We start from the raw sequence: 141,605 nt of genomic DNA, 5'->3' as shown, positions 1-141,605 counted from the left end.
GACTGTACTCTGCAGCGCCACATTCCTAACAATTCCTGGGGAGAACCCTGAGATCTATGTGTGTGTTGAGCCTTGACCCACTCCCAGGCATCGTTGAGTCCAACCCGGGGAAGTTCCGTCTGGTGGAGAATGAACTGCAGGAGAGGAGAGACTTTGTGGAGCGGACACGGCAGGCCGTACAGGTAAAACGGTGTTACATCACTACCTGTCTATCACCTCTAGAATTGAAAAGAGAAGGGGATTTCTGCAGCTACATTTGATTGGATTAAATCTACGGTGTGTAATCTGTTTTTGTAACTACTATAGGTAACACTGTGTGTTCTGTGTAGGAGATGAAGGAGCAACTCTCCAGTCCCTCTGTTGTGGCCCAGGCAGAGAAGAAGAACAGACAGGTTGGTCTGCCTGTCTACACCTCTCTCTCTCTCTCGCTTTCTCTCTCTTCTCTCTCTGACCTTTATTTTGATACACACTCACTCTGTCACACACACATTCTAACAGCAGTTTCTCTCTTTCTCTCTCAGGCTCTGTTGGGTGCGTCGGAGCAGGACAGGTCTGATGGTCTGGAGCCTCACCTGGTGTCGGCTAACTCCAGATACATCCAGGATCAACAGGAACAACAACAGGTAGGATGGAGGGAGAGAGAGATGAGGGAGGGAAGAGGGTTAGCGTGAAGGTTTCTGTCTGTGTGTCTAGTTGATATTGAAGGACCAAGATGATGATTCATGTGATGATGGGTTAGGGTTGAGCTGGGGTGTGGACATGAAGTTACGGTTGGGGTTAGGGTTGAGGCTAGGGTTAGGCTGATGATGATGATGAGGGTGTTCTCTCTCCACAGTTGATAATGGAGGACCAGGATGAGCAGTTGGAGCTGGTGACAGGAAGCATCAGAGTACTGAAAGACATGTCAGGACGTATCGGAGATGAACTAGACCAGCAGGCTGTGTGAGTACACACACACACCCACACACACACACTGAAAATGGCGCCGACAGAGAGGGCTGCCTCGCTTCTAGTCCTTAGGAAACTTTGCAGTATTTTGTTTTTTTTATGTATTATTTCTTACATTGTTAGCTCAGAACTTCTCAAAAGAAATCTCAAAAAAGTGTTATTACATACAGGCGCTGCTGCCTACATACAGACTTGAAAATCACTGGCCACTTTAATAAATGGAACACTAGTCACTTTAATAATGCCACTATAATAATGTTTACATATCTTGCATTACCCATCTCATATGTACAGTTGAAGTTTACATACACCTTAGCCAAATACAGTGCTATGAAAAAGTATTTTCCCCCTTTCTAATTTTCTCTACTTTTGCATATTTGTGATACTGAATGTTATCAGATCTTCAACCAAAACCTAATATTAGATAAAGGGAACATAAGTGAACAAATAACACAACAATTACGTATTTATTTCATTTATTTCATAAACAAAGTTATGCAACACCCAATTCCCCTGTGTGAAAAAGTAATTTCCCCCTTACACTCAATAACTGGTTGTGCCACCTTTAGCTGCAATGACTCCAACCAAATGCTTCCTGTAGTTGTTGATCAGTCTCTCACGTCACTGTGGAGGAATTTTGTCCCACTCTTCCATGCAGAACTGCTTTAACTCAGTGACGTGTGGGTTTTCAAGCATGAACTGCTCATTTCAAGTCCTGCCACAACATCTCAATTGGGATTAGGTCTGGACTTTGACTAGGCCATTCCAAATCTTCCAATTTGTTGCTTTTTAGCAATTTTCATGTAGACTTGATTGTGTGTTTTGGATCATTGTCTTGCTGCATGACCCAGCTGCGCTTCAGCTTCAGCTCACAGACGGATGCTCTGACATTCTCCTGTAGAATTCTCTGATACAGAGCAGAATTCATGGTTCCTTCTATTAAGGCAAGTCGTCCAGTTCCTGAGGCAGCAAAGCATCCCCAAACCATCACACCACCACCACCATGCTTGACCTTTGGTATGATGTTCTTACTGTTGAATGCAGTGTTTGGTTTTCGCCAGGCATTACTGGCCATGTCGTCCAAAAAAAGTTATACTTTTGAATCATCTGTCCATAGAACGTTCTTCCAAGAGTCTTTTTTAATTTATTTTTATTTTTATCTTTATTTTAACAGGGAAAAAACAGACTGAGACCTGGATCTCTTTTAAGGCTGTGCCCTGTGTAAACATGTTGACATGTACAGTTTTAGACATACAGACAATAACATTTAAAACATACAAAACAAAAACACATTAAGTTGGATCTGCAGTTTGTTCCATAAATAAGGTGCAAGGGAACTGAAGGCAGTCCTACCCAACTCTGTGGAGACCACAGACGTCTCTAATGTAATCCACATCTGTGATCTGGTTTTAAAATTAGTATATCTAGTGGAAATTAATGATGATATATATGGAGGTAGTTTTAAAAGAAGTGCTTTATAAATAAACAAGAGAGCATGTTGCTCTCGCCTCACAGATAGAGAGGCCCAACCCACATGTTGATATAGGAAACAGTGATGAGTTTAGTAACTATCACCCGTGATAAACCTGAGTGCAATAGCATCCAGTGGTTTTAATGTGTTTGCCGATGCATGCATATAGATAATATCACCATAATCTAAAACGGACATAAAAGTAGCCTGCACAATTTTTCTATTTATGGAGGACAGACAAGCCCTGTTTCTGTAAAGGAACCCTATCTTAAATTTGAGCTTTTTTCCCAATTCAGTAACATGTTTTTTAAAAGAAAGCCTATCATCTAACCATACCCCTAAGTGTTTATATGCAGAGACCAGTTTGATTTGAGTACCATCCAAGCTAGTGATTACAAAAGTGTTTCTAATTGAGAGTTTAGACCTAGAAAAAAACATGACATTTGTTTTCTTAGCGTTTAAAACAAGTTTAAGCTGTAAAAGAGACCCCTCTAGTATCCTAAAATCAGACTCCAACTGCATTAAAGCTTGGTCCGCTGTTGGAGCAATAGAGTACATCACTGTGTCATCTGCATATAAATGGAATTTACAATATCTGACATCATCACCAATGTTGTTTATATAAAGTGAGAACAATAGTGGGCCAATTATTGAACCCTGAGGGACCCCTTTAAGTAACTGTAAGGGGTCAGACTTGACCCCGTCGACCATGACGGCCTGAGTTCTATCTTTAAAATAATCATAAAACCATCGACAGGCATCAGTGCCCAGTCCTATAGATGACAGCTTACTCAAAAGGATAGCATGGTCTACAGTGTCAAAAGCTTTTGACAAATCTACAAACAACGCAGCACAGTGCTTTCTATCATCTAAGGCATTTGCAATATCATTTACAACAAGCATAGTGGCCGATGTGGATCATCCAGGTGCTTTTTGACAAACTTTTTGGACGAGATGGGTCCCATTATGCCTGGCGAAAACCAAACACTGCATTCCACAGTAAGAACATCATACCAAAGGTCAAGCATGGTGGTGCTCTGTATCAGAGAATTCTACAGGAGAATGTCAGAGCATCCGTCTGTGAGCTGAAGCTGAACCGCAGCTGGGTCATGCAGCAAGACAATGATCCAAAACACACAATCAAGTCTACATGAAAATTGCTAAAAAGCAACAAATTGGAAGTTTTGGAATGGCCTAGTCAAAGTCCAGACCTAATCCCAATTGAGATGTTGTGGCAGGACTTGAAACGAGCAGTTCATGCTTGAAAACCCACACGTCACTGAGTTAAAGCAGTTCTGCATGGAAGAGTGGGCCAAAATTCCTCCACAGCGACGTGAGAGACTGATCAACAACTACAGGAAGCATTTGGTTGGAGTCATTGCAGCTAAAGGTGGCACAACCAGTTATTGAGTGTAAGGGGGAAATTACTTTTTCACACAGGGGAATTGAGTGTTGCATAACTTTGTTTATGAAATAAATATGTAATTGTTGTGTTATTTGTTCACTTATGTTCCCTTTATCTAATATTAGGTTTTGGTTGAAGATCTGATAACATTCAGTATCACAAATATGCAAAAGTAGAGAAAATTAGAAAGGGGGCAAATACTTTTTCATAGCACCTGACATTTAATCCTAGTAAACATTCCCTGTCTTAGGTCAGTTAGGATCACCACTTTAATTTAAGAATGTGAAATGTCAGAATAATAGTAGAGAGAATGATTTGTTTCAGCTTTTATTTCTTTCATCACATTCCCAGTGGGTCAGAAGTTTACATACACTCAATTAGTATTTGGTAGCATTGCCTTTAAATTGTTTAACTTGGGTCAAACGTTTCGGGTAGCCTTCCACAAGCTTCCCACAGTAAGTTGGGTGAATTTTGGCCCATTCCTCCTGACAGAGCTGGTGTAACTGAGTCAGGTTTGTAGGCCTCCTTGCTCGCACACGCTTTTTCAGTTCTGCCCACATATTTTCTATAGGATTGAGGTCAGGGCTTTGTGATGGCCACTCCAATACCTTGACATTGTTGTCCTTAAGCCATTTTGGCACAACTTTGGAAGTATGCATGGGGTCATTGTCCATTTGGAAGACCCATTTGCGACCAAGCTTTAACTTCCTGACTGATGTCTTGAGATGTTGCTTCAATATATCCACATAATTTTCCTTCCTCATGATGCCATCTATTTTGTGAAGTGCACCAGTCCCTCCTGCAGCAAAGCACCCCCACAGCATGATGCTGCCACCCCTGTGCTTCACGGATGGGATGGTGTTATTTGGCTTGCAAGCCACCCCTTTTCCCTCCAAACATAACGATGGTCAGTATGGCCAAACAGTTCTATTTTTGTTTCATCAGACCAGAGTACATTTCTCCAAAAAGTACGATCTTTGTCCCCGTGTGCAGTTGCAAACCATACTCTGGCTTTTTTATGGCGGTTTTGGAGCAGTAGCTTCTTCCTTGCTGAGCAGCCTTTCAGGTTATGTCGATATAGGACTCGTTTTACTGTGGATATAGATACTTTTGTACCTGTTTCCTCCAGCATCTTCACAAGGTCCTTTGCTGTTGTTCTGGGATTGATTTGCACTTTTCGCACCAAGGTACGTTCATCTCTAGGAGACAGAACGCGTCACCTTCCTGAGCGGTATGACGGCTGCGTGGTCCCTTGGTGTTTATACTTGTGTACTATTGTTTGTACAGATGAACGTGGTACCTTCAGGAATTTGGAAATTGCTCACAAGGATGAACCAGACTTGTGGAGGTCTACACTTTATTTTCTGAGGTCTTGGCTGATTTCTTTAGATTTTCCCATGATGTCAAGCAAAGAGGCACTGAGTTTGAAGGTAGTCCTTGAAATACATCCACAGGTACACCTCCAATTGACTCAAATTATGTCAATTAGCCTATCAGAAGCTTCTAAAGCCATGACATAATTTTCTGGAATCTTCCAAGCTGTTTAACGGCACAGTCAACTTAGTGTATGTAAACTTCTGACCCACTGGAATTGTGATACAGTGAATTATAAGTGAAATAATCTGTCTGTAAACAATTGTCGGAAAAATTACTTGTGTCATGCTCAAAGTAGATGTCCTATCGACTTGCCAAATCTACAGTTTGTTAACAAGAAATTTGTGGAGTGGTTGAAAAAATGAGTTTTAATGACTCCAACCTAAGTGTATGTAAACTTCCGACTTCAACTGTATATGCTGTATTCTATACTATCTATTGCATCTTAGCCTATGCCGCTCTGACAATGACATTGCTCATCCATATATTTATATATTCCTATTCCATTCCTTTACTTAGAGTTGTGTGTATTAGGTTTTGTTGTGGAACTGTTAGATAGTACTTGCTAGATATTACTGCACTGTCGGAACTAGAAGCACAAGCATTTCGCTACACTCGCAATAACATCTGCCAACCATGTGTATGTGACCAATACATTTGATTTGATTTTGACACAGACACACACACACACAGACACACACACACACACACACACACACACACACACAGACACCCACACATTTGGTGGTGAGGGTCCAGGGGAGTGATGGGAAGGGAATAGAGGTTGTAACCTATCCATCTGCTGCTACAGTGACAGAGATGACATGTCCTTAAGAGACCACGCCTCCCTCCCTCCTCTTCCACTGGTTATGGCCTCCTCATATGCTCCTGTGTGTGTCTTCCGCATTTAGCCCAACCCCTCTGAATCAGAGAGGTGCGAGGGGCTGCCTTTAATCGACATCCACGTCATCGACGCCCGGGGAGCAGTTGTTGTTGGGGGTTAACTGCCTTGCTCTAGCGTGTGTGTGTGCGTTTTAAAGGCTTCAAGGAGCCTCTGTGTGTGCTGAACGTGTGCATGTGAATTCCAATGTTGTCATGTAATCTCACAGTATACGTCCTATGCTGAGATGTGTGTGTGTTTGAAGGGTTCAGTGAGTGTGTACTTTACGTGTGTGCATTGTTTGAGTGATTATCCTGTATGTTCCAGTATGCTACGGGTGTTTTAGCCAGTTTAGTGTGTGTGTGTGTGTGTGGGCAGCAGGTAACCTAGTGGTTAAGAGCGTTGGGTCAGTAACCAAAAGGTTGCTGGTTCAAATCCCTGAGCCGACTAGGTGAAAAATGTATCGATGTGCCCTTGAGCAAGGCACTTAACCCTAATTGCTCCTGTAAGTCACTCTGGATAAGAGCGTCTGCTAAATGACTAAAATGTGTGTGTGTGTGTGTGTGTGTGTGTGTGTGTGTGTGTGTGCCTAACACCTATATTGTCCTGTATGTTCCAGTATGCTAGGAGAGTTTGGAGAGGAGATGGACCAGACAGGTTCTCGGATGGACTCTGTCCTCAAGAAGATGGAGAAAGTCTCCCACATGACCAGCAGTGAGTTAACACACCATACTCATGCAGGCGCACACCATACACACACATGGACACTCTGTCAGTTTTCTCTCTCTCACACACAGACGACAGATACAACACCTAGTCACCCTCCCTCTTTACCTCAATCTTTACCTTTCTCTCTTCCTTTCTCTCTTCCTCTCTCCCTCTCTTTCTGTCTCTCTCTCTCTCTGTCTCTGTCTCTCTCTCTGTTTCTGTCTCTCTCTCTCTCTCACTCTCTTTCTCTTAGTCAAAATTCAAATTCAAGCTGCTTTATTGGCATGAAAGACATTGTGTCAATATTGCCAAAGCAACAATGTAAAAAAAATATTATAATTAATTATAATAATTATAATAATAATAAAATGGTAGTAAATAATACAAATAAAGAAAATAACAACAATAAAATGGTAACAGTAGAAATCTAATAAATATAAAAGGCTAAACATGGAAAATGAAACTATAACTAACTAACTGTCATCCTCACCATTACATCAGTACTACAACTACCGTCATCATTACTACTACTACTACTACCACCACCACCACCACCATTAAACTGCTATCATTACATCACCCCTACTACCCGTACCACTACAATTTAGAATAATAATAATAATAAGTAAATTACTGCTTACTATGCAGATGTTATTATTCAGTTGCCCTCAGGCTATGGCAGACAAGTACATATTAGCATCTCTAGCCTATAAACTCTCTTGTGATATTGACGTGTGTGTGTGTGTGTGTGTTCTCTCCGTCAGGTAGGAGACAGTGGTGTGCCATAGGAGTGCTGGTGGTCATCATGATAGTGGTTCTCATCCTCTTCTTCACCCTCTGAGTACGGACCTCTCTTCTATACACAGCTCTTCCACACTCACCCACTCCTTCCTGGGGATGATGAAATGGATGGATGGAGGAATCCATAAAGGAAAAGGGGAATCCAATCCAACCCTCGTCGTTCCTTTGTCATAGAGGGGATTCAGTCTCTGAAAAATCTATGTTTTCTTTCTGTTACTCATCACTTTATCTTCTTTCTCTCTATCGCTCTCTCTCCCCCCGTTTTCCTCCTCCTCTTTCCCACCTCTCTCTCTCACCACCCATATCAGAGGAGTGAACAGCAGTGAGATGACGGTGACATTATATATTCAGGCAAAGCGAAGGTGTCTATTTTATGTGTGTGAATGATGGTACAGACTTGGAATGTTTGGGATGGGAATGAGAGGTGGTTGAGAGGGAAGGGAGGGTGATGTCAATGTTGCCTTATCTATTTTTATACATCTATGAGATGATCTATGGTCTTCATCCCAAATAGAGCCCTATTCCCTACATAGTGCACTACTTAGGATTGGTGAAATCCCCTAGATCCTAGATCAGTTGTTAGGTAAACTTCTACCTTGAGCCAAATCGTCTGGCCCATTGGAATAGCTTTATCATAGGAGGTAGAAGTTACCCCTCGACACGTTTTATGTAGTTTCCCCTTATGGATAAAGTAAGGGTTTGAGGCTAGAGATCTGATCACAGATCTGTGGATATGGGAAAGTTCAAGCCTATTGTGATAACTTTACCATAGTAACAGTTGGAGTTCTGGGTTGCTGGGCAGGACATTAGCAGCACAGCGAGCTAATTTGAAGCTCTTTCGCCACCTAGTGGACATTTATGGTTATGTCCACATTTCATAATGTTAGATACCAGACTTGTGTGATGTGATGGCCCGTTTTTACCGTTTTGGAGGAGTGCTGATATAGGATCAGTTTTGCCTCCTACTCTGAGACGCTTTATGAATATGACCCTGAAGTGCATTTTATAATATTGTGTAAATAAATATAAATTGAATGCTTTACATGCTTGAAATTGTGGAATGTAGTCTTATTTTGCCTATATTTTTGCATTGTATTTGTTCCTCAAGACAAGACACATCTCTCTATGTGAGAGTTGGTGTCCCTGCCTGGTGTCTTTTGGTTGGCACTGCCACCTTTGTCCCAATGGTACCCGTTTGTGTGGGATGGTTGGTTTAATCTGTTCATTTGCGATTGGTTGTGTACTTACCGTGTACCGATTGAATCACTCAAGTATTTTTCCATGCTCTGTTATCAGTTTGAAAGGTTGTAGCTCTGTTCTACTGAAAACTATCTGTACTGGTTTCCTTCTATATCACATTCTCCAATGATCTTCCATTTAGATGTATTATGAACTGTCTCAGGGTGCATTGAATGGTACAATAGGCCCTGTTCTAATTCCTTCTTAATGCATCTTTCCTTGTTTCCTTCCTCCTTGAGGAAATCACCCACTGAGCTAACACGATCTGGTTGGTCAAAGGACGCAGTGGAAAGTAGCCTAAATTTCACCTATCCAACTTCGTCAGCTCAGTGATTGTGCACAAACAAGGTTGCATTAGAAGTGTTTGAACAGGGCCAGGGAAAGGTTAGCTAGAATGTATCCACTTCAATGAAGCACTATTTATTTAACCAGTGCCAATGATCAGTGTTTCTCATGCTATGGAAATGACTTATCACTCATAACTTATGTTATTGCTTGATGCCTCGTGGGAAATGGCTGCCTTCCTCATTTGTTTGTTTGCAGTGCACACCTGGTAACATGTCCATGTTGTAGAATGGAGTTTTGATCTGTACTCTTTATGTACTGTTATGTTTTTGTCCCCTTTTGTTGCCCAGTGAGCGCAGTAGAAATGAGTGAAAGGTTGGTTTCATTGAATTCGTGACCTCACTCATCTCTTGATATATCAACACCCCCTATCCTCCCATAAAAAAAAAGTGGTTGTCCCACTGGCTATCATAAGTTCAATGCACCAATTTGTAAGTCGCTCTGGATAAGAGCGTCTGCTAAATGATGTAAATGTAATGTTTTCCAAAGTCTATCAATTCTATTTGCCGCTTAACCAAAAAAAACATGTGCTGGTGTTGTCGGTTACCCTGTCTATGAATGAACATAAGAGTCATTTCAAACGCTTTGACGCATAATCATCCCGCACTGCCTGAAACGTCAAGTAGACACTCCGTTCTTTTTGTACATGAATGTAGCCTATCCTAAAGACTATAATACGTTTTGCCTTCATTGTAGTTTCTTGGTGAAAATCAACACTTGTTCTTAATAAATCATTATATATGCTTTTAAAAAGTATCTTCTCTTCCACTTACAAGTAGTTCAGTGAGCCACACGAGTAACCTTGGCCGGGATTCAATCCGATCGACCCTTTTCGGCTATGCGCATTTTGAAGACAAAGTTCACAGAGACCACGTTCACGGTGAACGCTGCAAATTTCAGCTCAATTGGAAATTACCTTTAAATATCAAGCGCGCTATTACGTGGATCTACCGCTGATCTGATTGAATCCCAGCCCTTGCCTGAGACTTGCGCTATATTTTCTTAAAATGGCATTGTTGGTTAAGGGCTTGTAAGTAAGCATTTCACGGTAAGGTCTACACCTGCTGTATTCGACCCATATGACAAATACAATTTGATTATAACTACACCAAGCTAATGCCTAAGCTTTAGGACAATGGGCTAACAGTCTTGGATACTCAGGTTTGAATCCAGTCTTTAAGGGCATAGTCTTTGGGTGGTGTATTTCAGTTGAAGACCTTACACGGGAATGAAAGAATGAGCTATGATCATCATGACCTACCCTCAGCACCAATGTGCAATATTCCAGAATACTTTCCATGCCATAAAGAGAGCTGTCCGGAGAACTGGAGCGCTGGAAAAAGCGTGTGAGAAATGTTTGCGTCAAGCATACCAGAAACAATTAGCTATAAACTTAGCATACATGCCTAAGTGACACCGTTTTACTTGATATGTCCAGACCATAAACCCAGTACAGCAGTTGAACACACAGACAGTTGGTTAGCATCTTTGTAGGTCTATACATATCAAAGTAGTGATACACAATCTAACGTGATGTTTCCAAACTTATAAAGACAAGAGTACAACCCGAGATATGTGTGGCTTTGGTACAAGTACATAACATAAGATTGAATACACTGGCTAAAAAGACAAGCCAGAAATGTTTGTTTTAAACGTGGTATACATGCTTAATTGTGACTCATAATTATTCTACTTGATATTTCTAAACCATGTAGAGGACAGCACAGCTACATAACATTAGATTAAAACACACAGTAAAAACCACACACTCAAGCCAACCGTATTTGTTACAAACCTTTTATTAAGATATTCAGATTGTTTTTCATAATTTCTGTCTTTTTTTTTTTTTTTTTACAGTAGTTAATGTGCAATGATCTTTATTACTGGGTCACAGTTAGGATTTCACAAAGTTATTGGCACTTGGAACACGGAAAAAACACTGGCATGTACATGGGTAGGGGTCAAAGGTCGGGGTTAGGGATCAGGAAGAAGGGGTAACACGGCATGGGATAGGGTCGTCGGGAGGAGTATCATCTTGGACATTATCAGTAGTATCTTTGACAACACTACTGCAATAGGTTGTATGTATTTTATATCCAAAAAAGCTTTTGTATTTCTTTTGTATATTGTATTTCTTCGTCTGGGTTATTATTTATCATAATAATTCAGTATAATAATACCTCATGCTGCAAGTGCACAACTAACAATCAGACTTCAATAGTGCTTCTATGTATTGTAAGAATGTACAGTTTAATATACTGTATTTATAGTGTGAAAAAAAACAAGATCTGCAACTGGGAAAGACCTCGACGGCACCAGAGACAGGAAACCAAATCAAAAGAGAGCTAGAAAAGTCATTATCGGTTGCTGTAGTGATCTTAAGTTCCCAATATCTCTCTCTATGTAACTGAGGTAAGAACTTTCACAAAGACTCCCACTTCTCCACAGCCAATACCTTGACTGTATTCTATTCATTCCATGTCAATATGAGACTCTTGAGCTATTATCATTGTTCCGGTCTGTCTGTACCTGAACTAACTGTACTGTAGCCTTAAAATCTCCTGGGTCGTATTCATTAGGGCACAACGTAGCAAAACGTTTTCCCTCCCCGTTTTCAGTCCGTTCTGTGTGTAATGAACACGACCCTGGTACTTATGAGGTTAGGAACGGTCTGAGGCTATGGCTGATAGCATACGAGGTAAACTGTATCTGTGGTTGTAAACACACATTAACGGGACACTTCCAGCGAGCACCCATGCCGTGTGTGGTTTGTGTATCTCTGGTGCGTCGGGGTCGTTATAAAGAGCGGTAATAGTAGTAAATGTATCTCTGGAATAGACGTCTATAAGATTGCTGTCAGTCAGCGGTTGCAGAGAAAAGCACAGATTGGAGCCAGACCTGGGATAAAACACTATTCTAAATAATTTCAAATACTTTATTTGGGCTTGATTGAGCTCGCCAGGCTTAATGGACCCAATAGAATTGTCCCAAAACGGCATACCCTGCCCATCTGGTTCCCAGGCGGGAAAGATTTCAAATAATATTTGAACCCAGGTCTGATTTGAACTGCAATGAAACATACAAGGATTGACAGGCCGCAATGCAAGCAGAAGTTGCCTTGTCCCTTACCACTGATCTAAGGTCAGATCTTGTTTTATACCCCTCATGTTTAAAAGTTAGGATTGGTGATAGGGTAATCTGGTCCTAGAACTGTGGTAAAAGGGGTAACTTCTACCTGTAGCCTGCCATGCAGAGAGGGCCGGTTGGGGGGGGGTGCCTACCATAGGAATAGAATGGCTTCCCACCTCCTCTCCTCCCCCTCCCTCTACTGAAAAGAGATGTACAGTCTGGTCACTAGGACCCGGGGTGTCACAAACCACGTGACCTGACCAGGGGGAAAACAATCCCTACACGTTGGTTGGTCACCACCCCCCAGAACCTGCCCGGGGGAGGGGTGGTGGATATATAAACAACAACAACAAATGAACACCAAATTAAAATACAAAATTAAAAAGGAATGATAAAAGAAATAAAGGAAACTACAAAAAAATAAAAATCCTCAAAGAGTTGATTTCCCCCCATTCATTCCCACACCGATTCATTAGTACACAGCGTAGCAAATCATTTCGCAAGGGACAACATTTCGCAACTAAAACTAGAGTTTCCTATTGGACATGTTCGGGTAGTCCCTCCCCGTTTCAGTCAGTTTTCTACCGTTTGGTGCCTAATGAACAACCCCGGAACCATATAAATAGGTACCTATGGAAAGGGCTTGGAACCTCTAACCCATTATGCCATCATTGACTTGAATGGGGAGGTCCGTTCTATAGATTATATTTCTCTGCTTGGATCACACTTCTGGCACCAAATACCACTCCACAGACCGTTATAGAGGGACTAAATAGAGAACGTGTTGACAAGGTGCTGAGGCTTTGGCTAGCGGTCTCTACTATACCGGACCGTTAGCGCTCACCCAAAGGTGCTTTATTAAAGATTATTTCACCCTCTCTATTTCCCTTTTATTCGTCTGTTGTGCCGAGTGTAAACAGGTAGCGACAAGAAGCAACCCAGTGAGCACAAGACATTGAAAATACGTATTTTCAACGTCTTTTGCTCATAGGGAAGACAGACGGGTAGATACATGGAGCATTTCGAAGAAAATAAGCACGGTATTCCTCTGTCAGGATACAGGCTATGAATAAGTATTTACTTATCATTGTTTTAGTCACTGTGTATTGACTCCAGCAGAGGTTGCGTTAGCTATAGGGATCAACTGACAAAATAGTTGGTCTTAAAACACAACCGTGACTTCATCCTCAAAGCAAATACTGAGAGGTCTTTTTGAATGTAGAATGAAAGAATACAAGACAAGTCGAGACAGAAAGCAAAGCTCAACCAGTCTCACTGATGTAACATTACCTCTGTTACGCTGCCCTCTATCGGTAGGATGATGGTAATACAAGGCAGTGCAATAAGTCCCTACCCCTCTGAGTTGTAGTACCAACAACAGACACCAGGTGGCCGAGCACTTTATGAGCATCACAATCCAGCTAATCTCTTGTGGACAGACCATTTTCGCAATAATGTTACTTCTGGGTAACCGAGATTACAATCCAACCAACATTTCTCTGGCTGGCACAATTATCATTATATGCCATTTAGCAGATGCTTATATCCAACGCGATTTACAGTCATGCGTGCATACATTTTATGTATGGTGGTCCCGGGAATTGAATCCACTATCCTGGCGTTGCAAGCGCCATGCTCTACCAACTGAGCTACAGAGGACCACATGAGACGAGAGCCAAGTACAGCCAAATCAAGGCAGAAGCTAATTTAACTCCCAGGGATTTCTGGATTTCAAGGAAATGTACAAGAACATAAAAAAAATGTCTGATGGATATTATAAATGGTTATTCCTAGTAAGAAATGTAACAGATATAGTCCCTTACGAGAAACTAACATACCAGCTAGTGGTGCTTCCACAGTCCATCATCCGTCTGTCTGCAATAGAAAACCAATCAACCCTGACTCCCCTCCCTCCCTCCCAAAAGTACACAACGCCGTTTCAGTACAGTATTCACCCCTTCTCGTGTCCAGCATCAAAACTGCCCCCTCCCCTTCGATTACAGCACAATGGAAAAATATGTGGATCTCTTTCTCTAGCTATTTTACACTTTCAGAGTTCGACTTCCTCTTAATAACAGAACACTTGGCAAGTATCTAAAATGTGTTAACGTTTGAATTAGTAATCAGGACCTAAAAACACTACAGTACATAGCTTATTTTAGCAACACTAGTATTTACACACTAGCGTTGCTAGGAATTAGCTTGCAAAAAAACGGAATAGTCAGCCGGAAGATATATAAAATTCAATTTCAATTTACTCTGCCGACAGTCTGTAGGGTTGGTTGGTCCTTACGCAAGGGGGAATTTGAGGAAAAAAAACATCTAACAGAACATAAACTAAACAGACTTTCCAAATGTGGGTCTGTTGTAGACCGACTTCCTCTCTGCTTACCTCATGTCAAAATAAAAGTCCTGCACGTGGGCCATACCTGCCCCAAAAAAGCAAGACTTGTGAGGGACTTTTATTTTGACATGAGGTAAGCAGAGAGGCACTGCATGGTCTACAAACAGACCCATGTTTGGAAAGTCTTTAATTATACGTTCCATTAGATGTATTTTCCCCCATTTTTTCCCCCTGCATAAAGACCAACCCTACGGACAATTGGCAGAGTAAATTGAATTTGACTTAACTTCTGGCTTCCGGTGGACTATTCTGCTTGATGCAAGCTAATTCCTAGCAAAGCTATTGTTGCTAAAAACAGCTATACAGTACACTATTTAAATCTGTAGAAATAAAAATATCAGTAAGTATAAACAGAAAAACAGCAACGTAATCATAACATTTTCTACAAAGCTCTTTTCTAAAACCTGGACTCTAGTATCTTTAAAATGTCATTTCTGGCCCTGCGAAACAACTTCCAGCGGCATTCATAAATTGTGTGCTTGGCCAGTGTTTCTACATGATTCCTCACTCTTCCTCCTTTTCACTGTTCTACCTCTCCTCTCTTTCAGTAGCACTGGACTTGATAAAAGTAAAAAAATAGACATGGTCGCATCCCAAATGGCACCCTATTCCCTATTTAGTGCACTACTTTTGACCAGGGCCCATAGGGCATCCCATAGGGCTCTGGTCAAAAGTATTGCACTATATGGGGAATAGGGTGCCATTTTGGGATGTAACCACAGACATACAAATACAGGAGGAAATATCCCTTCACTAATATAGCATCTGAACTATGCCCACAGCTCTTCTCTTCTAGATACACCACCCCCCGCCTCCGCTCTGTACTCATCATATACACTAAAATATCTTCTCTTCTAGAAACACCTCCCTCCGTATTCAACACATTCTAAAGCTCTGCTTCTCTATTCAGACATATACACCCCTGACCCCCTAGCCTGGAAATCAAGTTTGTGTCCCAAATGGCACCCTATTCCCTAAAAATATTGCACTACATTTGACCAGAGCCCTTTGGACCCTGGTCAGAAGTAGTGCAGTAAATAGGGTATAGGGTGCCATTTGGGATTGATTTCAGCTCTGCTATAGTGAAACAGTGATTCAGTCTGGATTTCCAGGCTACATTTGCCTGACGACTCAAACTGAATTCTTCCACTGCTCTATGTTCACTCCATACTTCAGTCAGACTGCCATCGTTGAAGTCGGTTGTGGTGACATCAAAATGAGGGGTGTTGTACAAAACGAAGTCATCAGCGATTGGATAATCTCAAACCAATCAATCAGAGTATCAAAGCCAATGACACATTTTCTAAACGCAGCTTTACCCATGTGTGTTCTGGCTCTGTCCCAACCCATCGGTTTCTGGGACCAATCAGAACGGTTTGAATGTGTTTGCGTTCTAGAAATCGTCAGATGCAGATTAATTGCAGAGAAGAAACTAATGTCCGTGGCATAGCGTTTGGCCAGAGCAAAGAGTCTGGGTAGCCAGGCAAAGGCTACGTAACTTCGCTTCTTACATAAACAAACAACAAAATATGTATCTTTCTTCCGTTGTCTTGATTGCAGTTAAGTACCAGAGGCCTGCCACAATGCCTCAGAGACTATCCAAGCAGGAAAAAAGAATAGCACCACACCCCTCTCTCTATCCCTCCCTCCCTCCATCCGCAAGAGGTAAGGTAACAACCATGTGTCTAGGAACGTATAGAATAGCATCACTCCCCCTCTCAATCTCTCTCCTTCCCTCCCAACCTCTCTCTCCTTCCCTCCCAACTCACCCTCCCTCCCTTCCCGCTCAAGTCTAGGGATTTCACACCAAAAAAAAAGAGTCAGTTTACTTGGAATAACAACAACAATCTTATTAATATGTACATCTAGAATCTACTGGCTGTCTCTCTGTATTAATATTTAGAGAGATCATCGACAGGGAAATGTAGACCATTCTCATTATCATCATCCTAGTCTTAGTCATCACTGCACTTTTATAAACAGACACATTGTCAGCCTGCACTCTCCTTCAGGGAATGGACGCCCGGTTGGTTGGTTGGTTGGTTGGACGCACGCATGCACAGCCTGATGCAGAGGCACACACACACACACACACACACACACACACACACACAGTCACTTGCACCAGCTAACATGCTTGGTCATCTACACACGACTGTCACGCCAGCACACAGGCAAGAAAGGACACACCTGGACTGACACACACACCAAGTCATCCTATCAGGCAGTCCCATCTGTTGTTTAGACAGTTACCACACCAAACACACCCCTCCTCCTCCTCCTCCTCCTCCTCCTCCTCCCAAACAAACATTCACTCTCACAAACACCCACACCCAGGCTCCAGTCATTCACATACACAACGCGGCAGCCATTTGCAGAGATTTAGCTTGCCTCCCAAATTGCACCCTATTTCCTACATGGTGCACTACTGTATTTGAGACACAGCCATAGACTTGGGTCATAAAGTGGAGACTGAATTGAATCCGAATAAAGTGAATCTAAATGAGATCAGGACTGTGGATGGGATTTGATGGTTTGTTTAGTGAACAGTTTGATGCCTCTGTCCCCTCCCTCCCTCTGCGCCAGCCAGTGTTTCCCCTATATTCATTTAGCAGCGGTGGCCCACCACTCCTAAATTATTGGCACTGATGCAAAATATGTAATTTTATTAAAAATAAATTATATATATATTCCTACCAAGACACGCTTGTTGGCTCAATAACTGGAAGTCTATGGGAACAGCTAGCATGTCATTGCACTAACGCTAGTAGCAATGCTATGTGTGTATGTCTATAGGCTTCCATCCTCTCCTCTACAGACTGTAGTACTGTATGTCTCTCCTACTGAGTCAGACAAAAACATCCTCCACCGCCACACATACCACCCACACCAACAGGACATGCGCATTCGCCTCTCCAAAAGGCAGACACACACGTATGCAGCACATAGAACCAGACGCAGACTCACTCACCCTGGCGCAGACATGCGCCTTCCACACACACGCTCTCTCCGTCTTCCAGTCAAAGCCGTTCGGGTGAAGAGCTAGAACTTAACACGCATGACTCCATATATGGCAGTAGAGGGAAATGGGGGGAGACTGCACACACACACAGGAGCACACCAGCATGCATGCATGCTTTCACACAGAGCCAACCAAGCGTCCCGTCCGCCCTCCCTCCCTCCCTCTCTCTCTCCTCCTCCCTCGGGAGACAGACTGTGTCCTCCTCTCTGTCTCTCTGTTCTGTCAGGCACTCACTCTTTTCCTTTAAGGCAGCGCTTGACAAATGCATAAAAAAAATAAAAGGTGCAAATTTCTCATCCTACTCACTTCTCTCTTTCTCCTCTCTTCTTTCTCTCTGTCGGTGATAGAACTTGGTGAAGTCCCCAAGGATCATACCATGTGGTTAACAAAAGGAGGGGTGGGTTCCAAACCCCCCCGCCACCCACCCGCCCAGGCCAAATGGAATAGGTCCACTGGAAGCTCTAGTAGTGCCTGCTCATTACACGTTTAAAACCTGGGCTCTTCTTTGACAGTTAGCCTTTTTATAGAAAAACTCCCAAAACCTCAATATATCAACAACAACAAAAATGACAAACGTAAACAACATATGGCCTCTTTCAAAAGCCAGGCCTAAAAGTAGATACTTAGATAGCACTGATCTAAAAAAACAAATGGTAGTTTCCAGATATAAAAACAACTCGATGGCTTTCTTTTGGTAGGTTGGTTGGTTGAAAGGGGGCGTTACAATGACGATGTTTACCCAGGTTTATTTTATAGTTGTTTGCTCTATACTCTGTCTGTGTTTAGGTTCACAGTCAGAGTGTGGGGGAAGTGTTCCGATTGATTGACCTTCTCCTCCGAAGCAGTGTGTGTGTTTTAGTGTGTGTGTGTCTACCCCAAACACACAGCAGACCACCTCAGTAACAGTACAGTGACACAACAGACCAAGCCTGATAATCCTAACAGAACTCGCCGCTGGCGCTGACCCCAACTGCATTACAAGGTGCTTCCCTAACCTAGCCTGGGTGCCAGTCTGTTTCTACTCGTCAACTCCTTATGGAATTGTCATGTAAGGAGTGACAAGGAGTTGGCAAGATGGTACAAACAGATCTAGGACCAGGCTATCACTAACAACTGTGTCTATAGCACTAGCATGTCTATGCTCACTTCTGCTCCGAGTACAAATCCCTTGAGCACTGATCTAGGATCAGCTTGCCCGACCTAAACCCTAACCTTGACAACTAATGGGAAATATGACCATAGATCAGTATTTAGGGGCAACGGGTACTTCCTCCTTGCCACTCACCATGATTCTACTGTATGATGGAATACTGGTGGTGGTGTCATCTACTGTATGATGGAATACTGGTGGTGGTGCCATTGGCTCTCTACAGCTACTGTACTAGATGGGAACTGCCACAGTCATCTTTCATCCAATCACTGATGAGCTGTAGCTAGAATGACAGTTGGTTGTTATTCAAGGCTTGTCTTGGTCCATCTCCTCTCTGTTGTTTCTCACAAGGTGTGTTCAACAGAGCTTTACAGGGATGTTTATAGGCTGTCTGTGTGCTGCGGCTGGATCGGTCTGGGTGCACTGGAGTGTGTGTGTGTCTGAGACGCAGCATCACACACACACACACACACCTGAGTGATGGATGAATGAGTCGGCCAAGCGTGTTTGAGCACACGCCGTCTGGGTTCTCACTCTCTGCCGCATTTGACAACACACACTTCTGTCACCATCCACACACAGACACACAGAGTGTGTGTGTCGTATTACTGTAATTGGCACCATTGTATATGCCCAGGATGTATAGGGAGTAGTCCTCCAGGGTGCTTTCATCTGTGTGTGTGTGGCAAGAATGCCTCTTAGAAGGATACACCAACCCTCCCTCTCAGTCCATAATGAAACCAAATACAGAATGGGTCCACACTGGGTATACTACACACACACTACACCAATCTAACTTCCTACACACTACCTCTACACCCTAGCCCCTACAACCTAGCCCACAGCTTCATGCTTGGTCAAATGGAGACCATTCTAGTATTTGGATAAGACTTGTATTATAGTATTATAGTGCAAGACAAGTACGTTATTCAGTTATTACTTGCTTAATAGTGCGAGACAACCAATATATTTTTCACTTTCCTTCCAAATGTGAATATGGGCGTGAACTGCCATGATTTTAAACGGTCCCTTACTCCTCTCTCTTCACACAGTGTTCAGTAGATATATAGGAAATCATACTGCATCATCAACATACATACCAGATCAGAGCATCTTCTTCCTCATTCAGTCACTAACTATTCAACTAGTCTTTCAGTAACACATCTCCTCTGCTTTTCAGGGAGTCTTGGCAACAAGTCAAAGGTCATACACACACAGAGAGAAAAAAACTATGAGAAGTCACAAATTAAAATGAAAACAGCCCCCCTAAATGTTCAACTTCAGGGTTGGGGGGGGTCCAAAAGTCCTGCCAATATACAGAATACCTATTTCAACCATTAAGCCTTTACGTACCCCCCCACAAATATCAAGCCCCTCCCCATATAATAGCCTTCAGTGGGACTGCCAGAGTCTTTATATAAACTGATGAATACAATAATCAATCAATCGATCGATTACAATCTACTGTCCACAGACAATACATACAGGTGACTTGACAACGCTTCACGACCGATACATTCATTATCAAAACAGTGTTATTAGACCGTCAAGAGGAGAGAGACCCCCCCCATAACCCCTCTTACCCCAAAACCAGCCATTACTACCCCACTAAACCTCAACCCCCATCCTATCCCCCCCCATAACCCCTCTTACCCCAAAACCAGCCATTACTACCCCACTAAACCTCGACCCCCATCCTATCCCCCCCCCATAACCCCTCTTACCCCAAAACCAGCCATTACTACCCCACTAAACCTCAACCCCATCCTATCCCCCATAACCCCTCTTACCCCAAAACCAGCCATTACTACCCCACTAAACCTCGACCCCCATCCTATCCCCCCAAAAGGCCCCTCCTCCTAGGGAATGTGTTTCAGCAATATGGAAAGGAGGAAGGACCTTTGCCAACCAAAAACAAACGTTAAAACAAGAAAATATTCTACATTGGGGTTCAGGGAATATTTCTAGGTGAAGTCCCCCCCCCGTCTTTCTTTCTGCACCTCTATCCCTCCTTCATCTCTTCATCTCTCTCCCGTCCAGAAGGGGGCAGAAACTATGTACATGGGTCCGGGACAGACAGAGAGAGAATGAGGGATGTAACAGATGGATATAATAAAATTAAATTCCAAGTATTAAGGGAAGAGGTTAAGATATGGAAAAGTGACATTAAAAACAAAACTAAAACTGAGGGAGGAAGTGTCGCCGAGAGCAATGATCAAAGACCAATAAGATCACAATAAGCCCACTCACTTTAAAACAAAGTGCTGCCGTCTCCACCCACAACGCCTTGTAACCCCTCCCCCGAAGAAGGTCCCGCATCGTTATTGGCCGCTGCCACCTCTTCTGCCAGGGAGGTGGGGTCGAACCCATGCTCCGCCCCCAGGGCGTCGGCCTCCATCTTGACAGCGTCTGATTGGAGGAAAGCGGAGTAGGCGTCACCCTCGGCCATGAGGAGCTTGAGCTTGGGGATCCAGGACTTCCTGACGACTCGGCGGGCGTTAGTGCACATGTCAGCTGCGATGGCGTTCATCTCGCTCTCCTTGAAGCTCGGGGCAAAGTTCTGGCAGTAAACTGTTGAGGGAGGAGAGGGAAAGTTAGGTGTGGCAGACAATATAGATGCACTGTAATGAGAAGAAATACAGGTATATGATTACAACACGGTGTAGCACTGAGTGTGTGAGGCTTGTTCGGTGTGTGAGAAAGCAAAGCTGTGCACTGGAGTGTGTGACGCTCACACTTGACGGCGTGCAATACTCTGCTGTCCAGGGGCTTGCGGCTGGGGTCGTTGGTAGAAGAGCGGATCCCCGTCCCACAGCTGTTAGCTAGAGTACTCCTGAGAGAGGATAGAATAGTTATATACAGTATCATTTACTGTATGTCTTCACAAATCAATATCATACTGACTAAAGCGCATGCACCGTTGCACAAAAGCAAGCGCACAAAATGTACACGCTTCCAACGCTCAAACACACACACCCTCCCCTCACCTGTCGAAAAAAGAAGCCAGCAGCCTCCTCAGTAGGACCTTGTGGCGCGTGCCGGCGCTGACGTGACAGTTCATGAGCTGCGCGCGGGAGATGAACACGGAGGTACCCGTCACCAGCTCCAGTCTCTCTGCAGGATCACCCTCCTCGTACAGCCGTGGGTGGCACCGGTTACCTACACCAACCAATCAATCCATTCAAAATGCATTCAAATGTATTAAGCCTTTTTCGCATCAGCTGCAGGTGGCAGCGGTTGCTAAATCAATCAATACAATTTATAAACAGCAGTTGTTTTTACAGTAACAGTATCTTGGTCTACACGCAGGTGGCAGCCAGCAATTGCCTATGAATCAATTAAATGACTGAATTCAGAAATGAGTTGCCTCAGACATGTGAGTACAACAGTGCACACATTACAACTATAGTATTACTTGAAAAAAGAAAATGTCCACTATAGTATTAAAAACTAAATGAAGTCTGTGTGTGTACCTATCTGGGTGATGAGTTCAGCGGGTAGCGAAGCCAGGTCCTGGCGTACCCTCACCCCCCTGCCACCCCGGGTCTCTGCCGTGAGGTGCTCTGGTAGGGACTCCACACGCTCGCTCGCTACTGGGGTGGCACAGAGAGGAGGGCACACATTACACATGAATACACACGGCTACATTAACACACGGCTACATTAACACACGGCTACATTAACACATACAACAGGCTATAATGCTTGTCTGCTACTGGGGTGGCACAGACAGAAGACACATGTTAAACATGAATACACACAGCCACATTAACATACACACAGCTACATTAACATACACACAGCTACATTAACATACACACAGCTACACTGAACAAAAATATAAACGCAACATGTAAAATGTTGGTCCCACGTTTCATGAGCTGAAATAAAAGATCCCAGACATTTTCCATACGCACAAAAAGCTTATTTCTCTCCAATTTAGTGCAAACTTATTTACATCCCTGTTAGTGAGCATTTCTCCTTTACCAAGATAATCTATCCACCTGACAGGTGTGGCATATCAAGAAGCTGATTAAACAGCATGATCATTACACAGGTGCACCTTGTGCTGGTGACAATAAAAGGTCACTAAAATGTGCAGTTCTGTCACACAACACAATGCCACAGATGTCTCAAGTTTTTAGGGAGCGTGCAATTGGGATGCTGGATACAGGAATGTCCACCAGAGCTGTTGAATGTTCAGCTGCCTCCAATGTCGTTTTAGAGAATTTGCCAGTACGTCCAACCGGCCTCACAACCGCAGACCATGTGTACAGCGTCGTGTGGGCGAGCGGTTTGCTGATTTCAACTTTGTGAACAGAGTGCCCCATGGTGGCGGTGGGGTTATAGTATGGGCAGGCATAAGCTACGGACAACGAACACAATAGCATTTTATTGATTGGAAATCTGAAAGCACAAAAATACTGTGACGAAATCCTGAGGCCCATTTTTTTTTAAAGGTATCTGTGACCAACAGATGCATATCTGTATTCCCAGTCATGTGAAATCCGTAGATTAGGGCCTAATTAATTTATTTCAATTGACTGATTTCCTCCTATTACATTTTAGTTATTCAGCAGACGCTCTTATCCAGAGCGACTTACAGTTAGTGAGTGCATACATTTTTCATACTGGCCCCCCGTGGGAATCAAACCCACAACCCTGGCATTGCAAGCGCCATGCTCGACCAACTGAGATACACGGGAGGCTTATGAACTGTAACTGAGTAAAATCTTTGAAATTATTGAATGTTGCATTTATATTTTTGTTCAGTATACATAGTGTACAAAACATTAGGAACACCTGCTCTTTCCATGACAGAAAGCTATGATCCCTTATGGATGTCACTTGTTAAATCCACTTCAGTTTAGATGAAGGGGAGGAGGAGACAGGATAAAGCCATGGATTGTGTGTGTGCCATTCAGAGGGTGAATGGGCAAGACAAAATATTTAAGTGCCTTTGAATGGGGTATGGTGGTAGGTGCCAGGCGCACCGGTTTGAGTGTGTCAAGAACTGCAACGCTTTGTGTATCAAGAATGATCCACATCCAGCCAACTTGACCCAACTGTGGGAAGTATTGGAGTCAACATGGGCCAGCATCCCTGTGGAACGCTTTCGACACCTTGTAGAGTCCATGCCCCGACGAATTGAGGCTGTTATGGGTGGGTGCAACTCATTATTAGGAAGGTGTTCTTAATGTTTTGTACACTCAGTGTACAACTGGCTATAATGACATGCAGGCCTAGCTAACACACTCTCCTGCAACGGATGTGGGAGAGAGGAGAGGGTACATGTAAAGACAGATATTCACACTTAAATATGCCTCTATTAATATTGACATACCTACAACTAGCATTAATGTCCAGACATAAGCAAGCACACACACACACAGAACATAAAACAGATAGCATCATAGAGTCATACTAATTCCCCATCCTCTTCCAAATCACGATTCAATCAGCTTCCTAGTTCTTCCCTCCGTAATCTCCAACTCATCTCTTCCCACATCTATCAATCTATTGTTCTTACCTGAAGCACCAATATGCACTCTTCCTCCCTCCTCATCCCCCTCTCCTCTAGGGCTGGGAATTGCCAGGGACCTCACGATATGATATTATCACGATACTTAGGTACCGATATGATATGCATTGCGATTCTCACAATTCTATATGTATTGCGATTTTATACTGCGATTTTATTGTGAATTGATGTTCCAAATATATTGCTCACCATATGTCTGCTGCAGAGAGACAAGAGAGAGCCATGAGAAAACGAGTCTTGATCAGTCATGGAAATAAAAGTGCTGTAAACACATTGGCTCACTATTTAAAAAGGAGATGGAGGCCTAGCTATGGGATGAAAAACACCAGAGTTTTGGTGCAGGTACAGCTGACTAGCACTAGCTAACGCTACCTAGCAAATTATTAGTATATATATATATATATATATTTTTTTTTAGCGATACTTGGGAGTCAAATATTGATTTAATATCGTCCCAAAATAATATTGCGATATGTAACTATCGATTTTTCCCCCCATAACTACGCTCCTCCAGATTCCTTCCACACACCAACTCTCTCTCTCACCTGCGGCGGCGCCCACGTTGAGCATACTGTACATGGTGTACATGTTACAGATCTGCCTGTACTGCTCTTCGGTGCTGTCGTCGGTCACTTCCTCTTCCTCCTCGTCATCATGGTAACTGAGGGGCGAGTCGCTGGTGTACATGCTCAGCGTCCCCGGACTCGTCCCGTCCGGCGTCCCCACGCTGCTGCTGTTATGGTTACTGTTGTTGTTGTTGTTGTTATGGTTACTGTGGTTAACAACGTTTCTGCCCGTTGCATCTTGGGAGTTGCAGTTGTTTGATGAGGCGGAGGAAGAAGAGTAGCGGGCGGCTTTCCTGGACCCCCCTCCTCCTCCCGACCCCCCTCCCCCGTCGCCGCGGTTCCCCCCTCCCACAGGCGCTTGGCGACGGGGCTGCACACCACCGAGTAGGACGTGGCCTCCTGCTGAGAACGAAAGAGAAGAGAAGACAGTAGCTACATAACATCTATTTAGTTTGTCATCCGTTCATCATGTGAGAGGGCGGCCAAACTCGTGTGTATTTCTGCTTGAGTATTTCCTTGCATGGCACAGGGGACAACGAAGTTCACAGCTTCCACCTTTGACCAGAGGGGTATACTACAAAGCAGCATCAATGATTTAGCCAGCTAACTTTGATTAAAAAAACTGAAATAACTATAGAATTTCTGGTTCATTAAGAAAGCTAAACTTGTTCAGTCAATTAAACCATGCCCATTTCAAGCTTATCTTTCCAAAAAATATGTTATTTGAGAATATTTAGGCAAGTTAGGCCTCCTGTAGCTCAGTTGGTAGAGCATGGCGCTTGCAACGCCAGGGTTGTGGGTTCGATTTCCACGGGGGGCCAGTATGAAAAATGTATGCACTCACTAAAACTGTAAATCGCTCTGGATAAGAGCGTCTGCTAAATGACTAAAATGTAAAATGTTAGCTGGCTAACTCATTGATCCTGCTTTGTAGTATTCCCCTCTGCTCTTTGAAAGACCTGATGTTCCACTGAAGAAGATTGCATCCCCTCCCAGATAACAGATATCATCTACAACTTTTTTGTTGTTGTTGCCTTTATTTAACCAGTAAAGTCATTGAGAACACATTGTGTTTTATAATAACGACCATTTCATTTCTATTTCATTCCTTCACTATGACAAATAACATGTATCTTCTTTGCCAACTCACCTGCTGTGGCTGTGGCGTGGGTTGTGGCGTAGTCACGCTCTGCTCAGTCTTCACCCTCGACACCAGCAGGAGGGGTGTCAGGCAGGAGGCGGGCCTACACGCTGCCGTCGAAACCACCCCAGCCCCTCCCCTGTGGTTTGAGTGACAGGGCTCTGGGGCTCTGAGGGCGGAGTCTCTTCTGCGTGAAGACCCTGGGAGTCACAGCTAGGGGAGGAGACCTGGAGGGAGAATATGCAAATGAAGAGGTAAATAAATCTGTGAAAAATATGTAAATATTTAAGACTATGTAAAGTGGAAACTGGAAAGCTTTGACAAGGAGAACCTTTGTTAGCCTAATGCAGGGGTAGGCAACTAGATTCAGCCGCGGGACGATTTTTATCGGAGCGAACGGTTGGGGGGCCGGAAAATTATAATAATAATTTGTACAGTGCAAATTAACCCCAACTAAGCCCAAAAAGAGATTGTATTTAAAAATAACAATAATTTCATACCTTGATTACATTGAGACATGATCACGTCTCTTTTTTTTGTGTAGGAATACTTGGGAACAGATTTCCTAAATTAAACAAATGTTTGGCTGAATTCCGAGTGATTTTAGTCTCTTTTTTTTATACCAAAAACAAAAATCCTAAAATAAATAAATAAATATATATATATATATATTTACTAAAAACTTGGGGGGCCAAAAGAAACCACCTGTTGCCGACCCCTGGCCTAACGAAACAATCGACTTGTGCTGTCAGTTGCTGTCCATATTGCAGTCCAATTATCTACCAACATCTACCTATGGTGATCACAGGAGTTGGCAAGACAGCCACAAACAGGTTTCTACGGTTACACTAGATACCTTAAGGAAGAACTCTGTGCCCTTCTCCATGATCTGCTGGATCTGCAGGAAGCCTGCAGTGTACATGAGGAGGAACTGGTCCCCCACGTTCATGCTGAGGCGGCCCGTGTAACAGAAGGCTAGGATCTGTTGGAAGCTCTGGGGCTGGACGGCTGGGGGTAGCTCCACCACACTGCTCTTCCCTCCAGCGTTGAACAGGTCCCGGAAGTAGGAGCTACTGGCTGCCAGGACCGCCCGGTGCGCCTGGGGAGGGATGGAGAGAGGAAGGGATGAATACATATACCGTACACAGGCTTGTTTTTAAACAACCTTGAGGTACAACCAGAGAATATTTAACCAGGTACCCTAATCAAAAATATATAACTGTTGATTCAGTCCTGATTCAGGCATTATCAGATCATTCTAGCCTAACAGTTAACTGTGTTTTAGTTCAGCCGTCGCCCTAGCTTGAAGTCATGTCAATGTGGTAAATAAATAAATAAATAGGTTCAGTTTACTACAAAAAACATTGATATTTATCAACTCCTACCTTGAAGGCGTGTCCCTTGACAACCACAGAGACGTCGCAGTAGAGCCCCTGAAGCCTCTGCTCGTTGAGACACTCCAAGACGTTGTTGCCAAAGTTAGGGATCGCCATCTGTAGCGTCTGAGCCATAACGCTCTAGCCCAGCACCACCCGGGTCTATAACAGGGAGAGAAACTGTATATTAGGTCTATGTCATGGGTATGTCATGTCATGACTATGTTATGTGTGGTATATTAGGCAATGTCATGTAGGCTACAAAGTTAGGGATCGTGATCTGTAGCGTCTGAGCCATAACGCTCTAGCCCAGCAACACTGGGTCCTATAGCAGGGAGAGAAATTGTTATATAGGCCTATGTCATGTAAGGTATATGTCATGAATCACTTCCTGTTTGTTGTTGTTTACTGGAGAGGCGGGGAGGGGGGAGAGAGGGAAAAAGGGAGACTGGGATTTAAATAAGGAGAGTGATGGGAGGGGACAGAGTGATGACTAATACACTTAATAAAGAGTGATAGAAAGAGAGCTCCTTTTTAAAATAGTCAATTAAGTTCCTTGTCTTATTAATTTCAAATCAACATTTTCCAATTCTGCGGTGGGTAGCTGGCTTTCGTCCTACCTCATTGTTTTGTTTTTGAATGAGACAAGAGAAAAGATAAGGTAGCAGAACTCCATTACATAATTATTTGGTTTTGTTTGGTTTGTTGCCATCCAGCCTTGATGTGTCTGATCACAAGTAGAAAGAATGGCTGCAAACTTGCCTCTCCACAAAGAACCCTTAAAAGTTTTCCATTATTTTTGAAGACTTTGCATTGAAGAAGACTGACAGAACTTTAATTGACTGGCACATAAGATACCATGATGCCTTTTAATTTTGATTATTTTTAGAGCACTAACTGTGTAATTAACCACATGTGACTGGGAATTAATGGAAAGGCCATGACCATGAGCCACTTGGCTAATAAGAAACACTATGATGGGGATTAGGCCTATTTAATAACAAGGTGTATGTCAAGCAAAGCTAATTTCATTAACACTCATAAGATTAAACAATGAATGGACCTATATGTTGTCCTTAAAGACCGCTGCTCAAGTGCCAACTGAATGAAAATAGCCTATGTAATAGCCTAAAACAAACAAATGTTTTTGATTTCCTAGGACCTTGGCTAATTAAGATATATGGTATTGCTCTTCCCATACACATTTGTATCTATGTAAGTTAATATACATGTATTTCTCCATTAAAACTATATAGAGAGAAAGAATGCATCACAATTTGCCTACTGCCACTGCACAAGATAAGAGAGTAGAGTTTTAACTTTTCAATAATTATTCTCACAACTAAGAATTAAAACAGGTTGAACTTAATATTTAGCCTAGTACATTTCCTTATCATCAACCTGAGAACATATTGCTTCATTTTGATTGGAGGAATGCAGAGTAGAACCAATCAGAACGACCACCTAAATCCATCATCACATTAGGTTCCATTTCCTCTGGGGACACAACATCCAAAAACACATAAAGGCAGTTCATTTAACTGATTTGACCTCTAACCCCCTACCTACACGTAACATATGGCCACACGTCACCACCACACAATGTTTATGTCAGGATTATGTCAGGGCCAATAATATTACATAATCTGAATGAAATTCCATATTTTTTGCTGATGCCAGCTGAATTGAAGTTTTACTTTATTCAAGCATATATTTATACTTTATTAAACCTCTAACCCCCCCTAGCCGTAACATTATATGACAACACACCACCACAAAACGATTAGTCGAGAGGATTATATTACAGGTTAAGAAACGAAATGTTATTTTTTTTCTGATGCCACCTTATTTTATACAAGACTATGAGATCAATGAATAAGCGCACATTCAGCAATATAATCGCATACAAATGTAAAAATATGTTTTATATAAATGTTTTATATAAAAAAAATGATAGCCAACAAAATCAAATACTATGATATTCAATTTCCTGGTTTGGGAGGTGAAAAGGTAGCCACAGTTAGCAAGTAGCAAAGCTAAAAGCTAATGCTAATTTGATGTTAACCAAATTAAATGTCAAATTCTTGAACGCCCAAGGCATCAATTGAACACTGTCAAGTAAAAGCATTTGCTTATTTACTTGAAAACATTTGCTTTAAAGAGTAAATAATGAAGTAATCTACTTTGCATCAGCGGCATGTGGCTACATTATGTAGCAAGCCTCCCAAGAGCACGAATAATATTAACTTTAAAACGGAATATACTGTACATCAATTAATCATTAATAGCTCAATCTCACATGGAAGGTTAGCGGGAGAGTCTCGCCGGTGCCCGCCAAGGGAAGACTAGAGGCCTGAACAGCGGTAGAACAGCCAGCCGGAGTGGCCAGAGAGAGCTATCCGTGCCCCGTTGTGTGCCAGTATCTTTGCCCTGTGAGATTCGGAGCGCTCGGGCTGGCACGGGCCGGGGGGCAACGGAAAGAGCGGACGGTTGGATAACAAAAAAGAATATCACCGGTTCTCTCTCTCTCTGTTTATGTCGATGCAGCGCTTCATCTGCTCTATCAAACTAGCTAAAAGACAACCGCACGAATTCCGTCACAAAAATAGTAGAACAAATAAAATATTCAGGAGTTCGCATCACCCGCAGCTCTCGCCCCCCACTCTGTGCTAGTACTGTCGGTTAGAGTTACCTCCTTGGGCCTAGGCTAACTACTCGGGATACACTGTACTTTTTTTTATTTTGGGTTAGCCCATCGCATGATGTAGCCCGCCGCTAGCTGAGTTATCACCCAAATTAATTATTTGTCGCCCGAAACAATGGATCAGCCAATGAAAGTTTCGTTTAGTAAAAACCCGATTTAATATTTTCTGTAGTTATTTTGGGGAGGTAGCCAGGGGGGTAAAGGGGGGGGTCCCGGTCGACACTCAACAGGTCAATCCGGGACAAACCTAGGCGAGTAACTGGGGGCGAGTCAGACTGAACCATGCATGCATGCAGCCAGCAGGGATATAGCCTACGAGTTCCTGCTAGACAAGACACCAATTTAACCAGTTAACGACAACACGAGATGTGCATCAACCCCCAATCGAATTAACCATTTATGTTAGGAGTAGACTCATTCTACTGGGAAAATGTCGTTTTCGTCAACGAAACATCCAGGTAAAACCCGGCCGCGTTTCAAAAGTTGAGGAATAAAGAGCGAGAGAGAGCGGATTGCGGTGAACTCACCGAGGAAAGGCAGGCTAGGCAACCCGCGGTGATGGCAGGCAGTGTGAGTGTGAAACATAGACCGTAGTTATATAGCCACTAAAGCAGTTAAAGTTTTGTTGGCGCTGCTGTTCGGTGTTCCTACTCAGCCCATCCCCCCTCCACACCTTCCCAAAAACAATAGCTAACAAACCCGCCCACTCCCCCCAAAAACTCACACCGAACCGCTCTCAATTCCTCCTCGAAGAAGAACCACTTCACCACGGCTAGCCGCCGCAACCACCTCACCGACTTCGCGTTCCTCTCTGACCCTGGTAAACCGGGGTGAATCCTGGTAAAACTCACCCCCTCGCTATAATCCTTTGGAAACTGTTTCAATGGAGGAATAGCGCAGAAGCGTTCGGTTCTCTCCCTCTCGCTCGCTACAGGCAGCCATTCATTGTGAGTGAGCACAGCACAGGTGGAAAAGCAGAGCGCAGAGCTATCGAGGAAGCCCAAAACGGTACGACGTACACCCAGGGGTGGAAGAAAAGATCGCGCCAGGGGTGGAAGAAAAGATCGCAGAGCTAACCGATCTCTCAGACATACAGCGTCCCCAACCAACCTGGCTGCCCCTGTCTGTCTCCGCCAATTGCCCAATTCAAATCACACACACGCACCAGGTATTTTCCGTCTCTCCCATACCTGTGGGACTCCCTCTTGTCCAGACAGCCCAGTTGACCGGTGATTCAGAGTGGAGATCGACAGGAAGCTGCCGGTAACTGTTAAATCTCCTCCCCGGTTTGAGTGAGAGCTCGCTGCGGTGCTAAAAGTGCTATTTTCGTATGTCTAGACCTTCTCAGGTGAGCCCCTAGGCGTCTATAGTACGCGCATAGAATACAAACTACGAACTGCATTGAAGCAATGGGAAAAGCTATAGAGCTGCCTAGATACAGTTCTTTCTTACTGTCAAAATGCATCTTTCTTCATCATGGCCATAACTGTTGTTAGACGAGCGCCACCTCCCGCTTTAGATATTAAATAATGATTATTAATAATTTCATAACAATTCATAATTCTCTTTAGTCATACGTATCGTAAATGCTTTAGCCCTGACGCGTTCAGGGTATCACTTGAAATCATGATGGCAATGATAATTATCACGTACATGCTGCTGCATACAGTGCCAGAAATGAAAACGTGTGAAGAAAGAAGAGGGATCTGTCAAACGAATAGGGAACTCCCATCTCCAACATTGCATTGCTTCTTGGCTCCTAGTCCTATCATATGCCCCTCATTTGACTGCAATGGAAACATAGTTTAAAAAACATTAAAACACTTCAAATTGTATCTACAGCATCACATTTAGGCCTATCAAATTAAGGCTTTTTGTGTAACTTTTCATTCCCTTTCGCACATTCAAGGCATGGAAAGTAGGCCAATCGCCGGATGAATGACCGCTCTGTCCTATGTGTCTTTATATTACACAAGGCATGTTCATTACAATGCACCTTAGTAAAACGTTTTGCAACGGAACACGAAAAGCTCAGATAGTTCCTCCCTGTTTCAGTCCATTTAGTGCCAAATGAATATGACCCAGTTACGGGAATTCTCTCAAATAATTAGTAATTAGGATCTCTTTAGAGCAGCACAGTGGGGATGTCATAATACCCATAAAACCTAGCGGTCAAACAGGGAAAAGGTTCCAATCGTTTTTCCCCATTCATTTTTCCCATAGGGGATTTTAGAAACACTAAAAATAAGGGCTGTGTTTTGTGTAGGCTTACCCTGTCGTGACGTTTTGATAACCATGTAAATCTGTCTCGGACAAGGTGACTTATCTATATATTTGTCTCCATTTACTCTCAGATTCAAAAATGCTAATTAGCATCAAAGTAGACATCATGAAAGACTACAAATCCCTGCAAGCTCCTGCATGTCATCTCTAGCTGACACATTTACAATTTAGTCATTTAGCAGACGCTCTTATCCAGAGCGACTTACAGTTAATGAGTGCATACATTATTTTTAAATTTTTCATACTGGCCCCCGTGGGAATCGAACCCACAACCCTGCCGTTGCAAACACCATGCTCTACCAACTGAGCTACATCCCTGCCGGCCATTCCATCCCCTACCCTGGACGATGCTGGGCCAATTGTGCGCCGCCCCATGGGTCTCCCGGTTGCGGCCGGCTACGACAGAGCCTGGATTCGAACCAGGATCTCTAGTGGCACTCGGGGACACCTTTGCTAACAGGTATTGTGTCAATTTAAAACTTGCACAAGACAGTTCACAGAATTGTCAATTTAAAGAAATGTTGCCAATTTATTCATTACTACATTTAGCTAACATTAGATAGTTAATCCAGAGATTGTTGCCTTTGCCTCGATTCGGCAGTCTAGTCCAGATCAACATGGCATTTGTAGTTCTTTATTAGCAGCCAATTAGCATTTCATTTTTGGGGGGATTAAATACAGGCAAATATATTGATAAGTGACCTTGTCCTAGAGAGATTTCCACAGTTATCAAAACATCATGCCTACACGAAACACACCCCTTATTTTAAGTGTTTCTTTAAAAAAAAAACTGGGAAAATGACTGATGGAAAATTGGAACCATTTCCCTGTTTGACCGCTAGGTTTTATGGGTATTATGACTCATACCGTGGTACTCTATATGCATTCTCTTCTCTCATTCGAAACGCGTTTTTACCTTTTTCAGTTTGGTTCCGCGGGCTTCTGTAGTTGTGGTCCATGCATGTCTGCGTCCATGTGCTAGCGAGCCAACTCATCCAACTTGAGTTTTGTAACAAATAGCTAGTGCGTTATTACCGTTGTCATACAGTAAATATCCCAAATCATCAAATACAGCTATATTTTAAGTTGTGTCAATTTGGGAAAGGGCGCCGCAGATAAGGTAATCGTTTTTATCTTACTTGATTGCTAACCTACCGTAGTTAGCTAGTTAGCGCTTCGGATCATTTCAATGCAGTCAGTTAGCTAGCATTTTGAACTTAGCCGATGTCAGCATGTCAAAGTCACAAGTGTTTTATCATAACTTTTATGGTGTGAATGTTAATGATAGTTAGCTGGTGTGTTTTTTTCTAACCCAAAACAACCACTGACTACTTTGACGGGGGTGCGCCCTGGTTTATGTAGCTAGGTAGCTTGCTAGCTTAGCAAGCTTCTCTGACTTCAGCTCAGGCATTATCAGTGACGTTATAGATCATCTTTGCTTCAAGCCATGGCTTAGCTAACAGTCTTTGTCCAAAAGCTAATCTTATCTGTGTTTGTTGTTAGTTCATGCTCTAGTCTAAACTGTGGAGGAAGAGCCCTAAGTCTAACCAATATATGTTTTACCAACAGCACTGTGTAACCTAGCCCAATATGTACTCTAACTTTGCTCCTTAATGTCAAAGGACCTATGTTATTTTCAGAGGTATACTGGCTCTGGCAGCCAAATACTCCATCGATTCTCAATTGCAATACGGTTCTAGAAACAAAAACCCATTACTTTCATATCACATCAAAATAATTAAACACATGCAAAATGTACACTTACTGTACCGCTTTATCACAGTTGCAGCTGACAGTATTTTTCAGTGACAACACGTTTCTGGCGGCCTTTAGTTAAACAGGTGTTCGGAGCATGCTATATAGCTAATTAGCACAGGTGGTCCCTCAGTCTTTCGTCTGTCTTCAGTAAAGACGCGATGTAACATGGAGATATGGCCGTGTGGGAACCCTAACCCTATAAAGGTGTGTATTAATTGAACCTTTTGTTTAAAAAAAATTAATGCATTCTTGCTGTAATGAAAGATAAGGTCCTTATGCTTCCAAAACCGTACCGCAAGCGATGCATGTTAATTTTCAGACCCAGCACCTGGTCTCTTAACAAAACTCCCCGTACAGTAGACATCTTCACCCAATGACTCTTATGTGTAATGGATCTGAGAGTCATGATCAAGGGCTATGTGTGACCACTGTGACCATTATAACACAATGTTGTTGTTTCTTCCAGGACTGAGAAGTGCCCTATGCTGATCAGCACTGCTCGGCTACTCCTCCTCTTACCTGTACCCTTCACCCACCAGAGGATTATAAGGACAGTTGGCAGTGTTGCTTACAGGGGACTGAGAACCATGGAGCCCCTCAGGGCCCCTCAGGATCCCAAAGTTAACACCACCCTGTCTGGGGTAGACACAAAGCCTCAGCCCCCTACCTCTGGAGCTCCTATGGAGGGCTTGAACCCAACTCCAGCTGCCTCAATACCTGACCAGGAGACGGCCCCGACAACGGGGCTGTTGCCAGGGGAGACAGTCGTCAGGGAGGGCAAGGCGGCCATCTTGTTTCCCAGTGCCAACGAGGTGTTCTACAACCCCGTGCAGGAGTTCAACAGAGATCTGACGTGAGTTTGACTGATGGGGTGTATTCACTAGAAAGCAAACGGAACGAAACGGAGAGGAACCTACCTGAATTTGTCCAATAGAAACTCTCATACAGTTTGCTTTGGTGTGCACTTACGAATACACCCCTAATGGTCCTTTATCCCTTAGCTGGCCCAAAGTTCAGCTCAATGCTGGATTTCCGACATACACCTTATGACTGGACATATTGTGGGAAATTTGCATACATTGCAATTTGGATATTATCCTATGGGTCTGTTAACCTTCAGTTGAAGAAACTGCATTCAACAAGGCTTATGTAGAGCTCAATCTGTGAAAAAAGTAGAGCTATGGGCTTGAGCCATATATTTACACTGAACAAAGATATAAATGCAACATGCAACAACTTCAAATATTTTACTGGGTACCAGTTCATATAAGGAAATCAGTCAATTTAAATTAATTCATTAGGCCCTAATCTATGGATTTCACATGACTGGGAATACATGTATACATCTGTTGGTCACAGATACCTTAAAAAAATTGTAGGGGCATGGATCAGAAAACCAGTAATTATCTGGTATGACCATCATTTGCCTCATGCAGCGCGACACATCTCCTTCACATAGAGTTGATCAGGCGGTTGATTGTGGCCTGTGGAATATTCCTACTCCTCTTCAATGGCTGTGCGAAGTTGCTGAATATTGGCGGGAACTGGAACACGCTGTCGTACACGTCAATCCAGAGCATCCCAAACATGCTCAATGGGTGACATGTCTGGTGACTTTGCAGACCATGGAAGAACTGGGACATTTTCAGCTTCCAGGAATTGTGTACAGATCCTTGCAACATGGGGGCCGTGCATTAACATGCTGAAACATGAGGTGATGGCGGCGGATTAATGGCACGGCAATGGGCCTCAGGATCTCGTCACGGTATCTCTGTGCATTCAAATCGATAAAATGCAATTGTGTTCGTTGTCCGTAGCTTATGCCTGCCCATACCATAACCCCACCGCCACCATGGGGCACTCTGTTCACAACGATGACATCAGCAAACCTCCCGCCCACACGACGCCATACGTCTGCCATCTGCCTGGTACAGTTGAAACCGGGATTCATCCGTGAAGAGCACACTTCTCCAGCGTGCCAGTGACCATCGAAGGTGAGCATTTGCCCACTGGAGTCGGTTACGAACTGCAGTCAGGTCAAGGCCCTGGTGAGGACGACGAGCACGCAGATGAGCTTCCCTGAGACGGTTTCTGACAGTTTGTGCAGAAATTCTTCGGTTGTACAAACCCACAGCTTCATCAGCTGTCTGGCTGGCTGGTCTGATGATCCCGCAGGTGAAGAAGCCGGATGTGGAGGTCCTGGGCTGGCGTGGTTACACTTGGTCTGCGGTTGTGAGGCCTGTTGGACGTACCGCCAAATTCTCTAAAACAACGTTGGAGGTGGCTTATGGTAGAGAAATTAACATAGAATTATCTGGCAACAGCTCTGGTGGACATTCCTGCAGTCAGCATGCCAATTGCACACTCCCTCAACTTGAGACATCTGTGGCATTGTGTTGTGACAAAACTTCACATTTTAGTGGCCTTTTATTGTCCCCACCACACGGTGCACCTGTGTAATGATCGTGCTGTTTAATCAGCTTCTTGATATGCTACACCTGTCAGGTGGATGGATTATCTTGTCAAATGATGTAAGAGGGATGTAAACAAATTTGTGTGCAAAATTTGAGTAATAAGCTTTTTGTGCGTATGGAACATTTCTGGGATCTTTTATTTCAGCTCATGAAACATGGGACCAACACTTTACATGTTGTGTTTATATTTTAGTTCAGTATAGATAAAATAAATTCATATATGGCTCAGGCAATGGTAGCTAGCTGTTTGTTCATCACAGGTATACCCGTTTCATCTGTCTCACATCTCCATCTTGCCCCCCTTCTCTCCAGGTGTGCGGTGGTTACAGAGTTTGCCCGGGAGCAGATGGCCCAGAGGGGGGTGAAAGTGGTAGTGCCAGGGGAGAAGGAGAGGGTGGTGGTCAACCTAGCTGACGAGAAGAAAGAGGAGACAGAAATGCAGACAGGGGAGAAAGGAGGAGAGGAGCCGGTCGTAACTGCTTCAGTGGGGGAGCGCTGTGAGGTATGGAAAAGTATGTGTGTATGCATGCATTCATGTTCTAACCCTACCATTCTCCTCTCCCCTGTCCACAGTGGTCTGCCTGTGTGTTGGTGTTCTAACCCTACCATTCTCCTCTCCTCCATCCAGAATGGTTTACGTGTGTTGGAGGGTCTGGCAGCGTCTGGCCTACGCTCTGTGAGGTTTGCTCTGGAGGTGCCTGGTCTACGTAGCGTCACGGCTAACGACTTCTCAGCCAAGGCTGCTGCCCTCATCGCCCGCAATGCCCAGCACAATGGGGTCACACACCTACTGCAGGCCAGCCAGAGAGACGCCAGGTTGGTCTCTCTCTCAATCTTTTCTTCTCTTTTTCTGAGTTTAGCTAGTCACTCTTTCTCTTCTCCTTCGCTCTTTCTTATTTTCTTTCTTTCTGCATTTATCTGTGCTTAGCTCGCTCAGACAATCTTCTACCATTCTCCATTTATCTTTTCTTCTTTCTCCCTGTTATTCAATCTCTCTCCATCTTTACCTCTTTCGATCCACCTCTTTCTCCTACCCTCTTTCTCTTCACCCGTCATGTTAATTCCTCTCTCTCTCTTTCCTCCAGCATGCTGATGTATGAGATGCGGGGGAAGAAGGAACGCTATGATGTCATAGACCTGGACCCCTACGGAAGCCCCGCCCCTTTCCTGGATGCAGCCGTGCAGGCCGTCGGTGAAGGAGGTCAGTAGATATGTCAGCTATCCTTTTCTCTCTGCTTAACTGAACATATTTAAGTTTCAGCAACAGCTACATTGAGTGCATTTTCAGGTGTGGTTTTACTAAAAATGTTTTATTTTCTCTCTCTCTCCCTCCCCCAGGTCTGTTGTGTGTGACGTGTACTGACATGGCTGTGATGGCTGGTAACAGTGGGGAGACCTGCTACAGCAAATACGGCTCTGTCTCCATCAAAGCCAAGTACTGCCATGAGATGGTTAGGAACACTGAGCTAAACTGTATTCAAGCAACGTGTATTTTCAACTAAAACGGAATGCAAGAAAAACCTTGTTGGAAAATTACATGCGTGTTGTAGAAGGGAAATTAGGGAAATTGTGTGAATACATTTAGAATATACGTTTTTGTGAGTTTAGTCCCTGCTGTGTAGCTTGTCTCATAACTCTCTATCCTTCTCTCTCTCCATCACCCCCCCCTACCTTCTCTCTCTCCTTCACCACCCCCCTCTTCTCTCTCTCCTTCACCACCCCCCTCTTCTCTCTCTCCTCCCCCAGGCTCTGCGGATCATCCTGCATAGTCTGGACCAGAGAGCTGGTGTGTACCAGCGTTACATCCACCCCCTGCTCTGTGTCAGTGTGGACTTCTACATACGAGTGTTTGTCAGGGTACACACTGGACAGGCCATGGTCAAAAACTCAGCAAGGTATGGACACACACACACACACACCGTAACAGAATACTTTATCTAGACATAAAGTCTTCATAACAGACTTGAAAGTTGTTATTCTGAAGATATGACATTATACCTGTAATGACGAGTGTTGATTGTTGTTGTGTTGTATTCCTGTTTCAGTAAACAAGTGTTGGTGTATAACTGTGTTGGTTGATATTGTGTTGTATTTCTTTTTTCAGTAAACAAGCGTTGGTGTATAACTGTGTTGGTTGATATTGTGTTATATTTCTTTTTTCAGTAAACAAGCGTTGGTGTATAACTGTGTAGGCTGTGGATCCTTCCACTTACAACGACTGGGCAAGAGGACGACTCAGGGAAAACAGTAAGACATCATTTCTCTATATGGATTATTCATGTGGAGTTGGGGAAATTGTGTGTTAATGTGTGTGTGTGTGTGTGTGTGTGTGTTTCAGTATAAAGTACTCTGCAGCCACTGGACCGCCGGTCGGAGCAGAATGTGAACACTGTGGACACAGACACCAGGTGAGCGCGCGCACACACACAGACTCTCTCAAATGCACACATTGTCTCTTACTTTCTCACACATTCTCTCTCAGACACCGTCTCTCCCTCCCTCCCTCCCTCCCTCCTCTCCTCTAGCTGGGTGGTCCTATCTGGGGTGAGGCCCTCCATGATGTGAGCTTTGTTCAGAAGGTTCTATCTGCTGTGTCTGGGAACCCGTCCCGCTTTGGAACCGCCCGACGCATAGAGGGCATGCTCAGCATGGTCACAGAGGTGAGAGGTTAGGGGTCAAAGGTCAACAAGACGCAGTCTGAAATACACTTTATACTATTACATGGAATAAGACATGGGGGCCTTTTCTGCATACTCCCTAGCCGCCTCCTCAAAACCCATTGGATGAGAAAGCTAGAAGTCCCTCACCTCTGACCTTCTCCTCCAATGGGTTTTGAGAAAGAGGAGAGTACGCAGTTGAGATTCTCCCATTGACACATGATCTAAGGTTAGTTTGGGGTTCTCACTCTTAATGGTAGGATTGGGAGAAAGGGTAAGCTGATCCTAGATCTGTGCCTAAGATGAGCCAGGTGTAATGTCCAGACTAACTTTTGTCTGTGTGTGTGTCCAGGAGCTGGAGGATGTGCCTCTATACTATACAGTGGACAACCTGAGCAGCACTGTACACTGCAGCACTCCCCCTCTACTCCAATTCCGGTAAGACCTACTCTCCTTCTCAAATAAGACTGACTTGTCTGATTACAGAAAATACAACTCACTCTCTCTCCCCCCTCTTCTCTCTTTCTCCCTCTTCTCTCTCTCCTTTAACTCACCCTCTCTCTCGCTCCCTCTCCCCCCTCTCTCTCCTTTAACCCACCATCTCTATCTCTCTCTCTCTCCTTTTACTCTCCCTCCAGGTCTGCTCTGCTTCATGCAGGCCACAGGGTGTCTTTGTCTCATGCCTGTAAGAATGCTCTAAAGACGGACGCTCCTCCCAGGGTCCTCTGGGACGTCATGCGATGCTGGGTAAGACACAGTGCACCAAGGGAACCATTTCAATACGGGATGAAACTCAAAGTCAAAGTCCCAATACAGCTGAACATTTTTGGATTACTCAAAATGTCAGTTTAACATTAAAATGGCTATTTTGACCGTAGGTGGTTGTTATCTTGTATCCTGCAGGAGAAGTCCAATCCAGTGAAGAGAGACAGACTGTCAGAGAGCAGCCCTGCTCACCAAATCCTCAATACTGAACCCATGTAAGTCTGGGACTGAACCATACCCACTGAACATGGAACACAGATGACTACACCAAAACAATCTAACATAGAAGAGATGGTATAAATGTAGTGATGATCTCATGTATTGATGAATTAGATGATGATGATGGATATTAGGAAAATGTATGTGTATTGAAAACAAGCACTGAAAAGCCATCATGCCCTCCCTCTCTCTCTCCCCCTCCCCTTCTCTCTGTCTCTCTCTAGTCTACAGGCGTGTTTTGATGTGAGGGAGGATGCCAATCCCCAGTCCCGTCGTCGCCACCTCACCCGCTTCCAGGAGAACCCTGAGCCATTCTGGGGGCCCAAGGCCCGCGCCAAGGCTGGGTAGGACACACTTATTAATACTAACCCCAAACCTCAGGCCAGCTGGGTGCCCAAGGTCTGCGCCAAGGCTGGGTATGGACCCTCAGACACTTATTAATGATGGTCTCAACATGAAGTTTGCCAAAGGAATATTTATACAGTATTGGTTTAAACCCCCCGCCATTGTTTCTTCTTGCTGTCTGTATCTCTCCACCTGCCTCTCACTTTCTCTTCCCTATATTCTCTCTCTCACTTTCCTCTCTGTCCCTCCTCTCTCCTAGTGGTGGAGGTATCTCATCAGACCTGGAGGACAGGAGGAAACAGGGTCAGAACAAGAGAAAGAACCAGATTACAGACGCCACCCAGCTCAAGAGCTTCCCCTGCAAGAGGTTCAGAAAGGTACAGGGAGACACTTATTCTCTCAACACCCCATAATAGCCATATAGGCAGAGTAGAATTATAAGGCAGCCCAATTGCTGATCTTTTTACACTAATTGGTCTTTTGACCAATCAGATCAGCTCTTTTGTCAGTCATTTGCAGCCTAAGAGCTTTCCCTGCAAGATGATCAGACAGGTGTGGTTACACCACTTTCCTCAACACCAAAGGCATAGGCTGTGTTTACACAGGCAGACCAATTCTGATCTTTTTCACTAATTGGTATTTTGACCAATCAGACCAGCTCTAAAAAAGACCTGATGTGAAAAGATCTGATGTGATTTGTCCAAAATATCAGAATTGGGCTGCCTGTGTAGAGGCAGCCACAGTCATTTTTCACAGGAGCTTTCTCTTTGGTAAAATGTTCTGAAGGGTGTGAGCACACTCTGTTCTTCTCTCCACATTTCATAATAACGCTGTCGGCATAGTAACCGTACACTACCAGAGAACAAGGTGTTCTACTATCACCCCAGCAACAGACAGTGCCTCATTAATTATGAATCATAATAACACTTCAGCTATTATTACAGAAACATTTTCCACACAATAATAAACCTTATAAACTGGCATTGTTAAATACTCGTTATTGGCTTGAAGGGCATTCTAGAGCGTGCATTATTTCCCTATAACGCATTATATAACACGATATATCCGCACGGTAGAATTCAATGGCTATACTTCATTCTTACATATTTTGTTTGAGATGCTTTTTAAAGCAAAAGTCGAATTGAAAACATTATTGGTATTGTTTAATTCGTACTGATGGTTTGGTTAGCTAAACTAGCAAGTCTGTTTGTTTGGTTACCACGGCAACTACTGTAGCTACCTAGTTAACTTGCTAGTTACTTCAGTGGATGTTGAACACATTTCTACCGGCAAATATGTTGAATTATAGCCATGGTATAAAAGGGATAATCAACTCGGTGCTCTCTGGAAAGTAATGCAACGCTGTGGAAGGTCAGTTCCACTCCACTAGCACGTCGTGGAACACACCTTCCACCTAATTCATTATTTTCCATAGAAAGCATAACAATGATTTGCATAACAATGCATTTAACTTTTTCTCTCTTCCTCTCTCGTTGTCTGCCCCCATCGCTCTCCACCTCTTTCTCTCTCCAGGGTAAATGCACACATGGTGAAAAATGCTGTTACTCCCATGACCTGGAACAGACTGACAAGATGGAGTGATTATGGAGCGATTCCTTCCTACTCTCCTTTCTTCCCTCTGTCTTTCTCTCACTTGGAACATTGAGTTGGTATCCTCATGTCCAGCCCAGCAGACTCTGTCCACTGTAAGGTATACTGGACACAATCAGGGTATGGAGTTTTCCCACTGACTAAGCAACCAGGTAAAACTCCAGGCCCCAGACATAATTAACTTGGAACTCTACCGGTTATGGCTCCGGGGTGAAGTTTCCCCCTTGATACAAATCTAGGATCAGCTTCCCGTCCCCCCAATCCTCTACGTAACCAGAGGGAGAACGCAAAACTGACCCAAGATCAGCGTCTAGGGGTAACTTCACTACAAAACATTATGGAATGTGATAAGTTAGTTAGCCCTGTATTGGAAATACATGTACACATGTGATGTGGACAAACTGGCTTCATACTGAAGTGAAGCATCAATTGGTTTATTTTTGACTGTTGTGACAGTCCAATAAAAATCCTTATGCCAAGTGTGGAGATGTCATTTGCTCTGGTGAAAAATAGCTTTTACAGATAATTTTTTATACCACCAGTCATAATTTTCTATTTGTTTTTTGACTTTGTCCTTAGCTTTGACTTCCGTTGTAGCAAATATTAAGTTGTATATTATATATGAATATAATATTGTGGAAGAATGGGTAATGAATACACACTGAGAAAGAACCTGGGTTTTTAATATCAGCTGCACATTGATCACTCAGATTCAACACAAAAGCTGTGTTTACACAGGCAGTTCAATTCGGCTCTTGCCACTAATTGGTCTTATGACCAATCAGATTGGATATTTTGCCCATAATTGGGCTGCCTGTGTAAATGCAGCCTAAACCACTAATTTAAAAAAATGCATTCAATTACGAAAGGCACATTCGAGAGAAATACAAATCCCACAGAATAATAATCACTTCGTCCTGTAGAAAATGTGCACCAGTATGTGTATCAGGAAATATCAACAAAAATATGGGTAACAGGTGTATACTGTGTGAATAGTTTGTCACTAACATGTTGATAAGTAGTTATGAAATGGCTTTGGAAGACCAGAAAGGTTGTGGTATTGGCACTGTAAAATGGAGTTTAAATACAATATAAAGGAATTGTTCAGGCAGCTTCAGCAAATAAGCTCTCCTATAAGACCTAGTTTACAGGAGCTTATTTCAAACCCACTCATGTCAACTGAATTATGACAAATCCTGTTCATTTAATTAATCTTCGTGTGGACAGAGGTACTCAGACCCCAAATTATTTACATCCAATCAAGGCAGTGAGGTCACAATTGCTAAGCCACAGGGATTGGTTGATTGATACTGCAGTGCTGATTGGTAATTGGCTCGTTCTGGAACGGAGGTTGGTGATTGACTATCTCTGCCTGACGCGGAGCAGGAAGGTGCGTATCTCCATGGGCTTGAGGTTCACCTCCCACATAGAGGGGTCTCCCTCTCTCTTCGGCAGGGGCTTCTCACCTGAGGCAAATGGAGACAACAGGCATCAAGTTCTGTGCAATGAACACAGCAAAAAGCCAACTTCCACAATGGACTAACAAAGGAATTGTTACTGCTACAATAAAGCATGTCAAAGGTCTTCACTCGTCCTGGAGGGCTGACTAAGCAGAGAGCTGAAGGAATTTGTTAGACCTGTGTGATGCAGCCCTGGAGTACTAATAAACGCAAGTGTACCTGACTCCGCCTTCCAGTCCAGACGAGTCATCTCATCCTTCCACTGATTGGCTGACAGGTTCATCTCAGACACACCCAGCACGTCCAGAGTGGAGAACAGCTTCTACAGAGAGAGAAGTGTGTGAGTGACTGTGTGTGGTACTGACATCAGAGAGTAGAGAATGGACCATTGCATTTTATTTCATGTTTTCAAAGTGGTTTGAAATTAATTTACTTGTGAATAACAGTTGTTACATGTTGAGACTGAGGAATGTGTGGTATTATTAAAAGGGTTCACTTTGTTTATGGGTCGTATGCATACGTGTGGGTGTTAAGAACCTGTAGGTTGACAGTGAGTTAATCTTGCGCTCCATAGCCCGATACTGATGCTCCAGTCTGAGCAGCAATGTGTGTATACAGTATTACATATCACTAACCTGCAGATTAACAGAAACAGGCTGGGAATGTTCCTTGCTCTCTGAGGCTTGGTACTGATGCTCCAGTCTGAGCAGCACTGAGTCCTGGTCCCACTGAGACACTGTCAACAGGTGAACAGCAGGGGGCAGCACTGCCTGTAGCCCAGAGAACTGAGGTGGGGGGGGGAGAGAGCGAGTTAAAAAAGATAGTCCAAAGTGACACTCTTATTTCATCTGCAGAGCTGATAACTGTGCCTCAATCAGCCTCATCCTTCACTCTCTCCCTCCTCCTTTCCTAGATTCCTTGCATCCACTCCTCACCCTCTCAAAATCCATTGGAGAAGAAGGCCTGAGGGGAGGGACCTTGGACCTTCTCCTCCAATACGGTTGAGAAAGAGGCAAGGAGATGCAGATAGGAGATAGAGCCCATTTCTCACCTCCAGTCTGGTATTAGGGTGCAGCTCTCCGTCGGTGAACGTGATGAGAGGCTGCAGTACCACTTCCTGTGCTAGGGGCGGTGTGTGTCAGCGGCCGTGGCAGGGGGCTGAGGGAGAGGAGGAGGCGACCACGGACCACCAGGCCTTCTGGGTAAATGTCAGACGTCTCGTTGAGGGCTCACCTACACCCCGGACGTCATCGTACAGCAACCTACGGTGGAGCTGGGGGTGAGAGGAGACTGTAAGATATGACAGTGATAGACAGGGTGTGGAGCTGGGGGTGAGAGGAGACTAAGATATGACAGTGATAGACAGGGTGTGGAGCTGGGGGTTTTGAGAGGAGACTGTAAGATATGACAGTGATAGACAGGGTGTGGAGCCGGGGAAAGAGATGAGACGTAAACATAAACACAGATGATGTCTGATGCCAAAATGCTACCACATGAAAAATGAGAGTAGTGAGAGTATATGTTACCATGATCTCCAGTGATCCATCCTGGATGCTGCCTCCTCCCTGAGAGCGGTCGGTCACTACAGTCAGCTGGTCCTTGTCATCCTGTACACACACACACACACACAACACAGTGTAAGTCATGATTGACTATTGTTTGTCAGATAATATCACGTAAACTTCACGACTTTGTAAAACAGAGTGAAGAAGAGAACAGCAGGGGGAGCCGGAGAGTTTAGAACCAGAAGGCTAACACAGAAAAAGGAATTGTAACTGAAAGAGAGTAAGTGAAAAGAGGAAAAGAAAGTGCATGATCATAAGAGAGAGGGAAGAAAGAGTGGCAGACAGAGGTGTATGACCAAGGTGACACACCTTAATGTAAGCTCTAGAGTTGATTGGATAGTAGTTTCCAGCGATTGGCTCAGACTGTCTCAGGTTCCATGTGGGACGGTAGTCTTTCCTGTCAGATACAGATATACAGTACAATGCATTAGGGTGTATACTGTATGTGTCTGAACCCACACAACTGGAATACGGTACTCCATAATGAACAGATTATACAGATGCGTAGATTTGTGAAACGCACACACTGTTTCTCGCTCCGTCTCTCACATGCGCACACACACAGGTTCCTCACCGTCTCTGCAGCATCTCTCTGCCATTAGAGTCAGTGTAGAAGACACCAGAGGAGTTGATGCTGCTGTCTAGACGACTTATCACCTCTTTACCCAGGTCATCACTGACAGGGAGGGGGGTGCAGAGAGAGAGAGAACACTATAATCTATGGTACAGGAATGGTTTCTAGTCAGTTTACAGTCCTTTTAAAGACTCGCTCCTACTGCCAGACATTCACAGGCTACCTCAATGACACGCCATTCTCCTTCCAGTGCATTATTTGTGACCAGGCCCTGTGTGGCTCTGAGCCCTTCACTCACCCTATAGGCACAGGGCCCACAGTCCACTCCAGTTCCACAGCCCTGCTGTCTGTGTACAGACGGACCACCTGAGAGACCCAGGGACTAAACCACTGTCTCACCTCCTGCACCACGGAGTTCTGATGGAGAGGGGGGAGGGAGACATGGAGAGGGGGTAGGGAGACATGGAGAGGGGGTAGGGAGACATGGAGAGGGGGGAGAATGGAAGGAGACATGGAGAGGGGGAGGGAGACATGGAGAGGGGGTAGGGAGACATGGAGAGGGGGGTAGGAGACATGGAGAGGGGGGAGGGATGGAGATGGAAGAAGAATAAGAGAAGAGAAGGGGGTTAAGGCAGAGAAAATAAATAGTGAGATGACTAGAATGAATCTCTTGAATGTTTAATAGTGGGTCTTCTGCATATAGAATTATATTGAAACATATGGAAGTAAATACACTACATGAAAAATGTGCCTGTTGACTGTAGCAGTATAATGCAGTAGGTACCTGTAGTGTTTCTATCTTAGCCGTCTTGCTGATGATGAAGGGGGTAGAGGTGTTAGGTCTGAAGATGTAGGCCCCTGACATCTGAATACTCTCTGAGTTTTTACCATCACTGGCATTGTACCTACAGAATACATACACAGAGCAAAGATGACAGAAAAGCCCTCAATGTAACAATGCTAGCATACAAAGATGACAGAAAATAATAGGATGGGGAGAGAATAGGAAGGAATGGTAGAGAGAAATGGAGAGGTAGAGAGAATAGGAAGGAATGGTAGAGAGAAATGGAGAGGTAGAGAGAATAGGAAGGAATGGTAGAGAGAAATGGAGAGGTAGAGAGAATAGGAAGGAATGGTAGAGAGAATAGGAAGGAATGGTAGAGAGAAATGGAGAGGTAGAGAGAATAGGAAGGAATGGTAGAGAGAAATGGAGAGGTAGAGAGAATAGGAAGGAATGGTAGAGAGAAATGGAGAGGTAGAGAGAAACGGAAGGGATGGTAGAGAGAAACGGAGAGGTAGAGAGAAACGGAAGGGTAGAGTGGTAGAGAAATGGAAGGGTAGAGTGGTAGTGAGAAACGGAAGGGTAGAGTGCTAGAGAGAAACGGAAGGGTAGAGTGGTAGAGAGAAACGGAAGGGTAGAGAGAAACGGAAGGGTAGAGAGAAACGGAAGGGTAGAGTGGTAGAGAGAAACGGAAGGGTAGAGAGGTAGAGAGAAACAGAAGGGTAGAGTGGTAGAGAGAAACGGAAGGGTAGAGTGGTAGAGAGAAACGGAAGGGTAGAGTGGTAGAGAGAAACGGAAGGGTAGAGTGGTAGAGAGAAACGGAAGGGTAGAGTGGTAGAGAGAAACGGAAGGGTAGAGTGGTAGAGAGAAACGGAAGGGTAGAGAGCGGAGATGGAAGGGTAGAGAGAGATCCTCTGTAGCTCAGCTGGTAGAGCACGGCACTTGTAACGCCAAGATAGTGGGTTTGATCCCCGGGACCACCCATACACAAAAAAAAAAAATATGGACGCATGACTAAGTCGCTTTGGATAAAAGCGTCTGCTAAATGGCATATTATATTATTAGATAGATAGATAGATAGATAGATAGATAGATAGATAGATAGATAGATAGATAGATAGATAGATAGATAGATAGATAGAAGGTTAGAGAGAAATGGAGAGGTAGAGAGAGAGTAAGTAGTACTGACCAGTAGAAGTTCTGTGACAGTTTGACAGTCTGTTGTGTCTCCAGGTTACTGAGGCTGCTGAGGAGACCTGTCTCTGGGTCAAAGGTCACCCTGAGGAACTAGAGGAGGCACATCAAAGTGACAGAACAGGTGACATCCAAATCTAAAAACAACCTAGATACAATACTTTTCCAAAAAGTTTCCAACTGACTTTATACATTGATATTATGTCATCATCATGGAGACATATTATACATTTTGAAATATGCGTCTCCATTGATGACATAATATCGATATATAATATATATTCGCTATGACCACCATTTGCCTCATGCAGCGCGACACATCTCCTTCACATAGAGTTGATCAGGCTGTTGATTGTGGCCTGTGGAATGTTGTCCTACTCCTCTTCAATGGCTGTGCGAAGTTGCTGAATATTGGTGGGAACTGGAACACGCTGTCGTACACGTCAATCCAGAGCATCCCAAACATGCTCAATGGGTGACATGTCTGGTGACTATGCAGACCATGGAAGAACTGGGACATTTTCAGCTTCCAGGAATTGTGTACAGATCCTTGCGACATGGGGGCAGTGCATTAACATGCTGAAACATGAGGTGATGGTGGCGAATTAATGGCACGACAATGGGCCTCAGGATCTCGTCACGGTATCTCTGTGCATTCAAATTGATAAAATGCAATTGTGTTCGTTGTCCGTAGCCTATGCCTGCCCATACCATAACCCCACCGCCACCATGGGGCACTCTGTTCACAACGTTGACATCAGCAAACTTCCCGCCTACACGACGCCATACGTCTGCCATCTGCCCGGTACAGTTGAAACCAGGATTCATCCGTGAAGAGCACACTTCTCCAGCGTGCCAGTGACCATCGAAGGTGAGCATTTGCCCACTGGAGTCGGTTACGAACTGCAGTCAGGTCAAGGCCCTGGTGAGGACGACGAGCACGCAGATGAGCTTCCCTGAGACGGTTTCTGACAGTTTGTGCAGAAATTATTCGGTTGTACAAACCCACAGCTTCATCAGCTGTCTGGCTGGCTGGTCTGACGATCCCGCAGGTGAAGAAGCCGGATGTGGAGGTCCTGGGCTGGCGTGGTTACACTTGGTCTGCGGTTGTGAGGCCTGTTGGACGTACCGCCAAATTCTCTAAAACAACGTTGGAGGTGGCTTATGATAGAGAAATTAACATAGAATTATCTGGCAACAGTTCTGGTGGACATTCCTGCAGTCAGCATGCCAATCGCACCCAATTGCACACTCCCTCAAACTGTGTCATTGTGTTGTGACAAAACTTCACATTTTAGTGGCCTTTTATTGTCCCCAGCACACGGTGCACCTGTGCCGTTTAATCAGCTTCTTGATATGCTACACCTGTCAGGTGGATGGATTATCTTGTCAAATGATGTAAGAGGGATGTACAACAAATTTGACGCCCTTTTCCGAGGCGTGGTGCATAATTTGAGTAATAAGCTTTTTGTGCGTATGGAACATTTCTGGGATCTTTTATTTCAGCTCATGAAACATGGGACCAACACTTTACATGTTGTGTTTATTTTTTAGTTCAGTATAGATAAATTAATATATGGCTCAGGCGATGGTAGCTAGCTGGTTGTTCATCACAGGTATACCCGTTTCATCTGTCTCACGTCTCCATCTTGCCCCCCTTCTCTCCAGGTGTGCGGTGGTTACAGAGTTTGCCCGGGAGCAGATGGCCCGGAGGGGGGTGAAAGTGGTAGTGCCAGGGGAGAAGGAGAGGGTGGTGGTCAACCTAGCTGACGAGAAGAAAGAGGAGACAGAAATGCAGACAGGGGAGAAAGGAGGAGAGGAGCCGGTCGTAACTGCTTCAGTGGGGGGAGCGCTGTGAGGTATGGAAAAGTATGTGTGTATGCATGCATTCATGTTCTAACCCTACCATTCTCCTCTCCCCTGTCCACAGTGGTCTGCCTGTGTGTTGGTGTTCTAACCCTACCATTCTCCTCTCCTCCATCCAGAATGGTTTACGTGTGTTGGAGGGTCTGGCAGCGTCTGGCCTACGCTCTGTGAGGTTTGCTCTGGAGGTGCCTGGTCTACGTAGCGTCACGGCTAACGACTTCTCAGCCAAGGCTGCTGCCCTCATCGCCCGCAATGCCCAGCACAATGGGGTCACACACCTACTGCAGGCCAGCCAGAGAGACGCCAGGTTGGTCTCTCTCTCTCTCTTTTCTTCTCTTTTTCTGAGTTTAGCTAGTCACTCTTTCTCCACTTCTCCTTCGCTCTTTCTTATTTTCTTTCTTTCTGGGTTTATCTGTGCTTAGCTCGCTCAGACAATCTTCTACCATTCTCCATTTATCTTTTCTTCTTTCTCCCTGTTATTCAATCTCTCTCCATCTTTACCTCTTTCGATCCACCTCTTTCTCCTACCCTCTTTCTCTTCACCCGTCATGTTAATTCCTCTCTCTCTCTTTCTCCAGCATGCTGATGTATGAGATGCGGGGGAAGAAGGAACGCTATGATGTCATAGACCTGGACCCCTACGGAAGCCCCGCCCCTTTCCTGGATGCAGCCGTGCAGGCCGTCGGTGAAGGAGGTCAGTAGATATGTCAGCTATCCTTTTCTCTCTGCTTAACTGAACATATTTAAGTTTCAGCAACAGCTTTATTGAGTGCATTTTCAGGTGTGGTTTTACTAAAAATGTTTTATTTTCTCTCTCTCTCCCTCCCCCAGGTCTGTTGTGTGTGACGTGTACTGACATGGCTGTGATGGCTGGTAACAGTGGGGAGACCTGCTACAGCAAATACGGCTCTGTCTCCATCAAAGCCAAGTACTGCCATGAGATGGTTAGGAACACTGGGCTAAACTGTATTCAAGCAACGTGTATTTTCAACTAAAACGGAATGCAAGAAAAACCTTGTTGGAAAATTACATGCGTGTTGTAGAAGGGAAATTAGGGAAATTGTGTGAATACATTTAGAATATAAGTTTTTGTGAGTTTAGTCCCTGCTGTGTAGCTTGTCTCATAACTCTCTATCCTTCTCTCTCTCCATCACCCCCCCCTACCTTCTCTCTCTCCTACACCCCCTCTTCTCTTCCTTCACCACCCCCCTCTTCTCTCTCTCCTCCCCCAGGCTCTGCGGATCATCCTGCATAGTCTGGACCAGAGAGCTGGTGTGTACCAGCGTTACATCCACCCCCTGCTCTGTGTCAGTGTGGACTTCTACATACGAGTGTTTGTCAGGGTACACACTGGACAGGCCATGGTCAAAAACTCAGCAAGGTATGGACACACACCGTAACACAATACTTTATCTAGACATTAAGTCTTCATAACAGACTTGAAAGTTGTTATTCTGAAGATATGACATTATACCTGTAATGACGAGTGTTGATTGTTGTTGTTGTGTTGTATTTCTGTTTTCAGTAAACAAGTGTTGGTGTATAACTGTGTTGGTTGATATTGTGTTGTATTTCTTTTTTCAGTAAACAAGCGTTGGTGTATAACTGTGTTGGTTGATATTGTGTTGTATTTCTTTTTTCAGTAAACAAGCGTTGGTGTATAACTGTGTAGGCTGTGGATCCTTCCACTTACAACGACTGGGCAAGAGGACGACTCAGGGAAAACAGTAAGACATCATTTCTCTATATGGATTATTCATGTGGAGTTGGGGAAATTGTGTGTTAATGTGTGTGTGTGTTGTGTGTGTGTGTGTGTGTGTGTGTTTCAGTATAAAGTACTCTGCAGCCACTGGACCGCCGGTCGGAGCAGAATGTGAACACTGTGGACACAGACACCAGGTGAGCGCGCGCGCACACACACAGACTCTCTCAAATGCACACATTGTCTCTTACTTTCTCACACATTCTCTCTCAGACACCGTCTCTCCCTCCCTCCCTCCCTCCCTCCTCTCCTCTAGCTGGGTGGTCCTATCTGGGGTGAGGCCCTCCATGATGTGAGCTTTGTTCAGAAGGTTCTATCTGCTGTGTCTGGGAACCCGTCCCGCTTTGGAACCGCCCGACGCATAGAGGGCATGCTCAGCATGGTCACAGAGGTGAGAGGTTAGGGGTCAAAGGTCAACAAGACGCAGTCTGAAATACACTTTATACTATTACATGGAATAAGACATGGGGGGCCTTTTCTGCATACTCCTAGCCGCCTCCTCAAAACCCATTGGATGAGAAAGCTAGAAGTCCCTCACCTCTGACCTTCTCCTCCAATGGGTTTTGAGAAAGAGGAGAGTACGCAGTTGAGATTCTCCCATTGACACATGATCTAAGGTTAGTTTGGGGTTCTCACTCTTAATGGTAGGATTGGGAGAAAGGGTAAGCTGATCCTAGATCTGTGCCTAAGATGAGCCAGGTGTAATGTCCAGACTAACTTTTGTCTGTGTGTGTGTCCAGGAGCTGGAGGATGTGCCTCTATACTATACAGTGGACAACCTGAGCAGCACTGTACACTGCAGCACTCCCCCTCTACTCCAATTCCGGTAAGACCTACTCTCCTTCTCAAATAAGACTGACTTGTCTGATTACAGAAAATACAACTCACTCTCTCTCCCCCTCTTCTCTCTTTCTCCCTCTTCTCTCTCTCCTTTAACTCACCCTCTCTCTCGCTCCCTCTCCCCCCTCTCTCTCCTTTAACCCACCATCTCTATCTCTCTCTCTCTCCTTTTACTCTCCCTCCAGGTCTGCTCTGCTTCATGCGGGCCACAGGGTGTCTTTGTCTCATGCCTGTAAGAATGCTCTAAAGACGGACGCTCCTCCCAGGGTCCTCTGGGACGTCATGCGATGCTGGGTAAGACACAGTGCACCAAGGGAACCATTTCAATACGGGATGAAACTCAAAGTCAAAGTCCCAATACAGCTGAACATTTTTGGATTACTCAAAATGTCAGTTTAACATTAAAATGGCTATTTTGACCGTAGGTGGTTGTTATCTTGTATCCTGCAGGAGAAGTCCAATCCAGTGAAGAGAGACAGACTGTCAGAGAGCAGCCCTGCTCACCAAATCCTCAATACTGAACCCATGTAAGTCTGGGACTGAACCATACCCACTGAACATGGAACACAGATGACTACACCAAAACAATCTAACATAGAAGAGATGGTATAAATGTAGTGATGATCTCATGTATTGATGAATTAGATGATGATGATGGATATTAGGAAAATGTATGTGTATTGAAAACAAGCACTGAAAAGCCATCATGCCCTCCCTCTCTCTCTCCCCCTCCCCTTCTCTCTGTCTCTCTCTAGTCTACAGGCGTGTTTTGATGTGAGGGAGGATGCCAATCCCCAGTCCCGTCGTCGCCACCTCACCCGCTTCCAGGAGAACCCTGAGCCATTCTGGGGGCCCAAGGCCCGCGCCAAGGCTGGGTAGGACACACTTATTAATACTAACCCCAAACCTCAGGCCAGCTGGGTGCCCAAGGTCTGCGCCAAGGCTGGGTATGGACCCTCAGACACTTATTAATGATGGTCTCAACATGAAGTTTGCCAAAGGAATATTTATACAGTATTGGTTTAAACCCCCCCCCGCCATTGTTTCTTCTTGCTGTCTGTATCTCTCCACCTGCCTCTCACTTTCTCTTCCCTATATTCTCTCTCTCACTTTCCTCTCTGTCCCTCCTCTCTCCTAGTGGTGGAGGTATCTCATCAGACCTGGAGGACAGGAGGAAACAGGGTCAGAACAAGAGAAAGAACCAGATTACAGACGCCACCCAGCTCAAGAGCTTCCCCTGCAAGAGGTTCAGAAAGGTACAGGGAGACACTTATTCTCTCAACACCCCATAATAGCCATATAGGCAGAGTAGAATTATAAGGCAGCCCAATTGCTGATCTTTTTACACTAATTGGTCTTTTGACCAATCAGATCAGCTCTTTTGTCAGTCATTTGCAGCCTAAGAGCTTTCCCTGCAAGATGATCAGACAGGTGTGGTTACACCACTTTCCTCAACACCAAAGGCATAGGCTGTGTTTACACAGGCAGACCAATTCTGATCTTTTTCACTAATTGGTATTTTGACCAATCAGACCAGCTCTAAAAAAGACCTGATGTGAAAAGATCTGATGTGATTTGTCCAAAATATCAGAATTGGGCTGCCTGTGTAGAGGCAGCCACAGTCATTTTTCACAGGAGCTTTCTCTTTGGTAAAATGTTCTGAAGGGTGTGAGCACACTCTGTTCTTCTCTCCACATTTCATAATAACGCTGTCGGCATAGTAACCGTACACTACCAGAGAACAAGGTGTTCTACTATCACCCCAGCAACAGACAGTGCCTCATTAATTATGAATCATAATAACACTTCAGCTATTATTACAGAAACATTTTCCACACAATAATAAACCTTATAAACTGGCATTGTTAAATACTCGTTATTGGCTTGAAGGGCATTCTAGAGCGTGCATTATTTCCCTATAACGCATTATATAACACGATATATCCGCACGGTAGAATTCAATGGCTATACTTCATTCTTACATATTTTGTTTGAGATGCTTTTTAAAGCAAAAGTCGAATTGAAAACATTATTGGTATTGTTTAATTCGTACTGATGGTTTGGTTAGCTAAACTAGCAAGTCTGTTTGTTTGGTTACCACGGCAACTACTGTAGCTACCTAGTTAACTTGCTAGTTACTTCAGTGGATGTTGAACACATTTCTACTGGCAAATATGTTGAATTATAGCCATGGTATAAAAGGGATAATCAACTCGGTGCTCTCTGGAAAGTAATGCAACGCTGTGGAAGGTCCGTTCCACTCCACTGGCACGTCGTGGAACACACCTTCCACCTAATTCATTATTTTCCATAGAAAGCATAACAATGATTTGCATAACAATGCATTTAACTTTTTCTCTCTTCCTCTCTCGTTGTCTGCCCCCATCTCTCTCCACCTCTTTCTCTCTCCAGGGTAAATGCACACATGGTGAAAAATGCTGTTACTCCCATGACCTGGAACAGACTGACAAGATGGAGTGATTATGGAGCGATTCCTTCCTACTCTCCTTTCTTCCCTCTGTCTTTCTCTCACTTGGAACATTGAGTTGGTATCCTCATGTCCAGCCCAGCAGACTCTGTCCACTGTAAGGTATACTGGACACAATCAGGGTATGGAGTTTTCCCACTGACTAAGCAACCAGGTAAAACTCCAGGCCCCAGACATAATTAACTTGGAACTCTACCGGTTATGGCTCCGGGGTGAAGTTTCCCCCTTGATACAAATCTAGGATCAGCTTCCCGTCCCCCAATCCTCTACGTAACCAGAGGGAGAACGCAAAACTGACCCAAGATCAGCGTCTAGGGGTAACTTCACTACAAAACATTATGGAATGTGATAAGTTAGTTAGCCCTGTATTGGAAATACATGTACACATGTGATGTGGACAAACTGGCTTCATACTGAAGTGAAGCATCAATTGGTTTATTTTTGACTGTTGTGACAGTCTAATAAAAATCCTTATGCCAAGTGTGGAGATGTCATTTGCTCTGGTGAAAAATAGCTTTTACAGATACATTTTTTTATACCACCAGTCATAATTTTCTATTTGTTTTGACTTTGTCCTTAGCTTTGACTTCCGTTGTAGCAAATATTAAGTTGTATATTATATATATGAATATAATATTGTGGAAGAATGGGTAATGAATACACACTGAGAAAGAACCTGGGTTTTTAATATCAGCTGCACATTGATCACTCAGATTCAACACAAAAGCTGTGTTTACACAGGCAGTTCAATTCGGCTCTTGCCACTAATTGGTCTTATGACCAATCAGATTGGATATTTTGCCCATAATTGGGCTGCCTGTGTAAATGCAGCCTAAACCACTAATTTAAAAAAATGCATTCAATTACGAAAGGCACATTCGAGAGAAATACAAATCCCACAGAATAATAATCACTTCGTCCTGTAGAAAATGTGCACCAGTATGTGTATCAGGAAATATCAACAAAAATATGGGTAACAGGTGTATACTGTGTGAATAGTTTGTCACTAACATGTTGATAAGTAGTTATGAAATGGCTTTGGAAGACCAGAAAGGTTGTGGTATTGGCACTGTAAAATGGAGTTTAAATACAATATAAAGGAATTGTTCAGGCAGCTTCAGCAAATAAGCTCTCCTATAAGACCTAGCTTACAGGAGCTTATTTCAAACCCACTCATGTCAACTGAATTATGACAAATCCTGTTCATTTAATTAATCTTCGTGTGGACAGAGGTACTCAGACCCCAAATTATTTACATCCAATCAAGGCAGTGAGGTCACAATTGCTAAGCCACAGGGATTGGTTGATTGATACTGCAGTGCTGATTGGTAATTGGCTCGTTCTGGAACGGAGGTTGGTGATTGACTCTCTGCCTGACGCGGAGCAGGAAGGTGCGTATCTCCATGGGCTTGAGGTTCACCTCCCACATAGAGGGGTCTCCCTCTCTCTTCGGCAGGGGTTTCTCACCTGAGGCAAATGGAGACAACAGGCATCAAGTTCTGTGCAATGAACACAGCAAAAAGCCAACTTCCACAATGGACTAACAAAGGAATTGTTACTGCTACAATAAAGCATGTCAAAGGTCTTCACTCGTCCTGGAGGGCTGACTAAGCAGAGAGCTGAAGGAATTTGTTAGACCTGTGTGATGCAGCCCTGGAGTACTAATAAGTGTACCTGACTCCGCCTTCCAGTCCAGACGAGTCATCTCATCCTTCCACTGATTGGCTGACAGGTTCATCTCAGACACACCCAGCACGTCCAGAGTGGAGAACAGCTTCTACAGAGAGAGAAGTGTGTGTGAGTGACTGTGTGTGGTACTGACATCAGAGAGTAGAGAATGGACCATTGCATTTTATTTCATGTTTTCAAAGTGGTTTGAAATTAATTTACTTGTGAATAACAGTTGTTACATGTTGAGACTGAGGAATGTGTGATATTATTAAAAGGGTTCACTTTGTTTATGGGTCGTATGCATACGTGTGGGTGTTAAGAACCTGTAGGTTGACAGTGAGTTAATCTTGCGCTCCATAGCCCGATACTGATGCTCCAGTCTGAGCAGCAATGTGTGTATACAGTATTACATATCACTAACCTGCAGATTAACAGAAACAGGCTGGGAATGTTCCTTGCTCTCTGAGGCTTGGTACTGATGCTCCAGTCTGAGCAGCACTGAGTCCTGGTCCCACTGAGACACTGTCAACAGGTGAACAGCAGGGGGCAGCACTGCCTGTAGCCCAGAGAACTGAGGTGGGGGGGGGAGAGAGCGAGTTAAAAAAGATTGGTTAATTTCAATAGTCCAAAGTGACACTCTTATTTCATCTGCAGAGCTGATAACTGTGCCTCAATCAGCCTCATCCTTCACTCTCTCCCTCCTTCTTTCCTAGATTCCTTGCATCCACTCCTCACCCTCTCAAAATCCATTGGAGAAGAAGGCCTGAGGGGAGGGACCTTGGACCTTCTCCTCCAATACGGTTGAGAAAGAGGCAAGGAGATGCAGATAGGAGATAGAGCCCATTTCTCACCTCCAGTCTGGTATTAGGGTGCAGCTCTCCGTCGGTGAACGTGATGAGAGGCTGCAGTACCACTTCCTGTGCTAGGGGGCGGTGTGTGTCAGCGGCCGTGGCAGGGGGGCTGAGGGAGAGGAGGAGGCGACCACGGACCACCAGGCCTTCTGGGTAAATGTCAGACGTCTCGTTGAGGGGCTCACCTACACCCCGGACGTCATCGTACAGCAACCTACGGTGGAGCTGGGGGTGAGAGGAGAGTGTAAGATATGACAGTGATAGACAGGGTGTGGAGCTGGGGATGAGAGGAGACTAAGATATGACAGTGATAGACAGGGTGTGGAGCTGGGGGTGAGAGGAGACTAAGATATGACAGTGATAGACAGGGTGTGGAGCTGGGGGTGAGAGGAGAGTGTAAGATATGACAGTGATAGACAGGGTGTGGAGCTGGGGGTGAGAGGAGACTGTAAGATATGACAGTGATAGACAGGGTGTGGAGCTGGGGGTGAGAGGAGACTGTAAGATATGACAGTGATAGACAGGGTGTGGAGCTGGGGGTGAGAGGAGACTAAGATATGACAGTGATAGACAGGGTGTGGAGCTGGGGGTGAGAGGAGACTGTAAGATATGACAGTGATAGACAGGGTGTGGAGCCGGGGGAAAGAGATGAGACGTAAACATAAACACAGATGATGTCTGATGCCAAAATGCTACCACATGAAAAATGAGAGTAGTGAGAGTATATGTTACCATGATCTCCAGTGATCCATCCTGGATGCTGCCTCCTCCCTGAGAGCGGTCGGTCACTACAGTCAGCTGGTCCTTGTCATCCTGTATACACACACACAGTGTAAGTCATGATTGACTATTGTTTGTCAGATAATATCACGTAAACTTCACGACTTTGTAAAACAGAGTGAAGAAGAGAACAGCAGGGGGAGCCGGAGAGTTTAGAACCAGAAGGCTAACACAGAAAAAGGAATTGCAACTGAAAGAGAGAGTAAGTGAAAAGAGGAAAAGAAAGTGCATGATCATAAGAGAGAGAAAGAGAGAGGGAAGAAAGAGTGGCAGACAGAGGTGTATGACCAAGGTGACACACCTTAATGTAAGCTCTAGAGTTGATTGGATAGTAGTTTCCAGCGATTGGCTCAGACTGTCTCAGGTTCCATGTGGGACGGTAGTCTTTCCTGTCAGATACAGATATACAGTACAATGCATTAGGGTGTATACTGTATGTGTCTGAACCCACACAACTGGAATACGGTACTCCATAATGAACAGATTATACAGATGCGTAGATTTGTGAAACGCACACACTGTTTCTCGCTCCGTCTCTCACATGCGCACACACACAGGTTCCTCACCGTCTCTGCAGCATCTCTCTGCCATTAGAGTCAGTGTAGAAGACACCAGAGGAGTTGATGCTGCTGTCTAGACGACTTATCACCTCTTTACCCAGGTCATCACTGACAGGGAGGGGGGTGCAGAGAGAGAGAGAACACTATAATCTATGGTACAGGAATGGTTTCTAGTCAGTTTACAGTCCTTTTAAAGACTCACTCCTACTGCCAGACATTCACAGGCTACCTCAATGACACGCCATTCTCCTTCCAGTGCATTATTTGTGACCAGGCACTGTGTGGCTCTGAGCCCTTCACTCACCCTATAGGCACAGGGCCCACAGTCCACTCCAGTTCCAGAGCCCTGCTGTCTGTGTACAGACGGACCACCTGAGAGACCCAGGGACTAAACCACTGTCTCACCTCCTGCACCACGGAGTTCTGATGGAGAGGGGGAGGGAGACATGGAGAGAGGGGGTAGGGAGACATGGAGAGAGGGGGTAGGGAGACATGGAGAGAGGGGGTAGGGAGACATGGAGAGAGGGGGTAGGGAGACATGGAGAGAGGGGGTAGGGAGACATGGAGAGGGGGATGGAGATGCAAGAAGAATAAGAGAAGAGAAGGGGGTTAAGGCAGAGAAAATAAATAGTGAGATGACTGGAATGAATCTCTTGAATGTTTAGTAGTGGGTCTTCTGCATATTGAATTATATTGAAACATATGGAAGTAAATACACTACATGAAAAATGTGCCTGTTGACTGTAGCAATATAATGCAGTAGGTACCTGTAGTGTTTCTATCTTAGCCGTCTTGCTGATGATGAAGGGGGTAGAGGTGTTAGGTCTGAAGATGTAGGCCCCTGACATCTGAATACTCTCTGAGTTTTTACCATCACTGGCATTGTACCTACAGAATATATACACAGAGCAAATGTGACAGAAAAGCCCTCAATGTAACAATGCTAGCATACAAAGATGACAGAAAAGCCCTCAATGTAACAATGCTAGCATACAAAGATGACAGAAAATAATAGGATGGGGAGAGAAAGGAATATGGAATGGTAGAGAGAAATGGAGAGGTAGAGAGAATAGGAAGGGGAGAGAGAGATGAAGGCTAGAGAGAAACGGAAGGGTAGAGAGAGATCCTCTGTAGCTCAGCTGGTAGAGCACGGCGCTTGTAACGCCAAGGTAGTGGGTTCGATCCCCGGGACCACCCATACAAAAAAATAAAAAATATGCACGCATGACTGTAAGTCGCTTTGGATAAAAGCGTCTGCTAAATGGCATATTATACACTACTCAAAAAAATAAAGGGAACACTTAAACAACACAATGTAACTCCAAGTCAATCACACTTCTGTGAAATCAAACTGTCCACTTAGGAAGCAACACTGATTGACAATAAATGTCACATGCTGTTGTGCAAATGGAATAGACAACAGGTGGAAATTATAGGCAATTAGCAAGACACCCCCAATAAAGGACTGGTTTTGCAGGTGGTGACCACAGACCACTTCTCGCTTCCTGGCTGATGTTTTGGTCACTTTTGAATGCTGGCGGTGCTTTCACTCTAGTGGTAGCATGAGACGGAGTCTACAACCCACACAAGTGGCTCAGGTAGTGCAGCTCATTCAGGATGGCACATCAATGCGAGCTGTGGCAAGAAGGTTTGCTGTGTCTGTCAGCGTAGTGTCCAGAGCATGGAGGCTCTACCAGGAGACAGGCCAGTACATCAGGAGACGTGCAGGAGGCCGTAGGAGGGCAACAACCCAGCAGCAGGACCGCTACCTCCGCCTTTGTGCAAGGAGGAGCAGGAGGAGCACTGCCAGAGCCCTGCAAAATGACCTCCAGCAGGCCACAAATGTGCACGTGTCTGCTCAAACAGACTCCATGAGGGTGGTATGAGGGCCCGACGTCCACAGGTGGGGGTTTTGCTTACAACCCAACACCGTGCAGGACGTTTGGCATTTGCCAGAGAACACCAAGATTGGCAAATTCGCCACTGGCGCCCTGTGCTCTTCACAGATGAAAGCAGGTTCACACTGAGCACGTGACAGACGTGACAGAGTCTGGAGACGCTGTGGAGAACGTTCTGCTGCCTGCAACATCCTCCAGCATGACCGGTTTGGCGGTGAGTCAGTCATGGTGTGGGGTGGCATTTCTTTGGGGGGGCCGCACAGCCCTCCATGTGCTCGCCAGAGGCAGCCTGACTGCCATTAGGTACCGAGATGAGATCCTCAGACCCCTTGTGAGACCATATGCTGGTGCGGTTGGCCCTGGGTTCCTCCTAATGCAAGACAATGCTAGACCTCATGTGGCTGGAGTGTGTCAGCAGTTCCTGCAAGAGAAAGGCATTGATGCTATGGACTGGCCAGTCCGTTCCCCAGACCTGAATCCAATTGAGCACATCTGGGACATCATGTCTCGCTCCATCCACCAACGCCACGTTGCACCACAGACTGTCCAAGAGTTGGCCTCATCAGGAGCATGCCCAGGCATTGTAGGGAGGTCATACAGGCACGTGGAGGCCACACACATACTGAGCCTCATTTTCACTTGTTTTAAGGACATTACATCAAAGTTGGATCAGCCTGTAGTGTGGTTTTCCACTTTAATTTTGAGGGTGACTCCAAATCCAGACCTCCATGGGTTGATAAATTTGATTTCCATTGATAATTTTTGTGTGATTTTGTTGTCAGCACATTCAACTATGTAAAGAAAAAAGTATTTAATAAGATTATTTCATTCATTCAGATCTAGGATGTGTTATTTTAGTGTTCCCTTTATTTTTTTGAGCAGTGTATTATTATTATATTATATTATATATATATATATATATATATAGATGGAAGGTTAGAGAGAAATGGAGAGGTAGAGAGAGAGTAAGTAGTACTGACCAGTAGAAGTTCTGTGACAGTTTGACAGTCTGTTGTGTCTCCAGGTTACTGAGGCTGCTGAGGAGACCTGTCTCTGGGTCAAAGGTCACCCTGAGGAACTAGAGGAGGCACATCAAAGTGACAGAACAGGTGACATCCAAATCTAAAAACAACCTAGATACAATACTTTTCCAAAAAGTTTCCAACTGACTTTATACATTGATATTATGTCATCATCATGGAGACATATTATACATTTTGAAATATGCGTCTCCATTGATGACATAATATCGATACATAATATATTCGCTTTCATAGTATAAAGTAAGTCTTTGTACGGCCATAAGACCCAGACCTTGTTCTGTACAGCCTTGGGAGCCCTGGGAAGTGGAGAGGCCTGTGGAGATGGAGCCCCGTTCTGAAGCAGGGAGACAGAGTAGGTGCTGTAGCCCAGCGGAGGGGCCTGAACCTGGAACAACAGCTCGTTGACAGCGTACCCCCTGCCCCTTCGCACTGCCGCTGTGGCCTGGGACACTGGGACCACCTGAGGGGGTGGGGATAGTTATGGAACGCACACACACACACGAGTCGTACACAAACGCACACACACACACAATACATAACTGTCATAACAAGGGTTATTGAACAACTACATATGACAATCGTTTAGGTAAATCATTATCAAAACACACAGACAGACACACACACCTGACTGTCCACAGCCTTGCCGTTAGCGTCTGAGATACTGTAGGCCGTCCCGTTGACTGGCAGTCTCACTGGCCAACTGACTGGACGAGCCAGAGGGTTGTACACATTCACGGAGAACTGACAGAGAAACATGGAAAAAGAGAGGAGGGGAATTTAACTTCACGGAACCAAAGAGGAATTGTGAGTGTGTGTGTGCCTGTGTGTGTGTTACCTTCTTGCTGGTCTCTGTGAGGGGACACACACTGATGTTGAGGTGTTCACAGTAAACACGAGGAGCAGATGATCCACTCAGAGAGGATAGAGTGTTACTGACCAACACCTGGGAGAGAGGGGGAGAGAGTGAGAGGAGAGGGGGAGACAGAGGGGATGAGAGAGAGAGGGGGGGGGACAGAGGGGATGAGAGAGAGAGGGGGGAGAGGGAGAGGGGGGGGAGGGAGAGAGGGGGAGGGAGAAGAGGGGAGAGAGAGAGGGGGAGGGAGAAGAGGGGAGAGAGAGAGGGGGAGGGAGAGAGAAGAGGGAGAGAGAGGGGAGAGAGTCAATCATATACAGTGGGGGAAAAAAGTATTTAGTCAGCCACCAATTGTGCAAGTTCTCCCACTTAGAAAGATGAGAGAGGCCTGTAACTTTCATCATAGGTACACGTCAACTATGACAGACAAATTGAGAAAAAAAATTCCAGAAAATCACATTGTAGGATTTTTATCCTTTATGGCAAATTATGGTGGAAAATAAGTATTTGGTCACCTACAAACAAGCAAGATTTCTGGCTCTCACAGACCTGTAACTTCTTCTTTAAGAGGCTCCTCTGTCCTCCACTCGTTACCTGTATTAATGGCACCTGTTTGAACTTGTTATCAGTATAAAAGACACCTGTCCACAACCTCAAACAGTCACATTCCAAACTCCACTATGGCCAAGACCAAAGAGCTGTCAAAGGACACCAGAAACAAAATTGTAGACCTGCACCAGGCTGGGAAGACTGAATCTGCAATAGGTAAGCAGCTTGGTTTGAAGAAATCAACTGTGGGAGCAATTATTAGGAAATGGAAGACATACAAGACCACTGATAATCTCCCTCGATCTGGGGCTCCACGCAAGATCTCACCCCGTGGGGTCAAAATGATCACAAGAACGGTGAGCAAAAATCCCAGAACCACACGGGGGGACCTAGTGAATAACCTGCAGAGAGCTGGGACCAAAGTAACAAAGCCTACCATCAGTAACACACTACGCCGCCAGGGACTCAAATCCTGCAGTGCCAGACGTGTCCCCCTGCTTAAGCCAGTACATGTCCAGGCCCGTCTGAAGTTTGCTAGAGTGCAGAAGAGGATTGGGAGAATGTCATATGGTCAGATGAAACCAAAATTGAACTTTTTTGGTAAAAACTCAACTCGTCGTGTTTGGAGGACAAAGAATGCTGAGTTGCATACAAAGAACACCATACCTACTGTGAAGCATGGGGGTGGAAACATCATGCTTTGGGGCTGTTTTTCTGCAAAGGGACCAGGACGACTGATCCGTGTAAAAGAAAGAATGAATGGGGCCATGTATCGTGAGATTTTGAGTGAAAACCTCCTTCCATCAGCAAGGGCATTGAAGATGAAACGTGGCTGGGTCTTTCAGCATGACAATGATCCCAAACACACCGCCCGGGCAACGAAGGAGTGGCTTCGTAAGAAGCATTTCAAGGTCCTGGAGTGGCCTAGCCAGTCTCCAGATCTCAACCCCATAGAAAATCTTTGGAGGGAGTTGAAAGTCCGTGTTGCCCAGCGACAGCCCCAAAACATCACTGCTCTAGAGGAGATCTGCATGGAGGAATGGGCCAAAATACCAGCAACAGTGTGTGAAAACCTTGTGAAGACTTACAGAAAACGTTTGACCTGTGTCATTGCCAACAAAGGGTATATAACAAAGTATTGAGAAACTTTTGTTATTGACCAAATACTTATTTTCCACCATAATTTGCAAATAAATTCATTAAAAATCCTACAATGTGATTTTCTGGAGAAAAAAATTCTCATTTTGCCTGTCATAGTTGACGTGTACCTATGATGAAAATTACAGGCCTCTCTCATCTTTTTAAGTGGGAGAACTTGCACAATTGGTGGCTGACTAAATACTTTTTTTCCCCACTGTACAGTTCATCTAACAAGAGAGACTGCATGGATCAATTGAAAGAACACGCACACACACACACGGTAGGTACCTGGCAGTGTGCCCAGCCATTGGCCAGTCTCCTAGCGTAATCGTTGGCAACGTGTTGCTTCTCCGTCCCGGATACGGCATCGTGATGCTGAGCCACTGCCATGGCCTTCTCTACCAATCACAACCCAAAACTCTCCCTGTCAACCCCGCTGTCCTCTAATCAGCTTCAAGCTTATTAATACATTTTATAAACACATCCCCCCTAATATCTACATTAGCATACTACTTAGAATGCATATCTAAATACATTGCTTCATTCTAAGAAGCATGCTAGTATGGACATTGAAACAGAGTGTCCGACTGCCAATAGGCGTAGTCAACTCATGTAGTGATGAAGTAGTGCACTTGAATGTGATGAGTGTGTACACTAGCCACTTACTCATGGTCTCACTGTCTCCAGCTCCAAAGGGACCTTTCCTTGAGATGGGACCACCAAGGACCTCCAGCTGATTACACGTCTATGAAACAAGAGGGAGGAGAGGAAGGATGTATTGACGAAAAGTCTTCAAACATGTGTTTGATTGATAGTGGCTTTGCATGAAAAGTGTACAAGCTGTCAAATCCATGATTCCTCCCATCCTTGATTCCTCACCTCCCTCTGAAAGCTCATTGGAGAAGAGGCTCCAAGTCCCTCCCCTTCGACCTCCTCCTCCAATTTGGTTTTAGCGGGAGGCAAGGAACTGACGAATCAGGAGGACAGGAAGGCAAGTCGAGACTGACTGATCTACAAATCACCGTACATCATAAATAACTACTCAATATTACTTGTAGATCAGTCAGTCAGTCACAATCTATCCATGATACATCACGGTTTTGATGCTCTCAAACACGGCCAAAGATTTGACAGCTTGTATGCTTTTCAGACAAAGCCATTGTCTAAGGTTTGAGTCTTGTACCTGCAGGTAGCTGTTGCTGATCCTCTCATAGCGTTTGAGGGCTGGACGGCTGGTGAAGTATCCTGTCCAGAAGTCATGAGCTGAGTCAGCATAGGGGAAGAAATCATCTCCCTTTAGAGGCCTGACGGGGGGATAAGAGAAAATGGAGGGAGGTGAGAGGAGAAAGAGAGAAAATGTAAATTAACTGTACTTAATTTAATTACATATTTCCAGTATTCTAACTATCTCCAACCATGTGAGGTTAGCCCTGTGTAGTTCCTGTAGGTGACAGGAGAGTGTAGAGTAGAGAACGTTGACTTTAGAGCTGTTACTCTGACTAGCTAGCTACATTTACGTCATTTAGCAGACGCTCTTATCCAGAGCCACTTACAAATTGGTACATGATAGCCAGTGGGACAACCACTTTACAATTATTATTTTTAATATTTTTCTAATTTTTTAATTTTTAGAGTATATTTTTAATTTTCATTTGTTTTATATACATATATCTTTTTTTTGGGGGGGATTCCTTTTATACAATCCCAGGTATTCCTTAAAGAGGTAGGGTTTCAAGTGTCTCCGGAAGGTGGTCAGTGACTCCGCTGTTCTGGCGTCGTGAGGGAGCTAGACATACAGTTTAATTTAGTATTATTACATTTACGTCATTTAGCAGACACTCTTATCCAGAGCGACTTACAGTTAGTGAATGCATACATGTTTATTTTTTATAATTTTTTATAATTATAAAAAAAATTCATACTGGCCCCCCGTGGGAAACGAACCCACATCCCTGCCGGCCAAACCCTCCCCTACCTTGGACGACGCTGGACCAATTGTGCGCCGCCCATGGGTCTCCCGGTCGCGGCTGGTTGCGACAGAGCCTGGACTCGAACCAGGATCTCTAGTGGCACAGCTAGCACTGCGATGCAGTGCCTTATGCTGTGCCACTCGGGAGTCGTATAGTGTAGTTTAGTATAGTATTATAATAGAATCGTATAGTTTAGTATAGTATTATAATAGCATCGTATAGTTTAGTATAGTATTATAATAGAATTGTATAGTTTAGTATAGTATTATAATAGCATCGTATAGTTTAGTATAGTATTATAATAGCATCGTATAGTATTATAATAGCATCGTATAGCATAGTATTATAATAGCATCGTATAGCATAGTATTATAATAGAATCATCTAGTTTAGTATAGTATTATAATAGAATCGTATAGTTTAGTATAGTATTATAATAGCATCGTGTAGTTTAGTATAGTATTATAATAGAATCGTATAGTTTAGTATAGTATTATAATAGCATAGTTTAGTTTATTATAATAGTATTGTATAGTTTAGTATAGTATTATAATAGCATCGTATAGTATTATAATATAATTGTATAGTTTAGTATAGTATTATAATAGAATCATATAGTTTAGTTTAATATTATAATAGCATTGTTTAGTATAGTATTACAATAGCATCGTATAGTAGAGTATTATAATAGCATCGTATAGTTTAGTATTGTATTATAATAGAATCATATAGTTTAGTATATTATTATAATAGCATCGTTTAGTATAGTATTAGAATATAATCGTATAGTTTAGTATAGTATCATAATAGCATTGTATAGTTTAGTATAGTATTAGAATAGAATCGTATAGTTTAGTATAGTATTATAATACCATCGTATAGTTTAGTATAGTGGTATAATATAATTGTATAGTTTAGTATAGTATTATAATAGCATTGTATAGTTTAGTATAGTATTATAATAGAGTCGTATAGTATTATAATACCATCGTATAGTTTAGTATAGTATTATAATAGCGTTGTTTAGTATAATAATATAATCGTTTAGTATAGTATTAGAATGTAATCATATAGTTTAGTATAGTATCATAATAGCATTGTATAGTTTAGTATAGTATTATAATAGCATCGTTTAGTATAGTATTATTATTATTTTATTATAATATAATCGTATAGTATTATAATAGCATCGTATAGTTTAGTATTATAATATCATCGTATAGTTTAGTATAGTATAATAGAATTGTATAGTATTATAATAGAATCGTGTAGTTTAGTATTATAATATCATCGTATAGTTTAGTATAGTGGTATAGTACCATGTGAGGTTAGTCCTGTGTAGCTCCTGTAGGTAACAGGAGGGTGTAGAGTACAGAACGTTGACTTTAGAGCCGTTACTCTGCTGCTGGTTGACGTAGTGGATGAGCTTGTCCAGGTTCTTATACCACAGGTTGGCGTTCTCATACTGGAAGTCTGACCCCATGGTCATTATGATGTGGTTGGTTTTATACACCAATGCCTGGAGCAGGGGAGAGGAGAGAGAGAGTGTATGTGTTATTATGACTAACCTGTGTGTGTGACCAACCTGTGTGTGTCTCATCTCTAACCTGTGTGTGTGTGTGTGTGTGTCATCTCTAACCTGTGTGTGTGTCATCTCTAACCTGTGTGTGTCATCTCTAACCTGTGTGTGTGTGTGTGTCATCTCTAACCTGTGTGTGTGTGTCATCTCTAACCTGTGTGTGTGTGTGTGTCATCTCTAACCTGTGTGTGTGTCATCTCTAACCTGTGTGTGTGTGTGTGTCATCTCTAACCTGTGTGTGTGTGTGTGTGTGTCATCTCTAACCTGTGTGTGTGCAATGCTGAGGAACCTGGTCACCACATCGTCAACATTATAGTCCTCCAGATCAGGGTCGTCTCTGATTGGTGGATCGTCACATGACTGGTCCCAACAGAAGCCCTCCGGAGGGTTGTACCCGTTAGGGAGGATACCTGGAGGAGAGGGGGCTGGGTTAGGCTACAGGGGTGCTAGGGGTCAGGGTTCAAAGGTGGGAGGTCAGGTCAGTATTGATCACATGACTGGTCCCAACAGAAGCCGTCGGGAAGGTCGTACCTGTTAGGGACGATACCCAGGGGAGAGCGGGCTGGGTTAGGCTACAGCAGTGGCTAGAGTTCAGAGATCAGGGGTTGAAGGTGAGGTCAGTATTGATGAGGGGAGAGGGGTTTTGTCTAGGAGGTACAGCTTTTGTCAAAATTGACTTTTCGTAGCAGGTTAGGAGAACTTCCACGGCAGGTTAGGAGAATTAATGTAGCAGGTTAGGAGAATGAGGTTAATGTTAGGAAAAGGGTTTAGGGTTCACTAAAATGCTTAAAAAAATCAACTTTTGACGTCAATTTGACATCAACTGTATCCCATCTAAACATTGACCGGGGAGAGGGGGTTAGACTATAGACTACACTTGAAAGTGGGGAGAGAGGACAGTCCCCTGTAGCTCAGTTGGTAGAGCATGGCGCTTGCAACGCCAGGGTTGTGGGTTCGTTTCCCACGAGGGGCCAGTCTGAAAATGTATGCACTCACTAACTGTAAGTCGCTCTGGATAAGAGCGTCTGCTAAATGACTAAAATGTAAATGTTAGTGCCGAAAGGGAAAGTAATATTGATAGTAATATTGATAACCCGGGTCTATTGCAAAAACTGATTAGGGTGTAAGCATATGACAGAAAATATCTAATGGAACGACTACGTGAAGCTGTTGCCATATTGCTAGAGGTTGAAGGTCAAAGGTCAGTACCAGTGAAGAGGTCAGCCATGGGGGGGGTGAGGCTCTCGCTGGCCCTCCACAACATCTCCTGTTCCCTGGCTGCCATCCTCCTGCTACGATCCTGGTAGTCCAGACGACCAAAGAAGAAGCCGTCATAACCCATCTGGAACAGAGAGAATACACACACTAAAAAATAAGATGTTTTTATTGTCAAATACACCGGATAGGTGCAGTGAAATGTGCTGTTTTACAGGGTCACCCATAGTAGTATGGCGCCACCTGGAGCAAATTAGGGTTAAGTGCCTTCAAGAAATATTACCTAATCGGCTCGGGTATTCGAACTATCAAGCTTTCGGTTACTGGACCAACGCTCAACACTAACTGCTAGGCTACCTGCCGCCCATTCAATACAACAAACACAGTAAGGACTCCAATCGTCCCTCTGACATAACAAATGACCTTTGAACTGAATGGAAAGACAAGGGAAACTCATGCTGTCTCAAGTGTTCTTTTTGACTAGGAAAACATTAGAGTATAAAATGCTATCCCCACTTTATTCCCAACTTGGGATCTCACAAGAACCTTATGACACTGACAACCTTTCAACAGACGATAGTACAACCATCCAAGACTATCTCTCTATCTATTCATACAATGGACTAAGACATGATGGAAAAAGGAGTCGAATAGATTTTCCTGGGCAAGAATAGACAGAGAAAGGCTGACAGACAGGATATTGTGAGGTAGAGAGAGACAGGAGATTGTGGGTTGTACTCACTAGGAACCAAACTGGCCAAAACAGGGAGGGACCTACCTGTATTTGTCCAATAAGAAACATTACTGTGTGCACTAATGAATACGACCCTTACCTGTGCAAACATGGAGGCGTGCTCGCGGGCGTGTCCGAAGGGGTCGATGTGCCAGGCGACGCGGGGGCGACCGCAGTGTCCGAACGTGTCGTTGAGGAACCGCAGGCCCATGGTCATCTGGTCTACGACCGCACTGTAGTGGGTGGTTGCCTCGTCACTCATGCACCAGCCCCCGTTCACAAACTCCAACCGCCCTGAGAGGAGGGAGGGGGAGGGAGAGCCAGACAAAAGTGATGAAAACTAATTATAAATAAACTAATTATTTAAAGTAATATATTACCTAATCACAGGTTAAAGGGGTTACAACTGTTTATAACCTCTGAATTGCAATTTCCATCTGTTCAATAACACCACCAAGAGCCGTCACACTCAGGGGAGAGATGATGCTTTATTACATCTGTATGACTGCTTTATAACACTGTTATTACACCTCTCTAACGCCTACATCCCTTCTCTCATTAACGAGCTGTTTGACAGTACTCTGCATGCTGTCTGACTGGCTCCTCCACCAGTGTTAGAAGGCGGACTCTACTGCTTTATAACTACTTCATAACATGTTTATAAAGGCTTTATAACCCCTCTGGCCTCACCCTCATTGACTAGCTGTTTGACAGTGTTCTGCATGTCATCAGTCTGTCGTTTCCACCAGCGGTAGAAGAAGGCTGTCTCTACGTAGATGAAGCGTCGGTCAGGGTTCTTCAGCAGTTGGTCCACCACAGAGTCCAGAATGTACTGCACACCCGCGTGCTGGATGTCATTACGGTCTGGAAGACAGACAGGTTATATACACAGGTTAGATAGACACACACAGCATGGTTATATACACACACAGGTTAAACAACACATGCAGTCGTGCACAATCTCACACACACACACACACAGAGCAAGGTTAGATAGACACACACACAGAAATGATAGAGACCACACTAACATGTGATAACACATATGGACACGTGATACAACATCTATCATGCGGTTCACATCTACACACACACAGTCATGAGGTTTGAACTGTAAAACCATGTGATTCTAGGTTATTGTAGGTGTTATGTATGCCTATAATAAAATATAATAAAAGCCTAACGACTATGTTTTTAACAATGGGTTAACTCTACCACCTTGACCTATGCCATCCCTGTTTATGAGTGTGTTTGTGTGTGTAGATGTGAGCCACATGATAGATGATTCATTTCACTTATGAGAAGTTTGTTAGAAAACCACAGTTGTGCCAGGGGAAACTGGATCTGATAGGAGGAAACTGGATCTGATAGGGGGGGGGGCTGGATCTGATAGGGGGGGACTGGATCTGATGGGGGGGGACTGGATCTGATGGGGGGACTGGATCTGATGGGGGGACTGGATCTGATGGGGGGACTGGATCTGATGGGGGACTGGATCTGATAGGGGAAACTGGATCTGATAGGGGGGGACTGGATCTGATAGGAGGAAACTGGATCTGATAGGAGGAAACTGGATCTGATAGTGGGGGGACTGGATCTGATAGGGGGCTGGATCTGATAGGGGGGGGCTGGATCTGATAGGGGGACTGGATCTGATAGGGGGGACTGGATCTGATAGGGGAGACTGGATCTGATAGGGGGGGGACTGGATCTGATATGGGGGACTGGATCTGATGGGGGGGGACTGGATCTGATGGGGGGACTGGATCTGATGGGGGAAACTGGATCTGATAGGGGAAACTGGATCTGATAGGGGGGGACTGGATCTGATAGGAGGAAACTGGATCTGATAGTGGGGGGACTGGATCTGATAGGGGGGGACTGGATCTGATAGGGGGGGGGCTGGATCTGATAGGGGGGGGCTGGATCTGATAGGGGAGACTGGATCTGATGGGGGGGACTGGATCTGATGGGGGGGACTGGATCTGATGGGGGGGGACTGGATCTGGAGGAAAAAGGCTATTTCTAGGGGGTTTAGGGTTCGAATTAAGGTTAAAGGTTAGGAGGTAGGTTTTGGGGTTAGGGAAAATAGGATTTTGAATGGGAATCAATTGCGTAACCCCACAAGGTTAGTAAAACAAGACTGTGTGTGAGAGAGAGAGATACAGACCTCCATAAAAGTATTGGTCCACGGTCTTGAGCCAGCCGACGTCGTCGTGGGTGTGGGGGACCAGGTGGACGTTCAACATCCCAGGCTTGGTCGCATGACATGACTTGGATGTGTAGCACACAGACACACAATGATTAGTGATTTTAGCTGGTGGGCTATGTTTATGGGAAGGAGAGAGGCATGTCAGAGGCTACTTAGCTATAAAAATTTTTATTCAACCACCAATGACAATTCTAATTTCTAAAGTGGAAGTTGGGAGAGTTTTATTCGGGTGGTTCAGTGAAACAATTATAGTTTCTGAGGTGGAAGTTGGGAGAGTTATATTTTTTTTTGGTGAGGGAGGCCTGCTCTCTCCTTTCCCAGATGTTTAGTTCATTTCATTCCGATCTCCTCTGCATTATTGTAGCCATCTGCTGCAGCCTGTCAACTATGCCTCTGCCTATCCCTGTTCTCTCCTCTCCGCACAGGCTACACAAACGCCTCACACCGCGTGGCTGCTGCCTCTCTAACCTGGTGGTCCCTGCACGCACCACACACCTGGAGTTCCAGGTCTCAGGCAGCCTCTGGAACTGCCGTTCTGCCGCCAACAAGGCTGACTTCATCCCAGCCTATGCTACCCTCCAGTCCCTCGACTTCCTGGCGCTGACGGAAACATGGATTACCACTGAAAACACTGCTACTCCTACTGCTCTCTCCTCGTCTGACCATGTGTTCTCGCATACCCCGAGAGCATCTGGTCAGAGAGGTGGTGGCACAGGAATCCTCATCTCTCCCAAGTGGTCATTCTCAATTTTTCCCCTCATTTGAATTCCACGCTGTCACAGTCACTAGCCCATTTAAGCTTAATATCCTTGTCATCTATCGCCCTCCAGGTTCCCTTGGAGAGTTCATCAATGAGCTTGACGCCTTGATAAGTTCCTTTCCTGAGGATGGCTCACCCTTCACAGTTTTGGGGGATTTCAACCTCCCTACGTCTACATTTGACTCATTTCTCTCTGCCTCCTTCTTTCCACTCCTCTCCTCTTTTGACCTCACCCTCTCACCGTCCCCCCCTACTCACAAGGCAGGCAATACGCTTGACTTCATCTTTACTAGATGTTGCTCTTCTACTAATCTCACTGCAACTCCCCTCCATGTCTCCGACCACTACTTTGTATCCTTTTCTCTCTCGCTCTCCTCCAACACTACTCACTCTGCCCCTACACAGATGGTAACGTGCCGCCGCAACCTTCGCTCTCTCTCTCTCCCACTACTCTCTCCTCTTCCATCCTATCATCTCTTCCCTCTGCTCAATCCTTCTCCCTCCAATCTCCTGACTCTGCCTCCTCAACCCTCCTCTCCTCCCTTTCTGCATCCTTTGACTCTCTGTGTCCCCTATCCTCCCGGCCGGCTCGGTCCTCCCCTCCAGCTCCGTGGCTTGATGACTCATTGCGAGCTCACAGAACAGAGCTCCGGGCAGCGGAGCGGAAATGGAAGAAAACTAAACTCCCTGCCGACCTGGCATCTTTTCCTCCCTCCTCTCTACATTTTCTTCATCTGTTTCTGCTGCTAAGGCCACTTTCTACCACTCTAAATTCCAAGCATCTGCCTCTAACCCTAGGAAGCTCTTTGCCACATTCTCCTCACTGCTGAATCCCCCCCCTCCCCCTCTCTGTGGATGACTTCGTCAACCACTTTGAAAAGAAGGTTGACGACATCCGATCCTCGTTTGTTAAGTCTAATGACACTGCTGGTCCTGCTCACACTGCCCTACCCTATGCTTTGACTTCTTTCTCCCCTCTCTCTCCAGATAAAATCTTGCGACTAGTGACTGCAGGCCGCCCAACAACCTGCCCGCTTGACCCCATCCCCTCCTCTCTTCTCCAGACCATCTCCGGTGACCTTCTCCCCTACCTCACCTCGCTGATCAACTCATCCTTGACTGCTGGCCATGTCCCTTCCGTCTTCAAGAGAGCGAGAGTTGCACCCCTTCTCAAAAAACCAACACTCGATCCCACTGATGTCAACAACTACAGACCAGTATCCCTTCTTTCTTTTCTTTCCAAAACTATTGAGCGTGCCATCTTTAGCCAACTCTCTTGCTATCTCTCTCAGAATGACCTTCTTGATCCAAACCAGTCAGGTTTCAGGACTGGTCATTCAACTGAGACTGCTCTTCTCTGTGTCACGGAGGCTCTCCGCACTGCTAAAGCTAACTCTCTCTCCTCTGCTCTTGTCCTTCTAGACCTGTCTGCTGCCTTTGATACTGTGAACCATCAGATCCTCCTCTCCACCCTCTCCGAGCTGGGCATCTCCGGCGCGGCTCACTCCTGGATTGCGTCCTACCTGACCGGTCGCTCCTACCAAGTGGCGTGGCGAGAAGCTGTCTCCGCACCACGTGCTCTCACCACTGGTGTCCCCCAGGGCTCAGTTCTAGGCCCTCTCCTTTTCTCCCTATACACCAAGTCACTTGGCTCTGTCATATCCTCACATGGCCTCTCCTATCATTGCTACGCTGACGATACACAACTAATCTTCTCCTTTCCCCCTTCTGATAACCAGGTGGCGAATCGCATCTCTGCATGTCTGGCCGACATATCAGTATGGATGACGGATCACCACCTCAAGCTGAACCCTGGCAAGACGGAGCTGCTCTTCCTCCCGGGGAAGGACTGCCCGTTCCATGATCTCGCCATCACGGTTGACAACTCCGTTGTGTCCTCCTCCCAGAGTGCGAAGAGCCTTGGCGTGACCCTGGACAACACCCTGTCGTTCTCCGCTAACATCAAGGCGGTGACCCGATCCTGCAGGTTCATGCTCTACAACATTCGGAGAGTACGACCCTGCCTTACACAGGAAGCGGCACAGGTCCTAATCCAGGCACTTGTCATCTCCCGTCTGGATTACTGCAACTCGCTGTTGGCTGGGCTCCCTGCCTGTGCCATTAAACCCCTACAACTCATCCAGAATGCCTCAGCCCGTCTGGTGTTCAACCTTCCCAAGTTCTCTCACGTCACCCCCCTCCTCCGCACACTCCACTGGCTTCCAGTTGAAGCTCGCATCTGTTACAAGACCATGGTGCTTGCCTATGGAGCAGTGAGGGGAACGGCACCTCCGTACCTTCAGGCTCTGATCAGTCCCTACACCCAAACGAGGGCATTGCGTTCATCCACCTCTGGCCTGCTGGCTCCCCTTCCTCTGCGGAAGCATAGTTCCCGCTCAGCCCAGTCAAAACTGTTCGCTGCTCTGGCACCCCAATGGTGGAACAAGCTCCCTCACGACGCCAGGACAGCGGAGTCACTCACCACCTTCCGGAGACATTTGAAACCCCACCTCTTTAAGGAATACCTGGGATAGGATGAAGTAATCCTTCTACCCCCCCGTGGTTAACCCACTGGCTATAGGGTGAATGCACCAATTTGTAAGTCGCTCTGGATAAGAGCGTCTGCTAAATGACTTAAATGTAAATGTAAATTAGTGAAAGACTGACTAGCTAGAATGGGATTTGTAGATTGCATTCACGTTTCACGTGGAAGTAAAAATATGTTGTGCCAGGAATACAACGTCTGCTACTGTGTTCTCTACACGAAAATGAAAGTGTTTGAAATGGAAGTATTTGATCGGCTAAACCAGGAAAACATGAAGAAGTTAATCAAAGCTGCTATACCAAAACAAGGTTTCAGTGTTTCTTTTCGCTTTTTCTATCACGGTCAGCTGCGTTATTATTCACCACAATAGGGATTGGAACTATAAACGTACCTTGTATCCACATGTAGGACTTTCTTGGGGTGTTTGACGGACGGGAAAGCCCCAAACGCTGCTTTGAAATAACAGGAGGAACACAAACTGTGTATACACCAGAGTCGCCATCTTGGAAAAATAGCCACGAGTCATGTGACATTTATTTATGTATCGTTTATATCATGTGACTTCCCTCCCAGACCACGCCCTCTAGGGGCAGACCTACCTTTTATGCTTTGAAGGGGGAAATTGGAAAGTTGTTGAGAGTAAAATTGAGATAGAAAATGTATGATTGGTTTATTGAAGACAGTAACACTTACACAGCCCACATAAATACAAAGGCTACGCATACATTGTAATAGTCACAGAGAAATAAATGATTGAAGGAATGGGGAGGTAGAGAGAGAGATGGGGCTATAGAAACCATAGGCTACCCAGCATAGCCTAGCGCACTATTAGTCTGACTATGACTCATGGAATAATGCACTTTATAGCAAATACATATTTCCTTCAATGTCCCTTCATGATGACATAATGACATTCTAAACCTTTCCAACTAACAGTATTTTGCAATAGCTACATTTGACATTCGGCTACATTGCATTTAGTTGTGATGACGTGAGTTTCTTTTTCACTGTATGTTATTGTTAAGAAACAGTCACAGTGATCAATAGAATAGGGGGATTGATCAAGATTGCTTGATGGCTGCTGAAGTGAAGTCCTTATTTACAAATGGGTCACATTGTGAATGATATTTGAATAGAGAGGCCATGCATACAATATAAATGCTCAGTTCAGACTCTCCTTACACAACAACATTGTCTTTTCAGCATCACTAGTTGGGTGACTTGAGATAGGCCTAGGTAAGGCTATCCAAGTAACACAACTCCTCCATGGAGTTAAGCGCAGACTCAAGTTTTTTAAACAAACCTCCGACTCCTTCAAGTCTCTATGCGTCGATACTTCAAAATGATTGATTGATGTCAATGTAAATGATTAAACCCTTACCGTGTACCTACGCTGAGATGCCATCTTGAGTTAACAGCTTAGGGAGGCAGGTAGCCTCGCGGTTAAGAGCATTGGACCAGTAACTGAAAGGTCGCTGGTTCAAATCCCTGAGTGAAAAATCTGTCGATGTGCCATTGAGTAAGGCACTTAACCCTAATTTCTCCTGTCTGCTAAATGACTAAAATGTAGAGCAACAGCTGAGTAATCAATCAGTTGTTGGTTGTAGTTCGTCGGAGGTTCAATTAAAAAACTCTGGTCTGCGCTCAACTCCGTTGAGGTACTTGGCAAAGCTAAAGCAGGGTTTTGGCCATAACAAGAGAGGGCTGCAGAGTTAGGTTAAGGGTCCAGAAAGAGTGGGGGTCTAGGATGGGTTCCCATTGGGTCAAAAGAAGATGTTCAGAAAGAGAGAGGTTAGGGAGCAGTAAAGAGTGAAGTAGGGTTCATGTTGGGTCCTTTCTGGGGCAGAAGAGCACGTTGGTGTTTATTTGTAATCATGGTATGTGTTGGGCAGTATGCAGGAAGGGTTCCCATTGGGTCAAAATAAGAGGTCCAGAAACAGATCAGAAGAGGTTAGTTCCCGTTCTCGTTGTGTCTCTCATGTGGACATATCAACAGTGTGGAGTCCAGGTCTAACCGAAACGCTGGGTACAGTGGCTGAGAGAACAAACACCTGAACGTGTGGAGCAGGGAAACGGCGTCCGATGCCACACTATAGAATGACAACGCTCCCTTCTGGTGTTCCAAAAACACGCCGATCCGCGGGCACAGGGGTGCAGCTAAGGTCGTCTTCCGGTTATTGTGCCACGCTGCGTACCCGGCGTGCGTGCATCTTAGACGCCATGAGTTCTCGTTCCGTCCCAGCAGGCAGGGTTTTCCGCCTCCTTTAGATTAGAAAAATGTTAATAGAAAACTTTACTAGGTGAACTTGATAAGAAAACCTTTGGCTGTATGCAAAGTGACACCCTATCCCTATATAGTGCACACATTTTGGCCGGAGCTAAATAGGATGCCAATTCAGACAAAGCCTTGATTAGAAATACGTTATTACAAACAATTTTGTAACTGACATAAAAAATAATCACTAGAAGCAGCTACCTTTACGTCCGATCCCTTTGTACGTCACCCCGATGTCCACCCACCCTCCTCCCCTCCACTCCACCTCCCAGTAGCTCGCCCCTCCAAACTGGCCCTCCCTACAGAGGATCTGGGCCACGGAGTCGAAGCGCAGGGGGTGGAGGGGGTAGGACTGGGGCTCCTCTCCACAGTGAGCCCCCTGGGGACCCTCCAAGAGGAACAAGGTGGGGTGGGCCGTGTCTGGATAAAGGGACAAACGACAGGAGCCTGGGGGGAGAGAGAGATGAAGGGGTTAAAGGTAAGCGAGCGAGAGATCCATCGGGACCCTCCAGAAGGACCAGGGTGGGGTGGGCCGTGTCTGGGTCCAGGAACAGGAGATTGAGGAGATCAATGAATCAATGAATCAATCAATTAGATGCCTCAGGGCAGTAGTACTTGATTGAACAATCCATGACAATTATTTACCTGTTAGCTTAGAAGTCTCATAAACACTCAATAGCATTATCATGACCACTGGGTCCATTTCTAACAGAGATTATTGAACTAAATACACAACAGTTTTCCACGCAGTAAGAAGAACATTGTCCATATGAATGTCTGTCTGGAAATATGGCAGTCTTAATCTAATAGAACTATTATAATTAAGTACAATAAATTAACAATGCACTATTACGAAATAGCCTGGTTGCCTGGACAGAGGGACAGTGTTCTGATTGACATCTAGCCCAGACAGATATACAGTTACAGTCTGAAGGGCCCTACACACCCTACGCAAACAGTGCGACGGAGTGCCATATACGGTCCGTTCCAAAATTTGAGCCGCACAAAAGCCCGTAGAACTACGTAGAAAACGACGCTGCGTAAAGTGTGTAGCGGCCTTTAATCTAACCCAGACGGTGTGAATTATTAAACCTACCACCCGTCTCCATGATCTCACCCTGTGCATGGGCTTGTCTCATCATGTACCTGTTGTTCAAAGTGAACAATTGACAACTAAATGTCAGAAATATCATATCCACATACTATTCATGAAGGTAAAGAAAGCCCCAGACAGACATGGAGTACTTCCCAAATGGCACCCTATCCCCTATATAGTGCAATACTTTTGACCAGGGCCCTAGTCAAAAGTAGTGCACTATATAGGGAATAAGGTGACATTTGGGACACAAGCGCATTCTCAGGTTTCCCTGTCGCCCTCATTAACTGTGAAGGTGAGGAGGGGGAGAGGAGGAGGAGGAGGAGGGAAGGAGGGCATGGGAGATAGAGAGAGAGAAAGAAAGAAAGAGAGAGAGATCCCCTTTCTGAGTAGCTCTGGGTTTATGCCAACGGCATGTCAACACCTGTGTGTGTGTGTGTGTTTCTGTGTGTGTCAGTGTGTGTGTGTCAGTGTGTGTGTTTCTGTGTGTGTGTGTGTGTTTCTGTGTGTGTGTGTCAGTGTGTGTGTGGTGAAGGGATGGCGTGGTTGTCACAGGACAGGGCAGGGTGTGAAAACAAAGTCGTCTCTGGTTACCACGGCGACCAGGGCAGCATCGCCACGGTGACAAGGTATACCGGTGGCATCGTCAGGGTGACAAGGTGTATCGTGTGTAGTACTTACACCTCAGGATGGCTGCTGTGTGTGTATGTGTGTGTGTGTGTGTGTGTATGTGTGTGTGTCAGTACTTACACCTGAGGAAGGACGCTCTCATCCTCTGGTCCGCAGGCTGGAGAGAGAGGGAGGAGAGAGGGAACGATGCAGGCACTGCTACGGAGAGAGAGAGAGAGAGAGAGAGAGAGAGAGAGAGAGAGAGAGAGAGAGAGAGAGAGAGAGAGAGAGAGAGAGAGAGAGAGAGAGAGAGAGAGAGAGAGAGAGAGAGAGAGAGGAGAAGGGAGAGGGGGTAAGGAGTAAGGAGGTGAGGGACAGAAATAGGAAGGAAAAGAGATGGGAAGAAAAAGAGAGAGGTGAGAGGGGGAGGGAGGTAGAGAATGAGTCAAAGAGGAATCACCTTTACATTCCAAATGAACTTATCATATCAGAAGTTACTGAAAACTATTCAACTAACATCAAATTGACTCACAAGAAAACTATGTTGACCCCATGTAGTGAAGTGGACACATCTCACTGTCCTCTGTCAAGTGAATAATTACCAACTAATTAATGAAGTCATTATCTCACCCCTGGCCAGACATGTTCACCCTACAGCCTGAGTCTTAGATGAGAAACACACACCACAGACGTGACCCTGAGAGAGCTGTATGTGTGTGTGTGTGTGTGTGTGTGTGTGTGCGACTGTGCATGTGTTTGTCCTATTCCTCTGGGCTTACCTTTCAAACTCTCTCCACCAGACATGTGATTGGCACAGGAGCTCTCGTTCACTACAGAGAAGGAAAACAGTGTGCATTATTGGAGTCTCTGAGAGCATAGCTGTGAAAACCTGCATGCAGTTGTTTGTGTTTGAGTATAAACCTGTGTGTGTGTTTGTGTGTGTGTTTGTGTGTGTCTCTGTGTGTGTGTGTCTTGACTCCCCCTACCCACGCAGCTGATCTTGTCCACTTCCTCTCTACAGAGTTCCTCCATGCGGGCCCTGAGGTGGGACAGAGCTCTGCGGGCTGCACTAAAGCCTTCTGTGGGGAGGATGAGAGGGGCTCGGGGGCGCCGTCCAGTGGGCGGGAGGACACACAGCAGGGGAGCAGCCTGGGGATGGAGAGAGGGAGGGAGGGATGGAGGAGAGAGGGAGTGATGAGTGGAACATTTTGATCATGTCACCGTTGGTTTCCTCTCTCTCATGGTTTAGGCTGTTTGTCTCACCGTCCTCCTTTTACTCCATCTCTTCCTCATTTCATACTTCTCTCTCCTTCATTTTTCAGCTTGGCTCTTTCTTTCTCTCAATTATCCCTCCCTTTTCCCATCAGTTGCTCACTGTTTCTTCTCTTCTTCTGCTCTTCCTTCTCTCCCCTCACTCTTCCCATCCCCCTCTCTCCTCCCCCCACCTGTAAGAACTGAGCATTATCCTCCGTCAGTAGCTGTCCCATCCCCCTCTCTCTCCTCCCCCCACCTGTAAGAACTGAGCATTATCCTCCGTCAGTAGCTGTCCCATCCCCCTCTCTCTCCTCCCCCCACCTGTAAGAACTGAGCATTATCCTCCGTCAGTAGCTGTCCCATTTTCTTGTCTCTCCTCCGCAGCTCCTCCAGTTCTTTCTCCAGGGTCTCCAGCTCTCTCTCTGCCCTGCCCAGGACAGTTCTCTCCCGGGCCTCCAGCCTGGCCCTCACCTCCCCCCTGGTCCTCTCCAGACAGAGGGCCAGGTCCACGAACAGGGTATCGCTGTCCTCCAGGACTAATGCAGCTGATGCCTAGGTAAGGAGAGGGGAGAAGGGACTCAAAATGACGGAAAATAAAGGGGCAATGTTTTCAGTAATAAGCACCAAGAAAGTAAACATATACATTTAAATAATGTTGGTTTCATTGGTTATTTGTATTTTATTTCAAACCATATGTCTGAAATGTACTTTTATTTGTTTAACAATGCCAGGGGAATAGAGAGGGCTGAACGGTGTCCTGGCTTGCCATTGACAGAGAGCAACAACATGGCCAGACAATAAAGATGTAGGATCTTAATTTGACCCACTGACAGTTTGCTACAGCAGGAAAATAATCCTGCAGCAACATGACATTTGAATTATGTAGATTATAATTAATGGACATTTTTGTTTGGGTTGATACATTTTTCGTAAGGGAAAATCAAGTCTGAAATACCAGAGTGGAAATTACAAACTTCATAAGCCTTTTTAAACCTCAAATACACTACATGTTTTAAATGTCTTACATTGCAGGAAAGTTCTCCTGCAACAGGGTGATCAAATTAAAATCCTACATCTGTAGAACTTTTCTCCCCTTTTGTGTGCAACCGTGTTGGATCTTGCCTAGCCATCTTGTTTCAAGATGACCACAATGGAAATAAATCCCAGACTTTATTGTGTGTTATCCTCCATGATTTTACTCATGTGCATGTATGGCTTTTTCAAGTTTTATGTGTGCTTGTTTTTTAAATGGTTGAATTAATAAACTAAACTAAACTTCCAGATAGCAGCGGTTTTATGTGGTGGGGCGACTGTCTGTACTGCAGTCCAACTCCGCACTAAAAGCTATTTAATCTGATGACTATTCACTCTGCTTTGTGTGTCTGTGTCTCTCTCTCTCTGTGTGTGTGTGTGCGCACGTGCGTCCGTGTGTGTGTGTGTGTGAACCCCACCTTGACGGCCTCTATGCTCTGTTGAAACTCTTCCAGCTCCCTTTCTCTACTCCTGATCCTTCCATGTACTGACCTCTGAGAATCCTGCAACTGAACCTGAGAGACAGAGAGAGAGAGAGACAGAGACAGAGACATAGACAGAGAGAGAGAGAGAGAGAGAGAGAGAGAGAGAGAGAGAGAGAGAGAGAGAGAGAGAGAGAGAGAGAGAGAGAGAGAGAGAGAGAGAGAGAGAGAGAGAGAGAGAGACAGAGAGAGAGAGACAGAGACAGAGAGAGAGAGAGAGAGAGAGAGAGAGAGAGAGAGAGAGAGAGAGAGAGAGAGAGAGAGAGAGAGAGAGAGAGAGAGAGATGGAAAGAAGGGGGAGGGAAAGAGACACCCCCTTTTGCCCTCAGAACAGCCTTAATTCGTCAGGGCATGGACTACAGCATGTCGAAAGCATTCCACAGGGATGCTGGCCCATGTTGACTCCAATGCTTCCCACAGTTGGCTGGATGTCCTTTGGGTGGTGGACCATTCTTAATACACATGGGAAAGAGTGAAAAACCCAGCAGTGTTGCAGTTCTTGACACACTCAAACTGGTGCGCCTGGCACCTACTACCATACCCCGTTCAAAGGCACTTCAATCTTTTGTCTTGCCCATTCACCCTCTGAATGGCACACATACACAATCCATATCTCAATTGTCTCAAGGCTTAAAAATCATTCTTTAACCTGTCTCCTCCCCTTCATCTACACTGATTTAAGTGGATTTAACAGGTGACATCAATAAGGGACCATAGCTTTCACCTGGATTCACCTCGTCAGTCTATGTCATGGAAAGAGCAGGTGCTCCTAATGGTTTGCCCACTCAGTGTGTTTTGCATATACGTATATAGCGGACAATGAATCTTGGTCAGAATTCCAGTCTCTATAATTAGAGCAGTATTAGTGCCATAACAGCACAATAGCCCCATTAGTGACATACACCTACAGCAAGTGCCTACTTCTCTCCTTCTCTCCTGGGCCCCTCGTATGGGAGCGATACCCCAGATAGTATAGCCTGCCCACAACAGAGGGAGTACTGTGGGGTGTTTTCCAGTGACGTAACCAACCTGCATCAAACTGGTGCAGAGGGATATCATCTGCCACAATTCATAGGCTGCCATATCAGCCATTTTGCATAGGCTACTTATCATCTATTCAGTTGTTAGGGATAGTGGCAGTTTGTTAGCCTGCAGGTCCCAGATATGTTTTGTGCCAACCATAGACATTCAAACTAGGGTGCCAACTCTTTGTCGCTCATTACCATGCCAAAATGGAGTTGGCAAGAGCACCAACATGTCTGGGACCAGGCTAACAGTTTGTACTCCTAGGTGGAAAGATCAACAAGTGTTTTCAGGAAACAACTTTGTTTTTAATCAGTTTTAAATCACCTGAGTGATGAGTAGGCTATGCAAAATTGTGAAGGTCCTTGAAAAGCGCTATATAAGTCCCATGTATTATGATTATGATTATTATTACTACCTGTTTCCGCGCCCTCTGCGCGTCGATGCTGTGCAGTTCCTCTTGGTCAGACTCGCACAGCAGACAGTCGCCGCTCCACGCCACCGCATCGCCCCCGTCGCTGCCGCCGCCCTGCTCCAGGCCCAAACGGTGCTGCGCGCACAGCCTTTCCGCCAAGCTCTCCACCGCGGCAACAAGTTTATGCCGCCGCAACGTCCCCACGTCGCGGTGCGGCAAGACGTGGAGCTCGCAGAAAGACGCCAAGCACACCAGACACGACTTGAGCGCTTTCAGTTTGTTCTCAACCGGGCAAAAGTCGCACGGAACGTCCCCTACGCCGCCTAGATAGAACTCCGGCGCCGTAGCCAGTTCGTTCAGTTTGAGTTTGTCCACTACCTCTTGTAGCACCGTGTTCCGCCGTAGCACCGGTCGAGGGCTGAACTCTTCCCGACATTGCGGACAACTGTAGTGACCAACGTCGGCTTGGTCCCAATAACAGTTGATGCATGCCATGCAGTAGGTGTGTCCGCACTGAATGGACACCGGATCCTTCAAGATATCCAGGCAAATAGGGCACCTGAACTGGCTCTCCGTTACCGAGATATTTGCCTCTGCCATATCGGTGATGAGTTTTCGTATGTTCTCCCTCTTGAGCCTCCGCCAACGTCAAACCAGTCTCCCTTTACCGTATGACTTCAACTACCGGTACATGCACAGAGGCAGCCTAATTCCCCGTAATAAATGCACAATAAATAATAATACTACTACTACTCCGGAGTGGCGCAGTGGTCTAAGGCATCGCAGTGTTAGCTGTGCCACTAGAGATCCTGGTTCGAATCTAGGCTCTGTCGTAGCCGGCCGCGAACGGGAGACCCATAGGGCGGCGCACAATTGGCCCAGGGTAGGGGAGGCAATGGTTGGCAGGGATGTAGCTCAGTTGGTAGAGCATGGCATTTGCAGCGCCAGGGTTGTGAGTTCGATTCCCACGGGGGTTCAGTATGAAAAAAGTAATAATAAATAATGTATGCATGCACTAACTGTAAGTCGCTCTGGATAAGAGCGTCTGCTAAATAAATGTAATAAAGGCACATACAGATTATTGGTAATAATACAGGAATTCCCCATAATAAACGAAGAATAATATATAGTCTATGATAATAACAGACACACACACAAGATACTAGAATATTCAGTTTTAATTTAATGAAGTATACTGTACATGGATATATTTCATTTTTATTCACATTATTAAAAGAGTAGGATATTTGTGGGACGGAACAGTTCATGGAAATAATATTTAAGGTGTGTGTGTGTTGGAGAGAGAGAGAGAGAGAGTGTGTGTGTGTGTGTGTGTGAGAGAGAGAGAGAGTATGTGTGTGTGTGTGTGTGTGTGTGAGAGAGAGAGAGAGCGAGAGCGTGCATATGTGTGTGTCTGTATTAGCCTTGAAGCTCTGTGATGTCCCAGACGAAGTTGAGAGATAGGTCCTTCATCCTCTCCTGATAGATCTGGTCAAAACGTTCACTCTGGGCCACCGTCAACGAGTTCTTCCAGTCTCCTATGGTACCTGAGAGAGAGAGAGAAAGAGAGAGAGAGAAAGCTAATGCTATGCTTGATGTACTTCTAGGTCTAGGGGGGCTCCCTCTCTGACTGGAAGGGGGGGTCTAGGGGGGCTCCCTCTCTGACTGGAAGGGGGGGTCTAGGGGGGCTCCCTCTCTGACTGGAAGGGGGGGTCTAGGGGGGCTCCCTCTCTGACTGGAAGGGGGGGTCTAGGGGGGCTCCCTCTCTGACTGGAAGGGGGGGACCTAGGGGGGCTCCCTCCCAGACTGGAAGGGGGGTCTAGGGGGCTCCCTCTCTGACTGGAAGGGGGGTCTAGGGGGGCTCCCTCTCTGACTGGAAGGGGGGGGTCTAGGGGGGGCTCCCTCTCTGACTGGAAGGGGGGTCTAGGGGGCTCCCTCTCTGACTGGAAGGGGGGGGGTCTAGGGGGGCTCCCTCTCTGACTGGAAGGGGGGGGTGTCTAGGGGGGCTCCCTCTCTGACTGGAAGGGGGGGTCTAGGGGGGCTTTCTCTCTGACTGGAAGTTCTATAAAACGCCTTAAATACACCCCCTCTCTTTTCTGCTCAATTTCAACAATAAAGCCTCTAAACATTTCTAGTAGGAAATCTTATTTTCCTCACCTTTTCGTAGGAACTTCCCCTTGTTCTTGTCTTTGACGTGATCAGGCAGGAACTCATAGTTGGCCTTGTCATCTTTCTTCATGTTATTGAAGGTGACTCTCTCCACTATGCTGTCTATAGCTGCATCAGACAGGCTCTTCCCTACAAACTCAGCCAGACGCACTACCACTGACCTCAGGTCCTGTTGTAGCAGGACACATCAAATAAAACCAAAGTGTCATGTAACTGAACAAAATTATAAACACAACATGTAAAGTGATGGTCCCATGTTTCATGAGCGGAAATAAAAAATCCCAGAAATCTTCCATACACACAAAAAGTTTATTTCTCTAAAATGTTGTGCACACATTTATATACATCCCTGTTAGTGAGCATTTCTCATTTGCCAAGATAATCCATCCACCTGAAAGGTGTGGCATATCAAGAAGCTGATTAAACAGCGTGATCGCTACACAGGTGCACCTTGTGCAGTTTTGTCACACAACGCAATGACATAGATTTCTCAAGCATTGAGGGAGCATGCAATTGGCATGCTGACTGCAGGAATGTCCACCAGAGCTGTTGCCAGAGAATTTAATGTTAAGTTCTCTACCATAAGCTGCCTCCAACGTCGTTTTAGAGAATTTGGCAGTAATTCCAACTGGCCTCAAAACCGCAGACCACAAGTATTTATGTCTGTAATAAAGCCCTTTTGTGGAGAAAACCCCATTCTGATTGGCTGGGCCTGGCTCCCCAGTGGCTGGGCCTGGCTGCCAAGTGGGTAGGCCTATGCCCTCCAAGGTCCACCCATGGCTGCACCCCTGCTAAACACGTGTATGTGACCAATATAATTTGATTTGATTTGATTTGCCCAGTCATGTGAAATCCATAGATTAGGGCCTAATGAATTTATTTCAATTTACTGATTTCCTTATATGAACTTTAACTGGGTAATATCTTTGAAATTGTTGCATGTTGCGTTTATATTTTTGTTCAGTATATTTGTGATATGCAAAAAAAACTCAAATTTGATATTATTAGTACCCAGATTCCGGCAGGTAGTCTGGCGGATAGGAGCGTTGGGCCAATAAACGAAAGGTTGCTGGATCGAATCCCTGAGCCGACAAGGTACAAATCTGTTATTCCCCTGAGCAAGGCACTTAACCCCCAACAACAACTGCTCCCCAGGTGCCGATGACGTAGAAATCGATTAAGGCAGCCACCTGCACCTCTCTGATTGAAAGGGTTTGGACTGAATGCGGAAGACACATTTCAGTTGAATGCATTCAGTTGTACAACTTACTAGGTATCCCCCTTTCCCATATATACTGCAGCTGTTATACCAGTCAAGTTTGACGTTTAGTTCAGCTGGATACATATAAAGCTATACCTGTTGCATAACTTGTTGCAGTAGTAACAGATGCATAATTGATGTAGCCTACTGTATCTTATAACAGGTCAGCGGTGTAGGTATTCATGTGGTACAAATATCTTTTAATCAGTGTAAATGTCTGTTACCTTGATCATCTCTTCATAGCTGAGGAACAAGATGTTGTATTTGTCCTGGTTGTTGTACCATCATCTGACATGGTCGAACCAGCAGCCACCAACCACTGTAGAGATGGGTTCACATAGGACAACAGACAGTAAGTGTTAGTCAGTGTGTGTTAGTTTTTAGTTAGCTTATGGTTTTGTATGATACTGTGTTACACTGATGAAGCCAATTTGGCCAAAGAAGTGCCATTTGATGGAGGGACTGGGATTAGTAGCACTCACTCCATCCACAGAAGAACTTGTCCAGCATCTCGTCATAGTGTTCTGGACTGTCCAGATTCTTCATGAACTTAGAGAAGTGGAAGTAGGACACCAGGACGTCTTTAGGGTTCCTGGTCACATAGATTACCTATGGAGGAGACAGGGGAGATATACGTTAACAGTGTGTAGTGTGTATGGAGGAGATAGGGGAGATATACGTTAACAGTGTGTAGTGTGTATGGAGGAGATAGGGGTGATATAGAGGTAGCCCTTTCCTGCAGTCAAATGACCAAAAGCGCCCTCTAGTGGCCTCATGGGTGGAATGTTATTCATATTTTTCATTAATAAACTTTTTTTTTTTTACACAGAAAATCCGGTGTTTCTATGTCAAACGGTTTTGTTCTATTTCAGTCTTCTGTGATGTAAATAAAGTGTAATATTGGGATGCAAACTTAAAATTGAATACAATTCAACTCTATATCTGACATGGTGTCAGGTGTCAGTGTGCAGCGGTAGGACGGAGTCAGGCTCAGGACACAGAACTGAGTAATAGACTAACTTTACTTGAAAAACAACAAATCTAATTTCCACGCAGGGAAATACATCAGCTCACAGCAGTCATAAACACCAAACAAAGAACAATCACGCACAACACCATGAGGGAACTAGAGGGTTAAATAGGGAAATAATCATACGTGATGGGAACCAGGTGTGTACAATAAAGACAAAACAAGTGGAAAACAGAAACGTAGATCGGTGGCAGCTAGAAAGCCGGTGACGACGACCGCCGATAGCCGCCCGCACAAGGAGAGGCACCAACTTCGGCGGAAGTCGTGACACATGGACTGATTTTTTTAAGCCCATAACCATGTGTGTGAGGTGTATACTTTTGTTTCAAAGTACAGTCGTGGTCAAAAGTTTTGAGAATGACACAAATATTAATTTTCACAGTCTGCTGCCTCAGTTTTTATGATGCCAATTTTCATATACTCCAGAATGTTATGAAGAGTGATCAGATGAATCCCTCTTTTCCATGAATATGAACTTAATCCCCAAAAAACATTTCCACTGCATTTCAGCCCTGCCACAAAAGGACCAGCTGACATCATGTCAGTGATTCTCTCGTTAACACAGGTGAGAGTGTTGACGAGGACAAGGCTGGAGATAACTCTGTCATGCTGATTGAGTTAGAATAACAGACTGGAAGCTTTAAAAGTGTCACACCCTGGCTCTGGGGACTCTATATGTTGAGCCAGGGTGTGTAGTTTCTATGTGTTTTGTTCTATGTTCACTATCTAGTTTTGTATTTCTATGTTGGCCAGAGTGGTTCCCAATCAGAGGCAACGAGTGTCGGCTGTTGCTGGTTGTCTCTGATTGGGAACCATATTTAAACAGTCTGTTTTTCCTTAGTGTTTGTGGGATCTTCTTCCGTTTGGTTTGTTCCGTGTTGGTTGTGTTAACCCTAGGACTGCACGTATCGTTTGTTGTTTGTTGTTTTTGTATTATCACTTAAGATAATAAATATGTTCGTTCATCACGCTGCGCCTTGGTCTACTCCGTCTAACGATCGTGACAAAAAGGAGGGTGGTGCTTGAAATCATTGTTCTTCCTCTGTTAACCATGGTTACCTGCAAAGAAACACGTGCCGTCATCATTGCTTTGCACAAAAAGGGCTTCACAGGCAAGGATATTGCTGCTAGTAAGACTGCACCTAAATCAACCATTTATCGGATCATCAAGAACTTCAAGGAGAGAGGTTCAATTGTTGTGAAGAAGGCTTCAGGGCGCCCAAGAAAGTCCAGCAAGCGCCAGGACCGTCTCCTAAAGTTGATTCAGCTGCAGGATCAGGGCACCACCAGTGCAGAGCCTGCTCAGGAATGGCAGCAGGCAGGCGTGAGTGCATCTGCACGCACAGTGAGGCAAATACTTTTGGAGGATGGCCTGGTGTCAAGAAGGGCAGCGAGGAAGCCACTTCTCTCCAGGAAAAACATCAGGGACAGACTGATATTCTGCAAAAGGTACAGGGATTGGACTGTTGAGGACTGGGGTAAAGTCATTTTCTCTGATGAATCCCCTTTCCGATTGTTTGGGGCATCTGGAAAAAAGCTTGTCCGGAGAAGACAAGGTGAGCGCTACCATCAGTCCTGTGTCATGCCAACAGTAAAGCATCCTAAGACCATTCATGTGTGGGGTTGCTTCTCAGCCAAGGGAGTGGGCTCACTCACAATTTTGCCTAAGAACACAGCCATGAATAAAGAATGGTACCAACACATCCTCCGAGAGCAACTTCTCCCAACCATCCAAGAACAGTTTGGTGACGAACAATGCCTTTTCCAGCATGATGAAGCACCTTGCCATAAGGCAAAAGTGATAACTAAGTGGCTCGGGGAACAAACATCGACATTTTGTGTCCATGGCCAGGAAACTCCCCAGACCTTAATCCCATTGAGAACTTGTGGTCAATCCTCAAGAGGCGGGTGGACAAACAAAAACCCACAAATTCTGACAAACTCCAAGCATTGATTATGCAAGAATGGCCTGCCATCAGTCAGGATGTGGCCCAGAAGTTAATTGACAGCATGCCAGGGCGGATTGCAGAGGTCTTGAAAAAGAAGGGTCAACACTGCAAATATTGACTCATTGCATAAACGTAATATAATTGTCAATAAAAGCCTTTGACACTTATGAAATGCTTGTAATTATACTTCAGTATACCATAGTAACATCTGACAAAAATATCTAAAAACACTGAAGCAGCAAACTTGTGTCATTCTCAAAACTTTTGACCACGACTGTAGATTTGTTGAAGACTACCAAGAAACACTCTGTGTGACCCTGATTTAGCCCACTGCAGTAAAAGGTTAATAGTGTGTATGGAGGAGACAGGAGTGATATTTACATTTTACATTTTAGTCATTTAGCAGACGCTCTTATCCAGAGCGACTTACATGAGCAATTAGGGTTAAGTGCCTTGCTTAAGGGCACATCGACAGATTTTTCACCTAGTCGGCTCGGGGATTAGAACCAGCGACCTTTCGGTTACTGGCACAACGCTCTTACCCACTAAGCTACCTGCCGCCCTAGGGTTAACAGTGTGTAGAGTGTATGGAGGAGACAGGGGTGATATAGGGTTAACAGTGTGTAGAGTGTATGGAGGAGACAGGGGGGATATAGGGTTAACAGTGTGTAGAGTGTATGGAGGAGACAGGGGGGATATAGGGTTAACAGTGTGTAGAGTGTATGGAGGAGACAGGGGTGATATAGGGTTAACAGTGTGTAGAGTGTATGGAGGAGACAGGGGTGATATAGGGTTAACAGTGTGTAGAGTGTATGGAGGAGACAGGGGTGATATAGGGTTAACAGTGTGTAGAGTGTATGGAGGAGACAGGGGTGATATAGGGTTAACAGCGTGTAGAGTGTATGGAGGAGACAGGGGTGATATAGGGTTAACAGTGTGTAGAGTGTATGGAGGAGACAGGGGTGATATAGGGTTAACAGTGTGTAGAGTGTATGGAGGAGACAGGGGTGATATAGGGTTAACAGTGTGTAGAGTGTATGGAGGAAACAGGGTGATATAGGGTTAACAGTGTGTAGTGTGTATGGAGGAGACAGGGTGATATAGGGTTAACAGTGTGTAGAGTGTGTAGAGTGCATGTAGGAGACAGGGGTGATATAGGGTTAACAGTGTGTAGAGTGTATGGAGGAGACAGGGGTGATATAGGGTTAACAGTGTGTAGAGTGTATGGAGGAGACAGGGTGATATAGGGTTAACAGTGTGTAGAGTGTATGGAGGAGACAGGGGTGATATAGGGTTAACAGTGTGTAGAGTGTATGGAGGAGACAGAGGTGATATAGGGTTAACAGTGTTTCGAGTGTATGGAGGAGACAGGGGTGATATAGGGTTAACAGTGTGTAGAGTGTATGGAGGAGACAGGGGTGATATAGGGTTAACAGTGTGTAGAGTGTATGGAGGAGACAGAGGTGATATAGGGTTAACAGTGTGCATGTGTGTGTTAATAGAGTGTGTGCGTACGTCCCTGCAGGTGTGCCTACATTATAAGTATGTTTATCTCTCTAGCTTTCCCACTCACTGCTGTACCTGCCTGACTGAAGGCATAATACTGTATGTGTAACCATCTAACCCCACTCACTACCGTCTAACCCCACTCACTACCGTCTAACCCCACTCACTGCTGTACCTGTCTGACTGAAGGCATAATACTGTATGTGTAACCATCTAACCCCACTCACTTTGGCCTTCTTCTTGTGCAGGACCTTGGGCATAAGGTGCTGTTGTAGATGGGAGCAGAAGAGGCGTGGAGAGGACCTCTCGCTGTAGGTCTTCCCCTTCTCCAGGAACTCCAGCCAGGGCATCCTCACATAGGTGATCTGGTTAGCCTCCTCTGGAAAATCATCGTCAAACATCAGGGTGATGATACGCTGGGTCCATACTGTACCTGGGAGAGGAGGGGAGGGAGAGGAGGGGAGGGCAGGGGAGGGAGGGAGGGAGGGAGGGAGGGAGGGAGAGAGAGAGCAAGAGAGAAGAGAAGGACACAGGTCATAAAGAGCACCTCACAGGTTCTGTCAATAAGGCTGCTGTCCATGCTACCAACCCTTTGTCCAATACTACACTGACATTACATACTGTAACCTGAGCACAGATAACACACCCTACCACATATAACTAGTAGATGGGCTATAGACTGTAGCTCTTGAGAGTAGCCAAGTACAGTATATTATAATTAAGAAAAAGGCCTGAGGGGGTGTGTTATATGGCCCCAATATACCAAGGCTAAGGTCTGTTCTTAACCACGACGCAACGCGGAGTGCCTGGACACAGCCCTTAGCCGTGATACAGTGGGGAAAAAAAGTATTTAGTCAGCCACCAATTGTGCAAGTTCTCCCACTTAAAAAGATGAGAGAGGCCTGTAATTTTCATCATAGGTACACGTCAACTATGACAGACAAAATGAGAAAAAGAAATGCAGAAAATCACATTGTAGGATTTTTCATGAATTTATTTGCAAATTATGGTGGAAAATAAGTATTTGGTCAATAACAAAAGTTTCTCAATACTTTGTTATATATCCTTTGTTGGCAATGACACAGGTCAAACGTTTTCTGTAAGTATTCACCAGGTTTTCACACACTGTTGCTGGTATTTTGGCCCATTCCTCCATGCAGATCTCCTCTAGAGCAGTGATGTTTTGGGGCTGTCGCTTGGCAACACGGACTTTCAACTCCCTCCAAAGATTTTCTATGGGGTTGAGATCTGGAGACTGGCTAGGCCACACCAGGACCTTGAAATGCTTCTTACGAAGCCACTCCTTCGTTTCCCGGGCGGTGTGTTTGGGATCATTGTCATGCTGAAAGACCCAGCCACGTTTCATCTTCAATGCCCTTGCTGATGGAAGGAGGTTTTCACTCAAACTCTCACGATACATGGCCCCATTCATTCTTTCCTTTACACGGATCAGTCGTCCTGGTCCCTTTGCAGAAAAACAGCCCCAAAGCATGATGTTTCCACCCCCATGCTTCACAGTAGGTATGGTGTTCTTTGGATGCAACTCAGCATTCTTTGTCCTCCAAACACGACGAGTTGAGTTTTTACCAAAAAGTTATATTTTGGTTTCATCTGACCATATGACATTCTCCCAATCCTCTTCTGGATCATCCAAATGCACTCTAGCAAACATCAGACGGGCCTGGACATGTACTGGCTTAAGCAGGGGGACACGTCTTGCACTGCAGGATTTGAGTCCCTGGCGGCATAGTGTGTTACTGATGGTAGGCTTTGTTACTTTGGTCCCAGCTCTCTGCAGGTCATTTACTAGGTCCCCCCGTGTGGTTTTGGGATTTTTGCTCACCGTTCTTGTGATCATTTTGACCCCACGGGGTGAGATCTTGCGTGGAGCCCCAGATCGAGGGAGATTATCAGTGGTCTTGTATGTCTTCCATTTCCTAATAATTGCTCCCACAGTTGATTTATTCAAACCAAGCTGCTTACCTATTGCAGATTCAGTCTTCCCAGCCTGGTGCAGGTCTACCATTTTGTTTCTGGTGTCCTTTGACAGCTCTTTGGTCTTGGCCATAGTGGAGTTTGGAGTGTGACTGTTTGAGGTTGTGGACAGGTGTCTTTTATACTGATAACAAGTTCAAACAGGTGCCATTAATACAGGTAACGAGTGGAGGACAGAGGAGCCTCTTAAAGTCTCCTGAGTGGCGCAGTGGTCTAAGGCACTGCATCGCAGTGTTAACTGTGCCACTAGAGATCCTGGTTCGAATCCAGGCTCTGTCGCAGCCGGCCGCGACCGGGAGACTCATGGGCGGCGCACAATTGGCCCAGCGTCGTCCAGGGTAGGGGAGGGAATGGCCGGCAGGGATGTAGCTCAGTTGATAGAGCATGGCGTTTGCAACGCCAGGGTTGTGGGTTTGATTCCCACGGGGGGCCAGTATAAAAAAAAGATGTATTCACTAACTGTAAGTCGCTCTGGATAAGAGCGTCTGCTAAATGACTTAAATGTAAAGAAGAAGTTACAGGTCTGTGAGAGCCAGAAATCTTGCTTGTTTGTAGGTGACCAAATACTTATTTTCCACCATAATTTGCAAACAAATTCATTACAAATCCTACAATGTGATTTTCTGGATTTCTTTTTCTCATTTTGTCTGTCATAGTTGACGTGTACCTATGATGAAAATTACAGGCCTCTCTCATCTTTTTAAGTGGGAGAACTTGCACAATTGGTGGCTGACTAAATACTTTTTCCCCCACTGTATATTGGCCACATATCACAACCCCCTGAGGTGCCCTATTGCTATTATAAACTGGTTACCAATGTAATTATAACAGTAAAAATACATGTTTTGTCATACCCGTGGTATACGGTCTGATATACCACAGCTGTCAGCCAATCAACAATCACCCAGTTTATAATCAGGCTTATATCAGGTTATAAGACCAATAACCAGATAGGTACATGGCTACTCTCAAGAAGAGCTATGTGGCCTAAGAGCAACAACTGTACATTATAATCAAAACAGGTTATAGCACAGATAAATATAGGCCATATATCTCTTGAGAGTAGCCACAGTTCAGACAGGAAACACCACGTATTCGTTTAACCATTTATTCGAAAGATTACAGGACCTGCAGTAAGTTGTCTTGGCGTTAGGCTCTCCTCCTTCGGGGTAGCTCACCGCCAGAGCGTGCATCATGTTAAGATGATGCTAATTACAGGCAGTGAGCAAGGTACACTGTACCAATCCCCCTGCAGGAAGGAAACCCAGAACCTAACAGGTGGAGGCTGGGGTGATGGGCGGTGCTAGAAAATGTTATCCAGCACGCAACAGCAGTAGAGGCAGCAGAGAATGAGTGATCATCTATATAGACCGCCATATTAAGGTAGGAAGTGTTGGTAGAATATGATTGGTGCGACGTCAGCTGATGCATTGCTGAAGCCAATACAAGGGTTCTCTGTATGAACTAGCGCTGCGCTTGATTACACAGTGTTCCTGCTATTCCCTGTGGCTCAGAGCTAGCCTCTTGTTCCTTACTCAAACCTCAGATACCATGCTGGAGGAACACATGGGCTTCTGTACTTACTAAAATAGCAAAATAGAAAACAAAAACAGATGTGTGTGTGTGTGTCTCACAGGTTATGTGTTTGTGTGTATGAGTGCATGCCTGTGTCTGCGTATCCATGTCTGTGTCCATATGTGTTGTTGTAACCATAATAATATTGACAGTCCAAAGGAAAGATGGCTGTTTGCAGCGTTTTGGCCTCTAGCCAAGACTAACTATTGCACAATCCTTCAGAGTGAGAGAGCAGACTTACTGGTCTACAGACACTGGGCAATATAGAGCTGAGAGAGAGAGAGAGATAGATAGAGAGAGAGAGAGAGAGAGAGAGAGAGAGAGAGAGAGAGAGAGAGAGAGAGAGAGAGAGAGAGAGAGAGAGAGAGAGAGAGAGAGAGAGAGAGAGAGAGAGAGAGAGAGAGAGAGAGAGAGAGAGAGAGGGAGAGAGAGAGAGAGAGAGAGAGAGAGAGAGAGAGAGAGAGAGAGAGAGGGGGAGAGAGAGAAGGAGAGCGAGAGATAGAGAGAGAGAGAGAGAGAGAGAGAGAGAGGGGAGAGAGAGAGAGAGAGAGAGAGAGAGAGAGAGAGAGAGAGAGAGAGAGAGAGAGAGAGAGAGAGAGAGAGAGGGAGGGGGGAGAGAGAGAAGGAGAGCGAGGGATAGAGAGAGAGAGAGAGAGAGAGAGAGAACGAGAGAGCGAAGGAGAGGGGGAGAGGGAAGGAGATGGAGAGAGAGAGAGAGAGAGAGAGAGAGAGAGAGAGAGAGAGAGAGAGAGAGAGAGAGAGAGAGAGAGAGATATGGGGATATACTGTAAATGTCAATTTTCGTACAGTTTGTTGTCAAAGCAAGGCAAACGTTAGCCAATATGCTTCAGATGAAATAGCCTACCACAAATAGTTGCATTATCATTGTATTTTTTGGCATGTATTAAGGATCCCCATTAGCAGCTAGTCTTCCTGGGTCCAAACAAGATTAAGGCAATTACATCCCTTTTTTTTTTTTTTTTACTACGTCATACAACAAACATATTATTAGGTCACTACTCTACCACTACTTATCTACAATGCAACATTTATAATACCACAATATTACAACATTACAATGTACGTGTGTGTAGAGTGTGTGTTAGCATGTGCAAATGCGTGTGTGTGCCTGTGTGTGTCTCTTCACAGTCGAAGTTGTTCCATAAGGTGTAGTTTAATCTGTTTTTTAAATCTGATTTTACTGCTTGACTGAGTTACATAATGTGGAATACAGTTCCACATAGTCATGGCTCTATGTAGTACTGTGCCTTTCCCAGAGTCTGTTCTGGACTTGGAGACTGTGAAGAGACCCCTGGTGGCATGTCTTATGGGGAATGCCTGACTCTACCTGGATCATGTTGGAGAGGCTTCCATTAAAGAGCACCCTCTGTGTTCTGTTAGACAGGTAACTGTCGATCCACGATATAGCAGGGGATGTAAAGTCATAACACGTTTTTCCAGCAGCCGACTATGATTGATAATGTCAAAAACTGCACTGAAGTCTAACAAAACAGCTCCCACAATCTTCTTATTGTCAATTTATTTCAGCCAATCATAATTTGTGTAAGTGCCGTACATCTTCCCTATAAGAATGCTGAAAGTCAGCTGTTAATTTGTTTACTGTGAATGTTGTCTTATTCATGCTTTAATTATAACCCACTCAATTTGTAATAGATGTGCAAGCACCAGTCATGTTTATTAGACCTCTGTAGTTACTTTCAGTGTAAAAGTAATACTTTTCAATAATCTTCTTACCTGATTTGGGGAAAGTGACAAGGAAAACATCACTGTCCCTGATCTCAAAGTGTTCCAAGCTGTCGATATAGTCCGTGGTTAATTCTTGCGTGTCATCCACGGGAAACACCTGGCCTTTATACGTAAACAACTGGTCACCGAGAAGCTTATATTCTTGTTGAGCCATTTAAAAAAAACGGTAATATAAAACGGTAAATAATGGGAAAAACAGCTGGAACCAATTGTGGTCAATATGCATTGGTAGCCAGCCAGGCAGAAAGGAGAGTGATAGGTAACCGAGGACGTTTTCTAAGAATGAGTGGGCTTTATGAGTGAAGTTCACGGGTTAATGAGAGTAGGCTTCTTCAGTTAACCTTTGTACAGTAGCATTGCCCTGTCGTAACTCTACAGTTTTATTCAAATCGAGTTTGTTTGCAAAGATAATACATTCACTGATCGTATCTCTCTTGTAAAACACTTTTTAAATTAAGCTTGTCTGGTCTGCCCTTTTATGTAAGGGGGTTGAATAAAAAAAGAAATAGCAATCTGTTTGCCCAAATAGGCTAGTCAATTTGTAATTGTTGCTGGGTGAGCAATAGACTACATTTATTATGTCATTGTGGCCATGACCTTTGAGCTTCCAGTGGACATAGCTCTCTCTCTCTCTCTCTCTCTCTCTCTCTCTCTCTCTCTCTCTCTCTCTCTCTCTCTCTCTCTCTCTCTCTCTCTCTCCTTCTCTCTCTCCCAAACACACATGCACACACAGATGCACACACTTTCTCTCTCTCGCGCTCTATTTTTCTAAAGTATTGTACTATACTGCCATCTTCTGTAAGATCTCAGAAAGACACCGAATTACAAACGAAAGAGTCAATTTCCATTAGGCAATTTACCTTGGATTATAATTAAATTCAGGTGAACCAAGTGCTGTCGATTCAGATCACTGTAAGAGAAGAGACTTGTTATCAACACCCAGCCACTTATTACTGTGAGTGTGTGTGTGTGTGTGTGTGTGTGTGTGTGTGTGTGTGTGTGTGTGTGTGTGTGTGTGTGTGTGTGTGTGCGTGTGACTGTGTGACTGTGTGACTGTGTGAGTCTGTGTGTGTGTGTGAGTCTGTGTGTGTGTGTTACTGGCTAGATCACATGTCCATAGACAATCCCTTGATGTTCTTAATGATGATATATGACGGGTAGCAGTGAAGAGGATGAACAACAGATTTTCATAAAGAAGCCTTAATATAATTGATTAGCAGTCTGACCGTGGGTGAAGTCCTGTACTTAATCAACTGAATACTCCAGTGTCTAGAATAATGTGAACCTCTCTTTCCCCCAGCTGTCAAGCAGCAGCTACTTTGAACTGAAAATCCACTGGACTCTAACCCAGTTGTATAGTTCAACTGTTGAGGTATCCAGTCATATAGGTTACCTGTTGAGGTATCCAGTAATATAGGTCACCTGTTCAGGTATCCAGTCATATAGGTCACCTGTTCAGGTATCCAGTCATATAGGTCACCTGTTCAGGTATCCAGTCATATAGGTCACCTGTTCAGGTATCCAGTCATATAGGTCACCTGTTCAGGTATCCAGTCATATAGGTCACCTGTTCAGGTATCCAGTCATATAGGTCACCTGTTCAGGTATCCAGTCATATAGGTCACCTGTTCAGGTATCCAGTCATATAGGTTACCTGTTCAGGTATCCAGTCATATAGGTCACCTGTTCAGGTATCCAGTCATATAGGTCACCTGTTCAGGTATCCAGTCATATAGGTCACCTGTTCAGGTATCCAGTCATATATGTTACCTGTTGAGATGTCCAGTCATATAGGTTACCTGTTCAGTTATCCAGTCATATAGGTCACCTGTTCAGGTATCCAGTCATATAGGTTACCTGTTGAGATGTCCAGTCAAATAGGTCACCTGTTCAGGTATCCAGTCATATAGGTCACCTGTTCAGGTATCCAGTCATATAGCTCACATGTTCAGGTATCCAGTCATATAGGTCACCTGTTCAGGTATCCAGTTATATAGGTCACCTGTTCAGGTATCCAGTCATATAGGTCACCTGTTCAGGTATCCAGTCATATAGGTCACCTGTTCAGGTATCCAGTCATATATGTTACCTGTTGAGATGTCCAGTCATATAGGTTACCTGTTCAGGTATCCAGTCATATAGGTCACCTGTTCAGGTATCCAGTCATATAGGTTACCTGTTGAGATGTCCAGTCAAATAGGTCACCTGTTCAGGTATCCAGTCATATAGGTCACCTGTTCAGGTATCCAGTCATATAGCTCACATGTTCAGGTATCCAGTCATATAGGTCACCTGTTCAGGTATCCAGTTATATAGGTTACCTGTTGAGATGTCCAGTCATATAGGTTACCTGTTCAGGTATCCAGTCATATAGGTTACCTGTTGAGGTATCCAGTAATATAGGTCACCTGTTGAGATGTCCAGTCATATAGGTCACCTGTTGAGATGTCCAGTCATATAGGTCACCTGTTCAGGTATCCAGTCATATAGCTCACATGTTCAGGTATCCAGTCATATAGGTCACCTGTTGAGATGTCCAGTCATATAGGTTACCTGTTCAGGTATCCAGTCATATAGCTCACATGTTCAGGTATCCAGTAATATAGGTCACCTGTTCAGGTATCCAGTCATATAGGTTACCTGTTCAGGTATCCAGTCATATAGGTCACCTGTTCAGGTATCCAGTCATATAGGTTACCCGTTCAGGTATCCAGTCATATAGGTTACCTGTTGAGGTATCCAGTCATATAGGTTACCTGTTCAGGTATCCAGTCATATAGGTCACCTGTTCAGGTATCCAGTCATATAGGTCACCTGTTCAGGTATCCAGTCATATAGCTCACATGTTCAGGCGTGTGGTCTTACCTTAATACCTTAATAAAGTGTGTGGGCGTGCGTGCATGCTTGCGTTTGTGCATTCAGGTGGAGGGTGGGCGGTGAAGAGGTGGATTGTCAGGTACTAACCCCCCCACAGACACACACATACCCCTGTCCCACCCCATTAATTAGCTCTCTCTTTCCCACACAAGGTCACTCTATCTACCCTCCTTCTGGAGGTAAGTACCGCCCTGCTGAGTGGTTCCTTCCATGCTACAGGGGATTAGCGCTCGACTTCAGCCCAGCCTCAGTGCTCCGTATTCAGGGTCAGATGACCATGTCTCCCCTGAGTGATGGAGGAATTTGTTGGCGCTACTAGCCCCGAAAGTGCACTGCACTAGAACAAGAAATTAAGATTTTCGTTATTCAAATGATTGTGTAAAAGTCACATCAGTTAATTTGTGAAGATCTTTGAATCGCCTGGCTTGACCTAAATTTCTATATAGGATGGGAGCCCATCCATAGCTTACTGTTCGCCATTTACATATTACTGTAATTCGGCTTTATGGGAATCAGACTATTTGTAGTGTATGGAATGTGAATGTGACTCTGTAGCCTACAGTGCTGTAAGTGCATTGTCTAATTAATATAAATTAAGCCTTTGTCACATTTTAAAGTGCATAAATAGTTATTTATTCATGTATATGGTAAAGGAATTGTAGGATAAATATTTTTCATGTATCTCCAATAAAAAGCCACACTTGAACACAGTCCAATCCCCTGTCTGGGTCAGCGTCCCAAATGGCACCCTATTCTCTATTTAGTGCACTACTTTTTACCTGGGGGCCTATAGGGAATAGGGTGCCATTTGGGACGAACCCTTGGTCCTCTGTATAGATTGGGGTCGAGATACAAAGCCCTGCTAAAAGGATCCCTTGACTCTCTGGATCTTTGTTCAAAGTGGGGAGCAATGTACTTGCCGTTTTAAAAGGGCCTTTTCAGCTAGGCCGTAAACCGATCCTGGGCCTTGCCTAGCCGGGGTATGCCCAGGACGTCTAGGGTTTACCTGGGGGACCGAGCGGGGGGACGTGGAAGTGGGTGGAGGGGAGGGAGGAGAAAGAAAGAAAGAGCGAGAGCGGGGGGATGTGGAGATGGAGGGAGGGAGGTGGAGAGGTGGAGGAGAAAGAGAGAGAGAGAGAAAGGAAGGCAGCTGGTCAGTAGGAGTGATGCGAGGGATGGAGGGATGGATGGTAAGTAGAGAAGGCTGAGAAAGGACAAACAAACAAAGGTGCGGATAAGGGTTACGTGTTTCTCCCCTCTCGTTGATCCTCTGGTGAATTAATTGTATCAACCTCTTTCTCTTTCTTTTATCGACCTCTCTTTCTCTCTTTTATATATAGGATAGCCTATATACTGTATGCAAAGACAAGAACGAGACTACAGTAATGTGATGCTTACTGGGATACAGACAGTGTTGTGTGAATACTCTACAAGCAAAAATATTGCATGCAAGACTGTCAAACTCTGAATATTAGCCTAATGCAGAATCCGATTTAGAGCCAAACAAAGGTCCAGAGTTTTGCCTGGGGCAGGTCACAACTCCTCACCCTATGAACTGTTCTGAGAACCCCCGCATCTCTCCCACTGCAATTAGGACGGGTTTGATGTGTGACAGGCCTATGCTTTTCCGATTGACTGTGGCCTATGCAGTGATTAGGCCCTACTGCACGCCGTAATTTAGGCTCTAATTGGCAATGCTTGGTGAACATGATATGGGCAATGGGCATGCATGATGATTGATAATTCATCAAATCCATCTCCAGTGTGATGACATTCATTAACCTATACTAGCCTATGTGCCTCTCTCTCGACATACATTAACCCCTCTAGCCTCTGCCAACTCCTTATCAGCCTCGACTATTCATTTATTCATACTTCAGCACAAGCCTCCGCACGCTATGCAGTTGCCTTGCTGCTTACTTCCCCGCATCTACAGATGAAGGCTCCGTCACAAATACAATCCTTTCCCCTACATAGTGCACTACATTTGCCCAGAGCCCTATGGCCCTGGCCAAAAATAGCGCACTAGGGAATAGGGTGCCATTTGGGACGCAGCGGGATAATTATTTGGCCATTGCCAATAACAGTTAAGCTCCTAGTCATGTCAGAAATGGACCGAACCTGTTGAGGATTAACTGGTAAACAGTCAGGGCTTTTGTGCCACATGCGAGAACTCATCTCTGGAGCGAGATTCTCTCCCTGGAGAGAAAGAGAGAGAGATAGAAAGAGAGAGAGATAGAGAGAGGAAGATTAGATGAGTCTTTACAATGAATGTTCTCATTCAAAAAATAGCACATTCTATAGCTTGTCTGACCGGTAGTGTGCTATCGGTTTCAAAAGCTGTCGGAAATGGTCTTTTCTATTTTAGAATGTAGTTTTGGGGGGGATTCTTTAAAATGGTGTGTCATAGCCTATGGATGGAGCCTCTGGTAGATGTGCACTGACTAGTGGAAGTGTCACTAAAACGTTTTTATTCATCAAACGTTATGTTACTTTATCTTACGAATACAATGTTAAAATTGGTAAATGGATTAAAACAATAAAAACTTTACTAAATCCCAACGGGCTTTAAATTGTTATCTTTACTGTTAATTTGTCATTCAAATTACGCACGGTGCCTTTACGGAAGGGAAGTGGCGGAGTGATTGCAGTGGTGAGTGAGCGAATTACACATATCTCCTCCCTTCCGCTCGCGCTGAAACTCGAGAGAGAGAAGTGACAGGTAGGAGGACGGTTGTGTAGCTACCAGACCAGACACACTCAGATGGACATGACTATCATAAATGTCAAACTCATGAAAGAATATGGTTCATAGGAAAGTCGGCAGTTGGTGAGAGAGACATTTATAAAAGTTTTGATGGGAAGTTGCCAGAGAAATGCAGATCAGTTTGAGAATACACTTTACAACTTCGATGTGGATAATTGAAGATTAAATATCACAATGAGTGGACACCAAACTTTTTAAAACTTTAAATTGTCATAACAAAAAGGAATATATAGCCCATATAAAATACGTGGGGTAGTGTCAAAATGATATGTCAACGGAAGGCGCTTGTCATTGGAGAATGATCACTAAATTAGATCAGAATACATTACAGAAGGAAGTTGACGATGTGTTCAACGGATCGAGACGAAATGCTCCCTTGGTTACAGACACTTTTTATCTTCTTCAAATGAAATAGCCCAAATTCTCAGTTTATCATGCATAGAAGGAGGATGCTTCGGGCACTCCCCGTTGTCATATTAACTTTTTTCATCATTTTATTCGTGGACTTTCAACTAAGGACGCGGAATCTCCACAAACTCAATACTATCCATAATGCGTCCGGTGGACACTTCCATCGCTCGATTCAAGAGGAGGCGAAGGAGCCACTAAAGTCGGCCAAGTTTCCTCGACAACCCGCTGCTGTCTCTACCATGAACCAAACTGTTGGTGGCTTACAAGCAGAGATACGGAGAAGGAGAGACAAGTTGAGGGCTTTGGAACGGAGAAGGGTCGTCGTCACTCCATCCCTGTTGAAGTTAACGGACATCTTCCTCGCGGTGAAGAGCACCAGGAGGTTCCACAGCACGCGCCTTTCTCTCCTTCTCGAGACGTGGATCTCCAAGACCAAGGCACACGTGAGTGTAATGAGTGTCATCCTGATTTATGATCGTGATTGATTGATCCAGCATGCATTCATCAAATTGATGTGGATTTCAAAACATGTGTTCATAAAAAAAAAAAAGCTACCTAATGATATAGGTACTTTGACGGGGGACCATTCAATTATCAAGTAACATTGAACTTTTGGGGGATAAAGTAGCCCACAAAAGTCAAAAATACTCATATCACTGTCTTGTTGCTTTACTGTAGGCCTAGTTCAGATTCATTTCATTGCAATAACCTAGATATCTTATCATTTATTATTGACATGGGATAACCAATAGCCTCAACAGTCCCCCTATTCCCAGATATTACATGGTAGGTGCACAGTGGTAACATGGGAATAGGTCGACAGTTATTACATGGTAGGTAACCTAACCTACTCAGTTATTGTTCAGCTCTTAGGGCTAGAGGGCCTGTTGATTGAGAAACACCGAATTTAGTCACTATGGCCCAACTCAGCTGGCCCTCTTCCTGTTTTGACCCGTCATGTTCTTTACAGAACAAAGCAGCACTTCCTACTTCTCTACTTTCTACGCTGAGTCAAGGTGACTAGGGCTTTGAGTATCAGACTATATCAGAGTTTTAGTGAAGCAAATGTGAAGCAGACCCTATCTTCCTAGGTCCTATCTTTAAGTGGCTTGTCAAAGCGAATTCCTAACATGCATCTAACAACTTAACACTTCTAGAATAAGTATTTGAGATGACTGTTGGAAGCTGTGGTTGTGTGAAATGACTGATAAGCAAATATAAATTGAGTATTTTGTATTGTAAAAGTTATAGAACACATCATTGGCAGTTGGCACTTGAAGTATAATTTCCTCAAAATATGAGGCACATTTTATACGTGCCTATTCTCTGAAGAAGTACGCAAATGTCACGATTCCTTCAGGTCATATAAAAGTATTTTGACTTTCTCTTCAGCTAGTGATTCAGATGGACAGACAGGGTGACGAATGGTTTGGTCCTCAGCAGATACTAAGTTTAGTCTTAGTTTTTAGAGAAGTGAAATCATCAGCTCTTTCTCTCTCCCCGTCTCTCTCTCTCTCTCTCTCTCTCTCTCTCTCTCCCTCTCCCCCGTCTCTCTCTTCAGCTGAGAGTCAGAACGGAAGCTCTGTAGAACCTCAGTGGAAATGTTTTTCCTCCAACAGTGGTGTCATGGCTACTATCTACAGATGATGTGTATATAGTCTAATGTTGCTTATTTTCATTTCTCACAAGTGGAACATTAACGCAAAGATTCTGGCTGTTTGTTTTTCTCGACCCTAACATACATGCACACACACGCGCACACACACACACAGTTCTATGTTCTCGTCATAGACTTCCTGTTCTCAGATCAGTTTCCGTTTCAGCATTGTTGCTCTGCGGCAGTGGCGTCCCCCTGGCACAGACAGCAAACACACACCATCCTGTAGTAGTGTTGTGTGTGTGTGTGTGTGTGTGTGTGTGTGTGTGTGTGTGTGTGTGTTTGAGTCAAAACAACACAACACAAAACATAAACCATGCTCTCCTGTCCATACTCCATTAGAAGAGACAGATGATTCAAAGTCACAGTAGTACACTGATACAGGACCGACCTGCATTAAAAGCAATAGGAGAGAAATATATTTCAGCTATGTTTTACGGCATGAGTAAAAGAGACAGATTTATCCTCTCAGCTCTCTCTCTCTCTCTCTCTCTCTCTCTCTCTCTCTCTCTCTCTCTCTCTCTCTCTCTCTCTCTCTCTCTCTCTCTCTCTCTCTCTCTCTCTCTCTCTCTCTCTCTCTCTCTCTCTCTCCCTCTCCCTCTCCCTCTCCCAGTCAACCCAGTCAACTCCCCCCTCCCACTGTCTAGTTTATGAGCCACTGCCAGCCCCCACTCAGCCATCTTGGCTCTTCAGCCTCTTTAGCCCAGGCAGAATGATGGGGCCTAGGGGACATTATGGAGCCGTGGTGCTAGTGCAGTTGCATGAATTATGACTGTCAGGGAGGAAACTAATGACACAGGGCCTCAGGTTCCCGAGCCAAGCAGTGCCTCTTTTGGTTTCATCAGCAAGGAATCGATCTGTGAAATACTCCTCCTTTGAACGAGTGATGGGATGGAGGGATGCGGAGGAGGAGGAGAAAGAAAAAGGGCCACAGGGGGAGGAGAGGAAGAGGAGGGCTATAAAATGGCTGAAGGGAAGATTTAGAGGTAGCTATACTTGATATGAGAGGTAGCGGGAGGCTGTACTGTTGTTTCAGTGGAGATAGATGGAGTGCAGATCGCATGGGTGTGTGTGTGTGTGTGTGTGTTGTCATGGGAAGACAGTGCTCTATGATAGATACAAGCGCTTCATCTAGTGCACTAAAGCTATTAAGGCGATCACTTAGGTTAATGCAAAGCCGGGGGCAAACACACACACAATGAGAGATAAGGAGAAAACGAGAGAGCGAGATAGAGAGAGAGAGAGAGAGAGAGAGAGAGAGAGAAAGAGAGAGTGAGAGACACAGAGAGAGAGAGAAAGAGAGAGAGAGAGAGAGATAGTCAGACAGAGAGAGAGAGAGAGAGAGAGAGAGAGAGAGAGAGAGAGAGAGAGAGAGAGAGAGAGAGAGAAATAGAGAGAGAGAGAGAGAGAGAGAGAGAGAGAGAGAGAGAGAGAGAGATAGACAGAGAGAGAGATAGAGAGAGACAGGAGGAGAGGAGTTACACTATTATATTACACAGTGGTACCGTGGTGAATTACACCCTGTAAAACACTGTTTTATCCACCCAGAGGCGGCTCTAGGCTACGTCCCAAATGGCATCCTATTCCCTACATAGTGCACTATATTCAGAATAGGGTGCCATTTGGGAGGGGCCTCCTCCTCAGGAGGAGTTTTATAGCTAGACTGTAATGGTTTGATAATGCTTAGGAGAGGGTTGAAACAGACACACACATGCACATCCTCACCCTTGCTATCTCTTCTCTCTCAGATGAAAGAGTACCAGACACTCTGAGTGAACAACACTTCCTTTTTTCCTCTCACCCATCTCCACCCTCTCCCTCTCCTATCTTTCCTCTATCCCCCTTTCACTCCCTGTACTCCACCCCCATCACTTCCTATGGAAGATTGGATCAGCAGTCAGTCACTGTTCATATCAGTGTGTGTGTGAGAGAGAGAGAGGCTGTGTGTGTGTTTCCATTAGCAGTCATACACTGTGGATAATATTAGAGTGGGAGCCCACTGGTAGGGCTCTTCTACACTACCTGACCAAAAGTATATGGACACCTGCTCATTAAAAATCTAATTCCAAAATCATGGGCATTAATATGGAGTTGGTCCCCCCTTTTTCTGCTAAAACAGCCTCCACTCTTCTGGAAAGGCTTTCCACTAGATGTTGGAACATTGCTGCAGGGACTTGCTTCCATTCAGCCACAAGAGCATTAGTGAGGTCGGGCACTGATGTTGGGCGATTAGGCCTGGCTCGCAGTCGGCGTTCCAATTCATCCCAAAGGTGTTCGATGGAATTGAGGTCAGGGCTCTGAGCAGGCCAGTCAAGTACATCCACACCGATCTCGACTAACCATTTCTGTATGGCAGGGTTCTTCAATTCCGGTCCTGGAGGGCCGAAACACCTCTGTTTTTCATCCTCTCCTTCTAATCAGGGGCTAATTCAGACCTGGGACACCAGGTGAGTGCAATTAACTACCAGGTAGAAATAAAAAACAGAAGTGTTTCGGCCCTCCAGGACCGGAATTGAAGAACCCTGCTGTATGGACTTCATTTTGTGCACGGGGGCATTGCCATGCAGAAACAGGAAAGGGCCTTCCCCAAACTGTTGCCACAAATTTGGAAGCACAGAATCGTCTAGAATGTCATTGTATGAAGTAGCGTTAAGATTTCCCTTCGGCCTAGCACGAACCATGAAAAACAGTCCCAGACCATTATTCCTCCTCCACCAAACTTTACTGTTGGCACTATGCATTGGGGCAGGTAGCGTTCTCCTGGCATCCGCTAAACCCAGATTCGTCCGTCGGACTGCCAGATCTGAAATTTGACGAACTGACTTGTTGAAAAGGTGGCATCCTATGACGGTGCCACGTTGAAAGTCACTGAGCTCTTCAGTAAGGCCATTCTACTGCACAATGGCGGTGTGCTCGATTTTATACACCTGTCAGCAACGGGTGTGGCTGAAATAGCCGAAATCCACTAATTTGAAGGGGTGTCCACATACTTTTGTATATTTACTGTATCTGTAGTTTCAGTTGTTGCTGTTGTTGCGACCAACAGAGGTCAGTAGTGGACCAGCTACACAGTGCTGTTCCACTGTAGACCTTCAGGGAAATAGATAGCATGCCATTTAGAAAACTGCTGAGAGAGAGAGAAGAGATTGTACTAGCTTTCTGAGTCTAATAATAATAATAATATGCCATTTAGCAGACGCTTTTATCCAAAGCGACTTACAGTCATGCGTGCATACATTTTTGTGTATGGGTTGTCCCGGGGATCGAACCCACTACCTTGGCGTTACAAGCACCGTGCTCTACCAGCTGAGCTACAGAGGACCACAGAGTCTACAGAGGAAGTGTTGGGAAGCAGAGGTCAAGGCTATGTCATCTCCTAATGGGAGGGTAGTGTTGCTGTTTCACACTGTCTTCAATGTAATGGCAGCTACGGTCAAAGGTTCAAGTGGATGTGTGACTGTGTGTGACTGTGTGTGTCTGTGTGTGTCTGTGTGTGTGTGTGTGTGTGTGTGTGTATGTGTGTGTGTGTGTGTATGTCTTCCCTTTAGCTAATGGTGCAGCCTGTTTCTGTCAGTATTAATCTGTCCTCCATTATCTGGCTTAGTGTGGGGGGGTGTGTTTCTGTCTGTGTGTGTGTGTGTGGGGGGGGGGTGTCTGTGTGTGTGTGTGTGTGTGTGTGGGGGTGTCTGTGTGTGTGTGTGTGTGTGGGGGGGGGTGTCTGTGTGTGTGTGTGTGGGGGGGGGTGTCTGTGTGTGTGTGTGTGTGTTATATCTCTCTCTCTCTTATGTTCCTTCTCTAGACGTTCATCTTTACAGACACAGAGGATGAAGACGTCAACTCCAGAGGTAGGTCTTCAACTCCACCAATCACAAGCAAGGAGAGACTTGTTGTATTAACAGTTGTAATGTTTAAGAGAGATAGTTGTTTATTAGACAACAGTTACAGTTTCTATCTAATTTAAGTCTCATGTCAGAGTGTTGTAAAATAAACACATCGAAAGGTGCTTTGACTGAAATTCTTTTTTATATTCAGGTTACAATTTGATCGTGACAGATTGTCCGTCGGACCACAGTCACCAGGCTCTGTCCTGTAAGATGTCTGCTGAATACGACCACTTCATGGCCTCCGACAATAAGTGAGTAACATATAGACTATCACTTTACAGGGCATTGAGATCACGTTAAAAAATAGAGAGTTCTATCAACATTTTGTACCTGTAGGATTTGTGTTCAAACCTGACTGAAGAAAGGGCAGAGACAAGGTTCCAGTGTTAACTTTAGAATCAAGCCTTGGTTGTAATTAGAACAGAGGAAAGGGCTCAACTGTTCACTTCAGTTGAGAACCGATCCATGTGTTGTCCCCTCTCTCTCCAGGTGGCTGTGTCACGTTGACGATGATAACTATGTGAATCCTGGAGCTCTTCTCTCCCTACTCTCAGCCTTCCCCCAGGATGGTGATGTCTACGTAGGCAAGCCCAGCCTCGACCACCCCATCAAGGCCCATGAACTGCTGGAGGGCAACAAGACGGTATGCTCCCACCATGCACTGCATAGAGCTTAGAGCATAGAGCTGAAAGCTATATTCCAATGCACAATACAATGCTTCATTCTAGCCTTATGTTAAAGACATGTTTGGGAACTTTGGGTCCTACTAAGTATTCTTTAAACCTCCCGCTTTGGGCTGGATTTGTCAATGTGTAGTTCATACATGCATCATCTATGAGGAGAATTGCTGTCTTACCTCAATTAGCCACGAAATCCCTAGTTTGAAACATTTAGCCAATGAGCTTCAGCCCCTCGCCATTTGAGTGACAGCTAGCAAGATGCACACACAGTAGAGCGAGAGAGAGAGAGACCAATGACGTGGTGCACATATCTGCACATATCTGCCGTAGTACGCCATTTTCGGGTACCACTTTTGGCTCGTGAGCACTACTTTCAGAACTACTGGCTAAAAAGTATACAAAAGTACCGGAGAATCTCTTTAAGTAGTATGTTACTGTGGTCATTAGAATATGTCTTTCTGTCTCCCTTCACTGATATGTTTGATCGTTTGATGCCAAGATGGTTCCCATGGGAATTCTAAACCTCAAACAGAGTTGGCCAAGCACTGTAAATTATTCAAGTCATTCCACATCTCTCCTCTTTCAATTCACTTCTCATCAGGAATGGAGGGATGGAAGGATGAAGGGATGATTGTAGATCCATCTATTTATATGTTTTTAGTCACCGTGGAGTGTTTTTCTAACCGGAGGGTTGAGTGGTGATTGGCATGTTATTGGTTATTGATCTAAGAACCATGTCATCAAGTGGACGTGTCAAAGACACCCCAGGGGATAGGCTGTCAACCAGCAGGATCGGTCACTAGATAAGCATGTGTCTTGTGTATGTGTCATTTACAGTAGAAAAATGACTGTTTTGAGCCTAAGTGTATCTTGGTTCCGGAGAGTGCCTCGCAAAGCTCTCTCTCTCTCTCTCTCTCTCTCTCTCTCTCTCCCTCCCTCCTCCTCTTCCTCTTCCTCTTCCTCTTCCTCCTCCTCCTCCTCCTCCTCCCTGGTTAGAGAGTACATTTATCGTTGACAGTAGGACAGGCCTCAGACTCCCTAAAGAAAGGGAACACAAGGTGGGAGCACAGGAGGATGAGAGGAGAGGGGGACTCCAGAGAGGGAGGAGGAGAGGAGAGGAGGAGAGGGGGACTCCAGAGAGGGAGGAGGAGAGGACCTTGTGAGAATGATGATACATACACCTGTTGTGATTTACCCTGCTGTCACGGCAACCGATACACAACAAAAACAACAACAACAACTCTGCGACAACAGTTGTCTAGACATCCTGCCCATTATCTGATTTGCATGACAATTACCAAACAAATAACAGATATAATGTCAGTTTGACAAATGCTACACAAATATAAACATACATTATCCCCTTGACTAATGCTAAACACATACGAGATAAATAGCACACAAAATATGCAAGTCAGACTTTTATAAATGCTTAAAAGAGGCATATTCAAGACTCATAGCAAAGTGAGTCAGAGAGAACTGAGAAAGTCTATTGTTGTAAGTATATCACAGAATATGATGAGTTTGAGGGCAAACTGAGGACAGAAAATGTTGCATCATTGTTGTGGATGGAGGGAGTTTCCTCTACCTGTTCAAGCACATCAACCTTTAGATGATTAATTATGTCAGGGAGGTGGAAGTCTGACAGAGGTGGAAGTCTGTGCTCTGTTCATGTCTTGTATTGAACGTAACTGTTCCAAAGAGAAGTGCAGTTCTGGTTGGTGATTGGCTGTGTGTGTGTGTGTTTTTCTTTCTAGAAAGAAGTGCAGTTCTGGTTTGCCACAGGAGGCGCAGGGTTCTGTCTGAGTCGCAGACTAGCTGAGAAGATGGCTCCATGGGCTAGGTGAGGAGTGTGTGTGTGTGTGTGTGTCTGTGTATGAGTGTGTGTGTGTGTGTGTGTCTGTGTATGAGTGTGTGTGTGTGTGTGTCTGTGTATGAGTGTGTGTGTGTGTGTCTGTGTATGAGTGTGTGTGTGTGTGTGTGTCTGTGTGTGTTTGGGTCAAGAGGGAACTCTAGTCCATGAGAACACGTGTGTGTAGGTGTCTGTCTGTGTGAAAGAGAGAGAGACAGTGAGTGTATATCTGGGAGTGTATCTGACAGTGTGTGTTTGGGTCATTGGACATACAGTCTGTGTATATGCTTGTCTTTATGTGACTGTACATGTATGTGTGACTGTCCGGTCTGGGTTTGAGTCAATGTGGGTGTATCTATATCTGACTGTGTGTGTGTGTGTGTGTGTGTGTGTGTGTCTACCTGTCTGTCTAGTGGTCCCAGGTTTGAGCAGACGTCAGCAGTGATCCGTCTGCCAGATGACTGTACAGTAGGCTTCATCATAGAGAGGAGACTGGGGATATCCATGGTCCACAGTTCAATGTTCCACTCTCACCTGGAGAACCTGTTACTGCTGACGCCCAGCAATATACCTCTACAGGTCAGTTACACACACACCCAGCAATATACCTCTACAGGTTAGATACACACACACACCCAGCAATATACCTCTACAGGTCAGATACACACACACCCAGCAATATACCTCTACAGGTTAGATACACACACACACCCAGCAATATACCTCTACAGGTTAGATACACACACACACCCAGCAATATACCTCTACAGGTTAGATACACACACACACCCAGCAATATACCTCTACAGGTTAGATACACACACACACCCAGCAATATACCTCTACAGGTTAGATACACACACACACCCAGCAATATACCTCTACAGGTTAGATACACACACACACACCCAGCAATATACCTCTACAGGTTAGATACACACACACACACAGCAATATACCTCTACAGGTCAGATACACACACACTCATGAATGCACAAATGCACACACACACTCATGCAAATAATTTCTGCCTCATGTAATGTGTTTTCTCTCTTAAGTTTTATCGTGTGTGTGTGTTCTCTCTAGGTGACTCTCAGTTATGGGTTGTTTGAGAACAAGATGAACAGTGTGGAGCTGAAGGGACTCTTCTCCAAGGAGGATGATCCCTCCAGGTCAGTACCAACCAGTGGGTCAGAAGTTTACATACACTAAGTTGACTGTGCCTTTAAACAGCTTTGAATATTCCAGAAAAAATGATGTCATGGCTTTAGAAGCTTCTGATAGGCTAATTGACATCATTTGAGTCAATTGGAGGTGTACCTGTGGATGTATTTCAAGGCCTACGTTCAAACTCAGTGCCTCTTTGCTTGACATCATGGGAAAATCAAAAGAAATCAGCCAAGACCTCAGGAAATAAATTGTAGACCTCCACAAGTCTGGTTCATCCTTGGGAGCAATTTCCAAACGCCTGAAGGTAACACGTTCATCTGTACAAACAATAGTACGCAAGTATAAACACCATGGGACCACGCAGCCATCATACCGCTCAGGAAGGATACGCATTCTGTCTCCTAGAGATTAACGTACTTTGGTGCGAAAAGTGCAAATCAATCCCAGAACAACAGCAAAGGACCTTGTGAAGATGCTGGAGGAAACAGGTACAAAATTATCTATATCCACAGTAAAACAAGTCCTATATCGACATAACCTGAAAGGGCGCTCAGCAAGGAAGAAGCCACTGCTCCAAAACCACCATATAAAAGCCAGACTACGGTTTGCAACTGCACATGGGGACAAAGATCGTACCTTTTGGAGAAATGTCCTCTGGTCTGATGAAACAAAAATAGAACTGTTTGGCCATAATGACCATCGTTATGTTTGGAGGAAAAAGGGGGACGCTTGCAAGCCGAAGAACACCATCCCAACCGTGAAGCACGGGGGTGGCAGCATCATGCTGTGGGGGTGCTTTGCTGCAGGAGGGACTGGTGCACTTTACAAAATAGATGGCATCATGAGGAAGGAAAATTATGTGGATATATTGAAGCAACATCTCAAGACAACAGTCAGGAGGTTAAAGCTTGGTCACAAATGGGTCTTCCAAATGGACAATGACCCCAAGCATACTTCCAAAGTTGTGGCAAAATGTCTTAAGGACAACAAAGTCAAGGTATTGGAGTGGCCATCACAAAGCCCTGACCTCAATCCTATAGAACATTTGTGGGCAGAACTGAAAAAGTGTGTGTGCGCAAGGAGGCCTACAAACCTGACTCAGTTACACCAGCTCTGTCAGGAGGAATGGGCCAAAATTCACCCAACTTATTATGGGAAGCTTGTGGAAGGCTACCCAAAACGTTTGACCCAAGTTAAACAATTTAAAGGCAATGCTACCAAATACTAATTGAGTGTATGTAAACTTCTGACCCACTGGGAATGTGATTAAGAAATAAAAGCTGAAATATATCATTCTCTCTACTATTATTCTGACATTTCACATTCTTAAAATAAAGTGGTGATCCTAACTGACCTAAGACAGTGTCACGATTGTTTACGAACGAGAAGGACCAAGGCGCAGCGTGATAAGCATACATGTTTATTTAACGAATAAACACCACGACAAAACAACAAACGAAACGTGAAGTTCAAGGTAGCATACAAACAACATACCTTACACGGAACAAGATCCCACAACTAACAGGTGCCAAAAGGCTGCCTAAGTATGGTCCCCAATCAGAGACAACGAGCGACAGCTGCCTCTGATTGGGAACCACACAGGCCAACATAGATCTAGACATACTAGAATCTAACATAGACAATCAACATAGCCAAACACAACACAGAAAATACACACCCTGACTCAACAAATACAAGTCCCTTGAGTCAGGGCGTGACAGTACCCCCCCCCAAAGGTGCGGACTCCGACCGCGCCACATAAACCTAACAGGGTAGGGGCCGGGTGGGCATTCTGCCTCGGAGGCGGATCCGGCTCCGGGCGTGACCACCACTTACTCTCCACCTCCCTGTTGCGCCCCTGGTCTGGTCTGGACCTCGGCGCGCTGCTTCCCCTCTCCTTCCTCCCACGACGTACCAAGCCCTGTCTGGACCCTGGTGTGGGAGACCCCGAACCTGGAGAAGGGCTGACGTCTGGGTCTGGACTGGAACCGCTGACTGGAGCTGGACCCGACGACGGTGGATCGAACTGCTCTGCCTCCGGAGTGGAGCCGCTGACTGGAGCTGGATCAGGCACCGGTGGAGCGGACTGCTCTGGCTCCGGAGTGGAGCGGCTGACCGGAGCTGGACTGGACCCCGTGGAGCGGATTTCTCTGGCTCCGGAGTGGATCCGCTGACCGGAGTAGGACTGGACCCCGGTGGAGCGGATTGCTCTGGCTCCGGAGTGGAGCAGCTGACCGGTGCCGGACCAGGCACCGGTGGAACAGACACGGACCGTGCCGGACTGGACACACGCACCACTGGCTTGGTGCGGGGAGCAGGAACTGGCCGGACCGGGCTGACAACGCGCACCACTGGCTTGGTGCGGGGAGCAGGAACGGGCCGTACCGGACTGGCGACGCGCACCACTGGCCTGGTGCGGGGAGCAGGGACAGGCCGGGCCGGACTGGCGACGCGCACCACTGGCTTGGTGCGAGGGGCAGGAACAGGCCGGACCAGGCTGGCGACGCGCACCACTAGCTTGGTGCGAGGGACAGGAACAGGCCGGACCGGGCTGGCGACGCGCACCACTGGTTTGGTGCGAGGGGCAGGAACAGGCCGGGCCGGGCTGGCGACGCGCACCACTGGTTTGGTGCGAGGGGCAGGAACAGGCCGGGCCGGGCTGGCGACGCGCACCACTGGTTTGGTGCGAGGGGCAGGAACAGGCCGGGCCGGGCTGGCGACGCGCACCACTGGCTTGGTGCGAGGGGCAGGAACAGGCCGGGCCGGGCTGGCGACGCGCACCACTGGCTTAGTGCGAGAAGCAGGAACGGGTCGGGCCGTACTGGGAACACGCACCACTGGCTTAGTGCGGGGAGCAGGAACGGGCCGGACCGTTCTGGGAACATAAACCACTGGCTTAGTGCGGGGAGCAGGAACGGGTCGGGCCGTACTGGGAACACGCACCACTGGCTTAGTGCGGGGAGCAGGAACGGGCCGGACCGTACTGGGAACACACACCACTGGCCTTGTGCGGGAAGCAGGAATGGGTCGGGCCGTACTGGGAACACGCACCACTGGCTTAGTGCGGGGATCAGGAACGGGCCGGACCGGACTGGCGACACGCACCACTTGCTTGGTGCGAGGAGCGGGACTCGATTCCCTTATAAATCCTTCTGCTGCCTAACTAGCTCCTCTCGCCGTGCCTCTACACTCTCCTTCTCCCTTATAGCCTCCTGTAGCTCCTCCCTCTGACCAAATAACTCCTGCTCACTCTGAACCAATAGCCCCCGTAACCTGGTGGCCTCCTCTCCTAACCTGCAGAATCGCCCTGTCGCTGCCTCCTGCTGCCTCGTCGTCCACACCGTGTGCCCCCCCAAAAAATGTTCTTGGGGTTGCCTCTCGGGTCTCCGTCGTCTGCACTGTTGGCGCCGTTTCTCCTCTCCTACCTGGGCATCCTCATTCATCGCCCTCCGGTAACGGACGGCCTCCTCCTCTGTAATTCTCCCCCAACCGAGGAGGACATCTACTAATGTCACCTCCTGTTGAATTCCCGGCGTTTGCTCCTGAACACGCTGCTTGGTCCTCGTTTGGTGGGATCTTCTGTCACGATCGTTTACGAACGAGAAGGACCAAGGCGCAGCGTGATAAGCATACATGTTTATTTAACGAATAAACACCACGACAAAACAACAAATGAAACGTGAAGTCCAAGGTAGCATACAAACAACATACCTTACACGGAACAAGATCCCACAACTAACAGATGCCAAAAGGCTGCCTAAGTATGGTCCCCAATCAGAGACAACGAGCGACAGCTGCCTCTGATTGGGAACCACACACGCCAACATAGATCTAGACATACTAGAATCTAACATAGACAATCAACATAGCCAAACACAACACAGAAAATACACACCCTGACTCAACAAATACAAGTCCCTTGAGTCAGGGCGTGACAGACAGGGAATTTTTACTAGGATTAAATGTCAGGAATTGTGAAAAACTGAGTTTAAATGTATTTGGCTAAGGTGTATGTAAACTTCCGACTTCAACTGTATGTACTGTACATATAGGTAGGGGTAAAGTTACTAGGCAACAGAATAGATAATAGACAGAAGCAGCAGCGTATGTGGTGAGTGTGAAAGTGTGTGTGAGTGAGTGTGTGTGAGTGAGTGTGTGTGTGGCATCAGTCTGCATTTGTGTGCATGTTACGTGTGTGTGGGCATATGTAGTGTATGTGTGTGTACGTGCAGTGCATTCGGAAAGTATTCAGACCCCTTGACTTTTTCCACATTTTGTTACATTACAGCCTTATTCTAAAATTGATGATATTGTTTTTTTCCTCATCAATCTACACACATTAACCCATAATGACAAAGCAAAAACAGGTTTTTATAAATGTTTGCTAATTTATAAAATAAAATAAATGGAAATATCACATTTACATAAGTATTCAGACCCTTTACTCAGTACTTTGTTGAAGCACCTTTGGCAGCGATTACAGCCTTGAGTCTTCTTGGGTATGACACTACAAGCTTGGCACACCTGTATTTGGGGAGTTTCTCCCATTCTTCTCTGCAGATTCTCTCAAGCTCTGTCAGGTTGGATGGGGAGCGTCGCTGCACAGCTATTTTCTCTCCAGGGTTCAAGTCCGGGCTCTGGCTGGGCCACTCAAGGACATTAAGACTTGTCCCGAAGCCACTCCTGCGTTGTCTTGGCTGTGTGCTTAGGGTCGATGTCCTGTTGGAAGGTGAACCTTCGCCCCAGTCTGAGGTCCTGAGCGCTCTGGAGCAGATTTTCATCAAGGATCTCTCTGTACTTCCCTCGATCCTGACTAGTCTCCCAGTCCCTGCCACTGAAAAACATCCCCACAGCATGATGCTGCCACCACCATGCTTCACTGTAGGGATGGTGCCAGGTTTCCTTCAGACGTCACACTTGGCATTCAGGCCAAAGAGTTCAATATTGGTTTCATCAGAGCAGAGAATCTTGTTTCTCATGGTCTGAGAGTCTTTTAGGTGCCTTTTGGCAAACTCCAAGCGGGCTGTCATGTGCCTTTTACTGAGGAGTGGCTTCCGTCTGGCCACTCTACCATAAAGGCCTAATTGGTGGAGTGCTGCAGAGATGGTTGTCCTTCTGGAAGGTTCTCCCATCTCCACAGAGTAACTGTGGAGCACTTTCAGAGTGACCATTGGGTTCTTGGTCACCTCCCTGACCAAGGCCCTTCTCCCCTGATTGCTCAGTTTGGCCGGGCGGCCAGCTCTAGGAAGAGTCTTGGTGGTTCCAAACTTCTTCCATTTAAGAATGATGGAGGCCACTGTGTTCTTGGGGACCTTCAATGCTGTAGACATTTTTCGCTACCCTTCCCCAGATCTGTGCCTCGACACAATCCTGTCTCTGAGCTCTACGGACAATTCCTTCGACCTCATGGCTTAGTTTTTGCTCTGACATGCACTGTCAACTGTGGGACCTTATATAGACAGGTGTGTCAATTGAATTTACCACAGGTGGACTCCAATCAAGTTGTAGAAACATCTCAAGGACGATCAATGGAAACAGGATGCACCTGAGCTCAATTTCGAGTCTCATAGCAAAGGGTCTGAATACTTATGTAAACAAGGTTTTTCTGTTTTATTTGTTTTTATATAAATGAACAAACATTTATAAAAACCTGTTTTCACTTTGTCATTATAGGTTATTGTGTGTAGATTGATGAGGATTTTTATTTATTTAATCAATTGTAGAATAAGGCTCTAATGTAACAAAATAGGGAAAAAGGGAAAGGTTCTGAATACTTTCCGAATGCACTCTATATGTGTGTGTTGTGTGTTGGGGTGTCAGTGTAAGTATATGTGAGTGTGTGGGTAGAGTCCAGAGTGTGTGCATAGCATCAGTGCAAGAGAGTTAGTGCAAAAAATGATCAGTGCAGGTAGTCCGGATAACCATTTTATTAGCTATTTAGCAGTCTTGTACATCGGTCTCATAGCTTGGGGGTAGAAGCTGTTCAGGGTCCTAGTAAGGCTTGTCATGTATATGCATGTATATGCCCTTTAAAGATGCAGTAAAAAGAAAAATCATCTTACTTGTCGATTCAATGTTAATTAATTGTATTTCTGTATGTGTAATAATGGTATATTTCATCATATAGAATGTTCTGTCATTCTTTGCAGGTTTAAGACGGTCCACTGTCTACTCTACCCACTGACCGGCTGGTGCCCTTGAAGACTCCAACTCCCAGCAGCACCTGGGCCTCCTGAGACTTTCCTAAATGGTGTCTTCACTTCCTGGATTCTCGGGGTGCGTCTCAATAATCTCTCTTTTCTCCTGAAGTTTACACTGGTTTACTACTTCCAACAAATGTAAAAGTAGTGGGTTGGTGGAGGTATGGGCTAGTGGGAGTTTCTCCCTTATGTCTTACACCAGGCATTTACTTTTAAATCAGTGTGCAAACTTTGGGAGCAAGGAGCGATAATTTGGGACACAGCCCTGGTTTTGCATGGACGCAACAGTGACTACAAGCACTAGTCTTGTGCAGAATGCAGTGTGCACTTCCTGTAACCTATCTACTTATTTTATGAGTTCTATGAGCCCTCTAGAGTGATTAACAAGACAGCACTTGCATCATTTATTGGCAGGTGTGTATATTTGTTGAACAGAGACCAAAATAAATCTGCATATATTTGTAACTTTTTAAAATAGATTTGTATAACTTCTTTGATGAACTCTGGTGAAATTAACTGCTGTAAAATATGTACATATTTTGAAAAGTTTTTGTTCATCTGTTCTGTTATGACTGCAAAAATGTTTTGAAATTGTTGGATAGGCTAGTTTCTTCTATTTTAACACATTTTTTAACTTTAAAAGTGTATTCACGTTCCAGTCTGGGCTGTCTGTACATAGTTCCTGGTTTCTGCAAAGCCTGAAAGGATGACCATGGTTTATACAGTCTTGAAGAAGAGGTGTTTGTGGGGGTGCTTTGTGTGTACTGGAGATACAGTGTGTGTGTGTGTGTGACAAGGAGTGTGTGTCCTTCTAGACTCTTTCTACTATTATGAGAAACATTTGGATCTGGAACGGAGCGTAGGGGGCCTCAAGCGGAGAAATTATATATTTAAAAAAACATTACTAGTATTATTTTTTGAAATGGTGCCCAGGTCACGAGGCCCCTTGATGATATGAGGCCTGAGGCTATTGCCTCTTCTGCCTAATGTTAAGTCTGCCACTGCAGACTACACACACCACAACCACTCCATATTCAGTGAGGCTATGAGCAATGATTTAGGCCAGTGTGTGTATGTGATGTGTGTGTGTGATGTGTGTGTGTGTGACAGTGAGTAGTGTGTGTGTGTGTCTCATATATCTCATATGAAGGAGAGTGAGTAGATCTGAGCTAGAGATGACAGGTGAGATTCACTGGGTCATAGCGGTTAGGGATTCTCAGAGGACTGAGGGGGATACAGGCAATCGGTGAAGGGTTACATAAGATTGGGGATTGTGATTGACAGTCTGTGTGTGTGATCTCAGTGTGTGTGTTCCCTCTCAGTGTGTCTATCTCTAGTGGTGCATGGACACCTCTCTTCCCCCATGTTCACCCAGAGGAATACACAGAAACAGTGAGGGGTGTACTCAACCGTCACCTCAAGGACACACACACCCTCTCTCTGTGTGTGTGTGTGTGTGTGTATCTCTGTGTGTCTCTGTGTTAGTTTGTGTGCTAATGTGTGTATCTCTCTGTCTCTGTGTGTGTGTGTCACCAGGGAGAAGGGACTAACTCTCCACAGTATGACTCATATCCTCACTGGTCTCAGAGGTGGCTTAATGTCATGATAGTCCCGTGTAGCTCAGTTGGTAGAGCATGGCGCTTTCAACACCAGGGTTGTGGGTTTGATTCCCATGGGGGTCCAGTATGAAAATGTATGCACTCACCACTGCAAGTCGCTCTGGATAAGAGCGTCTGCTACAATGTAGAATTATAGGTGTGTGTGATGTGACTCAATGTTGTTACTATAAAACGTGTGCGTACTGCTGCTCTATAAACCTAGAATGAAAAATAAAGCAGCGATTGGTCCACTGTAGGGATGAAACGGACCCAGGCTGTGATAGCTGGAGTGTAGCACTCACTGTTATAGCTGTGTGTGTGTGTGTGTGTGTGTTGCACTCAGCGCTGCAGTTTCATCTTCCGTCCGTCTCATAAAACCGGTAAACAGGATTCTAAAAGGTAGTCAGGGAAAGAATTGAGGGAGAACACACGTTGCCCTGGGTCTCAATGTTCCATTTGAGAACTGTCTAGATCTGTCTACATCACCCGGCTGAGCGGAGTGTGTGTGTGTCTACAGAGAACGACTGAACAAAGCTATTCTCATCTCTTAGTATTTGTGTATCCACTGACCCTGACAAACCAACATTGATCCAGACAATTTCAAGCCTGAACTATTGTTTAAAGAAGAATGGGAGACAAGACAGAATGTGTAAACACGACAGAATGGGGGTCAAGACAGAATGGGTAAACACGACAGAATGGGTAAACTAGACAGAATGGATAAAAACAAGACATAATGGGTAACAAGACAGAAATTCAGCTGTACCGAGCAGCTGTACCGGGTGTATGGCGTCATGTGGGTGAGTGGTTTGCTGATGTCAACGTTGTGAACGGAGTGCCCCATGGTGGCGGTGGGGTTATGGTATGGGCAGGCATAAGCTACGAACAACAAACACATTTGCATTTTATCTATGTCAATTTGAATGCACGAGATCCTGAGACCCATTGCTGTGCCATTCATCCGCCACCATCACCTCATGTTTCAGCATGATAATGCACGGCCCCATGTCACAAGGATCTGTACACAATTCCTGGAAGCTGAAAATGTCCCAGTTCTTCCATGGCCTGCATAGTCACCAGACATGTCACCCATTGAGCATGTTTGGGATGCTCTGGATCGATGTGTACGACAGCGTGTTCCAGTTCCCGCCAATATCCAGCAACTTCGCACAGCCATTGAACAGGAGTGGGACAACATTCCATAGGCCACAATCAACAGCTTGATCAACTCTATGCGAAGGAGATGTGTCGCGCTGCATGAGGCAAATGGTGGTCACACCAGATACTGACTGGTTTTCTGATCCACGCCCCTACCTTTTTTTAAAGGTATCTTTAACCAACGGGTGCATATCTGTATTCCCAGTCATGTGAAATCCATAAATTAGGGCCTAATTTATTTATTTCAATTGACTGATTTCCTTTTCCTTATATGAACTGGTACTCAGTAAAATCTTTGAAATTGTTGCATGTTGCGTTTATATTTTTGTTCAGTGTAAACATATGTTTCCCATGCCAATAAAGCCATTTGAAAATAATTGAATTGAGAAAGAGAGGGAGATTAGAGCATGAGAGAGAGAGAGAGAGAGAGAGAAGAGAGAGAGAGAGAGAAGAGAGAGAGAGAGAGGGAGGAGAGAGAAGGAGAGAGCGAGAGAGAGAAAGATAAGAGAGAGAGAAGAGAGAGGGAGAGAGAAGGAGAAGAGAGAGAGAGAGAGATGGAGAGAGAGAGAGAGAAGAGAGAGAGAGAGAAGAGAGCAAGAGTGAAAGAGCATAGGGAGAGAGAGAGAGAGTGCTCAGGAATATACCACAAAGAAACTGACAGACATTTAGTGGGAAACTTAGTCCAGATTGAGGAGTGGCTCATGCAAACCACATCCTGTCAGTGTTCTGTTCAAATAGAGAGGTTGCCATAGTGACACACATGTACTGTAGCTGGTGGGGCTCCATTAGAGCAGAGGAGAAGATGAAAACAAAAAATAGAAGAATGATTCATACACAGTAGGTGTTCTTTCTGAGATAGACCTCCTCATTGGCTAAGTACTGTAAGTAGGTAACTTAGTCCAGCTTGAGGAGTGGCTCATCAGACTCATCTGGACTGGCAGAGAAAGTGCTGTCAAGTGGAGAGGTTGCCATAGTGACACATGTAGCTGGTGTGCCTCATTAGAGCGGGGGAGAAGAGGGGAGAGGAGAGATGAGAAAAGGAGAGGAGAGAAGAGAAAAGGAGAGGAGAGAAGAGAAAAGGAGAGGAGAGATGAGACAAAAGGAGAGGAGAGAAAAGGAGAGGAGAGAAGAGAAAAGGAGAGGAGAGATGGGAGAAAAGGAGAGGAGAGGAGAGAAAAGGAGAGGAGAGAAGAGAAAAGGAGAGGAGAGGAGAGAAAAGGAGAGGAGAGAAGAGAAAAGGAGAGGAGAGATGAGAGCCATTGACTCATCAGCTATTAACTTAATTGAGATGGTCATTGACTGATGGGTGCATGGTGGGTGTGTGAGAGAGAGAGTTTTTGTGCTCAAACTTGTGTGTGTGTGTGTGTGTGTGTGTGTGTGTGTGTGTGTGTGTGTGTGTGTATGTGTGTGTCAGAGAGAGAAATAGCGAGCCGGAGAGGTTGTGTGCTGCACTAAGGGAGATGGAGAGTCCTTTTAGAGACTGCTACTGGCTAGTTCAATGCTATCCAAAGCTGCTTTATTAGGCTGGGGGAGAGTGTAGTGTGTATGTGTGTGTGGGGTGTGTGTGTGTATTGCCCTCCCTTTATTAGGTTGCAACTCAACAACCCTCACTGCTACTTCCATGGAGACAGCACAGCACTGTGGCCCTGCTGGGTCTCTCTCTCTCTCTCTCTCTCTCTCTCTCTCTCTCTCTCTCTCTCTCTCTCTCTCTCTCTCTCTCTGGCTCTCGCTCTCTACCTCCCTCCCCCCTCTCACAAACAAAGCTTTTGAAAATACACTATATATACAAATGTACAGTATATACAATAAAATGGAGCACACGGCCATGCAATCTCCATAGACAAACACTGGCAGTAGAATTGCCTTACTGTAGAGCTCAGTGACTTTCAACGTGGCACAGTCATAGGATACCACCTTTCCAACAAGTCAGTTCGTCCAATTTCAAAGCGGTAGGCCTCACAAGTTCACGGAACGGGACTGCCGAGTGCTGAAGTGCATAGCGCGTAAAGATTGTCTGTCCTCGATTGCAACACTCACTACCGAGACTGGCCAGCACAGAGCCCTGACCTCAACCCTATCGAACACCTTTGGGATTAATTGGAACGCCGACTGCGAGCCAGGCCTAATCGCCCCAACATCAGTGCCCGACCTCACTAATGCTCTTGTGGCTTATTGGAAGCAAGTCCCCGCAACAATGTTCCAACATCTAGGAGGCTGTTATAGCAGCAAAGGGGGGACCAACTCCATATTAATGCCCATCATTTTGGAATGAGATGTTCGACAAGCAGGTGTCCACATACTTATGGTCATGTAGTGTAGAAGGAAGGACGTGTTCATGACTAAATTAACATACAAACACATTCTACATAAATATATATACACAATTATTGTATATATATTCACAGCCATGAAACAAAACATGTCTACATACTGCACACACACACACACACACACACACACACACACACACACACACACACACACACACACACACACACACACACACACACACATACAACACTGATTCTGTATGTGGTATCGGAGGAGAGAAGATGAGGTAATGAGTGAAGGAGCGATAACAAGAAAGAGGGTAGGGAACGAGGGAATGTGTTAGAGACTAAATGAACTCCCCAAGACAGATGGCTAGGGGAAGAGGGAGATCCTCCTTTTCTTTTTTTTTATCTTCCTTTCATCAAAAAACAAAACAAACCGCCTTTTCACCAGCTGTGAGGCCGCGATACCACTGCCAACCACCAGGGTGCAGCACCTTATCAATCAATCCAATGCAGCACTAATCGTATACAATGGCGGCTACGCCTGAACAAGATAAACACATTCAATGATGGGGTCTCCTTCTAGTCAAAGTGTCAAGGCCGCAGTTACCTTAGTGTGCAATATAGCGAGTGCGGTTCTTGGAATTTTTGTAGCTGGCTTGTGTGTTGAGAAGGAGGGAGAGAGCTAGAGAGAGATGGAGGGAGAGAGAGAGAGAGAGTGATGGGGAGAGAAAAGGAAGGAGAGAGAACAGGACAAAGGGTGGTAGGGAGGGAGATCAAGAGAAAAAGAGAGAGAAAGTGTGTGTGACAGAGAGATAGAGGGAGATAGAGGGATGGAAGGAGAGAGAGAGATGAGAGAGAAAGAGAGAGAGAGAGGAGAGAGAAAGAGAGAGAGTAAGATAGAGAGATAAATAGAGAGAGAGGAGAGAGGGGGACTGAGGGAAAGGCAAAGGGAAACGAGAGAGAGAGGTTGATGTGATGTGAGCTGAGAAAGGAGAACATCAAAAGGAAGTGAACTAACTGACTCACATGGTTACCATGGTGCCCATGCACCCCCAGCAGTGACGCCATCTCTGTGCACCCAAACACCTTTGAAGCTCCGAAGGAGGTTAGGAAGCTTCCATTTTGAGGTGCAGCCGGCCGAGTAACATGACATGGGGACCGGATGGGGTGCATCTCAATAGTCAAACGTGGCTCTCCTCATGTCCTCTCTTTCATCTGCAGTGATCTGATTGAATACACAAAAACAGATCAAATCCCTTGGTAGGACTTATTTATCTTCATTTAAATCTCCTGTCTTTCAGATCAGTGAGAAGGAGAGAAGCGGAGACTATAGGGGAAGGGGAGGAAGCCACTTTTTTTGACTTTTGAGATTAACCCATAACATACCTGTTGAAGCTGTGAAGCTATATTTTTGGAAACCTGCAGCTGCATGCATCTCCATTTTGGATCCCTAATGATTAAGTTTGATTTAGCAGGTCAGGAAGGCAGGCAGACGGGTAAAGACACAGGGCAGGAAGGCTGGACTATCACTCCAAGATCGTCCCCTAAGCCCAGACAGGTGAAACAGACAGACAGTTGAAACAGATAGACAGGTGAAACAGACAGACAGGTGAAACAGACAGACAGGTGAAACAGATAGACAGGTGAAACAGACAGACAGGTGAAACAGATAGACAGGTGAAACAGACAGACAGGTGAAACAGACAGACAGGTGAAACAGACAGACAGGTGAAACAGATAGACAGGTGAAACAGACAGACAGGTGAAACAGATAGACAGGTGAAACAGATAGACAGGTGAAACAGATAGACAGGTGAAACAGACAGACAGGTGAAACAGATAGACAGGTGAAACAGACAGACAGGTGAAACAGACAGACAGGTGAAACAGACAGACAGGTGAAACAGATAGACAGGTGAAAGACAGACAGGTGAAACAGATAGACAGGTGAAACAGACAGACAGGTGAAACAGACAGACAGGTGAAACAGACAGACAGGTGAAACAGACAGACAGGTGAAACAGATAGACAGGTGAAACAGATCGACAGGTGAAACAGACAGACAGGTGAAACAGACAGACAGGTGAAACAGACAGACAGGTGAAACAGACAGACAGGTGAAACAGACAGACAGGTGAAACAGGTGAGTTACATACTAGCCGGTAAGCGAGAGACTGGAAATGCTGGACCCATATAATTAAAATTCATAGCTGGAAGACAGTCTCTAAGCATCTGTTGTGATTCTGATGGGTGTGATTATTTTATGTCCCCAAATGAGGATTTGTAGAATGATCAAAGGTGCAATATGTCGCTCAGCCATTTCCTGGTTGCTTAAATTCTAATAGTTCGCCTAATTTCAGTTCATGTGACAATGTGTAGTGTTATTGTACCATCTAACTGCTGTGAAATATATTTTCAATAACCCAAAATATTGTATTTGAAGCTGGTGTACAAAACCGAAAGTAAAAGACGCAAAAACTAAACTTAAGAATGGGAAACAGAGAAATAGTGCACATAGAACAGATCTACCGCTTCTTAGACTTGCGTTCAATGAGAATGACAGATCTATACCTAACATTTCTATGTGAATTTGGTCGGGTCTCCCAAAAAGTTACATATTGCAGCTTTAAAACATATATTCTGAGCTATTGTACCAAAAGAGAAATACAGGAATAACTCTTCAAAACCATGCGTATGATTGGAGCAACAACATATGTCCTCAGTCTGTCTCTACTCTGCCTTCCTTACATTTCTCTCCTCTCTCTCCTTTTTTCTTCAAGATTAATCCCTCTTGACGTTTTCATTTTTCCGTCTGGCAGGTTTTCTTCGAGCCCGTCAGCCACGCCTCTCGTCCACCGTACACCGCAGCTATCCCGACGTTCCGCATCTTGCAGTTCTCTCACGCTTCCGTTGCTCGGGGCGACCAGCCGTTGATGGGGCGTCCTGGACGGTGCCTGGCCAGATATGTGTGTGTGTTACTAATAGTAACCCCCTCCCCCCGGACTTCTTATTTTGAGAATCTATCTTGGATGTGTGTATGTGTGCCTGTTCATACACCTCACCTGAGATGAATATTAGTGGTCAGGTCAGGCATATCCACGGCCACCCGTACTACAGTCTCTCCCAATGGAGAACTCGATTAGGACCCCACTCAGAGGGAAATGGATGGAAGGAACACACACAGGATCTGAATGCAGAAATGAACACACACTACAACACACACACACTTAACCATATTGAGATGTAAACAGACATACACGCACAGGGGCTTACGTTTAGCAGGGGGTGGAGGGAGGTCAGAGGGAATGCTTCCTCCACCATTTTCAAACACAGAAGTGTGTGAGAGAGCTTTCTCCCCTCTATTCTATGCATGTGTTCAGATTCTCTACAGTTATGATGTAGTGTTCCACTACAACACCTGGATTCTACATTATTAATAATAATATAATAATATGCCATTTAGCAGACGCTTTTATCCAAAGCGATTTACAGTCATGCGTGCATACATTTTTGTGTATGGGTGGTCCCGGGGATCGAACCCACTACCTTGGCGTTACAAGTGCCGTGCTCTACCAGCTGAGCTACAGAGGACCACCATTATTCCCACTCCTACATCACATCAGATCATTCACACACTCCTCAATGGGAATATTTTGGTTAGAGCCCATTGACTCGTCTGGCTTCTCCTTGTAGATATTTTTCATTAATGTGCCACAGGGACAAGCCTGCCAGACCAAGAGAGAGTAAGGAGTGATATCAGCTATCTGCACGTCTCTCTCTCTCTCTCTCTCTCTCGCTCTCTCTCTCTCTCTCTGCCTGTCTGTCTGTCTACACTCTGTCTTGGCACACGGCTTCTCACCTCGCATCGCCTGGTTGCTGCTGCGCTGGGTTACCATGGGAACGCGGGACTGACTGAGGGAGCAAGCGATGAGTAAGGGAACAGAGGGAGGGATGGAAAAAAGAGCCCCCTCTGTTTATCTTTCTCTCTCTCCCTCCATCCCTCTACCACCTCTCTCCCTCAACCCCTTCCTCTCTCTCTCTCTCTCTCTCTGTCTCTCTCTCTCTCTCTCTCTCCTCTCGCTCTCTCTCTCTCTCTCTCTCTCTCTCTCTCGCTCTCTCTCCCTCCATCCCTCTACCACCTCTCTCCCTCAACCCCTTCCTCTCTCTCTCTCCCTCCATCCCTCTACCACCTCTCTCCCTCAACCCCTTCCTCTCTCTCTCTCCCTCCATCCCTCTACCACCTCTCTCCCTCAACCCCTTCCTCTCTCTCTCTCTCTCTCTCTCTCTCTCTCGCTCTCCCTCTATCCCTCTACCACCTCTCTCCCTCAACCCCTTCCTCTCTCCCTCTCTCTCTCTCTCGCTCTCCCTCTATCCCTCTACCACCTCTCTCCCTCAACCCCTTCCTCTCTCTCTCTCTCTCCCTCCATCCCTCTACCACCTCTCTCCCTCAACCCCTTCCTCTCTCTCTCTCTCCCTCCATCCCTCTACCACCTCTCTCCCTCAACCCCTTCCTCTCTCTCTCTCTCCCTCCATCCCTCTACCACCTCTCTCCCTCTCTCTTCTTCCCCTCTCTCTCCTTCTTTGCCTCTCTCTCCTCCCCTCTCTATCTCTCTCTCCCTCTCTCTCTGGCTCACGTTGGTGAGTTGTCCGTCCACCGGTCAGCTCTCCCTCTCTCCCTCTCTCTTCCCCTATCTCTCCCTCTTCGCCTCCCCTCCTCTCTCTCTCCCTCTCTTTCTCACCCTCTCTCTCCCTCCCTCCCCATCTCTCTCTGTCTCATGTTGGTGAGTTATCGACAGACCCTCCAGCACTCCACAAATTAAAACGTATTTCATCCACCGTGAAATCTACAATGGCCCATTAAAATACAGGGCTTTCCCTGAATTCACACACGCATGTGCACACACACACACACACACACACACACACCTATATTGCCTATATCACCGTAAAGGCCTACAGCTCAATTACAACAAGAGCTGGTTGAAAAAGAAAGAAACAAAATTGCTTTCTTTATTCGTCTCTCTCATCTCTCTTTCTCTCTGTCTTTTTCTCTCTCTGCTCCTCTTTCTCTCTCTCCACCTCTCTTTCTCTCTCTCCACCCCTCTTTCTCTCTTCTCTTCCTCTTTTTCTCTTTAGAACTTCTCTCCTCTTCTTTCTTTCCCCTCTACTGTATTTCCTCCAGCCTGTCAGTGAAAGTTAGCCTCTTCTACCCATTAGAACATTTTCTACACCCATTGGCTACCAATCTGGCCGTCCACTGCAGCCAATGTCATGGTCCACTCCATCCTATGGACACACACGCACGCATGCCACGCGCACACACACACACACACACACACACACACACACACACACACACACACACACACACACACACACACACCCAATGTCATGGTCCAGTCCATCTATGCAGCCTGGCCGGCTGACCTGCGCCTTCACTGGACTGCCAGTCAGACCGAGCTAACCGAAAATCCTTCACCCCTCCGTCTGCCTGCCCGTTGCCTCCCTTACCTCCATCCTTCCATCGTTTCATCCTTCTACCCCTCCACCCCTCTCTCCAGTCCAACCAGCCAGTAGATAGAAGGATTAGATCTAGTATCCATCACTGTCAACTATAAGGGGAGATGGCGTAGTCGATCAATTATCCATTTATCTAACATTGATTGATTGGTGGGGGGTGTAAATTAATCTGCTTGGTTAGAAGGCTACTCAGTTCCTCAGTGGCACGTTCACAGTTTCTTCACCCCACTGATTTCTCCAAGGGTTTTTCACAATGCTGAAAATCTTCCACTGCTTTTCACTCAAAACAAGTTTTTTTTCTGTGGTTCTTTTTGATCAGCCAGAACAGAACAATATTTGGACAGCCCCCTGACCTCCTCTGATTGGTTGATTCTTGGTTCTCAGCTTCTGTAATTGGATGAAGACAGTGGTACGGAACACTGGGGAGAGATGGTTGATGGCTGGGCTCCGTGTCAACGGGTGCTGAAGGTGGGTGTGGTGTATGAATCAGGCGCAGGACGCAGAGGCTCAGTCCAAAGGCTTTAGTGCAATATTCACAAAAGACATAAGCACAAGAAGCCCGAAGGCGAATACACGGCGCACACAGGCGACAAAACAAACGGCGCACTAACATGTGCAAAAGAACCTCTCCAAAACACTGGAGGGAAAATAGTAGCTCCAACACGAAACAGCAGAGCAATCACACACAAAGACACACACAACCAACGAGAACTAAATAGGACACTAACGAGGACTAACAAGACACAGGTGTACAACATCAAGACAAAACCAAACGAACATGAAACATAGATCGGTGGCAGCTAGTACTCCGGGGACGATGACCGCCGAAGCCTGCCCAAACCAGGAGGAGGAGCAGCCTCGGCCGAAACCGTGACAGTACCTTGACGCGCGGCCCCAGCCGTGCGCCGACCCCGGCCTCTGGGACGACCAGGAGGACGCGGAGCAGGGCGCGCGGGATGGTCCCGGTGGAACTCCGACAGGAGAGATGGGTCTAGGATGTCCCTCCGCGGCACCCAGCACCGCTCCTCCGGGCCGTACCCCTCCCACTCCACGAGATACTGGAGACCCCCCATCCGGCGTCTGGAGTCCAAGATGGACCGAACGGTGTACGCCGGAGCCCCCTCGATGTCCAGTGGGGGCGGAGGAGTCTCTCCTATCTCATTGTCCTGGAGTGGACCAGCTACCACCGGCCTGAGAAGAGACACATGGAACGAGGGGTTAATATTCTAATACTCAACAGGTAGATGTAACCTATAACACACCTCGTTCAATCTTCTCAGGACTTTAAAGGGCCCTACAAACCGCCGACCCAGCTTCCGGCAGGGCAGGCGGAGGGGTAGGTTTCTGGTAGAGAGCCAGACTCGATCTCCGGGTGCGTACACCGGCCCCTCACTGCGGTGGAGATCGGCGCTCACCTTGTGACGAAGGACGGCCCGCTGCAGGTGGACGTGGGCAGCGTTCCACGTCTCTTCCGAGCGCCTCATCCAATCATCCACCGCAGGGGCCTCGATCTGGATCTGCTGCCACGGTGCCAGAACCGGCTGGTAACCTAATACACATTGGAAGGGGGTTAGGTTGGTAGAGGAGTGGCGGAGAGAGTTCTGGGCCATCTCGGCCCAGGGGAGGTACCTTGACCACTCCTCAGGCCGGTCCTGGCAATACGACCTCAGAAACCTACCCACATCCTGGTTGACACGTTCTACCTGCCCGTTACTCTCCGGGTGGTACCCTGAGGTAAGGCTAACCGAGACCCCCAAACGCTCCATGAACGCTCTCCAAACACGGGAGGTAAACTGGGGGCCTCGATCAGACACTATATCCTCGGGCACCCCGTAATGCCGGAAGACGTGGGTAAATAGGGCCTCAGCGGTCTGTAGGGCAGTAGGAAGACCCGACATAGGGAGAAGACGACAGGCCTTAGAGAACCGGTCCACAACGACCAGGATGGTGGTATTCCCCTGAGAGAGGGGAAGGTCTGTCACAAAATCCACCGAGAGGTGGGACCATGGTCGTTGTGGAACGGGCAGGGGTTGTAACTTACCCCTGGGCAGATGTCGGGGCGCCTTACACTGGGCGCACACCGAGCAGGAGGAGACATAAACCCTCACATCCCTAGCCAAAGTAGGCCACCAGTATTTAGTGCTAAGGCAATGCACTGTCCGGCCAATACCCGGATGTCCAGAGGAGGGGGACGTGTGAGCCCAGTAAATGAGTCGATCCCGAATCTCGAGCGGAACGTACTTCCGACCCTCAGGACACTGTGGAGGGCTGGGGTCGGTACGCAACGCTCGCTCGATTTCGGCATCGACCTCCCATACCACCGGTGCCACAAGGCAAGACTCCGGTAGTATGGGAGTAGGCTCAACGGACCTCTCCTCCGTGTCATACCGCCGGGACAGCGCATCTGCCTTACCATTCTGGGACCCAGGGATGTACGTGATTTTAAATACGAACCTGGTGAGAAACATACTCCATCGAGCCTGGCGAGGGTTCAGTCTCCTTGCTGCCCGGATGTACTCCAGGTTCCGATGGTCAGTCAAAATGAGGAAAGGGTGTTGAGCCCCCTCAAGCCAATGCCTCCACACCTTAAGGGCTTGAACTACAGCTAACAGCTCCCTGTCCCCAACGTCATAGTTACGCTCCGCCGGGCTGAGCTTTTTAGAATAAAAAGCACAGGGGCAGAGTTTAGGTGGCGTGCCAGACCGTTGAGAGAGAACGGCCCCTATACCTGCCTCAGACGCGTCCACCTCAACCTGAAAGGGTAATGCGGGATCCGGATGCGCCAGCACCGGAGCCGACGTAAACAGGTCCTTCAGTCTCCCAAAGGCCCTGTCCGCATCAGCTGACCACTGCAGGCGCACCGGACCCCCTTTCAGAAGGGACGTGATGGGAGCTGCCACCTGTCCAAAACCCCGGATAAACCTCCGGTAGTAATTCGCAAAGCCCAAGAACTGCTGCACCTCCTTTACAGTAGTTGGGGTTTGCCAATTACGCACAGCGGACACACGATCCACCTCCATTCTCACCCCCGACGCGGACAACCGATAACCCAAAAAGGAGACCGACTCCTGGAAAAACAGACATTTCTCTGCCTTGACATATAGGTCGTGCTCCAACAGCCTCCTCAATACACGACGCACCAGGGTTACATGCTCGGCTCGGGTAGACGAGTACACCAGAATATCATCAATGTACTTGACCACCCCTTGTCCCTGCATATCCCGGAAAATGTAATCTACGAAGGATTGGAAGACTGATGGAGCATTCATCAACCCATATGGCATGACCAGATACTCAAAATGACCTGACGTGGTACTAAACGCTGTCTTCCATTTGTCGCCCCCCCTTATGCGCACCAAGTTATACGCGCTCCTGAGATCCAATTTTGTGAAAAACCGCGCTCCATGCAATGACTCCGTCATGGTCGCAATCAGAGGGAGTGGATAACTGTATTTCACAGTAATCTGATTGAGACCACGGTAATCAATGCACGGGCGCAACCCTCCATCTTTCTTCTTCACAAAAAAGAAGCTTGAGGAGGCGGGAGAAGTGGAGGGCCGAATGTATCCCTGTCTCAAAGATTCGGCTATGTAAGTCTCCATAGCTTTTCTCTCCTCTTGAGACAAAGGATACACATGGCTCCGTGGGAGCGCTGCTCCTGCCTGGAGATCAATCGCACAATCCCCCTGTCTATGAGGAGGCAACTGTTTCGCCCTAGTTTTACTAAACACAAGAGCTAAATCCCCATATTCAGGCGGAATGTGCAGTGCGGGCACTTGGTTTGGACTTTCCACCGAAGTCGCCCCCACGGAAACACCCAGACATCGCCCCTCGCACTGAGCAGACCACCCATCGAGAGCCCTCTGTTGCCACGAAATAGCAGGGTTATGGGTGCTTAACCAGGGAATTCCCAGCACCACCGGGTACGCAGGAGAGTCGATCAGATACAGCTGTATAGTCTCTTCCTGACCCCCCTGCGCACACATCCTAAGTGGCGCTGTGATCTCCCTAATCAGCCCCGACCCCAACGGGCGGCTATCTAAGGCATGAACGGGAAAGGGGTTTTCAACAGGTAGGAGAGGGATCCCTAAATCTAAACAAAACTTCCGATCAACAAAATTCCCAGCTGCGCCTGAATCTACTAGCGCCTTATGCTGGGAATGAGGTGCAACCTGTGGAAAACAAACAGGTATACAAAAGTGCGCAACAGAAAGCTCTGGGTAAGTGGGACGTCTACTCACCTGGGAGGCCCCCCCAGTGCGTGGCCTGTTGTCTTCTCCCCCGGAGAACCCTCCCCAGCACCTGGCCGCAGTGTGCCCTCCACGACCGCACTTGGTGCAGGAGACAGGCCCCCTCGGGCTCCTCCTCCTCCTTTCTCTAGCGCCGGCACCCCCGAGCTCCATAGGGCTCGGCTCGGAGGTGCCGGAGGGCGGAATGGAAGGACCCCCCTTGGGACGTCCACGGGTGGCCAGCAGGGTGTCCAGACGGATGGACATATCGACCAACTGGTCGAAGGTAAGATGGGTATCCCTGCAGGCCAACTCACGTTGAACGTCCTCCCGTAGGCTACATCGAAAATGGTCGATGAGGGCCCGTTCATTCCACCCTGCGTCCGCCGCTAGAGTCCGGAACTCTAAAGCAAACGCCTGTGCGCTCCTCCTCCCCTGTCTCAGGTGGACTAGACGCTCCCCCGCCGCTTTGCCCTCAGGTGGATGGTCGAACACGGCCTTGAAGCGACGGGAGAACTCGGCGTAGGAGATGGTGTGGGCGTCCATCTTCCTCCACTCGGCGTTAGCCCACTCCAACGCCTTGCCCGTGAGACAGGAGATGAGGGCGGAAACGCTCTCGTGTCCCGAGGGCACCGGGTGTACAGTGGCCAGGTAGAGCTCCACCTGCAGGAGGAACCCCTGACACCCGGCAGCTGTTCCGTCATACGCCCTCGGGAGCGAGAGCCGAATCCCCCTGGGTTCCGAACCTGGGACTGGTGGACCGGCCGATGGGGTGGGCAGGGTAGGTGGAGGTGTGGGTACCCTGCTGGCCTCCCATCGGTGCAAGGTGTTGATTACGTCCTGTAGAGCGGTCTCCAGTTGTCTTATCTGGCCATCTTGCCCACGGATATGCTCCTCGAGCGACACAGGCGTCACTGCCGATCCTGCTGATTCCATTAAGGTGTGTGATTCTGTCAACGGGTGCTGAAGGTGGGTGTGGTGTATGAATCAGGCGCAGGACGCAGAGGCTCAGTCCAAAGGCTTTAGTGCAATATTCACAAAAGACATAAGCACAAGAAGCCCGAAGGCGAATACACGGCGCACACAGGCGACAAAACAAACGGCGCACTAACATGTGCAAAAGAACCTCTCCAAAACACTGGAAGGAAAATAGTAGCTCCAACACGAAACAGCAGAGCAATCACACACAAAGACACACACAACCAACGAGAACTAAATAGGACACTAACGAGGACTAACAAGACACAGGTGTACAACATCAAGACAAAACCAAACGAACATGAAACATAGATCGGTGGCAGCTAGTACTCCGGGGACGACGACCGCCGAAGCCTGCCCGAACCAGGAGGAGGAGCAGCCTCGGCCGAAACCGTGACACTCCGCCTGGAGTTGGTGCAGCTAAGATGTATATACAGTTGAAGTCGGAAGTTTACATACACCTTAGCCAAATACATTTAAACTCAGTTTTTCTCAATTCCTTACGTTCAATCCTAGTAAAAATTCCCTGTCTTAGGTCAGTTAGGATCACCACTTTATTTTAAGAATGTGAAATATCAGAATAATAGTAGAGAGAATTATTTATTTCAGCTTTTATTCCACATTCCCAGTGGGTCAGAAGTTTACATACACTCAATTAGTATTTGGTGGCATTGCCTTTAAATTGTTTAACTTGGGTCAAACGTTTTGGGTAGCCTTCCACAAGCTTCCCACAATAGGTTGGGTGAATTTAGGCCCATTCCTCCTGACAGAGCTGGTGTAACTGAGTCAGGTTTGTAGACCTCCTTCCTCGCACACACGCTTTTTCAGTTCTGCCCACAAATGTTCTATAGGATTGAGGTCAGGGCTTTGTGATGGCCACTCCAATACCTTGACATTGATGTCCTTAAGCCATTTTGCCACAACTTTGGAAGTATGCTTGGGGTCATTGTCCATTTGGAAGACCCATTTGCGACCAAGCCTTAACTTCCTGACTGATGTCTTGAGATGTTGCTTCAATATATCCACATAATTTTCCTTCCTCATGATACCATTTATTTTGTGAAGTGCACCAGTCCCTCCTGCAGCAACGCACCCCCACAGCATGATGCAGCATGATGCTGCCCCTGTGCTTCACAGTTGTGATGGTGTTCTTCGGCTTGCAAGCACCCCCTTTTTCCTCCAAACATAACAATGGTCATTATGGCCAAACTGTTCTATTTTTGTTTCATCAGAGCAGAGGACATTTCTCCAAAAAGTACGATCTTTGTCCCCATGTGCAGTTGCAAACTGAGGTCTGGCTTTTTTATGGTGGTTTTGGAGCAGTGGCTTCTTCCTTGTTGAGCGGCCTTTCAGGTTATGCCGATATGTGACTTGTTTTACTGTGGATATACAGTGGGGGAAAAAAGTATTTAGTCAGCCCCCAATTGTGCAAGTTCTCCCACTTAAAAAGATGAGAGAGGCCTGTAATTTTCATCATAGGTACACGTCAACTATGACAGACAAAATGAGAAAAAATAATCCAGAAAATCACATTGTAGGATTTGTTATGAATTTATTTGCTAATTATGGTGGAAAATAAGTATTTGGTCAATAACAAATGTTTCTCAATACTTTGTTATATACCCTTTGTTGGCAATGACACAGGTCAAACGTTTTCTGTAAGTCTTCACAAGGTTTTCACACACTGTTGCTGGTATTTTGGCCCATTCCTCCATGCAGATCTCCTCTAGAGCAGTGATGTTTTGGGGCTGTCGCTGGGCAACACGGACTTTCAACTCCCTCCAAAGATTTTCTATGGGGTTGAGATCTGGAGACTGGCTAAGCCACTCCAGGACCTTGAAATGCTTCTTACGAAGCCACTCCTTCGTTGCCCGGGCGGTGTGTTTGGGATCATTGTCATGCTGAAAGACCCAGCCACGTTTCATCTTCAATGCCCTTGCTGATGGAAGGAGGTTTTCACTCCAAATCTCACGATACATGGCCCCATTCATTCTTTCCTTTACACGGATCAGTCGTCCTGGTCCCTTTGCAGAAAAAACAGCCCCAAAGCATGATGTTTCCACCCCCCATGCTTCACAGTAGGTATAGTGTTCTTTGGATGCAACTCAGCATTCTTTGTCCTCCAAACACGACGAGTTGAGTTTTTACCAAAAAGTTCTATTTTGGTTTCATCTGACCATATGACATTCTCCCAATCCTCTTCTGGATCATCCAAATGCACTCTAGCAAACTTCAGATGGGCCTGGACATGTACTGGCTTAAGCAGGGGGACACGTCTGGCACTGCAGGATTTGAGTCCCTGGCGGCGTAGTGTGTTACTGATGGTAGGCTTTGTTACTTTGGTCCCAGCTCTCTGCAGGTCATTCACTAGGTCCCCCCGTGTGGTTCTGGGATTTTTGCTCACCGTTTTTGTGATCATTTTGACCTCACGGGGTGAGATCTTTCGTGGAGCCCCAGATCGAGGGAGATTATCAGTGGTCTTGTATGTCTTCCATTTCCTAATAATTGCTCCCACAGTTGATTTCTTCAAACCAAGCTGCTTACCTATTGCAGATTCGGTCTTCCTAGCCTGGTGCAGGTCTACAATTTTGTTTCTGGTGTCCTTTGACAGCTCTTTGGTGTTGGCCATAGTGGAGTTTTAAATTCATTAAAAATCCTACAATATGATTTCCTGGATTTTCTTTCCTCAATTTGTCTGTCATAGTTGACGTGTACCTATGATGAAAATTACAGGCCTCTCTCATCTTTTTAAGTGGGAGAACTTGCACAATTGGTGGCTGACTAAATACTTTTTTTCCCCACTGTAGATACTTTTGTACCTGTTTCCTCCAGCATCTTCACAAGGTCCTTTGCTGTTGTTCTGGGATTGATTTGCACTTTTCGCACCAAAGTACGTTCATCTCTAGGAGACAGAACGCGTCTCCTTCCTGAGCGGTATGACGGCTGTGTGGTCCCATGGTGATTATACTTGCGTAATATTGTTTGTACAGATGAACGTGTTTCCTTCAGGCGTTTGGAAATTGCTCCCAAGGATGAACCAGACTTGTGGAGGTCTACAATTTTTTTTCTGAGGTCTTGGCTGATTTCTTTTGATTTTCCCATGATGTCAAGCAAAGAGGCACTGAGTTTGAACGTAGGCTTTGAAATACATCCACAGGTACACCTCCAATTGACTCAAATGATGAATCAGAAGCTTCTAAAGCCATGACATCATTTTATGGAATATTCAAAGCTGTTTAAAGGCACAGTCAACTTAGTGTATGTAAAGGTCTGACCCACTGGAATTGTGATGCAGTGAATTATAAGTGAAATAATCTGTCTGTAAACAACTGTTGGAAAAATGAATTGTGTCATGCACAAAGTAGATGTCCTAACTGACTTGCCAAAACGACAGTTTGTTAACAATACATTTGTGGAGTGGTTGAAAAACAAGTTTTAATGACTCCAACCTAAGTGTATGTAAGCTTCCGACTTCAACTGTAAGTACGTGGTGGTTGTCGGGGCGTTGTTCCTGTGTGTGTGAGATGTCTGAGAGGTATGTGTTTTTTAAGAGTTTGTGAACGTATGTTGAAATGTGTGCTTTTGTGTGTGTGTGTGTATGTGTGTGAGAGAGAGAAAGAAGTATCGTAATTGCTGCTTGCTAAGCGAGTACCACTTCCTCCTGATTCAGCTCATACCTGGCTCCAACCCAGGACCTCTGCCTCGCAAACACATGTGACCACCCGCCTGAAGCGTCTTACCCAGTCACGCCACAGAAAAGCTAGCTATTCTGCAGCACAAGTGGAGCCACTTCAGGCTGAGGAGTGAGTTTCACAGATCCCCATCTGCCGCAGCAGGAACAACAGATGGGCTGTCGTAGAGTTGTAACGCTGAGAGTCTCTTCATGTCGCCATTGAAAATGACTGTTCTCTGCTAGTCTCTGCAAATGTCAGGATGAAGTTGGAAAACAACGAAGACAGAATGCCATGTCGAGTAATGTTGTTATAGCTTAGCAAAAACAATTCCCACATTTGCCAAAAAATTACTTGCTAGAATCAATGTCCCTGTTGCCAAACCTCAAATTCGACTATTGGGGAAGAGACATAAAAAGCGAATTGTTTTGGCTCCAGTCTTCATTGTCCATTGTAATTCTGTTTGCTGAGAATATTGGTTAGTATGCACATTTGTGTTATTGAGTGTGTCATTTCAAGGAATTTATTTTGGCTACATCCCAAATGGCACCCTATTCCCTTTATAGTGCACTACTTTTTACCCAATGGGCACTGGTCAAAAGTAGTGCACTATACAGCGGAATAGGGAGCCATTTGGTACATAGCCTTTGTGTAGGTAGGTTAGAAAGGGTTGAAGTGATAGGACAAGAGGGTGCCCTAACCAACAACATGTTAGAGAAACCAATTAGACAATAACCTTAGGTCCCTAGACTGTAGTGTACACTTTATTACCTAGAAGTACTGTACTCAAAGCTGACTGTCATTATCAACTGACTGTCATTACAAAAGGTTTGACCCTTAGTTTGTCAACAAAGTAAGAGAGAGACTGTGTGTGGGTTTCCACGAGTTGTGTAAACGGAATATGAATGTGTTTGCATCTGTGTAAATAATATGTATGTGTACTTGTTAGATAGACACTCTCTCTCTCTGACTACAGACACCTTACAGCCTGAAGCCTCATCTCCTCTCTCTCTCTCTCTCTCTCTCTCTCTCTCTCTCTCTCTCTCTCTCTCTCTCTCTCTCTCTCTCTCTCTCTCTCTCTCTCTCTCTCTCTCTCTCTCTCTCTCTCTCTCTCTCTCTCTCTCTCTCTCAATTCAATTTTTTATTTTTTTATTTAAGGGCTTTATTGGCATGGGAAACGTATGTTAACATAGCCAAAGCAAGTGAAGTAGATAGTAAACAAAAATTGAATAAACAATAAATATTAACAATAAACATTACACTCAGAAGTTCCAAAAAAATAAAGACATTTCAAATGTCATATTATGTATATATACAGTGTTGTAACAATGTGCAAATAGTTAAAGTACAAATATAAATAAACATAAATATGGGTTGTATTTACAATGGTGTTTGTTCTTCACCGATTGCCCTTTTCTTGTGGCAACAGGTCACAAATATTGCTGCTGTGATGGCACACTGTGGTATTTCACCCAGTAGATAAGGGAGTTTATCAAAATTGGGTTTGTTTTTGAATTCTTTGTGGATCTCTGTAATCTGAGGGAAACATGTGTCTCTAATATGCTCATACATTTGGCAGGACATTAGGAAGTGCAGCTCAGTTTCCACCTCATTTTGTGGGCAGTGTGCACATAGCCTGCCTTCTCTTGAGAGCCAGGTCTGCCTACGGCGGCCTTTCTCAATAGCAAGGCTATGCTCACTGAGTCTGTACATAGTCAAAGCTTTCCTTAAGTTTGGGTCAGTCACAGTGGTCAGGTATTCTGCCACTGTGCACTCTCTGTTTAGGGCCAAATAGCATTCTAGTTTGCTCAGTTTTTTGTGTCAAGTAATTCTCTTTTTGTTTTCTCATGATTTGGTTGGGTCTAATTGTGTTGTTGTTGTTGTTGTCCTGGTATCCTCCCAGCTTACTTAGGGGAATCTTCTCCAAGTTCATCTCTCTGTAGGTGATGGCTTTGTTGTGGAAGGTTTGGGAATCGCTTCCTTTTAACTGGTTATAGAATTTAACGGCTCTTTTCTGGATTTTAATAATTAGCGGGTATCGGCCAAATTATGCTCTGCATGCATTATTTGGTATTTTTCGTTGAACACAGAGGATATTTTTGCAGAATTCTGCATGCAGAGTTTCAATTTGGTGTTTGTCCCATTTTGTGAATTCTTGGTTGGTGAGCAGACCCCAGACCTCACAACCATAAAGGCCAATGGGTTCTATAACTGATTCAAGTATTTTTAGCCAGATTCTAATTGGTATGTCGAATTTTATGCCTTGTCTCTCAGATCGTTCACAGCTTTGTGGAAGTTACCTGTGGCGCTGATGTTTAGGCCGAGGTATGTATCGTTTTTTGTGTGCTCTAGAGCAACGGAGTCTAGATGGAATTTGTATTTGTGGTCCTGGCAACTGGACCTTTTTTGGAACACCATTATTTTTGTCTACTGAGATTTACTGTCAGGGCCCAGGTCTGACAGAATCTGTGCAGAAGATCTAGGTGCTGCTGTAGGCCTTCCTTGGTTGGTTTTAAAAGTACACTTGTTGTTTGTGTACATGGATTTTATAATGTCATATGTTTTCCCCCCATCCCCACTTTCCATCAATTTGTATAGCAGACCCTCATGCCAAATTGAGTCAAAAGCTTTTTTGAAATCAACAAAGCATGAGAAGACTTGTCAATTAGGGTGTGCAGGGTGAATACGTGGTCTGTCGTACGGTAATTTGGTAAAAAGCCAATTTGACATTTGCTCAGTACATTGCTTTCACTGAGGAAATGAACTAGTGTGCTGTCAATGATAATGCAGAGGATTTTCCCAAGGTTGCTGTTGACACATATCCCACAGTAGTTATTGGGGCCAAATTTATCTCCACTTTTGTGGATTGGGGTGATCAGTCCTTGGTTCCAAATATTGGGGAAGATGCCAGAGCTAAGGATGATGTTAAAGAGTTTAAGTATAGCCAATTGGAATTTTTGGTCTGTATATTTTATCATTTCATTGAGGATACCATCAACACCACAGGCCTTTTTGGGTTGGAGGGTTTGTATTTTGTCCTGTAGTTCATTCAATGTAATTGGAGAATCCAGTGGGTTCTGGTAGTCTTTAATAGTTGATTCTAAGATTTGCAATTGATCATGTATATTTTTTTGCTATTTGTTCTTTGTTATAGGGCCAAAAAGATTGGAGAAGTGGTTTACCCACACATCTCCGTTTTGAATAGATAGCTCTTCGTGTTGTTGTTTGTTCAGTGTTTTCCAATTTTCCCAGAAGTGGTTAGTCTATGGATTCTTCAATTACACTGAGCTGATTTCTGACATGCTGTTCCTTCTTTTTCCGTAGTGTATTTCTGTATTGTTTTAGTGATTCACCATAGTGATGGCGTAGGCTCAGGTTTTCTGGGTCTCTATGTTTTTGGTTGGATAGGTTTCTCAATTTCTTTCTTAGGTTTTTGCATTCTTCGTCAAACCATTTATCACTGTTGTTACTTTTCTTCGGTTTTCTGTTAGAGATTTTTTGATTTGATAGGGAAGCTGAGAGGTCCAATATACTGTTTAGGTTTTCTACTGCCAAGTTTACACCTTCAATATTACTGTGGAATGTTTTGTCCAGGAAGTTGTCTAAAAGTGATTGAATTTGTTGTTGCCTAATAGTTTTTTGGTAGGTTTAGACACTACCTTCCTTCCATCTATAGCATTTCTTAATATTATTCAGTTCCTTTGGCTTTGATGCCTCATGATTGAGTATTGCTCTGTTCAAGCAGACTGTGATTTTGCTGTGGTCTGATAGGGGTGTCAGTGGGCTGACTGTGAACGCTCTGAGAGACTCTGGGTTGAGGTCAGTGATAAAGTAGTCTACAGTACTACTGCCAAGAGATGAGCTATAGGTGTACCTACCATAGGAGTCCCCCTCGAAGCCTACCATTGACTATGTACATACCCAGCGTGCGACAAAGCTGCAGGAGTTATGACCCGTTTTTGTTGGTTATGTTTTCGTAGTTGTGCCTAGTGGGGCATATGGGGGAGGGAATGCTGTCACCTCCAGGTAGGTG

The 141,605-nt window shown here is 45.4% G+C and overlaps 9 protein-coding genes across 13 annotated transcripts in view; 4 read left to right on the top strand and 5 right to left on the bottom strand.

Moving 5' to 3' along the window:
* The window catches only part of LOC121553817 (syntaxin-10), a 12,828-nt gene extending 4,188 nt beyond the window's left edge, over nt 1-8,640 (top strand). Inside the window, exons 4-9 of one of the 2 annotated variants that reach the window (XM_041867193.2) lie at nt 88-182; nt 330-392; nt 522-623; nt 836-942; nt 6,698-6,792; nt 7,551-8,640. In XM_041867193.2, coding sequence (XP_041723127.1) covers nt 88-182; nt 330-392; nt 522-623; nt 836-942; nt 6,698-6,792; nt 7,551-7,627 — 539 coding nt within the window. In that variant the 3' untranslated portion in view covers nt 7,628-8,640. Of the gene's footprint in view, nt 1-87; nt 183-306; nt 393-521; nt 624-835; nt 943-6,697; nt 6,793-7,550 lie in introns of those variants that run through there. The other variant, XM_041867194.2, reaches the window with a different exon arrangement.
* Nucleotides 8,641-20,701: 12,061 nt separating this feature from the next.
* nacc1b (nucleus accumbens associated 1, BEN and BTB (POZ) domain containing b) lies at nt 20,702-31,017 on the bottom strand. Its single transcript, XM_045211686.1, is given in 11 exon segments — nt 20,702-21,447; nt 21,612-21,709; nt 21,864-22,035; nt 22,350-22,469; nt 24,964-25,312; nt 25,315-25,386; nt 26,171-26,245; nt 26,248-26,352; nt 26,982-27,224; nt 27,511-27,663; nt 30,930-31,017. Coding segments are annotated over 10 exon segments (1,680 nt in total). The 5' UTR covers nt 27,637-27,663; nt 30,930-31,017; the 3' UTR covers nt 20,702-21,127.
* A 277-nt stretch (nt 31,018-31,294) lies between these two features.
* trmt1 (tRNA methyltransferase 1) lies at nt 31,295-42,572 on the top strand. Of its 3 annotated transcripts, XM_041867425.2 has the most exons (17): nt 33,399-33,608; nt 34,322-34,450; nt 34,713-35,099; nt 37,033-37,222; nt 37,349-37,536; nt 37,806-37,921; nt 38,059-38,171; nt 38,467-38,615; nt 38,884-38,967; nt 39,059-39,128; nt 39,246-39,380; nt 39,730-39,815; nt 40,016-40,124; nt 40,281-40,357; nt 40,586-40,705; nt 40,966-41,083; nt 42,240-42,572. In XM_041867425.2, exons 3-17 carry the CDS (start codon nt 34,729-34,731, stop codon nt 42,306-42,308), a joined length of 1,995 nt encoding a protein of 664 aa, XP_041723359.1. In that variant the 5' UTR covers nt 33,399-33,608; nt 34,322-34,450; nt 34,713-34,728; the 3' UTR covers nt 42,309-42,572. The 3 variants fall into 3 exon arrangements, with proteins under 3 accessions (XP_041723360.1, XP_041723359.1, XP_041723358.1); XM_041867426.2 differs by lacking the exons at nt 33,399-33,608; nt 34,322-34,450 and adding an exon at nt 31,295-31,373; XM_041867424.2 differs by lacking the exon at nt 34,322-34,450.
* A 2,328-nt stretch (nt 42,573-44,900) lies between these two features.
* LOC123482794 (lysosomal alpha-mannosidase-like) lies at nt 44,901-48,153 on the bottom strand. Its single transcript, XM_045211685.1, has 7 exons — nt 47,887-48,153; nt 46,701-46,821; nt 46,215-46,333; nt 45,917-46,018; nt 45,652-45,739; nt 45,304-45,384; nt 44,901-45,050 (listed from the first exon to the last, which is right to left on the bottom strand). The coding sequence occupies exons 2-7, from the start codon at nt 46,779-46,781 to the stop codon at nt 44,916-44,918; spliced, it is 606 nt and encodes a 201-aa protein (XP_045067620.1). The 5' UTR covers nt 46,782-46,821; nt 47,887-48,153; the 3' UTR covers nt 44,901-44,915.
* Nucleotides 48,154-49,698: 1,545 nt separating this feature from the next.
* On the top strand, nt 49,699-55,327 carry LOC123482793 (tRNA (guanine(26)-N(2))-dimethyltransferase-like). The gene is made up of 14 exons (XM_045211684.1): nt 49,699-49,760; nt 49,877-50,064; nt 50,336-50,451; nt 50,589-50,701; nt 50,990-51,138; nt 51,401-51,484; nt 51,587-51,656; nt 51,776-51,910; nt 52,260-52,345; nt 52,545-52,653; nt 52,810-52,886; nt 53,115-53,234; nt 53,498-53,615; nt 54,772-55,327. Exons 3-14 carry the CDS (start codon nt 50,337-50,339, stop codon nt 54,838-54,840), a joined length of 1,245 nt encoding a protein of 414 aa, XP_045067619.1. The 5' UTR covers nt 49,699-49,760; nt 49,877-50,064; nt 50,336; the 3' UTR covers nt 54,841-55,327.
* A 185-nt stretch (nt 55,328-55,512) lies between these two features.
* man2b1 (mannosidase, alpha, class 2B, member 1) lies at nt 55,513-75,712 on the bottom strand. Its single transcript, XM_045211683.1, has 23 exons — nt 75,598-75,712; nt 71,860-71,962; nt 70,380-70,553; nt 69,790-69,983; nt 68,951-69,083; nt 68,006-68,151; nt 67,482-67,681; nt 65,376-65,496; nt 64,859-64,937; nt 64,481-64,590; nt 62,486-62,593; nt 62,275-62,391; nt 61,922-62,110; nt 61,588-61,685; nt 59,477-59,597; nt 59,014-59,132; nt 58,716-58,817; nt 58,451-58,538; nt 58,102-58,182; nt 57,370-57,594; nt 56,940-57,089; nt 56,522-56,624; nt 55,513-56,314 (listed from the first exon to the last, which is right to left on the bottom strand). Exons 1-23 carry the CDS (start codon nt 75,706-75,708, stop codon nt 56,133-56,135), a joined length of 3,054 nt encoding a protein of 1,017 aa, XP_045067618.1. The 5' UTR covers nt 75,709-75,712; the 3' UTR covers nt 55,513-56,132.
* A 147-nt stretch (nt 75,713-75,859) lies between these two features.
* LOC121554006 (E3 ubiquitin/ISG15 ligase TRIM25-like) lies at nt 75,860-84,167 on the bottom strand. Of its 2 annotated transcripts, none has more exons than XM_041867436.2 (8): nt 83,396-84,167; nt 81,892-81,987; nt 80,762-80,992; nt 80,173-80,335; nt 79,966-80,016; nt 79,328-79,405; nt 77,683-77,928; nt 75,860-77,468 (listed from the first exon to the last, which is right to left on the bottom strand). In XM_041867436.2, exons 1-8 carry the CDS (start codon nt 83,990-83,992, stop codon nt 77,158-77,160), a joined length of 1,773 nt encoding a protein of 590 aa, XP_041723370.2. In that variant the 5' UTR covers nt 83,993-84,167; the 3' UTR covers nt 75,860-77,157. The 2 variants fall into 2 exon arrangements, with proteins under 2 accessions (XP_041723370.2, XP_045067581.1); XM_045211646.1 differs by having other exon boundaries at nt 79,328-79,402.
* Nucleotides 84,168-84,552: 385 nt separating this feature from the next.
* Nucleotides 84,553-96,946, bottom strand: LOC121553906 (amine sulfotransferase). The gene is given in 6 exon segments (XM_041867287.2): nt 84,553-84,939; nt 85,550-85,730; nt 87,047-87,141; nt 87,305-87,431; nt 91,535-91,740; nt 96,633-96,946. Coding segments are annotated over 6 exon segments (903 nt in total). The 5' UTR covers nt 96,799-96,946; the 3' UTR covers nt 84,553-84,811.
* Nucleotides 96,947-102,236: 5,290 nt separating this feature from the next.
* mfng (MFNG O-fucosylpeptide 3-beta-N-acetylglucosaminyltransferase) lies at nt 102,237-119,043 on the top strand. Its single transcript, XM_041867366.2, has 8 exons — nt 102,237-103,142; nt 108,156-108,201; nt 108,389-108,491; nt 108,730-108,883; nt 110,678-110,763; nt 111,186-111,351; nt 111,859-111,944; nt 118,092-119,043. Exons 1-8 carry the CDS (start codon nt 102,723-102,725, stop codon nt 118,141-118,143), a joined length of 1,113 nt encoding a protein of 370 aa, XP_041723300.2. The 5' UTR covers nt 102,237-102,722; the 3' UTR covers nt 118,144-119,043.
* Nucleotides 119,044-141,605: the final 22,562 nt, after the last annotated feature.

The sequence above is a fragment of the Coregonus clupeaformis genome, chromosome 38 (assembly GCF_020615455.1).
Source record: "Coregonus clupeaformis isolate EN_2021a chromosome 38, ASM2061545v1, whole genome shotgun sequence".
NCBI classification, from domain to species: Eukaryota; Metazoa; Chordata; class Actinopteri; order Salmoniformes; family Salmonidae; genus Coregonus; species Coregonus clupeaformis.
This window is presented reverse-complemented; position numbering and strand designations above follow the sequence as displayed.

Bases quoted from the DNA above. Each gene is read 5' to 3' on its own strand.
- man2b1 (XM_045211683.1), bottom strand. From the start codon at position 75,708: ATGGCGACTCTGGTGTATACACAGTTTGTGTTCCTCCTGTTATTTCAA. The intron at 71,963-75,597 runs GTACGTTTATAG...TACACATCCAAG, and splicing joins GTCCTACATGTGGATACAAG to TCATGTCATGCGACCAAGCC. The intron at 64,938-65,375 runs GTACAAGACTCA...CTTGTTTCATAG, and splicing joins TCAGCAACAGCTACCTGCAG to ACGTGTAATCAGCTGGAGGT.
- LOC121554006 (XM_041867436.2), bottom strand. From the start codon at position 83,992: ATGGCAGAGGCAAATATCTCGGTAACGGAGAGCCAGTTCAGGTGCCCT. The intron at 80,993-81,891 runs GTGGGGTTCACA...CTCCTTACCTAG, and splicing joins AGAGCATAGAGGCCGTCAAG to GCATCAGCTGCATTAGTCCT. The intron at 80,336-80,761 runs GTGGGGGGAGGA...CTCCATCCCCAG, and splicing joins ATAATGCTCAGTTCTTACAG to GCTGCTCCCCTGCTGTGTGT.
- LOC123482794 (XM_045211685.1), bottom strand. From the start codon at position 46,781: ATGTCAGGGGCCTACATCTTCAGACCTAACACCTCTACCCCCTTCATC. The intron at 46,334-46,700 runs GTACCTACTGCA...CCTCTCCATCAG, and splicing joins CTAAGATAGAAACACTACAG to AACTCCGTGGTGCAGGAGGT. The intron at 45,051-45,303 runs GTAACATATACT...TCTCACCCCCAG, and splicing joins ATGGATCACTGGAGATCATG to CTCCACCGTAGGTTGCTGTA.
- LOC123482793 (XM_045211684.1), top strand. From the start codon at position 50,337: ATGCTGATGTATGAGATGCGGGGGAAGAAGGAACGCTATGATGTCATA. The intron at 51,139-51,400 runs GTATGGACACAC...TTCTTTTTTCAG, and splicing joins ATGGTCAAAAACTCAGCAAG to TAAACAAGCGTTGGTGTATA. The intron at 53,616-54,771 runs GTACAGGGAGAC...TTCTCTCTCCAG, and splicing joins CCTGCAAGAGGTTCAGAAAG to GGTAAATGCACACATGGTGA.
- trmt1 (XM_041867426.2), top strand. From the start codon at position 34,729: ATGCTGATCAGCACTGCTCGGCTACTCCTCCTCTTACCTGTACCCTTC. The intron at 37,223-37,348 runs GTATGGAAAAGT...TCCTCCATCCAG, and splicing joins CAGTGGGGGAGCGCTGTGAG to AATGGTTTACGTGTGTTGGA. The intron at 37,537-37,805 runs GTTGGTCTCTCT...TCTTTCCTCCAG, and splicing joins GCCAGCCAGAGAGACGCCAG to CATGCTGATGTATGAGATGC.
- mfng (XM_041867366.2), top strand. From the start codon at position 102,723: ATGCATAGAAGGAGGATGCTTCGGGCACTCCCCGTTGTCATATTAACT. The intron at 108,492-108,729 runs GTGAGTAACATA...CTCTCTCTCCAG, and splicing joins TTCATGGCCTCCGACAATAA to GTGGCTGTGTCACGTTGACG. The intron at 111,945-118,091 runs GTCAGTACCAAC...CATTCTTTGCAG, and splicing joins AAGGAGGATGATCCCTCCAG to GTTTAAGACGGTCCACTGTC.